A 144,179-nucleotide genomic window follows, 5' to 3' on the forward strand; every position below is an offset into this window, starting at 1 on the left:
AACACAAAAGCAGCAACATTAATAACCCTTTCATTGCATTCACCAATGTATCAAATACTACTAGCTCTAGATTAGTTTGAAGTCCACAAATGTCTTGACTACTGAGTTAACATGCAATCGGAGATGTCGGAGCAAAGAGAAACCAGTCTTTTCTCTAAATGCACCAAAGGATCAAGTACTCTGTCACAGTCTTAAGCATAATCACCATCAGTTAAACTCACTGGAACAAAGACCTCCTCACTAGAAAGGGATCTTGAAGCCAATATGGCTGCCAAATCTCACAAGACCTTTCGGCACACGATATTGGGACATTGAATGGGACACAGAGAAGGTGAAGGGGCCTGCGGCCCAACATACACATGCCAGATGTGGCAATACCGACTCTGGGGGATGGCGGGAAGGATTAGGGGGGAACCAGATCTTGTGGCATCAAATGACTCTGGTGAACGTCTTTGACATGGTGGTACAGAATCATGAGTGGTGCCGGTAAAGGCCTAGAGGGTAATTTTACATGCCTAAGGGACCCGATACCCATGTACCCTAAAGGACGAAGGTGGAGTGGGGCGTAACAGGATGGTGGTGTGTAGGGTAGTGGTGATAGGGTGATGATTAGGGTAGTGGTTATGGTAAGTTGGGGCATAACAGGGTGGTGGTGGTTAGAATGGTGGTAGGGTGCTGGTGGGAGGGTGGTGTTGGTCAGAGTGGTGGTTTACGGTGTTGGTGGTAGGGTGGTGGTGGTAGGATGTTCATAGGCTGGTTAGGGTGGTTGTGGTTAGTTGGCAGTAGTTAGGGTGGTGGTGGTAGGGTAGCGGTGGTGGTAGAGTGAGGGTGGTACTGGTTAGGATGATGGTGTTAGGTAGGGTGGTTGTGACAGTTAAGGTGGTGGTTAGGTTAGAGTGGTAGTGGTGCTTAGGGTAGGGTGTTGGTGGTTAGGTTGGTGGTGGTTGTAAGAATGGTTGTTAAGGTGGTTGTAGGGGTAGAGTAGTGTTTTACATTGCACCTCAAAACTGAAAAAGGAGGTATGACGCGCTATGGGAAGCCAGAGCAAGCAGTGAGTGAAGTGTCTGCTTTATCACTGCAAGATGGCTGCCCTTGCCTCACACAGTGACACTTGCATGGCTTCCATCTCTTTGAAACTGGAAGCACACACACCTTGTTTATTTAATACTAAAGTATACAAAAATTCAAGCATTTCATCCACCACCTTTTTGTATGCTTTAGTGTGTTACCCTAAGTATGACGGGTATGCCCAGACGTGGGTCCTGTGCACACAGTGTCACTGGAACCAAGTATACCTGGATGGTGACCCCTAATTAAGGTAAAAATGGTCCTGGGTTATTTGTGTTCCATTTCAGGAAGGACTTGCCCTAGCAGTTCATGCTAGACTGTTCCCATTGGAGCAGGGTCAGGACTGAATTGCACATGATTTGCATATGGCTGGGTCCAAACTGAGGTGGTATTGTGTGCAAAAAAACGAAGAATTGGGATGTGGCCCCAAATAATTACCAGTGGCTGAGATTGATTTAAGCCTTCCATCCATCACCTTTTTGTGTAATTTATTGTTTATTTAATAGTATTACTACAAGGCCAGTTGGGTTGTGGGAGGTGCCAGGGCCTCTGGTCTGTGGTGATCTTATCAACTGTATACCAGGAAAGGGGAGATCATGTTATTGTCTTAGGCAGGACTCTGAGGGCTGCTGTGTGCAAACAGCTGACCAGTGGCAACACAATAGACTTAAAGACCGTCGCTGGTGTATTTTTGTTCGATTCTGAAAAAAAACAGTGTGAAACTTTCTAACTAGGATCACTATGTTTGCCTGTGAAACTGTCACCTAGCTCTAAAGACTATATAAGGTTATCCTAGCTTTACTGTTTGCTACAATAAAGAACATGGTGGCAGCAGAGAAGCACATGGGAAACAAATGTACAGAAGCACATAGAGCTTGAGAGGACAGAGTGCAGGGAGGAGAGGAGCATACAATGGGCACAACTGCAAAACACATGCAATCTCATGGAGGGCTGCACAAAAATTAAAAGAAGAGTTCTTGAGAAGTGAGAACTTGTGGAAGAATCAAAGAAGTCAATCAGAGAAGTGGTAAAAAGTCTATGCTCCATGGTAAAGACACGTTCAATGTGAGAAAACAAATAAAGCATATGAATTGAAAGCAAGCAAACGTGAGTGACAAAACACAAAGCCATTGGTAAGAACTCGGCAGAATGCATTCCTAGGTCAGCTTTCAGAATGTCCCCAAGAAGTCTTTCGAAACCGGACAGCTGTGCTGTCTGGTTGGGTTCAAACTAAAAAGTGGCCCATGTCTATAAATTGGGGCAGTTTTGAACTTGTAAAGACACGATGTATCAGTGTTTCGCATAGAGAAGAGCGCACGAATTTGACCTTAACGTCAGGGAAATTAAAAGTAAAAACCGGCACATGCTGACCTGTCAGATCGCCCCACTGGGCACTGCGTGATTGCGCTGAAGGCCGTCCACCCTAGCCCGTGTGCATCCTTTATGTTATCATAATTCACAAACCTCTCAAACTCCACTGTTGACGCAGGTAGATCTCATTGAGTTATTTTTATCACGCTGATTAAACGTCTATTCCATTTAAGTTTTGCTCCTGTAATGGGTTAATTGGAATTATACTACTATACCTCACAGCGATGTGCGTTTGCAATACTATAAAACACATTGTGCTGCGCTAAACTATAATACACCCTTCGGGACTGCAAACTGGGTCCCCCTTCCCCCATTCCAGTGTGTTGGGAGTACATCATGATAGCACTGTGCCTGGAAACACTAACTCATGGCCCCCGCGCCCAAATCAAGCTAAGGACAGTTACGTTTAGACACCTAAAATTAGTTAACAAAACCAGGTTGTATAACAAAAGAGCCTTCTTAACACGTGTAACTAGCTAAAATGTCAGACATTATAGACTAGGGAACCCCTGGGTATCACCAAAACTCTTTAATATACTAACTTTACTGACCTGAGAAAGGCAGAAAAAGGAAAAGAAGAGGATAACAAATGGCAAACTAAAAAAATCGCTATGCTAAAAAGGTCAGGCAAAACCTCCAGCACCAATGGTAACCAGCAAAAGTCAGGGGGACAGTCACAGAACAAGACGAAAAATGTACAGAAGAGACTAATATAGAGCAATCGGGAGGGCAAAAAGAAAACGCTAAACCAACGGCCTCAAATAACTGCAGTTAGGCAAACAAGACAAACAGTTTACCCAAACAATAAAAAGTCAAAAGAATAACCCTTCTTCTTACAGAAGAGACAGAGTTCCTGGTCAATCCACCAATAGTTTACCCAACCATGATGTTTGAAAATTAACCAAAAGCATTCTAACCGCAACATATAGAATACATACACTATGTCAAAAACAAACTCGCAGGCTACTTAGCGTTGCCACCCCTGCCTTTCTGAACTGTGAGGACCCTTAAATTTTAACAATAAAGTGCGTGCAACATAATAAATGAGAGGGACACTTTTTGTGGATAAACTATGTCGCAAGTTTATTGATTACACAGGTTGGGTTAGCTTACGGGCGATCCAGGTGTCGACGATGAGTTCCTTGAACGTCCGACATCCATCCTGAGAAAGCTAGAGCTGTCCTGTTAGTGTTTCAACACCACCTCAGTTAGATTATTTACAGCTCGTTCCTTACGGTAGGTTGCCAACCTACTCTTTACTTTGTGTCATGCTCCTGACATGTCAGAGCGAGACCCCGGCCAGTCTCCACAGTTGCTCAGGATTTTAACTGTCCCTGGAGGGATTAAGGAGTGCCGTCGCGTCATCCCAGGCCACGCCGTAATGACTCCCAGTGACCTGAGGCAATTGCTTTTTGGCTCCAAGATCCACTATTGTTGCAGGGATTCTGCTCATGCACAGAACTATGCGCAGGAAACCAGGACCTCAGTGAATTGTTGTGTACCAAAAACTCACCTCAGTACCCAGAACCCCTATCAGACCAGCATCAGTGTCCCATTCGTTATCCGTATTATCTCGGAGGTCCCAATGTATAGACAACCCAGAACAAGCGACTTAGAGTATTCTCAGGAATGGTGGGAATCAGAAATACCGGTTCGCTATTATTCATATATCAATCCACAACAAAGTAATCAGAGACACCGTAAAGTTTAAAAGGTTTATTTTATAAACTGCGTGTCCTAAGATGCAGTACTTTGGCTAACATAAACAGACAAATGATTATAATTAAAACCATCAGCATTGTTACATTACCATAGAAAATGAAAGGAGAAATCATAGTATAAATGACAGTGGAATGCAGCCACCTTCCTTTCACTAGTAAACTAATATTATTAGACTAGTAGAAGGTCTCTAGGCTTGAATGGGGAACCCCATAATGTAAAGATCAGCTTAGGTGGATCACATCACAGGATCAGCTTTGCTCTGCGCCTGGAAATGTTCTTCTCCAGAATGTGTTTCAAACGCATGCAAACTGTAATATTAAAGGCTCTCGACATTCAGGTATTTGCAGCTGTGTGCATATTTTGACTAGAGAGTGGGCTGATCAACCTGGACTCAAAAACATACATTGTCTGGCGGCTCAGACTGTTTTGCACACAATGTTCAGACCAAGGTCACCGTGCACATCTAGAGAGGTAACAACATACAGTTCTCATGTGAAGAAAAGGCAAGCAAGCAGTGCTCAAATAATAATATGTCTCAGCAGTGTCGTGTGCAAAATTGGCAAGATGGCTTTCTAAAAGCTAACACGCTTATGCTAACCTAGCAATGTATGCATCTAAATCGCTACCTTCCCTACACCCCCCCTTGATCGGACCATGAACAAATAGGGATACAAAAAGGAACGCAGAGTTCAAGTTCGATAGAGCAGAACCAAGTGCATGTATTGGAAATCCAAATAAAGAGCAGTGAAAGTTCGAAAAAACGTAAAAAAAAACAAAATGGAGGAAAAAAAATGGTAAGTCAATACATCATGCAAAGGCTCAACGAGCCCAGATGTTGGAACACACAAAAAAATGTGTGGTTTGTGCAAGGGAAGCTGGACGATAATTAAGTGAATCCATTAATGTGTAAGCACAGTACATAGCAACAGCTTCCAAAAGGAAGTCATTGGAACGAGTTGCAAAAGTGTCCGCCATCCAGTCCAATAAGGTAAACGAACATACATGTTCTTTGACCACTGGAGCCTCTAGCACATTCAGAGGACAACTGGCGTGTTCTTCTAAATAACTTCGTGCCAAGAAGTCATACGCTGCCGTTCCGATGTCCCAGTTCCCAAGGACTCCATGTGCCGCTCCACAGGCCATAATCCTAACACCAGAACAGTCCAACTCATGAGCCACTAATGGACTCATCAGTCGATCATAATCTGGGGCAGGAGACACCGAGTTTGACAAGCACAAATCCAGAGCCCATTCGAAAGGACAATCTAGGCAATGAAAAACAGGTTGTACGCATGTAAAATTGGCAAACCGGATAACCCATAGGCTATGCTCAGGGTTGCCAGTGGCAAAGTTCCATAGTATTCAAGCATCCGGTTACGAAGACGGAGCAGCAGGGACAGGCCGTTGCGTGACACACAGTGTGCAGCCATTGCGCAGTACGCAGACTAACAGCAGAACGCCAGCCACGAGGACGCTGGAAAAAATAGAATGAAAAAAGGCCGGTATCACACCAAAAATAGTTTGGAAGGAGGTCACGAGGCCGGAGCCCACAATTTTGAAAAAATGCACCAAGCCAGTTGTTGACGAGGCGTTAAATATAGTTTGAATCAGGGCACCAAAATGAAGTGAGAGATCAGTATTTAAAAGTGCCTGCACCTCGGTACGGGTGTTAGCTACGTGAAGGACAAATGTTTCACGGGACGAAGTCAGAGCGACCTCTTTTTCAGACAATAGAGACCTTATTCTGCTCATCTTGTTGAACTCTGCTTTCAAGGTTGAAATGGAAGGCCAGATGGATACATCCAGCCGCCCATGCGGGGGCGGGAAAAGGATATTCTTACAGCAGACTACTCTCTGTGATACAGTCACAATGTAGGGAATTCCCACTAGCATTCCGCAGCAAGCCTCGTTACTCAAAAGCAAATAACTACTGTTAGCTAGCAACGTAAAAGAAGGTGTAATAGCTGGCACTGGAATCCCTTTCAGGACGCATGCTAAATTAGGCGCTTGCACATTGCACGCGCCATGCAATTGGATGTGCCTACAGACTACAGAATGATCAGGTGTGGAAGAACATTCCTCACCTTTCAAATAAACTTCTTTACCTTCTCTCATGCACCTGTATGTAAATGGCAGTGACCATGCTTCATGCAGTAAAGCAGTACCCAATGGTTCATATCTGCCTAGGGCATAATGTTTCATGCACAAACTGAATTTAAACAATGGAAATGGCAATGTGATTTACCCGTGGATAAGCCACACAGCTGAGTTCAATTTGGCCACCGAGAAAGGCAAAGGTTCTAACTTTTCAATATGCAGTAATGAGTATGTTGCATCTTTCATGGACATGAATTGTTGTTTCGCAGTTAGATTAAAAGGAAGGAATAATGATGAGGTATTCATGTAGTCCCAGGGAACTTTCCCAGCTTTTAACGTGGGCAATGTCCATGCAAACTGCATTATAGAACGCAATTGATTCTGACCATGATATAAAACAGACACATCATCCTGCACAATATCAACAACAGATTAAACAATATTATCTAATGTGTAAATTCTGGAAGAAAGGGTGTTAATGCTATTATCTATAACAGCTAGCACTTTTTCCATGTTGGCCTGATCAATAGCTCTCAATCTGGAAGCAGCTTCAATTTGTGATAACTTCCAAACTTCGTTATAAATAGCATACACCCATCTCTTGGACCTGCTACCCACAGGACCCTTAACAAAATCATTCAAATCTATTTTGTCATGTAATTTAGATAAATGAACTTTAACAGATGCCAAGGTAGAGAGTTGCAGCCAAGACTGGCATAACTTCCCAACGGAGTAGGTAGTAACAGAATGAGAAGATTCAAAGCGGGGTGTCTACACGATCCTGCGTATACCCAGGCTTCAGACCCAAAAAACGATGTTGACAGGAATCTGAACTCGTCTGCCAAGTCAACCATCCTTCAGAGTTGAACTTAGAAATATTGAAGGATGAATTAGTAATGTACGACTGCAACGCATCAAGGGACAGCTCTGTATGATTATCCCAATTTGGGTAAGCACCCAGATCTGGAATAGACGGGGAATTCAGTGTTTTAGAAGTAGCCAATCCAAAGCAGGTGGTCTGAAAAATAGTCGAATTCAAAAACAACATGTGGTTCGGGATGAGGCAGGCACGATGCAAAGCTTCTGTTCCTTGTACCTGCCATGGTTTAGAACCCCAGACAGACTTAAGATCAATAGTATCTTTCCACAGATCATAACCCCTGACCGCTAAATCATCCATAAAGGATTTGGAATATAATAATTTAGTGTGTGTCAGCCTAACCTTCGAGGCAGACTCTGCTGCCATTTTAAAATAAAAGGCGGCAGGTGTGGAAACACTGAAATCAGTAAAATAGGCAAATTTGTTCACCAATGTGCTTGAGCTGCCTAACATTGGCGTTGGACAATGTTCCCATTGTGTATAATTTACAAAATTACGAAACGTATTGGCTTTATGTAGGAAATGATTGCCATAATGCTGATAGCAAAACCACTCTTCGTAATTAGCAGTGTCTAAATACAAATCTTCAGCATCAAAAGCGGCATAATATTTCAAATCAGAAAACAGTGCTTCTATGTCCTGAACGTCCCAATCATCAGAGCGGAGGTTTTGTTTGACCACATCTCCCATAGAAACACGAAATACATTTGGTACATTGATAACCTCAGTCGGACCATGAATCAGAAATTTAACAGCATCCCACACAATCCCATCTAACACAGGCCAGGCAGTAATATTCACAAAAGTCTGGTCTCTTTTCATGATGTGTGATGAGGAGTGAGGGGCCAAAGTTCCATCAATTAGTCTAATTGTAGATCTTTCTTTTAGGTAGTGTCCGTTCACAAGACGAAAAAATACCACTACAAATCCGATGGACCTAAATAAAAAAATACATATGAGCATCAGCCAAATGTAAGTCCAAGGAGGAATCAAAAAATGTCTCTTAAACCAAACAGCAAAAATAGAAACTTTTGATGGGGCCCTGGAAGTCATAGAGTTAGTATCAAAGGAGAAACGTGACTGTGTAACTGCGGTTGATTGTAAAACAGGTAATGTTACATCTGCAGGATAAGCATACTCAGTATCTTCAGGTAGACCACCAGCCGGTGGTAGCAATAAAGGATCAGTAACTGTATGCATCTCAATGGCAACATCAGTCATGGTGTTAGGAGCCGGAGCTAAAACAGAATCTCTCAGTATCGCAGGGCAAGAGACCGCTGGAGTCATACTAACAAGAATCGTCCACTTGCTGTAGTTTGACATTGTCAATGGAGATGTACCTGTTATCCTTGCGACCAGGAAGTGGAGGTAAAATGACTGTTCTTGTACCCTGCAGCCAAGCACTGGAACCGGGGCATGATAAGAGGGTCCGAACTCCTTCTTGTTCTACACCTTCTGAGGAGACCAGGTCACCAACTCAAGGTAGCCAGCCGACTACCGGAATCTGAAGTGCAGCATCAGATGTGGAGGGCATGTGTTCCTTCGCGAGACTATCTCTAGCCTCTTGTAGAGGCTGTAACACAGCACAGTGATCATCTACATCAAAGGGTGCGCAGACGCCGCCATGTCTAGACCATCAAGGTCCGGGACAAACATATTTATACCAAAGAGCATCATGTATGGGGTCCGCCCACCCAGAGACCTTCTAGGGAGATTATTAAGTGCACGTTGGACGTTATACAGATGGGCTAACCAGTTCCGGCCAGTGCCTAAAACCCTAGCTGTCAAGGATTGCTTTAAGTCACGGTTCATCCGCTCCACTACACTATTACCCTCAGGTCGGTATGGAGACGAAAATTTGACTTGGACCCCCACATTTTTCATGGCTTCTTTGTACGCCTTAGAGGCGAACGCAGGGCCCTGATCAGAATGAAAGGTACCACATGCAAAACTTCCCACAAAGACACGCAAATCCCTGATGACAGTACGGGCATCAGCCCTCCTTTGTGGCCATACCCACAGAAAACGTGTGCACGAATCCACTGCAACTAAGATATACTTGTACGCAGTATCAGAGGAGAATGGACCGCAGTGATCCAAATATACACACCCAAGTGGCTTATTGGATATATACAACTGAGTTTGTGGTGGACGCACAGCAGTTGAAGGTTTAATCTGCTGGCAAATGTCACAATCAAGAACATACGTGCGAGCTTGTTTATATAACCCGCGCCACCAGTAACGTTGTTGTAACAGAGAAACAGTTGCTGCAACGCCGGCATGGGCAGACGCCATACCCTCGTGAGCCGCTGATATCAGAGATGGTCTGCAGTCCACGTTGGAAATCAATCTGTCACCAACATGGTAAATTCTCACTAGTGGGACTTTATCAGGACTTAAGTGATAATAGTAACGAGAAGGGAAACCTCTCGGGTAATTACTTCCCTTCTCTGAAGCAGCAATAGCTGCCAAGATGTCATCATTGATCTTACTTTTGGATCTTGTAACTGCTGCTACTATATATTTCGCCACTGCTGTTTTCGCTGCTTCGTCAGCTAAACTGTTACCAACAGCGTGGACACCAACTCGCTGGTGCCCAAGAGTTTGAATTACATTCATGAGAGGCAGAAGTTCTTTAAGTTCTGCCTCTCAAACCCAAAGCATTTTATGCTTAATTGTGCTACCTTTGGAATCACGATATTCATTTTGAGACCAAAAGAATAGATTGTCGTTGAATGACTGAACACAGTAAAATGAGTCACTTACTATAAGAGTAGTGACTCGAGGATCAGCAAACTCCAGTGCAAGCACCAGAGCTCGTAGCTCCGCCAATTGTGCGGTACAATCACCCAATGACTGCGTATGCACGACATCAGATTGGAATTCACCATTTACGAAAGTACCTTCCACAATTGCGCAAGCTGCTAAATCGGCGTGCTTCGATGCCTGTCGCCGGTTGCGCCGAACCGTCAGTATAAATGACACAATGGTAATCTTCGAGCGGGCGCAAAGACAGAGGAGCCGGATGAACGAATTCATATTGCAAGTACTCCTGTGTCTGTAATGAGGCATCAAAGATGTAAGTGACATCTGGCGATGTCAGAGAAGTGGCCCATTGTATCCAACGTGGATGCAAAGCTTTTGAATTGGGTACACTGGCTTTCGTAACCGCCTCTAGGGCAGGATACAATGTGACCACCAACATGCGTTTTCCTTGCGACAGCGCTCGTTCTTTAAGAATCGCCATCTGCACAGCAGTCAAAACTTTTTTGACAGAGGAAAAGCGCAGTTCAGCCGAAGTGTACAGGTGTGATTTGTATGAAATGGGGACGGTGTCGCCCTCATTCAACGTTAAGTACGTGAAACACACTGCGCCTGGCACAATTATTATTACCAGGTTTGTGTGGTTATCACGCGTCAGTAAGTATATTGAAGCAAGAAGATCAGCCTGTAATGATTGCAAAATGGCTGAATGCTCTGGCAGCCAGCTCAATTTGGAAAAAGTAGGTTGTACCAAGGCATATAGCAGCTTGATACGCTGGGCAGAATCAGGAATGTACGTACGACCGAAATTCAGAAAGCCCAGTAAAGACTGTAATTTTTTCAATGTTGTAGGAGCATGCAGACATGCGCACTTTTCCAGAAAATGAGGAGCTAAACCTCGACCCTCATTGTTGAGCTCGTAGCCCAAAAACAACACTGTATACTCTGCAATGTGAGACTTTGCAAAGTTGAATTTGTAACCGAAGTCTGCAAACATGACAATAATGCGATCAACGCGACACAGATGCGGCCACAACTCGTCGTCCGTGAGATAGATATCATCAACATACGAGTGCGCATCCGGGTCAATGCTCTCTAACAGAGAGACTACACGTGCGGCAAAGACGCCAGGGCTATTTTTATAGCGCATGGCTAATCTTTTAAATTGTTTTTGCTTGCCGCCCGATGTAAATGCTGTCCACTGACTACTAATAGAGGACAGGTTATGGCTGCAAAAGCCATTTGATATGTCAAGTGTGGTTTTAAACCTTTTACGCACAAGACCATCAACTAGGGCTGAACTGTGGGTATTCTGTACCGCGCAAGTCCGGCAATGAGAGTTTAGGTGCCGGTAATCCAAAACTAGGCGGTATGACCCATCAGGCTTCGTTACAGTGAATAAAGGATTATTCATTGGTGACACACATGTTTCAATAACACCCTGATATTCCAATTGATCAAGGATTTCCGCGACGTGAGATCTAGCTTTGCGGCGCATGGGATATTGGGGTTGTGGTTGAGGCATAGACCGTAAGGGATTCTCATGGCTGGGGGACAATTTATCCCAGCCTACCTGAGTACAATACAAAGCCGGTGCAAGCACCTGAGCCCACTCCTCGGCAAACCTTTCAGCATGCTCTTTCGGCACAGTATGCGCAAAGGACGGGAGGATTACCTCCTCCACTCTAGGAGCATATAAAATGAAAGTCGGGGCCAGTCCGCCTCTGCCAAGAGAATGTCATAGGAAGAGGTCAGATTATCCCAAAAAATCCCACGTATTGTACGTTGTATGTCACCTTCAATTAAGAGGACTATATCATATAGTCTGTCAGGGGGAGCCACTCTAGTGTCCGCAGTTTCTACAGTAACGAACGTGTCAGTTGCTGTCGCGTCCAGATATGAACGTAGTGCTTGCCGCACTACTGTAACCTCCGCTGCGCTGTTGAGCAGCGTCATCGGCCATGTCAGGTTCCGAAGCTGCGTCCGTACTATCTGTGGCATACCTCGCTGTTAGCGCAGCAACCTTCTTCTTTTGAAACGGGGGACGTTGACGTGCAAACTCGTCTTGCTTGCCTCTACCTTCAGCCTGACGGGGTTGCTCACGACCTTGCTGGGCACCCCAACCTTTGCCACGTTCTCCTCCACCGGACTGCGAGGCCAATGTTTCCTGTGAAGAACGAGGAGAACGTTCAGAAACCTGAAATCTATCAGGGGACTTAATACTAGTGCGATTGCGCAAATCGTATGTGTGCTCACTAGTTGGCTGTGTGGGAAACGCAGGACGAGACCCCTGTTTCTGCTGCTGCTTTCCCCGTTTCTTTTGTCGCCAATTTTGCTTTGGAAAATTTGGACAATCGTCTTTAACAGACGAGCTCACCTTAGTTTGTTGTATCAGGTCAGGAATGACTATAGTTGGTTTAACCCCTAAACTACTGCGGCCAATTGTTCTATACGCCTCCGCAATAATTTTAGGCAACTCTTTCGGCTTATCGAGTTCATCGACGCGGGCTAAGCCATTAGCCACTTGGAATTGTACCACATCTCCCTTGAGGTTACCAAGGACGAGAGAGGCAACTACGTTGAAAACTCCGACAAGTCGCATTCCCAACTCAACCGCCGCCTCTGGACCGTGGTTATCTTGAACACGTTTAATAACGGAGGGGAGCACGGCCATAGACGGAGTGCCTAAGCACTTCGAGTAGACCGCGGCAAAAACCTTACCCCAGGTGTCACAATCGTACACTTCTGGGACCAAGTCTTTCGGCAAACTTATGGTGAGGATTCAGTGTTTTTCCACTGTCGTAGAGTGTGGAAACTCTGCTTCCAGTTGGTCAAATTTCTAGGCAAGCCAATAAGGCAAATCGTCCTTATTCTGGGGGCACTTGCCCATCACCGAATTAACTATGACTGGGCTAATAACAACCGCAGGATGACCAGCTGGTAGACCCGCAACAGCAGGTGCCCCCACCTGCACATTGCATGAAACGTATTGCACCAAAGCCCTATATACAGTAATGAGGGCTGTATGGAGTGTACGCAATTCATCCACCGCAATAGTCAAATAGCGGGGGTGAGGCGTAAATCCGGCCAGCACCGGCCATGTGACCCCTGGAATCGACAAAGGGCCGAGTCTAACCGGTGCAACCGCATGGGGAAGGGCACCATTAAACCAAATGCTATGCTGCCAGGCTGAAAGGGGAATCTCCAGCGTCCTGTATGGCGTAACATTTGCTGGGACCCGTGTGTGAGTATACGAGTGAAACTTTTTATCATCCGCATTTACTGCCGGCAGCGTCACCCAAGAGTAAAACAACTCGTAAGGGTGTGACGCGTCCGCACTCACCACAAAATTTACGGCCATCCCATCGTCCGGTACCCCATACTGCGTCAAATGACGCTGCAAAGGCGTACGACTATGTGCTGCAATTTCGACCGCCATAAGGACACAGAGAAGAACAACAATGGATTTTACAGTAGCACTAGGGTTCAGAAATATAAAACACCTTTTTAATTTACAAGCTTGTATGAAGCTATTAGGTTACTAACAGGTAGGTGAAATCCGTCACTCCCGTTATCCGGAAACAAGAGTGAGGGTGTTGTGGACTAATATAAGCACTACTAAGGCGTTTCAAATCAAAAGACCAAACGTTAGGTGCACCATGTTGCAGGGATTCTGCTCATGCACAGAACTATGCGCCGGAAACCAGGACCTCAGTGGATTGTGGTGTACCAAAAACTCACCTCAGTACCCAGAACCCCTATCCGACCAGCATCAGTGTCCCATTCGTTATCCGTATTATCTCGGAGGTCCCAATGTATAGACAACCCAGAACAAGCGACTTAGAGTATTCTCAGGAATGGTGGGAATCAGAAATACCTGTTCGCTATTATTCATATATCAATCCACAACAAAGTAATCAGAGACACGGTAAAGTTTAAAAGGTTTATTTTATAAACTACGTGTCCTAAGATGCAGTACTTTGGCTAACATAAGCAGACAAATGATTATAATTAAAACCATTAGCATTGTTACAATACCATAGAAAATGAAAGGCAAAATCATAGTATAAATGACAGTGGAATTCAGCCACCTTCCTTTCGCTAGTAAACTAATATTATTAGACTAGTAGAAGGTCTCTAGGCTTGAATGGGGAACCCCATACCGTAAAGATCAGCTTAGGTGGATCACATCACAGGATCAGCTTTGCTCTGCGACTGGAAATGTTCTTCTCCAGAATGTGTTTCAAACGCATGTAAACTGTAATATTAAAGGCTCTCGACATTCAGGTATTTGCAGCTGTGTGCATATTATGACTAGAGAGTGGGACTCAAAAACATACATTGTCTGGCGGCTCAGAGTGTTTTGCACACAGTGTTCAGACCAAGGTCGCAGTGCACGTCTAGGGAGGTGAACAACAGACAGTACTCATGTGAAGAAAAGGCAAGCAAGCAGTTCTCAAAAAATAACATGTCTCAGCAGTGTCGTGTGCAAAAGTGGCAAGATGGCTTTCTAAAAGCTAACGCGCTTATGCTAACCTAGCAATGTATGCATCTAAATCGCTACCTTCACTACACTATCTGACGATGAGTTCCTTGAATGGCCGACACCCATCCTGAGAAAGCTAGAGCTGTCCTGTTGGTGTTTCCACACCACCTCAGTTAGATTATTTACAGCTCGTTCCTTACGGTAGGTTGCCAACCTACTCTTTACTTTGTGTCATGCTCCTGACATGTCAGAGCGAGACCCCGGCCAGTCTCCACAGTTGCTCAGAATTTCAACTGTCCCTGGAGGGATTAAGGAGCGCGGTCACGTCATCCCAGGCCCCGCCGTAATGACTTCCAGTGTCCTGAGGCAATTGCTTTTTGGCTCCAAGATCCACTATCTGGAGGCATTCTAGTTGGTTAACGCTTTAGGATCGCCCTGTAACTCGCCTTGCGACGATACATGCATGTCTGTAAAAGAAAGTATTTAATGTACAATTGCATATATACACATTTATGTAAACATCTCCAAATCCTCTCCTATTCCTATGAAATGCCGGGAGGGTGGATGGATAACGCTGGCCGCCCAAAGAGGCCCTGCCCCGGGAGGTGACCCCTTATGAGCCCTCCTGGTCCACTCCTCCCCTCCTAACACTTTGAGGCCATAAACTATGGGGTTGACCCACCTTCTCCTCCTACTGTGGCCTGATGGGCTCATCTACCCTTGCAGCAGGGGAGCAAAACTAGGATGCTGTCCCCTCTAATGTCGCCCTGCGTGCGACGTGGCCAGCTGCATAGCATTGCCACCCCTAGCCCTTCTGGACTGTGTGTCATGCTCCTGACATGTCAGAGCGAGAGCGCCGTCACGTCATTCCAGGCCCCGCCGTAATGACTCCCAGTGTCCTGAGGCAATTGCTTTCTTGGCCCCAAGATCCACTACCTGGAGGCATTCTAGTTGTTTAAAGCTTTAGAACCGCCCTGTAACTCTGCCACGCCTCGGGTATGGCACTTAGCGATAAGCGAGGCCTCCCACCTGTGCTTCCCTCACATCTCCTTTAAGTACAGCCCGCCCGTTCCAAGGCATCCCCTATGCTCAGCAGGAAAATATTTGTACCCACATCGGACAGGTGTACCCCATCTGGTGCAAAATTACCACTTAGAAGTCTACTGAGCAAGCTATGCCTGATGAATCCCAATCCATGCTGCTTAGTAAATTTCTGTAGGGAAAAATTAATTCTCTGCCTTGACATCTCAATAGCTGCAGGTGATCTAGCTCCCCCCACACCCTGCATGGGATGATCTCCGACCAAAATATCTTGCCCCCACCCATTAGAGTAGCCATATTGGTCAAACTCTGTCGCATGGCCTGTAAAAGGGGGCCCCTACCACAGGAGGTGAGATCGTTTCCCCCCAGATGGATTATCAGAATGTCTGGCCTAACCCCTTCTTTTCCCACCAGCTGGCGAAACTTGGGTTCCAGCATAGCCCATCTCATCCCCGGGGTTCCCATCCAGGATATTTCATCATTACTGAGGCCATGGGTCCAACTCCTGCCTCTGGCCCGCTGCTCCGCTCTGGCCACAAAAGAGTGAGCCATCACCCATACTGTTTTAAGTCCTAAATAAAACAAGAAGGTAAACACTACCACACACTTTATTAACATCTGTGAACACACGCCATATATATGGTCATACAATTATGAAAGTACAAATAATGCTTCGGCACACTACCAGTCACTGAGTTAACAAGGGCAGAACCAGGTTTAGTTTATCCAGTAGTTTGAAGCATTTCTTGCCACTCTTTGATCCCCCCGCCAGTCATGGCTTACTTTGACACTGAGAAGGTTGCGTCGACAGTCCTAGGTGGACTCCCATTCAGGCATACAACTTGTATCTGTCTGACTGCCACCTTCCAATGCGCCTAATCGCCCCAGGAGGCAAACCCTCTTTAAACGCCGTTGTGGCAGCCCCAATTCTAAAGGAATGAGTTGACCATTTCTGTCCCTGGTACCCCGCCTCTGTACGCGCCCGTCCAAGGATGCTTCTGTAATGAAATTGGGTGAGAGGCTGGCCGTCCTAGTGAAGCAGCAAGTAACCTGGTTGTTTGGGCCGACACTGCATATAAGCCCTGAGCAGTTCTATTGGGCAACACTCGTATCCTCCCAGCCTGGTCAAACGGACTACTGAGCCTTTCCCCAGCTGATCCGTTTTTGACTGTCTCACTGTCAGTTCGGCCACATCCTGCCCCATTCTGAGGTCACCCAACTTTAGCGCCCTTTAACAAGAGTCATTCTTTGCATGTGCCACTAGTTCAGATGTCCGGAAGGTTTCAAAAAATGCAATAGAAAATGTGGTGGAGAATAGCAGTGCCTCGTAACGTGAACTACATATGACAGGGAGTGTCCCCACTAACCTCTTCAGCATGCTCAAATCAATGGGTGCCCTCTGGTCTGGTGACTTCACTCCCTCCTGTCTAGCCCATCCTTTCAGTGCCGCCCTTACAGGGAAACCTGCAGTTGGATCAGCTTCCCCTTTCAGCTTCGTAAAGTGGTCGATTGCCGCCAGGTGTATTGAAACCCATGCATGTGATTTCCCATTGTCTTTTTCCCACAGCACAAATTGCTGCACTCTTCCGACAGGGTGGTGGCCCTACCCTGATCCCAGGGAACGTGTCACTGACGCAAACGTGCTGTAACATGCCTGGTATCTGGCTTGTGTCCCAGGTGCCAATGATAATTCACCCAAGGCCACTATCCTTTGCTCCACTGAACCATGTGCCACCATTCCGCCTTGAAGGGCGTCATCTCTTCCATCGCCTGGGGGTAATTCGCCTGGAATTTTGCCCACCGAAAACGAGAAAGAGCGTCAGCTGCCACGTTCTTCACCCCTTGGACACACCTGGCATGAAATGTTATATTCCTCTAAATGCACCCCTTCACCAACTCCCTCAATAGCCCCACCAAAATCGGGCAGTTGCCAGATTGGCAGTTAATGGCCTGCACCAAGGCCATATTGTCCGACCAGAATGTGATCCTTCTGTTAGCTAGCACTTGCAGCCATAGATGCAATGACAAAACAATTGGAAACATTTCCAAAACAGTGATGCGTTTTTGTAAGCCCATGTTTCTTCCATGCATTTGGCCATTTCGCCACACACCACTCCCTGCCTAGAATGGCACCAAAACCCTCTCTCCCAGATACATCAGTGAACAGCTGAAGCTGCTGACTGCTGCACCATGGTGTGCGCCACAACAGAAACCAATTGAAGTCATTCAGAAAGGACAGCCACATGCACAGGTCATCTTTCAGTCCCCCACCAAGCCGCACTAAGTGATGGGATTTCTCTACTTTCACTGTTGCCCTAGCAAGCCGCCTGGCAAAGATTCTCCCTGCTGGTATGCTCCTAGCTGCAAAGTTTAGCCTGCCCAGCAAGCTGTGAATTGTGGCCAGCGTCGCTTTGTTTCTGCTCAAGACCTGCATGATGTCACTTTGAAGGGCCTCAACCTTATCTTTTGGCAGCCTGCACACCCTTGCTGTAGAATCAATTTCTATACCCAAGAATGTCAAAAACTCTGTTGGTCCATGGGTCTTCTCTGGGGCCAAGGGCACCCCTAGTGACTGACTAAGTTGTTGAAATGCACAGAGGGTCTTGCAGCACTCCCTGGAACCTGCCTTACCGATGAAGAGGAAGTCATATAGATAATGTAATGAGCTTCCTAGGGGCGTTCCTCTGCCTCAAAGCCAACTCCAGGAGGCATGCCAATGCTTCGAACAGGGAACATTACACCACACAGTGCATGGGCATGCATTGACGAGGAGCTTTTACAGCAGGAGCGTTACGGCGCTGCCGCGCGATTTTTAAAACCAATTTGCATTTATAATTTCTTTTAGGTCTGCGGATCTGTGCCTCACTTCCCCCTTACCTGCACTTTAATTCGTGTCCTCACCGCCGTTTGGCGGGCTGGTTCCCGGGGCGGCAGACATCTTGGGTTGGGGAGCGGACCGGGGAGTCAGCGCTTACTGCGCATGCGCCAGTGGTTGGGCGGGCATTTAAGGCGAGTCCCCGCCTTCCTTTCCTCTGACGAGGAGCTTTTACAGCAGGAGCGTTACGGCGCTGCCGCGCGATTTTTAAAACCAATTTGCATTTATAATTTCTTTTAGGTCTGCGGATCTGTGCCTCACTTCCCCCTTACCTGCACTTTAATTCGTGTCCTCACCGCCGTTTGGCGGGCTGGTTCCCGGGGCGGCAGACATCTTGGGTTGGGGAGCGGACCGGGGAGTCAGCGCTTACTGCGCATGCGCCAGTGGTTGGGCGGGCATTTAAGGCGAGTCCCCGCCTTCCTTTCCTCTGACGAGGAGCTTTTACAGCAGGAGCGTTACGGCGCTGCCGCGCGATTTTTAAAACCAATTTGCATTTATAATTTCTTTTAGGTCTGCGGATCTGTGCCTCACTTCCCCCTTACCTGCACTTTAATTCGTGTCCTCACCGCCGTTTGGCGGGCTGGTTCCCGGGGCGGCAGACATCTTGGGTTGGGGAGCGGACCGGGGAGTCAGAGCTTACTGCGCATGCGCCAGTGGTTGGGCGGGCATTTAAGGCGAGTCCCCGCCTTCCTTTCCTCTGACGAGGAGCTTTTACAGCAGGAGCGTTACGGCGCTGCCGCGCGATTTTTAAAACCAATTTGCATTTATAATTTCTTTTAGGTCTGCGGATCTGTGCCTCACTTCCCCCTTACCTGCACTTTAATTCGTGTCCTCACCGCCGTTTGGCGGGCTGGTTCCCGGGGCGGCAGACATCTTGGGTTGGGGAGCGGACCGGGGAGTCAGCGCTTACTGCGCATGCGCCAGTGGTTGGGCGAGCATTTAAGGCGAGTCCCCGCCTTCCTTTCGTCTGACGAGGAGCTTTTACAGCAGGAGCGTTACGGCGCTGCCGCGCGATTTTTAAAACCAATTTGCATTTATAATTTCTTTTAGGTCTGCGGATCTGTGCCTCACTTCCCCCTTACCTGCACTTTAATTCGTGTCCTCACCGCCGTTTGGCGGGCTGGTTCCCGGGGCGGCAGACATCTTGGGTTGGGGAGCGGACCGGGGAGTCAGCGCTTACTGCGCATGCGCCAGTGGTTGGGCGGGCATTTAATGCTCCTCCCCTAGCGCAGCGGGATCGCGCAGCGGGCGTGTCCATCGCGTGGCCGGAGTCGTGCCAGAGTCCTGCCCGTCTGCGCCCGTCCGCGCTAAGGCCGTGCGGGACGCGGCGGGCTCTGGCCTGTTCCCGTGTATCCATCATTGCCGCCATGCGTACATATTCCAGGGAGCACTTGTACTCCATTGGCAGGGTGGGAGGTGACTGCACTCTACAGCCCGTCCACCCATTATGTGGCCCCTACCGCTGTCCCTGTAACGGTTTGGCGCTTGACCCTCCGCAGCCTCTTCCCCGGCTGTGTCCCCCTGCTGCTCGGCACTTCAGGGGGTTACCGTCTTCACTGCGGATCTTGAATCTTAACGTCAGGTCGATTCTTGCACATAAACAGAATGTGTACGACCTGATTGAAAATGAAGTCCCGGACATTTTTGCCTTAACCGAAACATGGCTTCAGGAGGCCGACACTGCTATCCCCAATCTCGCCTGTCCTCCTGGCTATTCGATGTACACTGCGAATAGGCTAACCAGAGGCGGAGGCATAGCTTTGATAGTGAGATCTAGTTTCTCCTGTGCGTGGACTACTCTTGAGATCGCTGGCTGTGAAAGTGCCTCGTTTAAAGTCGCTGTCAGCCCAGAATTTACACTCTCTGGGATGGTGGTGTATCGTCCACCGGGCAGTGATGTGGCGTTCAGGAATGCTTTCCCGGACACTGTTGCCACCCTGGTCACGGACTGTGCCAATTTTTCCATCTTGGGCGACCTAAACCTGCATTTTGATGCTCCATCCTGTCTGACAGCACGTAGTATTCTTATGGACTTAGAGGCCTTTCAACTTTTTCAGCTGGTCTCCCAGCCTACTCATTCCGGGGGTCATATTCTTGACCCGTTTTTTACCAACTTGATCGAGGCTAAAGTCACGTCGGTGACTCCTGTAGAGTGGTCGGACCACTCTCTGGTATCCATCTATTGCCCCATGACTACCATCATTTCCACTTCTTCAGCCAAGCGGGTATCCAGGAGGCCCTGGAGTAAACTCAGGCTGGATGACTTTTACCATCTTCTGTCAGTGGAACCTCTGGCCCTACCTAACAACGTAGAGGAGGGGTATGATCTCTTCTGTGCCTGGCTCACTAGGGCTCTGGATGTTTTGATACCTGTTGCAACAACGAAGATCAACCCTCGAGTGTCTAGCCCCTGGTTTGATGATGCTTTGCGCGCTCTGAAGGGAGCCTGTAGACGGGCGGAGAGGGCCTGGCGGAAGACATATGGGGCTGAGTTAAAAGCCACCTATGTAGCGTCCGTCAAGCTCTACCACCGGGCCATTTGCCGTGCCCGAGCGGCATTTTACGCCGAGGAATTTCGGAATAGCCCGAACCCGTCGAAGGCTATCTTCAAGGCGGTGAAAGACCTCATGTCTAAGCGGGCTATTTCTATGGCTGAGAGCTCTGTCACACACTGCGAGTCTCTCGCTTCCTACTTCTTGGGAAAGGTCCAGTCTATATATCGGTCCTTCCCGAGCTCTGATATAGCGACGGGTAGTCTTAGGGAGTCACTTCAGCCCACCCTGCTTTCATTCCCCCCCCTTACCTTGGAAGGGTTTGATAAACTTGCTATGCAAGTCAAATCTGGGTCTCCATCTGACCCAGTGAGGCCTGTCCTCTTTCGAGACCAGACCTTTGTGGGGCGTGTGGCTATACACTCACTGGTCAATCTCTCCTTAGAGACCGGGGTTGTTCCCACCAGTTGGAAGCGGGCGGTGGTGTCGCCGATTATTAAAAAACCATCTCTTGACCCGTCTAAGCCGGAAAGCTATCGTCCCATTTCGCTGCTGCCTTGGCCTGCCAAGTTGACAGAGGCTCATGTCAATCTGGCCCTGTCTGCACACTTAACCCGGTCCAATGCCCTCGACCCCACACAGAATGGCTTCCGTGCTGGTCACAGCACGGAGACTGCCCTTCTGGTGATGGTGGAACACCTACGCGCAAGGTTGGATGCTGGGCAGACGGCGGCGCTGATTTTGTTAGATCTCAGCGCCGCATTCGATACTGTATCTCACAGCATCCTCCTTGGGCGACTTGAGGAGACGGGTATTGGCGGCCTGGCACTGCAATGGTTCCGCTCCTTCCTAGACAACCGCTCCTTTTGTGTTTCCATCCCTCCCTTCAAGTCCGGGTTTTTGCCTCTGGCCATGGGGGTTCCGCAGGGATCCTCGCTGAGTCCCACGTTGTTTAATATCTACGTGAGACCGCTGGCTGATGTCGCAAGGCTGTGGGGCCTAACCATGGTCTCATATGCCGATGATACTCAGCTGGCGGTTACGCTCAGCGGGGATGCGGCTGTGGACGCCCCCAGGTTTCAGTCCGGACTGAAGGCGGTGGCTAGCTGGTTGACAGCTAACTGTCTCCAGCTCAATGCCACAAAAACTGAGGTTATGGTTGTCGGGAAGGGAGTGGAGCTCTGGGGCGATCAGTGGTGGCCTTATGAGTTGGGCCCCACTCCGACCATAGTTTCGGAGGTGAAGAATCTTGGGGTCTGGTTAGACGCTGGTCTTACATTTATAGGTCACACTAAAAAAATTGCAGCTTGTTGCTTCGGTCTACTAAGGGGCTTACGGCCGGTGCTTAAGTTCTTTGACGCCCCTACCAGACAGCTCGTGGTCCAGGCAACTATCATCTCTCGTCTAGATTACGCTAGCTCTTTGCTGGTGGGGGCTAATCAGGCTGAGCTAACCCGGCTGCAGCGGGTGCAGAATGCCGCTGCTAGAGCCATTGTTGGACTTCCTAAGTTCTGCCCTGTGTCTCATGTCATCCGTTCTTTGCACTGGCTTCCGGTGAAGAAACGTATTGTCTTCAAGGTCTTGTGTTTGACCTTTAAAATCCTCAGAGGCATAGGCCCTGAGATCCTGGCCAATACCATTTCTTTTTATGTTCCCACCCGCAATCTTCGATCACAGGGTCAAGCTCTCGCTGTTGTCCCCAGATTTAGGCTCAGCAGGATGGGGGGCCGGTCCTTCAGGGTGCGAGCCGCGTCAATCTGGAATACTCTTCCAGTTGAAATCCGGCTGATAGAGGACTTGTTGACGTTTCGCAGAGCCATAAAAACCTTTTTATTTTAGTTGTCCCGTTTCTGTCCTTCTCTGTGGTACTATCTCCATGTTGTGTTATGACTGCTCCTTGTCTCGGCGCCGGGATGCTCCTTCGCTGGAGTCGCTGTGCGCTTAATAAATTGTTTTAACATAACATAACATAACATAACATAACATTTATCATAGAAATACTGCCTGTCCCATGGCCTACCTAGTAGGTGAAAACTATCGGGATGGACTGGGAGGAGGCCGAAGGCAGACTCAACCTCTGCTTTTGCCATAAGAGCACCCTCGCCTGCTGCTCATACCAAATCAACTCAACTGCCTCGTCGAATGAAGCGTAACAAACTGAGCACGCTCTGTCATCCAAGTAGTCATTTACTGACCAACCCTTGGGGGAAGAGAGATGGTGAGTCATCCTGTACTTGCCCTGCTCTTTCTTGGGCACAATCCCCAGAGGAGACACAATAAAATGTGGAAGGGGTGGTTGGGCAAATGGCCAACCTCCCCTACTGGCACTCCTTCTCCAGCTTTCCCTGACCACCTCTGGTGCTTCTATGGCTGAGCGTAGGTTCTTGGCTTCTCTTGAAACTGCGGGTCCAGAATATGGGATCCTAAACCCCTCACTAAAACCCTTTAACAACAATTCCCGCTCAGCTGCTCTAGGGTACTCCTTCTGGATAAGGTTGAAGGTGGGGAAGGAAATATGGGATGGTGCTAGAATGGAGTGTTTAGACTGAGAACAATTAAGGCTGATTTGCACCGGTGTTGGCACCTCTTGGCCTATCTGTCTTGTCTCCTCTGCAACTGAATTTGCATGTGGCGCCTCAAGTGCATGCCCCATTGTTTAATAGCCTGCATGCTTTGTTGGCTCTATGCTGAAAGCCTCCCCTCCCCCTCTAAGCGCCCCTGCCCGAAAGGAATGTCTAAACTGTTGTTTATAATAGTATGGGTTTGCCTGTCTGTACTTCAAGAAGGGGGTGTCTCTGCTTGTGTTGCTGTTACCATTACCCATGTACTGCACCCAGAGCTCAATCTTCCGACAATCCCATTACATTTCCGGTGCCTGCTCCATCTTTTGCCGGAACTCTCTATCGTAATTCAACCAGCCTGTGCCACCATTATGCTTGTATTCCTCATAAATTACCCTGTTATATTTGCACAGGGCGGGCCCCTGCTCAGGGGACTTCTCCATGATGACAGTGGATAACATGGCAAGTGCCTCTAACCAGTCGTCTATTGTCTGATCTGGTTTAACCTTCTTCTTCCACTTACGTTTATCAACCTCCTTACTCAACACCGTGATGTCTGCGCCTTCGTTGGCGATCGTAAGCACTGAGAACATTTCAATGAACTCCCTGTTCCAAATACTCTCTCTGGCTTCTAAAGGAACTCTCCATGCCAGAGATGACCTTCCAGTCAGCAACAGTGGATCAGGCCTAATCAAAACCCCCTTGCTATTCGCACCCACCTTGACGTCTGCAACCCTCGTGCCTGAACCACCCGTTGTCAAATAGGATGACTTGGCCCGCACCTCCAGAGAAGGACTGCTTCCCTGCACCCACACTTGACTCACGCTCACTTGACTGGTGCTAGGAGCCTGCCCTAACCAACAATATGCAGGAGGCCATGAAGATGTTTATAGCTTCCATCATCTTACCCAGTCCTCCTTGCAGGTCCTGACCAGATGCTCCCGGGGTTCGGCTAGGAGCCAGCTACTGCACGGGTTGGTTAGTTTGCCTCTGTGATGCTGGCAAGCTAGTCTGTGGGTCATGTCCCGCCCATGCGGGTTACCACTGCTGCCAGTACCTGGGTCTTGTCCTCCACTGTCCTTATTGCCTTTGGTAGTTGAGCTTTCCCCTTGTGAAGTTGATGGCGTTTCTATCCCCGCTTGTTCAACGTCGCCTGTCTTGGCCTTCTTCAATTTTCCCGCAGCCGCTGCTCTCACTGGCTGCTTCCTTTTGACCGGTTGAACACTTTGAACACCAAGACCGGAATCAGTTGGCTGTAACACCTCAGCGTCTGTCAAGGTGAGCGATGCTGATTGTTGCTGAATCTCCTGCATCCCTCACTTCTATCTCCCCTATTCACTCTCCTTCTGAGTCATTCCTCCATTTTCTGTCATTTTCCCCTCACTTCAAGCTCCCCCTTCACTCTCCTTCTGTGTCTTTACTCCGTTTTTCACTTGTTTCTTTACCCTCATCTCAATCTCCCCCTTTCACTCTCCTTGTGTGTCCTGTGTCTTTCCTCCACTCTTTCTTGCACTTTTGCTGCCTTATTTGCACTTTTCTCTCTCTTTTTGCCTTTTTCAGCCCGTTTTTCCCCGCTGCTGCTGCCCCTGTGGCCCCTCCCCCCCAGCACGACCAGTGCGACCGGCCTAATCCAGCTCCCCTCCCTGCTCCCGCCTCCCAGCTGTCCAGCCCTCTCCGACCCCTACTTAATGGCGGCCGCTGCGGGGACAGGCGAACAAGACCACTGACTCATTGTCAGTGAAATTGCTCTCCCTCCCTCGCAGCTCCACCATTAAGTGAGGCCTTCCCCCGAGCACCTGCACTCTCGAGTGTTGGTGTACGAGGCCTCCTCCACCCGCAGGTTTCACCTGCACCTCATCCCTGGTGGTCCAGTGGACCTCTGTCTCCATTCTCTCGCTCCGCTTTTTCTCTCCTTTTTCACTCGTTTTTTTTCCCTCTCTTCTATCTACCCCCTTCACTCTCCTTCTGGGTCTTTCCTCCATTTTCTGTCGTTTTCCCCTCATTTCAAGCTCCCCCTTCACTCTCCTTCTGTGTCTTTCCTCCGTTTTACACTCGTTTTTTTACCCTCATCTCAATCTCCCCCTTTCACTCTCCTTGTGTGTCCTCTGTGTCTTTCCTCCACTCTTCCTTGCACTTTTGCTGCCTTATATGCACTTTTCTCTCTCTTTTTTCCTTATTCCTTTTTCAGCTCGTTTTTCCCCACCGCTGATGCCCCCGCGGCCCCTCTTCCCCAGCACGACCAGTGCGACCAGCCCAATCCAGCTCCCCTCCCGGCTCCCGCCTCCCAGCTGTCCAGCCCTCCCCGACCCCTACTTAATGGTGGCCGCTGCGGGGACAGGCGAGCAAGACCACTGACTCATTGTCAGTGAAATTGCTCTCCCTCGAAGCTCCACCACCGAGCCCCTTTCACTCTCCTTCTGGGTCTTTCCTCCATTTTCTGACGTTTCCCCTCATTTCAAGCTCCCCCCTTCACTCTCCTTCTGTGTTTTTCCTCTGTTTTTCACTCGTTTTTTTTACCCTCATCTCAATCTCCCCATTTCACTCTCCTTGTGTGTCCTCTGTGTCTTTCCTCCACTCTTTCTTGCACTTTTGCTGCCTTATTTGCACTTTTCGCTCTCTTATTGCCTTTTTCCTTTTGCCTTTTTCAGCCCGTTTTTTCCCGCCGCTGCTGCCCCCGCGGCCCCTCCCCCCAGCACGACCAGTGCGACCAGCCCAATCCAGCTCCCCTCCCCGCTTCTGCCTCCCAGCTGTCCAGCCCTCCCCGACCCCTACTTAATGGCGGCCGCTATGTGGCCGCGCCGCCGTGCGCCAAAGGCAATTCCGTCTGCGCCCGCCCGCGACCCGACTGCAACCAGTGCCAGGAACCTTGGATCTCTGCACTGCCAACGCTACGACCCAGCGGCACTCCACGCTCTCAACCCAGGCCGCAACAACAACTGCAAGCTAGCATCCCCAGCTACACCCACAGACCCTTCAGCTGTCACTGCTGCCAGCACACCTGCAGCACCGCCAAGACCACGGACCCAGCGCAGCCCGCCCGCAAGAACACAACCGAACCGAAAACCATGCAATGCATCCTCCTCAACATCCGATCACTCCACAAACACGCCACTGAAATCTGGGACCTCCTTGACAGCACCACCCCGGACGTAGCATTCTTTACCGAAACCTGGACCAACACCACCTCGGGACTGGACATCGCCATTCCCCAAGGATAAGAGATCTCCAGGAAGGACCACCCCACCCGCCGTGGAGGAGGAATCGCCATCATCCACAATCCACCCTCAGCCTAAGCACACTCCCCGACGAGCCCACAGACCAGATGGAACACCTTCACTTCAAGATACTGGCCAGCCCTACCTCCACCCTCTGAGGAACCCTCATCTACCGACCCCCTGGACCCCGCAGACATTTCGCCAACTCCATCACTGACATTATCTCCCCGCATGCCATCGCGTCCACCAACTACACCCTCAACTTCCACCTCGACAACCAACTCTACCCCAGCACCACATCCCTCCTGGACAACTTCCACACCATTGGACTCCGCCAGATCGTGACCGAACCCACGCACTCAGCAGGACACACCCTCGACCCCCTCTTCACAATAGGAAACTCTATCATATTTAGCCACACCACCAAACTCCCATGGACTGACCATCGATGCGTCCACTTCACCTTCAGAACACCCACCATCCACAGACACCAGCACATCTGCTCGCATGAAGAAACTGGACCAGAATCACTGACAACCAGCTAACCTCGTCACTCAGCAACTCCACCCCAACCATCATGGAAAACGACGACCCCAACAGCGCAGCCCAAACCCTGCACAGACGGAGCTCCGACAGCGCCAACACCATAGCCCCCCTCAAGAAAAACAACAACACCCACACCAAGAAAGCTAGAAGGTTCACCACCGAACTTCGAGAGTCCAGACGCACTTGACGCCGCCTTGAAAAGGCCTGGAGGAACACCAAATCCACAGAAGCCCACAACAACTTCAGAGCCGCCACCAATGCCCACCACCAACTCATCAGAAAAACGAGGAAAAAGCGATTGAAGACAGAATCTCCACTCATACACACAACAGCAAAGAACTCTTCAACATCATGAAGGAGTTCACCCAACCCACCAGTGAGTCCACCGACATCCCTCCCTCACAAGACCTCTGCGACAAACTCAGCACCATTTTCCACCACAAAATCAAGAGCATCTACGACAACTTCAACGAAGACAACCAACACACTGAACCCTCACCAACCATTTTCGACACCCTGAAGCCAGCGATCGACAACTGGACAGCCCTCACCACTGAAGACACACTGAAGACGATGAAGTCAATCCACTCCGGGTCCCCCACGGACCCCTGCCCCCACCACATTTTCAACAGAGCCACCGACACCATCGCACCCATGCTCTGCCACACCATCAACCGCTCCCTGGCAACCGCATTCGTTCCCTGACGACTGGAAACATGCTGAGATCAACCCCCTCCTGAAGAAACCCTCGGCAGACCCCACGGACCTCAAAAACTACAGACCCATCTCCCTGCTCCCGTTCCCAGCGAAAGTCATCGAGAAAGCCATCAACAGCCAACTCGCCACATTCGTCGAAGAGCACAACATCCTCAACTCCTCCCAATCCGGCTTCTGAAAAAACCACAGTACGGAAACCGCCCTCCTCACCGCAACAGACGACATCTGTACCTTACTGGACAAAGGAGAAAAAGCAGTCCTCAACCTCCTCGACCTCTCAGCAGTGTTCGACACAGTCTCTCACCGCACCCTAAAACGCAGACTCCACGACGCAGGGATCCAAGACAAGCCCCTCGACTGGATTCATCCTCTCCAGCAGAACGCAGCGGATCAGACTCCCCCCTTTCCTCTCGGACCCTACACCTACCACCTGCGGAGTCCCCCAGGGGTCCTCCCTCAGCCCTACGCTCTTCAACGTCTACATGGCTCTGCTCGCCCCCATCGTCAGAACCTACGGACTCAACATTGTGTCATACGCAGACGACACTCAACTCATCCTCTCCCTATCCAACGAACCCAACACCGCCAGACACAACTTTTGAGAAGGCATGGAAGCCATCGCCAAATGGATGAAAAACAGCTGCCTACAACTAAACACCAACAAAACGGAAGTACTCATCTTGGGCCCAAACCCCGACACCTGGTGGCCCCCCGCCCTCAGAAGCCCACCCACCCCCACTGATCACGCACGCAACCTGGGAATCATCTTGGACTCAGAGCTCAAAATGGACCGCCAGATCAACTCGGTCTCGTCCTCCTGCTTCCACACCCTTTGCCTCCTACATAAGACCTTCAAATGGATCCCCCTCGAACACAGAAAGACTGTCACTCACGCCCTGGTCACCAGCAGGCTCGACTACGGCAACGCACTCTATGGCGGAATAAACAAAAACCTCACCCGCAAGCTACAGAACATCCAAAACGCCGCCGCAAGACTGGTTTTCAACCTGCCAAGACACTGCCACATCTCCCAGCACCTGCGCACACTCCACTGGCTCCCCATCGAAGCTAGAGTCACCTTCAAGATGCTAACCCACGCTCACAAGGCCCTCCATGACACCGGACCAGCACACCTGAACAGCCGACTCAAATTCCACGCACCCCAAAGGACCCTACGATCAGCCCAGCTCTCCTACACCGTGGTTCCCTGCACCAGAAAGACCAGATCGGGAGGCCGCTCCTTCTCCTTCCGCGCGGCCAGTGCCTGGAATGACTTTGCGCTCCACCTCAGACAGACAAAATCGCTCCCCATCTTCTCAAGAAACCTCAAAACCTGGCTCTTCGACAGACACCCTCCTTGATGGACTGGAAGCTGCGACACCCCCCAGCGCCTTGAGACCCTTACGGGTGAGTAGTCACGCTAAACAAATGCCTGATTGTTGATTGATTGTTGCCCACTCCAGCCCTTTTGCCTGCCCCATGGCCATGAACTTCGCCCATACTTCGGCGTCCTCGTGGCTAGGCTCCGGGAAAAACAACATCGGGCAACCGTGGTCCTTCATCACTCCGAGCCTGTGTGTGGGTGAGTGAAAGAAATCTGAAATTGAGAGAGGACATTTTACCATTGTGTGCAAGGAATTGTGTCACCAGGATCAGTGGTTGGAATAAAGACGCCACTTGGCATTGGACCGCTGTACCCGCATGTACAAACTTCATATTGGGCTTACGCCCTTCTGAAGCGCATATACAAGCCAGCCTAGAGACATAGGGAATTGCGAGCTGTCAACATCAGCTTCCATAATGGGCTTGCGCCCTTCTGAAAGTTATTTGTGCGTAAATTCTTCAATTCTTAACATGACATGAAACAAGATACACCTCTATTTCATAATGGGCTTACGCCCTTCTGACTGTTGTGAAATTAACTTATCACCACATTTGGGTCTGCATTCGCCCCATACTCTTGCCCCCAATACCTGCTGCACCCTCGGGACTAAGGCTTCCGTCAGTGTCTGAATTGATCTCTTGGCTAAGCAGTCTCTCCTATCCGGATGCGCTGTGCCACTCCCGATCGCGTGTCGGCTGCTGGACGGTCCCTATGCTTTGCCACAACTACCTGTATGATGAAGCAGTGTTTAATAAAATCAACCACATTCCTCTGTCCACGCCTCTGACACCAAAATGTGACTGGGTGATCTCTGGCTCCACCGTGATGCCCCAAGTGCCAGCCATACTACAACGTGACTGGTTGCCACCCCCAGCCATTGTAGCTTTGGCATATTAGATGTAGTCACCAGAAAGCATTTCGCTAAAATGCACTGCTCCATCCCAACACTACATCCCCCCCGTACTCCCTGTGCCAGCTTGACGTCTGTTCATTAGATACTTGCCACACCTTATAGCCATTGCCTACCACTTACTCTGGCCGTCTCTCCTTAGCAGCAGCCGACCAATTCAGAAATCATCTGCTTGACCCGCATGCCTTCCGTGTAAAGTAATCTGAAATGTAAGGAAGTCGTTTATTATTCATCCCCCCCAGCTCCCATGAACGCTGGTCCCAGCTTGCACCTTGTAGCCCTTAAGCACCTTGACCACAGGAATTCCTTTTTCTCGGATCAATTGGGGGAGAAAAGAGAAAACAGCAATGTATTTATTTATTTTCATTGCTCCTTTATGCTACTGCCATATGCTTGCCATGCCCCATTTTGTTATGCTGCCTTGTTGCTCTGGCAGCACGACAAAATGGACACCACAACCAATTCCCCATTTTTTTCTTTTTTTTAAAAAAGACAGCAGCTGAGTCAGGCCGTTTCCGTCAATTCAAACGATAGCCACGCCCCACAGCCCCCCTCGAGGCTCAGGGGATGCGACAAAATGGCTGCTTCAATCGGGGGCACACCCCATCTTGGTTGCCCCCCCACCCGGAAAAGCAAGGACCGTTGCCTGGGGCTGCAGCCACAAGAGGAAAGAAGCAGGCACAAGGGAAGCACGTGCTGGCCACAGCGCCCTAGCCACAACAACCAACAACTCAGTCTGGCCCAGCCAGCGGGCATCACTCGGGAGGCATGGACACGAGAGCGAGCCCTGCTGCATACGGAGCACCGTGGCCGCCCCAGGCAAAATGTGAGCACCCCCCCACAAACGAACAGCGAACCTGTCTGCTCCATCCAATTGCGCAACCACCGGGATGCACAGTGAACAAATCCACCCTGCCGCATAGGAAGCACCCGGTGGGGTAGGAGGGGGGCTACCGCAACCGCCACCACCTGCAGAAACACGAGCTGTCTGCCCTATCCAAGTGCGCAACCACCGGGATGCACAGGCAACAAATCCACCCTGCCGCATAGGGAGCACCCGGTTGGGGGGGACCGCAACCACCACCACCTGCAGAAACACGAGCTGCCGCCCCCATGCCCACTCACACACCTCCCGCTCGATCAGACCACCGAGCACGCACCAAAGAGGCCGAGACACCCGGGCGGGGGGATGGGGCATCTACGCCGCCTCACACAGATCACCAGAAGCTCCCCACTAGGCCCCGGCAACTCGGCTCTTGATGCTCCTTAGAGAGCAAACCGGATTGCTGCGAACGGCCCAATCAACTGCCACTGTCACCACGGACATCCCCAGCGGCTCCCCACTAGGCCCCAGCAATCTGCCAACTCGGCTCTTGATGCTCCAGAGAGAGCAAATCAGGCTTGCTGCGACCGGCCCAATCAACAGCCACTGTCAACGCGGACATCCAAGCGGAGGTAACCGTAGCGGGTTGTGGGTTTATAGGGGAATATGGTGGGAAGTAATTTAATTATAATATATTTTTTAAGGATTATTTAGAATGAATTAATTATATGTTAATTACTTTTTGCGTAATTTATTTCTGTAGCGGGTTGTGAGTTTATAGGGGAATATGGTGGGAAGTAATTTAATTATAACTAATTATTTAATTATTGTATTAATTAATAATTTAGTATTTAATAATTAATAACGTTAATTAAGCTAATTAATTTATTATTAATCAATTATAAATTGATTGATAACAAATAATAATTAATTGGTAATTATGTTAATTGTGTTATTTTGTTTATTATTAGTAATTAGATATTAATTATTAATAATTAATTTGTAAATATGTTAATTGTGTACATTTTTTAGGAGTGGGTTGAGGGTTGATAGGGGAGTAGGGTAGAAAGTAATTTAGTTTTAATGTAATTGTTATTATTTTATATCTCATATTTATTAAAAGTAATTTTATTGTGTTAATTGTAAGAATTATTTAGATTTGATGGTTATTAATTTTATTGTTAATTGTTTTTAGTTAATTAATTGTTAATTAATTATGTTGATTTATTAATATTTTACAATATTGTAGGTGACGTTTATAAGGGAAAATGGTGGGAGGTAAATTAATTACTTATTAATTAATGTTAATTATATTGCAGGAGTGGATATACTAAATTATTCCCCTACGCTATCCAACACTTTCCCTACTGTTACACTTGGTGGAGTGGTAATATCAAATTATTCCCACCCGCTATCCAAGAATTTCCCTACTGTTCCACTCGCTGGAGTGGGAATAGTAATTTTATCCACCTGCTATCCAACACTTTCTCTACTGTACCACTTGTTGGAGTGGAAATAGTAATGTCATCCTTTACGCTATGTAACGTATTTTGTATTGTTATATTTAATGTAGTGTAAAATATGATTTTTAAAAAAATATTTATTTTAATGTTGTAACCTTATCATATTTAATTTTTTTATATTAATATTATGGTGCTGATTCCAATCCTGTAAAACCCGGGTACGATTCGTCGTACGGAGCGTATTCTCCGTACGATTCGTACAGAAATACCATTTCCGTACGATTCGTACAAAACACCGTACGGTTAAAAAATACCTACGAGTCTGATCCTGAACAGCGCGTACGCGTTGTCCGTACGGTGTCAGGCAGCGTTTTACGGACCAGCAAGTACGAATCGTCCCTACGTCACTCCGCACAGCTATTTTTTTACGGCAGCCAAAAAAAGCCGGAAAACTGAGTCCGATGCGAAAACGGAGCCCTGGTATGCGACGGACAGCCATGGACCCCATCCTACATGTCATCCCGGCCCTCTTAGCCTACGACCTGGTGCACCGAACCCGACGCACACGCCGCAGAAGGTGAGAACAATACCCAGGGGCCAAGGGGGGGTGAGGGCCAGGAAGCATACCCCCTACCCAAATTAAAACCTACAATATTGAGGACATACATTACCTCAAGGGTCTGGTCACTCCGGGGGGCGTGTCCACCAATCCCTGCGTCACGCAACAACGGAAGTGGACATGTACGCGTACCCCTACGGCAACACTACAATAGTGACACGCACCGTACTCACACATCCATAGCGTGGGTACGGTCCGTAGCACTATATTAGTGGTGCCATGGGGGTACGCGTGGTACGGACCATACACACGCCCTCAGAGCGAGTGTACGGTCCGTATCACCATTGCAGTGGTGCCGTAGGGATACGCGTGGTACGGACCGTACACACGCTCTCAGAGTGTGTGTATGGGCCGTACCAAGCGTACTCCTACGGCACCACTACTATAGTGATACAGACCGCACCCACACATACATAGCGTGGGTACGGGCCGTATCACCATTGGATTTGGGCCGTAGGGGTACGCGTGGTACGGACCGTACACACCCCATGAATGCGGGGGTACGGTCCATATCACACGTACCCGTAAGGCACCAGTACATTTGGGATACAAGGCGTACACATGCCACGAATGTTGGCCTACGGCCTGGTGCAGCATATTACCTTTATATTGGTGTGTGTGTAGGCCCAGGACAGCAATGTACTGCACCAAGGGGGTGGGTGGCTGCATAGGATTCCCAGCAGTGGACAGACATGTGAGGGGTGGGTGCAGAGGAATCCCAGCAGTGGAGAGAGACATGGGGGTGGGTGCAGAGGACTCCCAGCAGTGGACAGAGACATGGGGGTGGGTGCATATCACTCCCAGCAGTGGACAGAGACATGGGGGTGGGTGCTGAGGACTCCCAGCAGTGGACAGAGACATGGGGGTGGGTGCATATCACTCCCAGCAGTGGACAGACATGTGAGGGGTGGGTGCAGAGGAATCCCAGCAGTGGACAGAGACATGGGGGTGGGTGCAGAGGACTCCCAGCAGTGGACAGAGACATGGGGGTGGGTGCATATCACTCACAGCAGTGGACAGAGACATGGGGGTGGGTGCAGAGGACTCCCAGCAGTGGACAGACATATATGTGTGGGTGCAGAGGACTCCCAGCATTGGACAGAGACATGGGGGGGTGTACATTATTATCAGATGACCACAACTCCATGGGTGTATGTACGCATCCGTAACTTTGGACAATGATGATAGTGCCATAACAACACATCACTGACAGCAGTGTCCCACTCCCAGGAGGATGGATGTCTTTCCCCCACTGCATGACCCACCACATGTGTGTGTGAGGAAAAATAACACATGCATACCCACCCCTGGCGGATGCAGCACAATACACACACTGAGATCATGCCACAAGACTGTATAGTCATGTCACTGCCTACTAAACTAAGAGAGCCAAAGGGAACACACACTGTCACGCACATCCCAGGACTTATAGGAATGTTCAGGTGCTGGGCCAGCCACCAAGATGTTGTATCTAATGGAAGGACTAGGGTGGAGTTCCCACAGATACAATGCCCACAATTGTGAGTCAGGTGCCCAAATACCCAGCAGAACAAGTACCATATGTGTGCTAGGCCGGGAGTACACACATGCATAGTGCTGAAAAGGGAGAATGTCTCCATAAAGGCATTTCAACATACTCAATACACAAGTACAGTGACTAGCAAGGATGGCACAGACGATACAGCCGGAGACATTGCTGAGCAGGCATGGCCATAGTTGAAGGGATCCGTCACCAACAAAGGATATGTAGACACAGGTCAGCCCAACAATTGTGCAACTCTTTGCAGGGAAGATGTCAGGTGCCACAGAGGAAGGAACACTCCTTGGGACAATGTCTCAAAACCAAAATAACACACTACCAATGATTCTTTGCAGAGACCTTGTGATGGCACGCAGATACCATGGTCCACCTCATGACCATCAGACTAGAACATTTCACTGAACCATAACACATTACCACAACACCAACTCCAGGAGCCTCAGCACCAACATCAATAACTGAAATGCAATAGTGTAAAAATAAAATGCTTTATTCAGCATAAAAAACAAAAAATCTAATGACACTATATACAAAGGCCAATGGCCAGTCCATAATAGAAGTCCTTGGGGGGACACATGGGCACGCGTCACCCCTAGCTTGTGGGGAAGGACCAGGCACCACAGGGACAGGAGGGGGAAGGGCAGGTGTGGTAGATGCAGGGGTGGACGTCTCCACCACAGGGGGTGGGGCAGCGGCAAAGGTGGATGTGAGCACGTCGCTGAACACTGCTGCCAGGGCGTCCAGGGTAAGCCCTGCACCGGAAGAAACCCCAGGGCCAACGGAGGGGGGGTGGCCGAGGGATGGGGTGCAGCGCTCTTGGGGGAGGGGGTAGACAGGGGGTGGGACTCAACTACCCTGCCCAGGGACTTCCTCGCCCACTTGCGGGTTGGTGTCACAGTGGTGGTGATGGGCAGCTCACCCATGTCGACCTCTTTGGGTGTCAGTTTGGCAGGGGAGCCAAGGGGAGTGCTTTTGGAGGGACTGGGTTGTGAGGCCTGCGGACTCAGACTATGGCTGCATGTATGTCTTTTTGCCCCAGACCCAGTGGGTGTGCCTACATCCCCCTGAGTGTGCATGACAGGAGGTGTGCGCTTGCCCTTACTTGGTGGTGTTCTGCCTGTGTCTGGTGGGGTGCGTGCTTGGGAATGTCTGGGTGTGCATGGGACAGGTATGGGAGAGGGAAGTGTGGATGGGGCTGGGGTGGGGGGGGGACGAAGCGCTGCAGGAGACTCACTGCTGCCGTCTGGGAAGAGTCCATGGACCGCAGAAACCTGCGTTGTTCAGACATCGATGCTGACATGCCCTCCATGAACGACACCATCTGTGTCAGAAGTGTGGTGTGGCCATGGAGGACAGTCAGCACCGATGCCTGCCCAACCTGCAACTGCCGCAGTATGTCCACAGACTCTGCACTGAGGGCAGCAGGGGTGACAGGGGCAGGGGGTGCGGTGCCTGTCCCGAAGGAGACATGTTGGTGCCCTGCACGGACAGAAGGGACCGGAGCAACTGGGAGGGCAGTGATGGGAATGGAGGAGGCGGGGGCAGATGATGGGCTGCTGCCAGGTGTTGTAGCAGCCTCCGCCCCCTCGATGAGGTCAGCCTCAGACCCGTCTGCCTCGTAGTTGGAATCGCCCCCAGACAGGTCCTCTGACTGACTCTCCTCGCCCTCCGTGCCACTGGCTCCCGCAGACTCGCCAGCACTGGTGGCACTGGTGCTGGGTCCCTCATCCAGATCCGTGCAGGTGTCTACCTCGGTTTCCAATGATGATGCTGTGGGCAAGGTGAAGATACAGAAAATAATCAGTCACCTGTATACATCTGACACATGAGTACAAAAACAATAGGTCACAGTGCATATCAGGCAATGCATAATGACTAACAGCTAGATTACTCTGCACATATGTAAGCCCTGTACTCCCCAGTTAGGAGACCCACCATGCCACTTGGACACAAGGAAAAATAGGACACACCAGCCAAAAACTTGAATGAGAAATACACTGAGGAGCTAGTGTCTGGGAACAGGTGAGCACAGCAATACAATGAAGTCATGCCACCTCTTGTTTACCCTGAAATAAACAGTAGTGGTGCACCCAAGGCAAAGTAACACACCTCAATACCAAAGGTGTCACCACACTCAGAGACCTGTAAGTATTTTGGAACACAAAACGAAAAAATGTTGGTCCCTTGGGAATCACAATACTTTACACAATCGACATGGTCAGAATGTGTGAATGTGCCATTTTGTGAACAGAACACACATGTGCCTTCATAAAAGATGGCTCCCAAGGAGGTGCACACAAAACTACATTTACACAGTCATTGAAGAAGCTGGCAGCCACTGTTAGAAACACATGTTGTTACAGAAAGTACATATACATGGGCCCACGGAGGGCTTGATGACTTGACACTCGTAAGTTGGTATCACCAACAACCAAGGACTTACCCAATTTCCACAACACTGGGGGAACATGTATATGTATAATCTGAAAAACAGTCTCATTAGAACAGTGCCTTCTTTTAAATTGTGCCAGCGTGTTCCCTGAAAGTGTAAAGGTGGTTTGTTGTGCACTTCCTTGGGAGACATCTGTCATGCAGGCACATTATTGTTCTTAACAACAAAACATCAAACTAAAGCATAGAAAACATGAAGACCTGTTGACAAGTGTTGTGAGTGCCAAGGTACAATACCTTGTGACTAACAACTTGAATTATGTCAGTTGTCACATGGCCATCCGTTACCTGATGACACAGTTGCCAACACATCTGACCCACTGCCTGTCATGTGGAGTGGCACACATGTCCAAACCCAGGACAGTGCATGAGCTAATGGGCCTGCAATTGTCGTAAAAAGGCATACCTGCACTGAGGAGACACCCCCATGGCAAGCCAGAATGTCCACACAGATGTCAGCACACAAAGACCAAACTACGTAGCATCTTGACCACACACTGGTGCAAAAAATGTATGAGCAGGAATCATGTATTTAAACAATTGACACATGCTGCAAAGTACAAACATTAAACCCTGCACAACATCACTGGGTCACTGCACGTTGAGTCTCTGTCCAGTCAATTATCACACACAGGTCAGACCTGGCAAGGAGACATAAGGTTTGGCCATGTAGGCCTCGCCTGCACAAATCCCCCATACCTGAGACAATATGATTGAGACAGATCAAGAAGTGACACCTCTTAATCAGGGTTTACAAAAATGTGCAGCAAGAATTCCCAAATGTACTCCACATCACCTTGTGAGGCTGCCAACACATATTTGTGACAAACAACCATCGACAGATAGTTGTGAATAGACACACAAGCACTGCTCAGTGTGAGTATGCACAAGCCAAATGGGGTCTCCCTGTCCAGTCGACACATGTAGCACACTTTGGATAAATACAAATGAGGCCAGGGAACAATGCCACAGAGGCAAACATATGCTGAACACACTGAGAATGGACACAGTGTTGGATGACACACATGATTACAAGGCAAGGATGTCTCAGGGGACTGTAGTGGGCACACTGCTCCTTGTTCCTGGAATGATCTGACTGTAACATGAGCAACCGTCCTGGCACTCTGCATATCTACCTCTCATGCACATCATGTCTGAGGCCACAACATTGGTCATGCATGCTGCAAGTGTGTTCATTTGAAACCTCACACTCCCATGTTGAGACTCATCATCAGTGCCAACAAATATGATCCCCCAACAGAGTGACCAGGACAGGGCACAGGCAAGGTACCAACACATGTCACAGACCACCCTCCCACATGATGCAGAAAGCAATGTGCACTTGGATCAACTGGCAGGCTAGATGACCATGTGCAATTGTGATTACACACAGACCAGGGGACACATGTCAAGCAGGGGAAGGGACGAATAAGAGCACCGGTTGACTTTGGGGAACAGAATATGCACTGCACATATAAACCCTGGCAGTGTATCCAGGCTACAGAGCACTTCCAAAAGCTGGGGACACACAACACAACAAACAGACAGGTACCTACCCCCTCCTTGCTGCTGTCCCTCCTGTAACTGCCTATCCAGGTCAGGGAACACCACCGCCAGGACACGCATCATGTGGGTGGTCAGGCGTCGGCGCCCGCCGTGGGGGCGTGGAGGTGAGAGCCCTAGCTCGACCCGGGCGATCCGCCGGGTCCAGCACCGGATGTCCTGCCATCGGTTTCTGACTTGGGCTAGGCGCTGACTGCGACCCCCCGCCACTCTCATGGCCCTGACGATCTGCTTTCAGATCCCCCCCTTCTCGTAGGCAGTTATCTGTGAGGATGACAAAGTGAGACAACATCACTACACCTGATCCATGTCACAGAGACACATATTTGAACATCGATGATATGTTGAACAGGGCATAGGATACTGCCAAGGAATAGCGTTTTACTCATATAGACAGTGCCTCTGTGGAAGCCCCAATGCAATACATGGCATTGAAACTATACAGGTGGCAGGAGGGGTGCGACACACTCCCTGATCATGGCACACACTGTGCATCACATGCAACACCAGGCTGATGGACAGCACATCAAAGCAGTTACATGCCCCAGGCCACTGACGCAACCTCAGCAGAGTACACAGACACACACAGGCACAGATCAATCACCTGCCATTGGCAACAGCGGATACATACCTCACTCTGCACATGTGCCACTTGCCTGTGGGGTGTCACAGGTGTTGGGCTAGCTCAGCAAGTCAGACACACAGCACAGCTTACTTCTCACATCAGATGGGTAGAGCTGTTGCCTCCTCCATGCAGCTGTGGTGCAACACTTCACATAGACACTCACCCACATGACAAGGAACCTTGACACACATCAATGTCCAGGAGGGCGTACACATCACTTGGACACTCTCACCACAGCTCCACTCAACTCATACACATCTGTGGGTACAGTCACCTGTCACACCGGGGGGACCACTGAATCACCTCAGGACAATAGCCAAAAATGCCACCGAGGATTTACCGGGCTGAATGTGTCATGCACTATGCAGTGAATGTCACAGTAAGCACAATGCAAGTGAGGAGTGCACACAGGAACTACATTATGCTCTGCATGACAGACATAAGCCTTTCCCCCCCTGGGACCCACTCTAAACCACATTGCATGTCTGTCACACCTGGACACAATGCCAGAAGTGACAGTCACAAAAAAGGTGCACAGTCAAAGGTAGTGGAGTCAGCACTCACCTGCTCCCCTGGTCTCCCATACAGGCTGGGGTACTGTGGGAGGAGGACATTCAGCAATCACAGCAGCAGTGTGGTCGACAGGAAGGTTGTGCAGGCAAGTGCCCTCTCATGGGTTCTAGCTGACTTATATCTGTCTTGCTGGGGGCTTTCATTTACAGGAGTACAGAGCGATTGGTCAGACTCATTTGCATCCTACGTTTCCTCCAATCCCTTTAAACATACACCAATGACACGAATTTGCATGGTTCAAATTTTGAGCATCATAGCAAGGCAAACACCACTTTGCAACATTGTCATTTTTGGCCCAACTGACTTTTCAAGCCCACATGATGGCCACATTGCAACTGAAAACTCTGTATCCATGAGAACCAGCATGCATTTTGGGCCTAATACTTGTCCCCTATGTAATTTGTAATTCCAAAAAACATGTAAGGTGCGTTTCACACGTACCCGTACATGTACAGCACCACTGCAATAGTGATACGGACCGTACACACGCTCTGAGAGCGTGTGTATGGCCCGTACCACGCGTACTCCTACGGCACCACTACTATAGTGATACGGACCGTACACATGCTCTGAGAGCATGTGTATGGTCCGTATCACTATAGTAGTTGTGCCGTAGGAGTACGCGTGTGTGTACGGTCCGTACCACGCATACTCCTACGGCACCACTACTATAGTGATACGGACCATACACACGACGTGTGCATGATCCGTACCACGCGTACTCCTACGGCACCACTACAATAGTGATATGGACCGTACACACGCTCTGAGAGTGTGTGTACGGCCCGTACCACACGTACTCCTACAGCACCACTACTATAGTGATACGGACCGTAGCGTGTGTACGGTCCGTATCACTATAGTAGTGGTGCCGTAGGAGTACGCATGTGTGTACGGTCCGTACCACGCTTACTCCTACGGCACCACTACTATAGTGATACGGACCATACACACGACGTGTGTACGGTCCGTACCACGCGTACTCCTACGGCACCACTACTATAGTAATACAGACCGTACACACGCTCTGAGAGCGTGTGTACGGTGCGTTTCACAAGCTTACACTGGTGATAGGAGGCGCACACGAAAGTAATGGAGGTCTCCGGCTCGCACAAGGCTGTACATCAAGTCATTGTCATTGCAGACTTTCATGTGCAGGGCCTAGGTGTGTCAGGCAGTGATATTGCACATGTCTCCTCATGTAGTTTCACAATTGATGTGTGATGACCTGTGTACATGTCATGTGTGATGGGGCACTATGTGGCACACTTCCCCTTCATACTTTGCACATGTGTGCCTGTAGTACAAACGTGTCAAGCACAGCATCACTGGTATGGCACAGTCACCACCACCCGCAACTGTCCCCTGATGCCAGGGACACTAACAACTGACATTTCACGATCAGCGTGCCCCGATGTGACTATGTCATGTGTGTGTCATGTTTTCCCATGAGCTTGCTGTTAGTGTTCCGTCAACTACATCTGCTGTTGCTGTATCCAACATGTGTCTGTGTGGAGATGGGCATGGCACACTACGCACACCATGCCACATGTGGATTCCCACGTAAGCAGGGTCTGTATGCATCGGACATGATATTTTCACCTGAGGACATATTTGCGTCGTCTCAATGTCTGTGTTTTCTGTTTTCACGTGTACCCCTTCATCGTAATGTGTTTGATCTGTACATTTGACATTCCATGTGACCTGTGCATCTAGCTTGACGTCAGCTGTCTGTATGAGATGACATCCTTTAAATGCAGCTATGTGGATGTATGTCACTCCTGTGATGTCTCTGGCTGTTCACTCAGACTGGCCCCCAGCTCGTTTCAGGGCATGTCATGTAGACTTGCCAATCAACGGGTGTATCTGGCTTTTCGTAGGAGTATCACCAAGCTAGCATACGTGTCCTCAATCAATCAATCATAGCATTTGAATAGCGCGCTACTCACCCGGAGGGTCTCAAGGCGCTGGGGGGGAGGGGTCTGCTACTGCTCGAAGAGCCAGGTCTTGAGTTGCTTCCTGAAGGAAAGATGGTCCTGGGTCAGCCGAAGGTGGATGGGGAGGGAGTTCCACGTCTTGGCTGCTAGGTAGGAGAAGGATCTTCCTCCGGCGGTGGCTCTGCGGATGCGTGGTACGGCGGCGAGGGCGAGGCTGGTTGATCGTAGCTGGAGGGTGGGCGTGTAGAAGGTCAGGCGGTTGTTGAGGTATATGGGGCCCAGGTCGTGGAGAGCTTTGTGTGCGTGGGTGAGGAGCCTGAACGTGATCCTCTTGCTGATGGGGAGCCAGTGCAGGTCTCTGAGGTGGCTGGAGATGTGGCTGTGTCAGGGGATGTCTAGGATGAGTCATGCGGAGGCGTTCTGGATGCGTTTGAGTCGCTTCTGAAGTTTGGCTGTGGTTCCGGCGTAGAGGGTGTTCCCGTAGTCCAGTCGGCTGGTGACGAGTGCCTGGGTGACCGTCCTCCTGGTTTCGGTGGGGATCCATCGGAAGATCTTGCGGAGCATGCGCAGGGTGTTGAAGCACGATGATGAGACGGCGTTGACTTGTCTGGTCATCGAGAGGGAGGAGTCCAGGATGAAGCCTAGGTTGCGTGCGTGGTCCGTTGGTTCGGAAGTGGTGCCCAGGGCGGGGGGCCACCAGGAGTCGTCCCAGGCGGAGGGTGATGATCCCAGGATGAGGACTTCCGTCTTGTCTGAGTTCAGTTTCAGGCGGCTGTTCTTCATCCATTCGGCGATGTCTTTCATTCCTTCATGGAGGCTGGTTCTGGCGGTGGCGGGGTCGTTGGTGAGGGAGAGGATCAGTTGGGTGTCATCAGCATAGGAGATGATGTTGAGGTTGTGTTGGCGTGCGATGGCTGCGAGGGGGCTCATGTAGATGTTGAAGAGGGTGGGGCTGAGCGATGATCCTTGTGGTACGCCGCAGATGACTTTGGTGGCGTCAGATCTGAACGGGGGGAGGCGGACTCTCTGAGTTCTTCCGGCGAGGAACGAGATGATCCACTTCAGTGCCTTCTCTTGGATCCCGATGTTGCTGAGGCGCTGAACTAGGGTGCGGTGGCAGACAGTGTCGAACGCCGCTGAGAGGTCCAGGAGGATGAGGGCCACTGTTTCGCCGTTGTCAGTCAGGGATCTGATGTCATCGGTGGCTGCGATCAGTGCGGTCTCAGTGCTGTGGTTTGCTCGGAAACCGGACTGCGAGGGGTCGAGGGAACCGTTCTTCTCGAGGTAGGCGGCGAGCTGCCTGTTGACGGTCTTCTCGATGACTTTGGCAGGAAAGGGGAGGAGCGAGATGGGGCGGAAGTTCTTGAGGTCGGTGGGGTCGGCTGTTGGTTTCTTCAGGAGGGCGCTGAGCTCGGCGTGCTTCCAGCTCTCCGGGAAGGTGGCGGTGTTGAAGGAGGCGTTGATGATGTCCCGGAGTTGGGGTGCGATGATGGAGTCGGCCTTGTTGAAGACATGGTGGGGGCAGGGGTCGGTTGGAGAGCCGGAGTGGATGGTGTTCATCATGCGGGTGGTGTCTTCGGTGCTGACCGGGGTCCAGGCGCAGAGGGTGGTGGTGGGGGGCGTTGGTTCGGTGGTTGGGTGCGTGGTTGGGGCGCCGAAGCTGTTGTGTATGTTGGTGATCTTGCGGTGGAAGAACGAGGCGAGAGAGTCGCAGAGGTCTTGTGACGGCGTGATGTCGTTGTTTCCGGCGCCGGGGTTGGAGAGCTCTTTGACGATGCTGAAGAGTTCCTTGCTGTTGTGGGCGTTGTTGTCCAATCTTTCTTTGAATGCTGTCTTCTTGGTGGTGCGGATCAGCTGGTGGTGCTTGCGGGTGGCGTGCTTGAGGGCGGTTAAGTTGTCTGTGGTCTGGTCGTGTCGCCAGGCTTTCTCGAGGGTGCGGCAGTTCTTCTTGGAGTCCTTGAGTTCGTCGGTGAACCAGGGGACTTTCCTGCTGCCGGGTCTGCTGGGAGGGTTCTTCAGTGGTGCGAGGTCATCGGCGCAGGCAGTCAGCCACTGTGTGAGGTTACTGGCTGCTTCGTTGGGGTCCGTTGTTCTGGCGGGAGGGTTCTGGCTGAGGGAGGTGGTTAGCTGCTCGGTGGTGATCTTGCTCCAGCTTCGGCGAGGAACCTGTTGCAGGTGGTGGTGGGTCGTGGTTCTTCTGAAGCTGAAGTGGACGCAGCTGTGGTCTGTCCAATGGAGTTCGGTGGAGTGGCTGAAGGAGACGTGCTTGCTGGAAGAGAAGACGGGGTCAAGCGTGTGGCCCGCGTAGTGGGTGGGGGTGTTTACCAGTTGCTTGAGTCCGAGGTTGGCGAGGTTGTCCAGCAGAGTGGTGGTATTGCGGTCCTTGTTGTTCTCCAGGTGGAAGTTGAGGTCCCCTAGGAGGATGTAGTCAGCGGAGGGGAGGGCGTGCGGGCTGATGAAGTCTGCGATGTCTTCGCTGAATTGTGTGCGTGGTCCCGGGGGTCTGTAGATAAGGGTGCCTCTGAGGGTGGTCTTAGGGTCGGTGTGAATATGGAAGTGGAGGTGCTCGGCGGTGGTGAAGGTGTCGTCTGAGTTGGTCGTGATGCGGATGGTGTTCTTGTGGATGATGGCGATGCCTCCTCCGGTCTGGTTGACGCGGTCCCTCCGGATGATCTTGTATCCGTCCGGGATGGCTGTGGCGATGTCGGGCGCTGAGGAGGCGTTCATCCAGGTTTCTGTGAGGAAGGCGACGTCTGGCGATGTTGTGTCGAGGAGGTTCCAGAGTTCGACGGTGTGTCTGTGGACGGAGTGGGTGTTGAGCAGGATGCACTTGAGGTGGTTGTTGCTGGTGTTCGGTTTGGCGGGAGCGGTGCAGGTTCGGAGGCAGGTGAACTTGCAGGTTTGGCAGGTGAAAGGTCCGTGGGCGCGTTTCGGGGTGGCTTGGTAGCAGGCGGGTTTCCATCCGGCGTTGAGTGCGTTGAGGGTGGCGGTGTCATAGGTCCGTCGTGTGGGCTGGCATCCACGCGGGCCAGGGGTATTGGCGCTGGGCGCGGTCCAGGTGCGGACGGGCGTAGACGGGCTTGCCTTTGGCGCGCATTCGGCGCACAATCGGCGCTCCCGCTGCGCGCACGCGCGGGTTCCATATGAGGCGAAGTGGGAGGGCGGAGCAGCTGGGAGGCGGGAGCGGGGCGGCCAATCGGGAACAGAAGGGAAGAAGGGGGCGGGGCCGCGATGGAGCTGCGGCGGGAAGCGGGAAGCGGGTGGGGGCACCAGAGGGATTAGGGGCAGCGAGCACAAGTCAACACAATGAAAACAATGCTGGAAATAACACAATACAGGTCAAAAAACAGTGGGCACAAAAAGCAACAGAGGTCAAGAAACAGGCTAACGGCACGAGAGCAGCGAGCAGCAGCGAGGGGGCACCGCTGGCGAGCCGTGCGGCGTGGGGGGTGTCCTGAGGTCAGGTCACACTCACCTGCGCCGCGCGGGCTCCATATGAGGCCAAGTGGGAGGGCGGAGCAGCTGGGAGGCGGGAGCGGGGCGGCCAATCGGGAACAGAAGGGAAGAAGGGGGCGGGGCTGCGATGGAGCTGCGGCGGGAAGCGGGTGGGGGCACCAGAGGGATTAGGGGCAGCGAGCACAAGTCAACACAATGAAAACAATGCTGAAAATAACACAGTACAGGTAAAAAAACAGTGGGCACAAAAAGCAACAGAGGTCAAGAAACAGGCTAACGGCGCGCGAGCAGCAGCGAGGGGGCACCGCTGGCGAGCCGTGCGGCGTGGGGGGTGTCCTGGATGTATTGCACAAACCAGACTCTGTATTTAGCAGATGTGTAGTAGCAGGTGAGCATGTGCTCTGTTCATTGACATTGATGTTGTTATGCTCTCAATCTTCGTCATTCATTACAATTTTCTGCAGGGCACCGCCTGTCCCCCGACCAATGCCAGACTTGGGTACCATGAGGGAACGTGCCTGCATCCGACGTTACAGATTCACTCAACAGTTGATTGAGGACTTGACCGCCAAGGTGGCACCAGACCTCCAATCGCAACTCAGGTATCCGACTGCGCTGACCCCCAGGATGAAGGTGATGGCAGCCCTAAATTTTTTTGCCACAGGTACGTTTCAATTCACCATAGCTGATGTTGGTGGCATGTCACAGACAATGTTCAGCCGTGTCCTGCGTGATGTTTTGGCAGCCATGTTGGGGCACCTTGATGAATTCATCCATTTTCCGACTCCTGAGGAGTTGACAGGTGTCAAGGGTGATTTCTATGCCCTGGGAGGGATGCCCCATGTTATTGGGTCCATTGATGGGACACATGTGGCTTTGGTACCACCACAGGCACAGGAGGTAGCCTATCGCAACCGTAAACATTACCACTCTATAAATTCCCTTGTGGTGTGTCTTGCTAACATGCTGATTTCCCATGTCTGTGCACGTTTTCCAGGGTCAGCACACGATGCCTACATCATGAGGCGTGGCAAGGTGCCACAAATGATGCTGCGGCTGCACAACGAACAAGCATGTCTTGTTGGTGGGTATACTCTGTTTGTCCTGTGTGTTGCGGTATCTTTGGCTCTTACGGCATCTCCTGACCCACTTATTTACATGATGTTTCCATATAGGGGACTCTGGCTATCCCAACATGCCATGGCTGATGACGGATCTCCGCAACCCAAGATCAGCTGCAGATCACCGGTACAACAATGCACACGCGCAGACCAGGCGAGTGATTGAGAGGACGTTTGGCCTCCTGAAGAGCCGATTCCGGTGCCTTCACAAGACAGGTGGGTCCCTCCCATATGCACCGGCGAAGGTCTGCAAAATCTTCCTCGTGTGCTGCATGCTGCACAACATGGCAGTGGAGAAGGCAGTGCCACTCATCCTGGAACAGGATGAGCAGGAACATCCACCCGTGGAGGATGAAGGGCTTGGTCACGAGGCAAGTGAGGAGGAGGAGGAGGAGGATATCCGGAGTCAGCTCATACGCAACTTCTTCTCATAATGGTGAGTCACTGGGTCTGAGTGTGCACGCTTGTAGCCTTGGGTGGCATGTGTTGCAATGTGTGTGTCCAGCTGACTCTATGCTAAGTGACTTAGATGTGTGTTCTGATGTGTCACTCGAGTGATGAAGTCATTCCACACATTTTAGCGGCGACACTTTCTTTTAAATTAGCATGGGGACAACATTGTTCCTGTTTAGTAAATGACCATGTATGCGGAGAAAAATATTTTAGCTGACTTCTTGTGTGTCTGTCATTCCCAGGTTCTTGCGCATGTTGTCTGCTCGTGTCATCGTTGTCCTCCTGCTATTCCTCATGAGTATTGCAACGTGTGCTGAATCAGCCTTCCATGCACGGACATGGGGAAATGTCATTTTGGGGAAGGATTGCAGCAAGGAATTTTGGGGGTGGTACGTGTTTGGAATGTGTGGGGACTGCTTCTGTGCATGTTGTGTTACCATGCATACATGTCGACACATGGGGCACATAACATGTAGCATGACTCCCATGAATTGATAGTCACCCTTCGTGACAGTCATCTGTAATGGTTTTTGGATTCTGATGAAGGCATCAATGTGTGTAAAACGTCCCTCTGAAACATACGGGATGCTACGGGTGGACATAGTGTGGGACATCCCCATGACAGGCTCAATGTGGAATTGCAGCCTCTCTGTGTGCAGCAGGAGGTGTTTGGCTCATCCCCTTAACTTGTGTGCCAGTTCATTTGGATTTAAAACATCCGTGTTGTGAAGGGGGTGTCCAGCGTAGGTCCCACATATTCAGTCAAATGACCTGTGAGTTTGTTCATATTGATGCATTTCCCTTAGTGTGAGCTTGAGTAATAAAGGTGTTCCTCACCCTCCAAAGTGCCTCATCTCTGTCAATGCAGGTCTATTGCCACTTTGCATGCGTCATCTCTGGCATAGTTGTCAAAGATTGTGCATATGAGTGTATGTGTAGTTCGGCAACATGCATGCAGTTCTTCATGGCTAATAATCTCTATTGTGCATGAAGTCCATGGTTGTGTATGTATTTGGGCAGGTTGCTCCCCCCAACGGGCCGTCAACACCTGCTGTGGGTGTGTCTCCTCTGCGCAGCTCGGCTTTCTGTTTCCTGATCCTGTGTCAGTCATCTTTGGTGATTGTTCATCCATTTTCTCTGGGTGAGCCATGAGTAACCTGACACTTCTTCCTTTACATACGCCTGTTGCAGTTGTCCTTTCTGACATCCTTGTCTTTGTGTGCTACTTTTGGCCTAGTTTCCAGTACATGCCGCCTGCTGCTGCGGCCCCTGCGGCAAGGGCCCACCAAGTTCCCGGATTTTGCAACCCATACGCCTCCAAGATGCTCCTCACTTCCTCCCTCCACCCATTCATTAGGCTGTCAACAGCTTGTCTGTGCCACTGTTGCGGCCACACGGTGCCAAAGGCAGGACCGTCAGCGCATGCAACGTGCACATTGCACGACCCACATCACACAACAGTCATGTTGCAGCCACCCTCCAAGCAATGTCCAACCGAAAATCAACTGCCTGCTCTCAGGCATACCCTAAGCGCACACACGACACCTTTGCATGCTGAGTGTGCAACTCCAACTACCTACACAGCGCTGCCCCGCCTTCTAGGCCCTGTCACACCAACCAGGTCATGTCCCTCCTACTCCTACTCCGTCCACCAGCACGCCATTGGACCCTGTTACCTCCTCAACACAACCAGCCCACACATCACCTTCATGACAGTGACCTGGATGAAAGCATCCTCAGCACACAACTTCTTCATTGCCATCTCAGACGGATACAAGAGCACCCGCAGGGACGGCACTAACAATCCCGGAGGATGAATTGATATCTATTCCCAAGTACGCACTCAGGGTCACAAATCCGGTTTGGCACAAACCCCCTGCAAACCCTCAGAGTAACACTCATCTACAGATCTCCAGGCCTACATCCACAATTCCGCAAAGCCATCAACACGTCCATCGTCACGCACGCCCTCACATCCACAGGATACATGTGGCTGTGGGCCAGGAACTTCTGGCTGGATGAAAACCACACCAGCATCCATCATTGGTCCATCCACATTAGCATCCACGTCTCCGACGGGCAACACACTGCCACACACCCCGCTACCAATCCCCCAAAGATGCTTGATGTAAGTCAACACAGACATGCTGTGTGGGACACTGGAACCAACACCACTGCCACACCCTGCAACCTCACACACCGGATCAGCAACTGATCCAACAATCTAGCCACGTTGACGGACTTTCCTGTGATGCACATCAACAATTAAGCCACCTGGGACAAGGCAGACCTACTGGACTCATACACGTCTAGCAGGACTCTTGTGCACAGCTTGCAACACAAATAACCATCAGTGGCCTTACAACCCTGGAAAACGGCACACACAGCCATCACCATATCATCAGCAAGGACAATTGGAGATCCTTCAGATGGGGCAGAGGCCATAAAACCGCATGACATCAAGGCGCTCATCAGCATTGTGAGTGCACTGAGATCAGCTCTCCATCCAAAAGACACCCTACCCTTGCAAGGCTGAGCCAATCCCTTGCAACTTTCTACCACTGCTAGCTCATGGACATACACGCAAGCCTTGGCACACAGAGGCAGAACGCACTATTATACGTGGGACCAACCACCCTCAGGTTTTGGACTTCCATCATCAGCAGATACAACACCCGGCTCATGTGCAACATCCCCTGGGGATCTCCATCAGGACCCTCCCCACACAACATCTCAACCACATCATTCCCCATCCTTGTAGCCCACGTCCAGCACGTAATGTATGTATCATCGGAGTTAGCCACATTCCATGGTAGATAGAGGCATGCAGTGACCCAGACCCTTCTTAGACAATGGACGGAAGGAACGCTGGCTCTCAAGGAACCTCAACGTGCTTCCCTAGCCAGCAAATGTCATCAGGAAGACAGTCAACGAGCAACTGACAAACTTCCCCCACGCAAAGTGCTCCAGGCAACCTGCACAAGACCGTCTTCCACAGTAATCACCCCACTGCAACCGACATCATTGCCACCCACACCAACAACTTTACCCTGCTCAACAATGGTGAGGCCGCCCCCCTTGACCTTTCCACAGCATTATGCACGATGTGCTCACACACTGTCAGCTCACACATCTCCAACACTGGTATCCAGGGGATGGACCAGGATGAAATCACAAAGTAGCTCACCAGCAAGGCCATGGGAGTGGGACTCAAGCCTTCAGCATGTAGTACAGTGGCGTCATCTGGCACATGGCCCAGGGCTCATCTCTCAGCGTGTCAATCTTCAATGTGTCCATGACCCCCCTCTCCACCATCACATGCGCACACAACCTCATCATCATCTCGTATGCCATTGACAGCCAGCTGCTCCTCACCCTCACCAAAGACACAGCCATTGCCAGTTCCAACCTTCAAGAAGGCATGAGGTCCGTTGATGAATTGCTGAACATCAGCCACCTGAGGCTGGACTTGTACAGGACTGAGGTAATCATCTGAGGATTGTCCCTTTACAGCTGGGTCAACTCCTTGTGTCCCACCTGCCAGGGCACTGCACCAGCACCCAGTGGCCACGCACACAAGGTTGTGTGCATCATGGACTCGTCGCTCACAATTGCCATGCAACTCACCAGCATCTGTACCTCATGCTGCAACACCCTCCGCATGATGCACATGATCCACAGATAGATCCACTCCAAGGCAAGACAGACCGCCCCCCAGGTCCACGACACCAGCCGTGTCAACTACAGCACCACCCTCTACGGAGCAAGTACAGCCAAACTCCTGGAAAACTTGTACACATCCAGGTTGCATCTGCACACCTCAGCTTCAACATCCCGCGCCCCAGCCACATCACCGTCCACCTGAGATAGCTGCAATGGATCACTGTCTGCTGCAGGATGACCTTCACACTCCTCACCCACACTCAGGAGGCAGTCTACAACCCCAGACCCCAAACCAACCTTGGACGTCTGTCATCCAAGACCCCGTTGGGCCAACTCCGTGCATCCAACCTTGCCCTGGCCAACATTCTTCACATCCACCGAACTCCAGCATGCAGAACACAGTTCTCCCACCTGGCCAAAAATACCTGGGACTCCCTCCCCGGGAACCTCCACATGAGCCATGACCTCTACGCCTTAATGATACTTCCAAATTGGTCTGTCCGCACAGTATTGCAAGCCCTCCCTCAGCAGCTTGAGGCCATCACGGGTGAGTATTGTGCTCCATGTCTGTATTGGATGATACATTGTGACCCATGTGTGTCCTGTACCGGACTCAGATCCCAGGGTATGGATGGCTGGAGTTAGTTCAACACTCAGGCATAGTTTGACATTTCCCCACACGTATGTTGTGGACTCATGCAAAATGACTGCAACATCTAATTAAAGAAATGTAGTTTTATTCTCGGTGGGGGGCGTGTTTTGTGGGGAAAAATAGGTGCTGTACAGTGTGCCTAGAATCCAAAGTTCACAGGGGGAGATGGGATCCTTGGCATTTGAAGTCATCAGAGTCCAGACCACAGTGTTTGTCATCATTGGTCAGACTGTGACCAGCAAGTCCATGTGGCAGAGAATGTCAGTGAATGAGGTGATGCTGTTGCGCATGAAGGCCAGGTGCCAGGCCAGGTGACCTGGGAGATGTGGATGGTCCGCTGCCTCTCACGGTCTTTTCCGTGGATGACCCACCTTCCTCACGGGACCCTCAGATGCAGGCCTTGACGATGCTTGGGACGCTCCGTCGGACGAATCCTCCTCCTCCTCCCTCCCTGTGGCTGGTGGTGGTCTTCGCCTGGTGGCACAGGGAGGGTTGGCCATGTTGTCGGCGATCCGACGGAGTGAACGGCTTATGTCCGTTTGCACCGCCAGGAGCTCAGCCAGTCTTGCCTCCATCCGTCCTTGGTGTTCTTGTTGACTGGCGTGTTGCTCGGCCTGCTGGTTCTTAATCTCTGTGAGGGTCTCCACTACCTGGCTGATGGCCTTGGTGTCACGCCGGTATGTGTCCATGATGTTGCGTATGTGTGACATACCGGTCCCTTCAGCTGGCTGTTCAGGTTCTCACCTCCGCCTGCCTCCACTCCCACCACCCCTGCCCACACGAGCCTGGCCTGCCATTGTGGGCACATCAGGCCTATGGGACCCCTGAGGGATGGCAATTGCGGGGTTGTCTGCCTCCTCCTGGGTGCCCGGCGAACCTTGTCCCTCCAGGTCAGACTGGCTCAGTTGTTCAGTGCGGGCAGGGCTCCTGGGTGTCTCCTGGGATGTGGCAGGAATGGGGGTGGTGGTTGGCACAGATGTACCTGAAGCAGGTGCTGCAGGGGCTTGGACACCAGAGGGTCCAGGTGGGTTGGGGTCATCCGCGGAGTGTTGAGAGGCGTCACTGCCGGTGGGATCAGGTTCCTCCCGAGCCTGGGACTGTGATTATTACCCCGCATTGTTGGGGGGAGATCCATGACGTTGCCCTGTGTGTGAGAGAGAGACAATGTTAATGCTGGTTCATGCGACATCCATGTTTCATACATATTCAAGTTAGCACAGTTCCTCCAGGTAGTTGTATGTGCCTAGCATTCCCCTCAATGTTCACTTGTGGATGGGTATGTTGCGGGGGACAGATTGATATGTTCTCCTGAGGGATTTAGATGTAGATGTTTGGCTTGGATGCTTCTTTGGCTATGGATTGATCTTGTTGTGTCACATATCCATTGTGAGAGTGGGTAAATCCATTACCTGCCCCGGGGGTGTGTGCTTGTGTAAGGGGTGTGTGTGACAGGGCCTGCTGGTGGGTGTAGTGTGATTTGGCAGTGGGTCTCCCAGGTGATGTATCTGTCCCCTCATGGTGCATGCTGCCATGACAGTGAGTGTGAGTTCCTGTCCTAGATATCTGAGCTTGTGGTGTTGGTGTTTGAGTTTACAGTGGTCACAGGAGGGCCTTGTGCTGCCTACAGCAGGGCCAAGTGTCAGCTACCTTGTCAGTACTTTGCCAGTCCCTGTGCATTGAGCATGGTGCATGGATATGTACCTGGGCCATATGGGCTGAGGGCAATGGTGTCTGACTCAGAGTTGAACAATGTGTTTTGTGAGCCCCACACTCCCAGCATCCCGGACATCCAGTCTTGGGTTTGTGCTTCGTGTAGCCTGGGACATGGCATGGCCTTGCTTTGTGGATGGGGCATACACATGTTAGTGGCATGAGCGTTGTTTTTGAGTGTGGTTGTGTCCGGTGAGGGCTTGGGGGTAGTTGTGTGCATTTGGTGTAGTTGTGGTGTGGATGCCATTACCCCCATGTTACGTAAGTTCTTTGTGTACTCACCAGGCTCTGCAACTCCTTCGACTCCGTGTACTCCCACCGGCGGAAGCAGGGCCATCACCTTCTCCTCCCAGGGATGGTAATGTACCGGTCTGCGGGGCAGCCCTGTTGCTCTGGGCGTAGTCCACGTTCATTTTCCGCTTGACTGCCCTTCGCAGATCGTATCACCTGGCTTGGCATTCATTCCTGGTCCTTCTGATGGGCGCAACAGCATTCACCCTATCGACGATCCTCTGCCACAGGCGTGATTTTTCGGCTATGCTGGTCTGTCTGACCAATGTTCCAAAGAGCTGTGGCTCGACTCTGATGACTTTGTTGACAAGGATGTCCAGCTCCTCCCTTGTGAACTTTGGATTCTTGTCTGTGGGCATGGTGTGGGGTGAGGGTGTGGATGGTTGTGGGTGTGAATGTGAAGGTGTGTGTGTGAATGTGAAGAGGGGGTATGTGTGAAGGAGTGTGTGTGACGGTGTATATGTTAAGGTGTATGGGTGCAGTTGTTGGGGTATGCTCTGTAGCTGCTGTGAGTCTGTTGCAAAAACTCATGGTTTGTGTGTGTGGGCCCTTTTTATTGGTCCATTTGTGGGTGTGCCTGAGTTTGAAATTTTGGTGGGTGTGTTCTAAGAGGTGGTTGTGAGTTTGGGCCTCTGTTTACCTGTTTGGATGTGCCAGGTCAGTCATTTTGATGTTTTTTCTACTGTAGATGTGTTTTGCGGTGTTGTGCGAGTCAAATTGACCCTCCTTGTGCTGTTTTACAGTGTCCTGGTTCAGTACGAGTTGTTTTCGCGTATGTAAGGTGCGTACATACGCGATGTTGTTGTACCGTGCTCGCATACGCAATGTTGTTGTAAGGTCCGTACATACGCGATGCTGGGGGACGGTGCTGGGGTACGGTGCGTCCAAGTACGGGGCTGGAGTATGGTGCTCGGGTACGGTGCATCCAAGTACGGGGCTGGGGTACGGTGCTGGGGTACGGTGTGTACAAGTACGGGGCTGGGGTACGGTGCTGGGGTACGGTGCGTCCAAGTACTGGGCTGGGGTACGGTGCGGGGGTACGGTGCGTACAAGTACGGGGCTGGGGTACGGTGCTGGGGTACGGTGCATCCAAGTACGGGGCTGGGGTACGGTGCGTACAAGTACGGGGCTGGGGTACAGTGCTGGGGTATGGTGCGTCCAAGTACGGGGCTGGGGTACGGTGCTGGGGTACGGTGCATCCAAGTACGGGGCTGGGGTACGGTGCTGGGGTACAATGCATCCAAGTACGGGGCTGGGGTACGGTGCGTCCAAGTATGGGGCTGGGGTACGGTGCTGGGGTACGGTGCGTCCATGTACGGGGCTGGGGTACGGTGCTGGGGTACGGTGCGTCCAAGTACGGGGCTGGGGTACGGTGCGTCCAAGTACGGGGCTGGGGTACGGTGCTGGGGAACGGTGCTGGGGTATGGTGCGTCCAAGTACGGGGCTGGGGTACGGTTCGTACAAGTACGGGTCTGGGGTACGGTGCTGGGGTACTGTGCGTCCAAGTACGGGGCAGGGGTACGGTGCTGGGGTATGGTGCGTACAAGTACGGGGCTGGGGTACGGTGCTGGGGTACTGTGCATCCAAGTACGGGGCTGGGGTACCGTGCGTACAAGTACGGAGCTGGGGTATGGTGTGTCCAAGTACGGGGCTGGGGTACGGTGCGTCCAAGTACGGGGCGGAGGTACGGTGCATCCAAGTACGGGGCTGGGGTACGGTGCGTCCAAGTACGGGGCTGGGGTTCGGTGCTGTGCATCCAAGTACAGGGCTGGGGTACGGTGCGTACAAGTACGGGGCTGGGGTACGCTGCTGGGGTACGGTGCGTCCAAGTACGGGGCTGGGGTACGGTGCTGGGGTACGGTGCGTCCAAGTACGGGGCTGGGGTACGGTGCGTCCAAGTACGGGGCTGGGGTATGGTGCATCCAAGTACGGGGCTGGGGTACGGTGCTGGGGTACGGTGCGTCCATGTACAGGGCTGGGGTACGGACATGGGGGGGGTACGGTGCTGACATACGGGGGTATGGTGCTGACATACGGGGGGATGTGCGGACATTTGCGGGGGGATTGGGGGGCTGTACGACTCGTATCCCGGGCACAAGTTTACCCGGGATACGAGTGGTACAGAGTTCGCTCCGTACGGGACGTTTTACATACGCTTGTGTATTCGGAAGGGCGGTACGGATCGTACTTGTGCGCTCGGACTTCAGTTTTACGATTTGTACGTAAAACTGTCCGGGTACGTCTCGTAGACCTTTTCCCGAAGCGATTCGTATGTATTTTTCACGTACGAATCGTACTTCACCGGTGGGACAGGACTTGTACGATTCGTAATTAAAAATATACGGATACGAGTCGTACGGAATTTTTTGTTACCGGATCGGAATCGGCACCTATATGTTTATATATATATATATTTATGTATTTATATTTTAAATTATGTTTTTTACATTTTATAATTAAAAATAATAATTATGTTTTAATATTATTAAGTTAATATATATAATAAAAAATAAAAATGCATGTTTTGTTTACATTACATTTAATATTTATTAATTTTAACGTTTTTTAATAATTTTAATAATTTTAATTATTTTTAAGTATGTTTTACTTAATTATATTTATTATTTTATTAATTTTATATTACTTTTAAGACATTAAAAAAGTCTATATTATTTACAACGATATTTAGGATTAGATATTTTTGTACTTCCCTGTTTGTAGATAGGAATTCGATATTCTGTCACTCGATATTTTCTGCTCCTAGATATTCTGTCAGTGATACGAGTGAGTGGGTGTGAAAAAAACGATTTAGAATGCCTGGGTGAAAGTATGACTCAGTCATACAGAGTAAGTGAATTTGAGTAGGAAGTGAGAGTGTCTGCAAGATAGTGAGTGACAATGAATGAGTGAGTACAATTTGGTCAAAATGAATAAGTGAGTAAGTGTACGCAAATGAGAATGATTGAGATTGTGATAATGTGCTTGTGAGTCTACTGTTTGCCATGGCATCATGAGGTAATTGTCAATGGAGACATCCATGGGAAAATGCTGGCACTGGCATACTGGAGGCAAAGTAGTGGCATACTGGAGGGAGTTGTTTGCATAACAGTATAATGCTGGTAATGACATAATAGAGGTAATTAGTTCTGAAGGTAGTTCTTGACTTAATGATAAAATACTGGTTCTGGCATATGAGAGGTCATTGGTGGCATATAGGGCACAAAGGGAAAGATTCTGTAGTTGGCATACTTGAGGAAATCTTTGGCATGGGAGCATCTGTGTCAAAATGCTGGCACTGTTAAATCAGAGGTAATTATTGTCATAAGTGAGGGCAACAGGGGTGCATGAAACGAGGAACCACTACAAAATGCTGGCCCTGACATATTGACGTGTCACTCATGGCATAGGGATAGCAATAATAGCAAATATTCTGGCTCTGGTATATTGTTTGTAATTTTTGGCCTAGGAGGGCACCCATGACAGAATGCTGGCACAATGGAGGTATTTTGTGATGTGTGGGCACCCATAGCACATTTTGAAAAAATGGTGTCCACTCCAGGGGAGTGTCTGGTTCCATTGGCTCGGCACACCATTCGAGGACTTGGATATTTAACGTGTCCTTTCAGAGACTATAGCTTTGTAGCAAAGTTATGTGAAAGTTTCCTTTAAAATGCACTATTCGACCCCAATGTTTTCAAAATGTTCTCAGAGGCAGACCCACCCAAACCCTCTTAGGAGAGGTGTGGCTCACTTGCTTCACTCAGTCACTACAATTCAGGGCTTATATTATGCCGTACACGTTCCAAAGATCATGCACCACCCTAATAGATGTGGTATCTAAAATGGACGTGTATGTGTTGCGTTGTTATATAATCATACAGCAATTATGGAACTTCAGTAATGTCACTTATTGTGATGTCACCAGAGTTCAGGTCATGTGACATCTCCTCTGAAAATTCAGAGTCAAAGGTCATATGATGTCACTACCTGTGATTTCATCAAGGCCAACAGGCCAAGGTGCTCTGTCACCATATAGGGTGACAGAGCTCTTTACATCACACACATATTATACAAAGACAATAAATCATAAAAGTGTGTACAATCAATATAAAGGAAATGCTACATAAGACAATGGGGTCTAAAAGATGTAGGAGTCAGAGTCACCTGTTTGTCATCGATACTAATAGATATCATATGCTTAGAGTCCTTGGTCTAGAGAAAAACAAAATCAGGCATCAAAACTCAGGATTAAAAACATAACTCAGTGGTTGGTGAACTCTGTACTAATGAGAATTTCTAGACTACTTTTAGAGAGTAGGGAAGGATTGACGAAAAAACAGTGCATTTCTAAGCCCGTACATTTAGTTTTCACATGCTCTTTCATGGCACTTCATAGCTCCGACAGCCCTGAGTGCCCCCCCCCCTCCATGTACTTTGCAGGGGGGGGGGATCAGGTTTTGTTACGCTCCTGCTGAAGAACTAAGACCGTTTGCCACTCAGGCTGGCAGCTTAAGTTCCTTGGTGCATGGCAGGGGACATAGATCCCTATATGCTTCTTAACTTGACACAGCCAGTTTCCTCGCTCCTCTTTTCAAAAAGGATCTCTCCTATCAAACAACTGATGTTTCCTCCCAGCTGTTTCTACAGGTCACACCAATGCTGATTTTCTCCCCCTAGGCCATGCAGCTCTTGTTATTAGAGGCATTATCTCCCATCTACCTCATACACGCTGTAAGAACTCAACATGGTCCCTCTTGGCCTATCAGCCTTTCCGTTCCCAACCCAGACTTGTCTCTCAAACAACTCTCTGCCAAGTTAACCGTCCTTCTCTGTCTGATCTTTATCAAATGTGTTTTGGAATTCAAGGCTTTGTCCATCCACCAGCACACCTTCACTCTTGGCAGAGTTGTGTTTTTGTCTAAAAAAAGAACCAAGTCTGATTGCTCCTTTATCTGTTACCCCTATTTTCCTTAACACCCTAAGCTCTATTGCTAGCTGCCTTAAAGAGTGCAAAAGGCGCACCAGTTCCCTCTGACCACCTTCCACTAACAACTTGTTAGTTTTGTTCTGGAAACCCTATCATCCAGTCAGCAACCCCGCCCTAGCCAGGTAGTTCAATTGGTTGTTATCTGAACTGGGAATGAACACCTCCAGATTCAGCATCCTTTCCACTTGTGAGGCCATGGCTTTATAGTCATCTGTTTTAGGCCCCAGACTACATGACATTCTTAAAGCCGTTGATTGGTCCATAGCTTTCGTCTTTCAGTCATTCTATTTTAGACCATCTGAGCCCTCGATCAATGCCTTGCTCCCTGGCTTTGACCTTGCCATATAATGACACCCCCTAAGGAGATGGAAATTGTATAACTCTCTTCCCTCCCCCGGAGTCCGGTTTTCAGGTGGTATATTTGAATATTACATTTCTTATTATTATTGCTCACTTATTATCAGTTTCATGTTGTTCTCCCACATCTTTCTTCCCTTTCTCATAGGGCGTTCTAGTAATCTCTTACACTTTCTTTTTTGTTTCAGCTTAATACTTCACCTTTTATTAGCCCCATGACGACAGCCTGTTGGCACACTTTTGGCACCTAGATTTTCAAGTTGTTGGCATACCTTCATGATTCCACAGCTCAAGATTTGAGTTTTCTCCTCCATCGAGCTACTCGAGTTACAGGCTCGTTGCAATTAAATGAGGAGGACACGAAAGCCAATGTTTGCCATATAGACTGACATCTCAATGCATCTTTATTGATGAGGTATTGTTGCTTTGAGAAGCAATTAAAGTGACATTGTCATATCATTTTCACCTCCTTGTCTTTAATAACATTCTATATTTCCTTGTTGCAGGCTAGGAAAATTAAATTTTTTCTCAGCATAGATAGCTGGTAATTGTCACTCTTAACAATGGAGTTTATCTGAGAGTTGAGAGACATACATTTGTTGAAGATAATTCCCAGGTTGTTTGCACTTACTAATGGAAGAGGAGGTTGACACAAGTTTTTTTGGCCAACTAAATGGAAATGTGTTGTGTATTTATGTATGTTGTGCCCTGTAATTAATAATTAGGACTTCGATTTTGTCCCCAATGAGGCATAGAAAACTGCCTCTCATCCAAGAGATAATGTGTTTCATACAGGCTGAGAATTTGTTTTGATCAGTAGCATTTTAATTTAGTTTGAAGAAGATTTGAGAGCTATTTCGGTATAGCTTGAACTGAATATAAGAGGAATCGATGGTGCGCCAGGGGGCGAATGAATGCATTAAGCAGTACTCGAGAGAGTGACGATCTCTAATAGACTCCTTCATGTACTGGTTTCCATATACATTGTACAGAGCAAATTGAGAATTGGCGTTTCCTGTTGAACAGAAACAATATGTTGCAATCTAGGGCAGTCCTGGCAGGCCTATACAGTCTTTCAATCTATAAGGTGCTGAGGTACACTGTCTAGGCTGTCCTTTTTTCAGTATTTATTTTTTGGTTATTTCAGTGGTGCTTTCTCATTGCTTTCTCATTGTTTTCCAAATCTTTCTTTTTAAACCAGTACTTATCAGTATTTATTCAGCTCCTACTCCCCCAAATAGACATACAGATGCTGTTTTTTACAGTGATTATTATAAAGCACATATTTAATATAAAGAAGAAGTATTGCAGGTTATGTAGCATTTTCCCATTGGCAGTCTGCCCAATGCGCATATGTTAGTCTCTTTTATGCATTGAATGCCTATGTTTTGCACTCTCATACTCACACCCCGTTACCTCTCACATTCACTTTGTTAGGTGTCTGCCTGGTTTACAGAACTATTAATGGATTAAAAAGATAACAGTGCTATATTTAAATGTTTTAATAAGCAAAAGTCCTAGACACAGTTGTGGGTCATTCACCTACTCCTTAGTAAGTATTATTACATTGTAAGGGTAGTCAACCCTTCAAACAGCATAGTACCTTGTAAAACATTTATCACTGTGAAGATATCAGATTAATTTGATGTGTTGCACTGCATTTTAAGGCATGTGAAACTTGATGCTCTAAGCATGCTTGCTCACCACTGATTTTCTGCACTCTTCCTGACTATAATAAGGTAGTGCTTCTGTTGAGCAGATATTGATAGTTTGAAAATGTTTCCATGGCAAACACCTGACTAAAAATCAGTCCTAACCTTTGTCACATTGTATTCTGGGACTTGCAATTTTGCTTTTAATGTTGTAAGTATGGGGTGTGAACCCTTATAATAAAGTTGGGTAAAGAGCCAGGATTAGCCGAAGGTATCAACCATAACAATGGGGCATCTTGCAGCTATGCATTCTGTTGGTTTTTTGAAAAGTCTTGTGCCATGTTTTCAATTCTATCCCATGTATATGGCGACAGCACTCTTTTCACAGGAACCTGTCACCACACCTTGCATTAAATGTTCAAAGCTTGTGGTGTTAGGCAGTTAACCTACTATCAATACTGACTTGTTAAAAAAGGGGGCTTATATATCTAAGGGTTTTAGTTTTACCCATTCTGTGTTTTGGGTAAATGTGATAGTACATCTTGACTAAGATTCTATGAGCCAGCCATTTCACACATCAGTGAAATAATTTAACGCTGCCAAATAATCAAATATGATTTTACTGTTTCCTGATTTTCTACAATGTATAACATAATTAGATGAGTCCCAAAACACACTTCTAAACCCTGCTACTTTAATCCAAGTGAACAAAGTGATTAGAAAGTAAAGGAAGAAGAAGCAGTATTTTAAGGATATCCCTAAACAATAAAACACAAGCACAATAATAATCGTAGACCAGTCTTTCTTGCTGCCACATTGTTTAACAAAGTTACATTGTGTTGGCCACTTCATGAAGAAAAAAAGGACTCATTCTCTGTCACTTTCTTTGAATGGCATTTTAGTTTGTAGTTATGCAGGTGTTTTTCAGTGTTTATATGTTTACATTGATGAGAGTTGTTTCCTTTCCGTTGAGGTTTTATCAGTTAAAATAGGTTTAAACCTAAAACAAGATTGCCTAACTGTTTCATAGGCAGAAGAGAGACAATTATTCAAACTGCTTTTCATTGGGATACACATCCAGATCCCCAGAGATCTGTAACAGGACCTAACCTACCTATTTTCAATATCACGGTCACTAAAGAATATACTTTTCTATTATACTTCAATAGCCAGTAACCATCAGGCCTCAACTCTAAACTATCTGAAAGGCAAGCAAACATAATGCTGATAGACTATTTGACTCTCTCTGATCAATGGATACATTAGCATTATAAAGGGTGATCAGCTTGAAAAATGCTAGAGGACAATACAAATGGTAGTAGGTGGACGCCAGCACACAGCAAGCACTACCGCCGTGAGGGGAATGGCCCCCATCCATCAGCTGCCTGCCGTGAGAGGAGCGGCCACCGGCCACAACACTCTTCTGCCGTGAGGGGAACAGCTACTGGAGACTACATCTCCCAGCAGCCCCATATCGGCACTTGCCGCAACGCTGTTGGCCCGCGCCCGGAGGCACGATAAGAACTCTGCCGGCCTCCCGCAGCACGGGACGCGCACAGGTGGGCCCGTCTGAGCCCGTTAGAGACTGTAGGAGACCAGGCTGGGCAACCCCTCTGATAGGCATCATCCCTCAAGCTCTACTGTGGTGAGTTATATGTACTGTCATTACGAGTGCAGAAATACTACGCTATGGGGAAACGTACCATCATACCAAGCTCCCGTACTTCTACCTCCATAGATAGTATGCTGGAAAGAGCAGTTAACATTGTCGCTAATGAGATTGAACTAACCGAGAGGCGTTTGTCCCTGGGACTGGCAATACCTCAGCTTGTTCCTTCTGCTGTGGAAGGTGATTGTATTAGCCCCCCCCCTTGACACCGAATGCATTAGCTACCACCCTCATGGACTTACAAGTCTTGGACATTGGCCGCAATATGGAAAGTAATCAGGGTAGTGAGGGCATTGGGGCTGTGGAGGATCTTCTAGGAGCAACCTGTAACAAAGATATTGTACCATATATGAATGTTTCTCCTAACCCAGTAATTACAGGGGCAAAAAGAAAGCGTAAAGTGACCAAACCTACGAGCTTCAAGAGGAAACACCACCTCTATTAAAACAACAACATACTGCCTTGATCTCTTAGATTCAAGGTACAGTGACTCCAGCGGACACTATAACTACTAACGCCAATGGCATTGTTGATTTCACACCATCTGAAACATTAAATCGCTCCATTCACACTCAGACTGAGTCCATTACAGGTCCCTCACCTCTCTTTAGACTTGGCGATACCTCAATCGACATTATAGTGGACACTGTGTATGAGCGCATCAGAGCTCTTATTGATAAGAATTTTAGTACTCTTTGGAAACAGTTTAGATCATTTGGAGTCATTAACAAACAAATCAAGTTCATATACTAACATCCTTAAACCGACCCCACAACAAGGGGAGACTCTCAAATCACAGCCCCCACTCACAGCGAGCTCTAATAAGCTACCGCAAAATCCGACTTCCACCCACCTTCCCTCTACTAGTACTACCAGTGTCTGTGACAACTGTTTTTAAAGTCAAGGAATGTTTTATATCTAAACCCATCCCAGCACAGAATGAATCGCTAACAACAAACATCATTAGTAGCCCATACCCGTCAGTTCACCAAGCTAGCCAGATTGCCACCCCAAATCTTGTAAATTATGTCACTCTAGCCTGTAACAATCAGAGTGTGAAACCCCGTATTGTGGATAATGTCAGTGATCATGCTGAGGCCAGCAAAGAAATTCTTGGCTTACCTCTGGCAGCTTGCCCCTATGTCTTAGTCCTAGCAGGGGTTTCCCCTCTAAGAAAAAACCAGACTGAGACATGGGACCAACTGAGAAACAAAAGTGGCGACTGGCTTATTAAACATAAAGGATTCAGGGTGGCAAATATCAGTGACATCATAATGGTGCGCAGGGTAGGGTGGGTTGGACAATCACCCAAGAACATCGAGGTAGATTGCATTGTCATTAACATTCCCCACCCATCGCTAGTGAGATCAATACTGACGATGCAGGAACTTAGAAGCACTGTACCTACTCATATTTGGTCATTACCACTGGGCTTTTTTTACAAACCGACCCTGGGGCTAAACACATTTGTCATCACTCCGCTTATGGCATATAATCGATTTTCTGTTTTGTCTGGCTTAGACAGATTGGATTGACTACTGCCCACTGTAACATAATCTGAGCTCATTCCCTCGAGTCGCATGCCCAATTCTACAGGAAATGACACCTCAGACCACACGATCTAAACCTGCATGTGCTAAGCTGGAACATTGCTGACTTATCCTTCAAAATAGGCTCTGTAGAGTGGGTAAATATAGTTAAGAAATACGACATTCTCATGTTCCATGAAACGTGGGCAACAAGGGAACTATGGGGCATATCATCAAGGCGATGCGAAAAAATTATCGCCGCTTTAGCGTCCGTTTTCGGACGAAAAGCGGCGATAATTTTATCGCCCTATCAGCATGGACACGCTAACGCATGAATCCATGCCTTAGCGCCTGTTTCCTGAACGCCCAGCTATGCATCTCTAATGAGATGCAAAGTGGGCGTTCCTTTCCAAAATAACTGGAGAAATGTCGCTAACTGACATTTCTCCAATTATCAATGGGCACTCTAACAAGCATAGCGATAAGAAAAGTAGTGCTAACCGCGGTTATCGCTACTTTCCTTACGCCTGCTTTTAGTTTGACTTAGCCATGACATCCAATGAAAGGTGGATATCATCGTTAAGTCTGCCCTGCCCTATCAACAACGTAGCGCCAAACGTTGTGCGATTATCGCTGGAATCCCAGCGATAATTGCACATTTGGCAGCTAACTCAGTTATTTTCATCGCTCTGGAGATAAGCGTCGCTGATAGCCCGCTATCTCTGCGATAAAAACAAGCGATAGCCGGCGATAATTATCCTAGCGCTAAGTGCGCTTAGCGATAATTATCGCCGGTTGTTGATGATATGCTCCTATATATCGAGGGTTTTGTATGTTTTAACATTATCGTACCCACCCCCAAACAAGGTCGCCCATCTGGTGGACTTTCTATTTGGGTTAATATTTCCTCAGGCGGTAGCGTTAAAACCCTTGTCACAAATAATGATAACTATCAAGCCGTGATTTACACACGAGGGGCCTCAATTTGCTTCATTAATTTTTATAATAATGATTTCTTGACTGCACCAAATATGAATTTTATTAACTTGTTTAACTTTGTTTCTGATTTACAAAACAAAACGGCGTTTTGTAACTTGGCCGGAATTTGTCTGGGTGGTGATTTTAATGCCAGGATGTCAAGGGTAAGCGAGTTAGCTACTGTTCCTACTCTAGATGCACACACACATGTAAAAGAGGGAAAGAACTGTTAGACCATCTGTCAAATCACAACCTATTTAACGTGATGAACATTGCTGACGTACACTATAACGCCTGCTGTCCTAATCCAACATATAGAGGCCGTAGGTGCGCCTCGACAATAGATTTTGTTTTTATTTCTGCCTCGTTAGAAGATCTTTTATTAAAAGCTGAGGTCATACCCACCGTGCACGGCGACCATAATCCCATCTCGTCCATAATTAGGATTGCCCCTAGACCTGTTTTTACTAAAGAGCCTGGAGCTAGAAATCTTATGCCCTCAACGGATAGTTTGAGAGTAATCTGGAATGGTATTGACAATGGTAAACTATTTTCTAAAATGATAATAGCTTATTCCTCATCCATTGAGATCTGTTTAGCATCTGCCGATCCCAACCCAGAGGTAATTAATGCTTTTGGCCATCCATGCGCTGGTATTAAATAACTGAGCTCGCGGCCCACACTTAACAATACCCATAATCCGAGATGGTTTAACAACACTTGTTCACGAGCAAATAAAGAGCTCCGCGCAGCACTTGCAGTGGTACCTAGGGATGCCCCTTTGTTAAATCCTTGAGACAACTTTATAAACAAACGGTGAAGCAGCGTAAAGACCAGCTTTTAATAGAACGTTGGGATAAGTTTGCTTGTGCTGCCAGTCTTAACAACGGAAAGGGTTTCTGGGCGGCAGTTGAAGATATGAGATCTGTAAGCCTTATACTTACTCCTTTAAACTGTAACATAAGCAGTGAAGCTTGGGAAGCCCATTTTACTACAATCTATACAGCTCCCACTGAGAGTGAGAATCTTTTTGATTCCAAAGTTGTCTCACGGATTCAGATATCTGTATCAGAAGTAGAGGATGCAATTAATCAAAGTTTAGGCAATAAGGCCCCAGGCCCCGACAGGCTCCCCATTGACCTCATTAAGCATAAACCGGAGTTCTGGGCACCCTTGTTTTTAACAACCTTACAAATACTTTTTTACCTAGCACATGGTCTACCAGCATTATTGTTCCGATTTTTAAAAAAGGGGACCGATCCAACCCTGGCTGTTACAGACCGATCTCCCTGATTGATAACACACTTTAGATACTTGGGAGGATTATGTTTAATAAAATCAGATCATGGGCTGAGGAGGAACACATTTTAAATAAGTGCCAGTTAGGATTCAGAAGTAAATTGGGAATGGTTGAACAATGTATAAATCTCAACCTGATTGTTGGTAAATATACTGTAGCTCGGCAATCTCCCATTTACTTGGCTTTTATGGATCTCTCCTCAGCCTTCGATTTTGTAAACAGGTCACGTCTATGGTCAGTTCTTTTAAAGTATGGGTTGGACGAGGTCTTAGTTCATTTTTTAGCCTATTTGCACTGGGACTTGAAAGCTCGGGTGAGGATTGGTAAGGACGGGGAGGTTTCGGGAGACATCAATATTGGTAGAGGGGTCAGGCAGGGGTGCATTTTAGAACCACTTTTGTTTATTTTATACATCAATGAGTTACACAATGTTCTGTCTGCACTCACCAACGATGTCCTGAAAATTAATGGCAATGTACTCTCCGTCTTACTATATGCGGACGACGCGGTTCTAATGGGTCTGACCCCGAATGCACTGCGCACTTTATTTGTAGATTTTATGGCCCGGCCTAGATCTTTGCACTAATTTTAAGAAATCTTTTATAATGAGTTGCAGCCCTAAAAAGCGCCATATTAACTCAATTTCCTCAGGATCTGAACGACTCCAATGCACTCGCAGTTTTCCATACTTGGGTTTAATGTTCTCAGATAATAGTTCTTGGGCAGCCCATTTAGCGTACAGTAGGAGTAAATTTCTAAAGTCCATCAATTCAATTTTGTGCCTTCCACAACCAAAAAGAACTGAGGTAGTGCTATCTGTGATTAAAATCTACAAAACACAATGCATACCGACGACAACATATGGTGCAGACGTCTGGGGTTTTATCAAATGTAGTAGCATCCAGGGAGAAGAAAACAGATTTTGTAGAAAACTTTTGGGGGCCCCAATGTCATCATCAAATTTTATTTGTCACAAGGAATTAAAAGTGACCTATATTAAAGACTACATCAGGTCTCACCCGGCTATATTCTGGCTGAAAGTCTGGCAAAATGCAGCAGCAACGCTAATTAGAGAAATCATAGCGGACTGCCTTAAATGCGATAGGGGCAGGGACATACCGTGGCATGCCGCTGTTAGAAATTGTCTGATTAGCGTGAATTTCGATCATATCTTCCTAAACCCAAGTAACACAGAGGGCATAACTAAGAAAACCCTCCAGGAGGCTTTATATGATCAATACAGTGGCTCAAGACATGCAACTGAGCTCCTGAAATCGTCAGTTGCAAGGTATATGTCCCTGGTGTCCGCTAACTGCCCCCTATCACACTTGCCATCCAGCTATCTTTTAAAAAACTTAAGTCGCTGGGAGAGAAGCCTACTCTTCCGCCTTAGGGCAGGCACCTTAAAATATCTATTGTGCTTCCCCATAGGCTTTCACAAAAACCTTGCGCAAATGACCTGTCCCTGTGGCAATCAGAGCAACCAATCAATGTTACATTTTTTAATCTGTTGTAATTTTTATCAAAAATACACCAAACAATTTTTGATTCCTTTTTTTAAGGCAACTGCCACTGTTGACTGCAGAATAGCCCACATGGAAATTTTAAATCTTGAGAGGATAGATTTGATTTTTAGTGTTAGTTCCTTTTTGAAGGCGGCAGTCCGTTCACGCGCCTCAACGAGTACTCCATAAACGCATTTTTATTTCACTTAATAACATTTTGCTGCTATTTGCTGTGAATATCAAGCCTATATGTTGGGCGGTGCTTCGTAGAAACTGCTACCTGTTCATTATGGTTTTTACTATATAGTTTATATTTGACTGCACTTTAATACCTTATGCTGCTATTTGTCCAGATCTGATTGTACTCTGATAGACCATGCTGTGAATCTCAAGCCTAAATGTTGGGCGGTGCTTCGTAGAAACTGTTGCCCTGTACCTTATGGTTTTTATTATACAGTTTATATTTGACTGCACTTTAACACATTATGCTGCTATATGTCCAGACCTGATTGCACCTTGATATATCATGCTGCTATTTGTTCAGACTTTATTGCCCCATATGGATTTTACCTGTTAGCTGTTGACTGCCAAATTGCACTTTACCATATTATGCTGCTACTTGTTGGGCACAATTTAGCCATATGATTTGAAGAAGATGTTACACTATATATTTAGCTTCTTTTATAACGTGTATTTTTACTGTTGATCATGCTATATATTAGAAGTCTGTGTTTATTTGTTGTTTTTATATGCTGATTTTTAATTGTGCTTTTATGGACATTTTATATCAGAATAAAGATTTTTTGAATTGAATCGGTAGTACGTGCTGTAGAAATGTATGTAATATAACAGAGCATAACATAACATATCCAAACTATTGTGCAGATACAGTAAAATGTTGTCTGATCATCTTATAACAGAAACACAGTCCATAGCTCAACTTTGATGTGAGGGTTGACTTCAAAGTAGCTTTCTTTAGTGCACAAGTATTCCTATTAGCCCAGTCCTGTCTGCCAGCCTATCTGTGGAGGGTAATCAGTCCTTTGTGTGGGGACAGGACACAGACTATTCAAGTGAAGTTTTAACCCCTCCCCAGATGTATGTAGATGGGTATTCAGACACACCTATCCTTCCTGTGTTGCGGCTGTCTAGAGGGAATTCACAAAATGTAGCTGTCACCCACCCTAGACGTATATTGGAGGCAGGCTGTCAGGCACACAGAGCAGTAAGTGCAGAGAAATGTTCACTTTCTAAAAGTGGCATTTCTAAAACAGTAATGTTAAGTCCTACTTCACCACCAGGAGGATTTATCATTACCATTCCAAACATATGAAACATGAAAAAGCTACTCCTATCCGTTCAGGAATTACAGCTTAAAAGTGTATTAAGGAATTCCCAATGCTGGCCTATGAGAGGAGTAGGCCTCACAGTAGTGAAAACAATGAAATAGACTGTTTTTCACTACCAGGACAATTAAAACATAAATGTACATGCCATATGTTTTACTTACATAGCACCTTGCCCATAGGGTTACTTATGGCCTACCTTAGAGGTGACTATTTAAGGAGCGTTTGAGGCTTGTCATTAGCTTTAAATGCCAAGTCGAAGTGTCAGTTAACTGCACACACAGTCTCTGCAATGGCAGGCCTGAGACACGTTTGAAGGTCTACTTGCGGTGGCATAATTAGTGCAGCAGACCCACTAATAGCATTTGAAGTACAGGCCCTGGGTACATGGTATACCACTTTACAAGGAACTTACCAGTACATAAAATATGCCAATCAGTTATACACCAATGTCATCATGTTAAGGGGAGAAGCACATGTATGTTAGCACTGGTTAGCAGTGGTAAAGTGCTCAGAGTCCTAAGGCCAACAAAACAAATCTGATAAACATGGGGGCAAATGGCAACAAGTCTTGGTAAAGACTACCCTAAGGATGGCAGGTCTAACACCATTACTATGAGCTTCCAGTGCTGTCTAAGTTATGGTTCCTTCAAGCCCTGCTCTTGAGGATTCTGTCTCAGACCGGAGTCTATTTTCTGAATGTTGAATAATCAGTAATGTGGGTGGGTTAAAACTAAGGGTGGGCGTAGTGGGCGTAGTGGGGCTACGTGAAGCAGCACGTAGTGTGCCCAAATCTACGCACACTACGCGCTTCGCGTAGCCCCACTACGTGCCACCCACCTCCCGCCCGCCCTTCTTTTAAATAATATAAGCAATGAAAAATAAATTAAAGTAAGTCGACTTACCCGTAAGCGCGGCGTCTCCGGGGCTCCCTCTTTCTGTTTCTAATTTCTTCTGGCAAATGCGCATGCGCGGAGGCCCGCGCATGCGCATTTCTCGCGAGAAATGCGCATGCGCGGGTGTCCGCGCATGCGCATTTGCCAGAAGAAATTAGAAACAGAAAGAGGGAGCCCCGGAGACGCCGCGCTTACGGGTAAGTCGACTTACTTTAATTTATTTTTCAATGCTTATATTATTAAAAGGAGGGCAGGCGGGAGGTGGGTGGCGGGTGGCAAGCATCTACGCTTCGCCCTCGGCGTGTGCGTAGCGCTGCCCTGCTTCGCCTACTTCGGAAAGTGCGAAGCAGGCAGCGCTACGTACACTACGTGGGCGAAGCGTAGTGCTACGCCCGGGGTTAGTTAAAACTCAATTTCGTTTTCTAGCTGTCTGTTTACAGTGAACAGTGGTTAGTGTTGGCCAGTCTGTGTAGTTAGAGGTATTTACCAATTTGAGCACATGCCATCTCAGTGGACGGGCAAACACATTGAACAGCTTTATGTTTGTGCCTGAGGTAAGAGAGAGTATAGCATCTTGATAGGATCCACGGTTTAACTTTAAATCAGGCTAGCTACGGAATGTTGGGTAGGTGTTAATTCATTGTCATATGTTTTCTGTAGCATGGATTGCTGTTGTGAACTAGTTGAGATCCAGATATATGATGACTCTGAGCTGTATTGGATGAGTGTGATTCCTCACCAGTGTGTTCTATTGGGGGTTATGAATGTTTATTATCATATGTGATACTGTGTAAATGTGGTCAAACTCAACTACATGGAATATTGTAGCTGGGTTGGATGTGCACTCTATGTGTTATGTTGAGTGTTTAATTCTGTTTTCTAGCACAGGGTGCTGTTGCATGCACAGTGACATCCAATCATTGGTTGCATCTGTAGTTCTCTTCACTCATATAAGCATACTTGTCAAGCATTAACTGTTGTAATTGTTGTATCCTTCTATACTCATCTTCATTTTTGGAGCATTACCCATCCTGAACTCATCTAATCGTCCAAACAAAGTTTATTTTTCTCGTAGATTTCAGTGGGATCAGCCACCATAAAAACCTTCCTACCCCTTTGAAACATTTTGTATATCCACTACCTTCATTAGTATCACTGTACAAAACCACCTGATTCAACACCCAGGAGAAATGCAAGAGGTTCAGCAGATTGCAGATACTCAATTAAATATAACTATTGTCCTGATGGGTGTTCAGGGTACTACCTAAGATATTGTATCGAAAATGTGAGTGTTGTCGCTTTGGATAAAAACTGTTCTGAGTGTGACAATACCCAAATATGTTGTGTGTGTACTATGTTGGATACTTGCGTTGTGTTCTCTGTTATGTTTCCTTTTGGGTGTGGGAAGTAGGATGCTCATTTAGAATTTGCTGACTGGTGCTTCTTCCATAAAATGGAGAATGCACCATTTCACCAAACTCCTGGGTCCCGCTTGTCAGAACCCATTTCAGGCACACAGGGCCTACTGGGCCCAACCGTGGTGGTTGAGGCCATTTCTTCCTGAAGTCCCAGGGCCCGGCCTACTATGGATTCTAAGCAACTGTGCCAAGTACCCTATCTGCCCTTTACTCTAAGTGGTAGATGTAACCAAGCAGCCAATGCTCACTCAGAGAGAATGTAGGTACTGGTTAGTGACCACAACTCATAACTCAAAGGGAATTTTACACTTACTGCCCATGCCGGGTTCATTAAGTTTTCACTGTAGTTAACTGGACGTACTTCACTAGTATTTGTAGCGGACTTATCAAGGTCCGATGTCTACTCTATAGATTCAGACGTTTGGAATCTATATGTGAATTGGATGGGATTATTTTTACTAGTGAAGTATGTCCCATTAACTACAGTGAAAACGTAATGAACCTGGCATGGGCAAAAATTGTAAAATGCCCTGAATAATAAAATAATGTTAAACTCAGTGGATGTGAGCATAGTGATATTATTATCTGATGTACGTCTCAATAACCCTATTTGTCATGCAGTTACGACCTATACTGGGTACATTGGTACATAGGTTTTGAAGTTTTGCTGGCAGAAGTCTAGTAAAGTTGTCCTTTTCACACAGCCCTTCAGGCTGCTTGGCTGATAACCAAGTTTGGGATCTCAACCTCCCCTTCTTATAGTGCATTTCCAGAGACCAACATGTAATTCAGGGTCTGAGGGCCCTATTCGCAAAAGTAACCTGAGACAAAATCCTAACTTTACGACTTTCGGTATTCACAGAAGGCATTTAGGAGCACTACAGTTAGGGTTTATCTTAGTTAAACCTAAGTTTTGGTCTTAAGTTAAATTTAAGACAAACTTAAGTATAACTGAGACAAAACCCTAGTCGTAAAGTTAGGATTTTGCCTCAGTTAAACTTAAGTTTGTCTTAAATTTAATTTAAAATTTAAGATTAACTGAGACAAAATCCTAACTTTAGTACTCCTAAATGCCTTCTGTGAATACCGAAAGTTGTAAAATTAGGACTTTGTCTCAGATTACTTTTGTGAATCGGTCCCCTAGTCTTTGAAGTTTTACATTGGGGTTCTGCTTCTTTTAAAGTAGACCATTCTCCTTCTCTTCTTTTTTCATGAAAGCCTGTCTGCCACAGCAGGCAAGACTCCAAAGCTGATTATCCCTATATACAATTCATGAGAGTGACCAGACTTTACACTTGGATGTCAGCCACAGTGATATGCATCAAAAGGTTAATCTCAAACCCAAGCCTCAGTCTTTGAGATTCGCTAATCAGCCCCATCTCCCTTCCTGAGCTGTGTCAAGGCCCCTACCTTGTGATCTATCTCTGAATTGGAAGAGTAGTCTTTTGAAGTGTAGAGGGAGCCTCTTCCTTTTTTCCTCCAGTGTGTTTCCCTCCCATCTCAAAGGAATGCAGCAACACACAAATCTGTCTGGAAGGATTCCTCTCCTCCTCATGTCTTCACCAGGCAGGTGTGGGCTTCAAAAATGGAACCCAAGGTCCTCCACGTAATGTACTATTGCAGACACATTTACTCAGTGGACATTCACAGCACACTTACTGTTCAGCACTAGTCCCTTAATGCTTTGAACTCTTACATGTATGTACACATGCATTCAGCACACACTCATTCTGCACACAATGCTCAGCACTGAAGCTTTTTTATGTCCAATTAGGGTGTGCTATTTACAAACATACACACTGCCAGCACACACACGCCGCACAACACTTCACCCTTCATGTATTGCACTTCACACAAGCACACATACATCCAGCACATGCTCTCATTGTGCATGCACTGCACAGCACTACACCTCTTATGTTATGTAGTCCTTACCAGCATATATACACCCAGTACATGCACTACCCACACATATATGGCACAGTAAAGCTCTATCCCGTACCATACCCTTCTCATGCACACATACATTCAGTGAAGACTCACTTCTTCTCCACTGTGCAGCACTCCACATCTACCTTATGTAGGTCAAGGGTGAGTTAAGCACCCAGCTGCAGAACTTCTAAAAATGCAAGTGAGCCTATAGGTCTCTCCCCGTTGACAAAGAAAATAAAGGTCCTGTTCACTACCACTAATCACTACACAGTATGCTGCCACCTCTGCACGCATGCTTCCTTACTCCTGGTGAAGGTGGTAGGCCTATGTCATGGCGCACACGTGTTCAGTGTTCACCTATGACAAAAGATTTACATTAGACATCCAGAACAGTTCAGCTGGGAACTCAGGGCAGGGGTGCTTTTCTCTCACCATTATTTATCATGACCCAACAACGTTCCCCATTCAGAGGTGATGCTATAATACAGCAGACACAGGTGTTTTTAGGGTGACTTCCTGTGTTTATAATTATTACAAGATGAGGAATGCAAAACCAACTATGGGCCCACGGTTAATAAACTAGAAAGAAGTAAAGTGCCAATGCCCTGCTGTGTCACAGCTTGTTAAGCTTCCTTGGACAATGCTCTTAGATGTAAGGCGTGGGCAGGCAGTTCCAGTGGTGTGGCTCTAATAGAATCAAATGCAACATTGAGAATTTTCAAGGAAGGCGCATTACCAATGAGTCACTTGTGTGCAGTGTATTAAATCGCCCCAGGGCACAAAAGGGAAGGGAAAGCTGGAAAACAAACTCAATCACAGAGGACCTACAGACAAATGAACGCCCACGAGAAGGGAATCGGGCCTGATGGAGGCTGTGGACAAACTGGGTGTTCATTATCACTGCCCAGGCCGTCCTGGCATCTCTCTGCTCCCTTCTGGTAAATGTGCCTTCCTGGAATATTTCTGCTGTGATGCGATTGAATGCCAGAATGAGTGGGAGGATGAGCAGCAGAGAGAATGGTTATCCCTCCTCACTGCCCAACATAGCCCCTCGCGGCTTTAACGAGCAGCGACCTTGTCTTTGTTCCAGATAATGGAAAGTGAGACGGCAGCTGCTGCTGGGGGGTCAAGGCGTGCGGGGAGAGGTGGGGGAGGGGGGCTGCTGAATAAAAAGGCAGTAGGTGGTGGTGGCGCTCGGCAGTAGAGTCAGGCAAGGATTAAAAAGCAGTAGTAAGAGTAAGGGGGAAGATGTTGTGGGAAGTGGGTCAGTACCCCATCACTATGTATGAAGAAGGGGGAGGCGCATATTTAAACTATTTGCCCATCCATTTTTGTCAGCAGCAGGGGAGTAGCTGTCATTACTGCAGCCGGTGCAGAGGGTTGAGGGTCCACCTGAAGCTCAGTATGGAAACATTCAGCACCCAAACAGTGGGAGACGGGCGCATTTTCCTTGCTTGCATTGGGTAGATGATTCCTTGGAACTCCACTGTTCCTTAAAATAAATACAGGCATGTTTAAAATGGGCGGAGTAATCATTTGCAGGATAAAAAATTAGGTCAATAGTTAGGAGCACTTGCCAGATGGTGGATCTCTATGGCTTCCTTCCGCAGGTAGATTTTAGGACTGCCCCCAGCAATTCAGGATGTTCCCTATGCCGAAATGTATTTTAAAAAGAGTTAGTGCAGTGCTAATTTTAGAGGAATATTGTGTACAATCTGCATTGGCAAATGACACCTGATGCTAATTAATTAATCCTCCTAAAAATGATTGCTGGGCTGCAAGCGTGAACTTCACAGTAGTGCGCTCTAGAGTGGAAAGAAAGATAGGAGAGAACAAGGAAAGCACAACATTCAGACTGTCCAGGAATACCTCAAACTCTGCAACTGGATGCAGCAGGATTTCATGACATTGACAGAGTGCAGCGTGTCATGAAATCCTGGTCCTAATGTTAAATACGTTTTTGGGGATTTACCATATCTAACAAGCATTGGCTACACCAATACGTCTGGCCTAAGAATGACAGTGCCTTTTGTGTCATCGATGGGCTTAGGCGTTCAATAAGTGATCATGCATATACACTTTCACTCATCTTTCACTCATACATCTATCCATCCACTGACTAATTCTTACATTCACTCTCTGACACAGCTGCAATAATTCCTCTTCAATCCTGAGGGTCCCTGGTGGCCAACTAGCCCTCCAGGTACCTCCAGTTAGTGCCACAGAGCTGCATTGCAGAGTGGTGTAAAAAGGGGCGTGGCCTCTGAACACCTCTCTGCAACGCAGCTCCCTGGAGCATACTGGAGGTACCTGGTGGGCGAGTTGGCCCCCAGGGACCCTCAGGATTGAAGAGGAATTAATTCCCCAACTTAAAACGCGCCACAGGGCGTGTTTGCACACATGTCACCTCAGGCCCTGTCCCCTTCCTTCACCACTGTGCAAACGCGCCCCCTGGCGAGTTGTAAGTTGGGCAATTAATTCCCCTTGAATACTGAGGGTCCCTGGGGGCCAACTGTACCACCAGGTACCTCCAGTATGCGCCAGGGAGCTGCGATGCAGAGAGGTGTTCAGAGGCCACGCCCCTTTTTACACCTCTCTGCAACGCAGCTCTGTGGCGCTTACTGGAGGTACCTCGTGGGATAGTTGGACCCCAGGGACCCTCAGGATTCAAGGGGACTTTATCCCTCAACTCAAAACGCGCCACGGGGTGCGTTTGCACAGTGGTGAAGGGAGGGGGCGGGGCCTGAGGTGATATGTGTGCAAACACAACCTATGTCACGTTTTAAGTTGGGGAATTCATTCCGCTTCATTCCTGAGGGTCCCTGGGGGCCAACTAGCCCACCACTTACCTCCAGTAAGCGCCGCTGCGCTGCGTTGCAGAGAGGTGGCCCAGGCCGTGCCCCTTTTTACACCACTCTGCAACACAGCTCTGTGGTGCTTACTCGAGGTAAGTGGTGGGCTAGTTGGACCAAGGGGACCCTCAGGACTCAAGGGGACTTAATCCTCCAATTTACAACGCACCAGAGGGTGCGTTTGCGCAGTGGTGCAGGGAGGGGGCGTGGTCTGATGTCACAAGTGTGGAAACGCACCCTGCGTTTTAAGTTGGGGAATTAAGTCCCCTTGAATCCTGAGGGTCCCTGGGGGCCAACTAAGCCACCAGGTATGTCCAGTAAGTGCCACAGAGTTGCATTGCAGAGAGGTGTAAAATGGGGCATGGCCTCGGACCACCTCTCTGCAACGCAGCTCTGTGGTGCTTACTGGAGGTACATGGTGGGCTAGTTGGACCCAGGGACTCTCAGGATTCAAGGGGACTTAATCCCCCAACTTAAAACGTGCCACGGGCGCCTTTGCACAGTGGTGTAGGGAGGGGGCGGGGCCTGAGATGACATGCGTGCAAACGCCCTGTGGCGCATTTTAAGTTGGGGAATTAAGTCCCCTTTAATCCTGAGGGCCCCTGGGGGCCAACTAGGCCAAAAGGTACCTCCAGTAAGTGCCACAGGCCTGCGTTGCAGAGAGGTGGTCCAGGCCACGCCCCTTTTTACACCTCTGCGCAACGCAGCTCTGTGGCGCTTACTGGAGGTACCTAGTTGGCTAGTTGGACCCCAGGGACCCTCAGGATTCAAGGGGACTTAATCTCCCAACTTAAAATGGCCACAGGGCGTGTTTACACAGTGGTGAAGGGAGGGGACGGGGCCTGAGGTGACGTGTGCAAACACACCGTGTGGCGCGTTTTAAGTTGGGGAATTAATTCCCCTTCAAACCTGAGGGCCCCTGGGGGCCAACTAGCCCACCAGTTGCTTCCAATAAGCGCCACTGCGCTGCGTTGCAGAGAGTTTGTCCAGGCCATGCCCCTTTTTACACCTCTCTGCAAAGCAGCTCTGTGGCGCTTACTGGAGGTACCTGGTGGGCTAGTTGGACCCCAGGGACCCTCAGAATTCAAGGGGACTTTATCCCCCAACTTAAAACGGCCACAGGGCGTGTTTGCACACATGTCACCTCAGGCCCCCCCCCCCCTCCCTTCACCAGTGTGCAAATGCACCCCGTGGCGCGTTTTAAGAGGTAGTTTTAATCCCCCTGCCCTATTATGTACTACGGTCTTACAGAGGAGGTCATGCTAATCACAGGGGTACCCCAACATCATGTTCCCTAGTGTATGTAAGTGTCTTTTAGCATAGCACTGGCTCTAGGCCTGGTTAGTCAGAGTCAGTTACCACCAGTACCCGTCTGAAAAAGTTGTGGGCACAGGAGGACTTTCTGCTCCTCTGTTGGTTCTTTCTGCACATCTCTTCTTCTTCCTGGACTTTTCTACGTCTTTGTGGACTTCTGTTGCTTCTTTCTGCATTTCTTTTTTTTCTTTCTGTGCGTTGTTTCTTCTTTCATCACATGTCCTACCTCTGTAGGCATAGTTAGAAACTAGCATTTAAAAAACCTTTGAAATTCACTGAAAAAACCATAGGTTTCAGGCATGTTATAGGTAGAAATTAGCATTTAAAAAACCTTTGAAATTCACTGAAAAAACCATAGGTTTTAGGGAAAGTTATAGTTAGTTGGACATTTCACTCGTACAAAACCATAGAAATTCCCCCGTTATTGTTAGTTCAGCTAACTATAACTCACGTCCCCGCAATGCACTGCTGATGGCGTCACATATTACATCACTCATGACATGGTCAGTGACATCACTCATGACATCTCAAATGACATAACTGATGACATCACTGATGACATCATCCAGTGACTGTGTGTTTCTGTAAAGTTTAAATATGTTTAATATATACAGGGAAAGGCGTATTGAAGAATAAGTGGGTGTATAAGTGTCTGAATAGATGATTTAGTAGGTGCGTGAATTACTCTATAAGTGAGTGATTAAACTTATCTTACTGAATGCATGGGTTAGTGATTAAACTGTGTGAATGTCTGTATCTGTCTGTCTGTTGGTGTGTAAGCAGCTGCATGGGTTTGCGAATAGCTACATGAGTGTCTATATGGGTTACTGATTGGTTGTCTGAGTATCTGTATGGGTGCCTGAGTGTTTGTGTGGGTGGGGTGTGTGTGACTCTGTACATAGATGTGTGAGTGGGTGATTCACTGGGTGCATGGTTTCAAGAGTGCATCTGTGATGGACTGTATGGGTGGGTGAGTGTGTGTATGGGTGTGTTAGTGAGTGAATGTATATCTCAGTTGTATATGTGTGAGTAACTATATATGTGAGAGCCAGTTTATGTGTGTGTTGGAGGATATAAATGGCTATAAGTGAGAGTGTGTGATTGTGAGAATGGCTGTATGGATGAGTCTGTGCTTGTATCAGTGATTGCATAAGAGCGTAAGTATATGCTAGTATTTGTATGAGTAAGTGAGCTGGTGTGTGTATAGCTGTATAGGTGAGTAAATGGCAGTGTGATTAATTATTTGCATGACTGACTAGGTGTGTGAGTACCTCTATGGATGAGTGGCAGTGTGTGAGTTTCTATACAGGTGTATGAGTGCATATGATAGTCCTGTACTGAGTGACCATAAGTATGAGTGACTGTACGGGTGAGTGAGTGGCTGTGTGTGTAAACCTCAGAATCAGTGAGTGGGTATGTAGTTATTGGTGTTGGAGTGTCTATGGTTTTGAGAATGGCAGTCTGTAATTTAGAGTGAGTGTATCAAAGGTTATATTAGGGTGTGAGAAGATGCATCAAATTATCACATGGATGATGTCATCAGTGATGTCATCAGTGATGTAATGTGAGATGTCATCAGTGATGTCACTGACCATGTCATGAGTGATGTAATATGTGACGTCATCAGCAGTGCATTGAGGGGGCGCGAGTTATAGTTAGCTGAACTAACTATAACGGGGGAATTTCTATGGTTTTGTACGAGTGAAATGTCCAACTAACTATAACTTTCCCTAAAACCTATGGTTTTTTCAGTGAATTTCAAAGGTTTTTAAATGCTAATTTCTAACTACAACGTGCCTGAAACCTATGGTTTTTTCAGTGAATATATATATATATATATATATATATCAAGTCAATCAGAGTTGCCCCCAGTGAAAAAAGCCTCAGCAGATAGGTTGTAATCCTTTTAATATATTCACGCTGGCTGCACACAAAGTCGGCAAAGAAAGTCCTCACAGTTTATATTCCTTGCCAGACGCGTTTCAAATCCTTCGATTCTTCTTCAATGGCACAAGGATCACACAGCACAGGACCGGAAAGTGCAGCTTATAAATTCAAATCACCTGCCCAGATGGGCGTGGTCTATCCAGAAGCCTCATGGTCTTCGTAGTTGCACCCAAAGTAACTCATGTGAGTCCGGCCTGAGTTGCATGTAAATAAAAGTTCACATAAAATCCCCAGTGGGATGACGCACAGTCTCTGCTCAAACTTGCTGCATGATGATGCCTTTGTGAAAGGGCTACCTCCCATAACGAACGCCAAGTGGCATAGCTTTGGGAAACGCTGAAATGGCAGCGAGGCTTCTTTCGCGGCCGGAGCAGGCCGCTTAAATCAAGTCAATCAGAGTTGCCCCCAGTGAAAAAAGCCTCAGCAGGTAGGTTGTAATCCTTTTAATATATTCACGCTGGCTGCACACAAAGTCGGCAAAGAAAGTCCTCACAGTTTATATTCCTTGCCAGACGCGTTTCAAATCCTTCGATTCTTCTTCAATGGCACAAGGATCACACAGCGCAGGACCGGAAAGTGCAGCTTATAAATTCAAATCACCTGCCCAGATGGGCGTGGTCTATCCAGAAGCCTCATGGTCTTCGTAGTTGCACCCAAAATAACTCATGTGAGTCCGGCCTGAGTTGCATGTAAATAAAAGTTCACATAAAATCCCCAGTGGGATGACGCACAGTCTCTGCTCAAACTTGCTGCATGATGATGCCTTTGTGAAAGGGCTACCTCCCATAACGAACGCCAAGTGGCATAGCTTTGGGAAACGCTGAAATGGCAGCGGGGCTTCTTTCGCGGCCGGAGCAGGCCGCTTAAATCAAGTCAATCAGAGTTGCCCCCAGTGAAAAAAGCCTCAGCAGGTGGGTTGTAATCCTTTTAATATATTCACGCTGGCTGCACACAAAGTCGGCAAAGAAAGTCCTCACAGTTTAGCCAGCACTCGTGTTACTATAAATCTGTTACAGATTCATTGGCGAAAAAAGAAATTAAAACAACAAACGCATTTCGGCAATCCTGCCTTCGTCAATGTCAGCGGCCGCAACGTCAAAGCAACCTTTAAACACATGATTCAAACACTCATTAGAAAACGGACAAGTTCATTATACAATTCTATTGGTGCCATCTTGGAACATGTTGTGAGACACAGTATTAGACTCTCAAAAACAACATTACTCGTTCAAATACCAAATTCATTCAGCAATTCATCTTGCAAATGCAATCAAAATCAGAAAGTATACCTTAAAGTCAATTTAAGCGCATCCTATGTACTACATTTACATTATATACATTAACTGCAATATTGCTATGTACATATTTACACGCTAATTTCTGTGGGGACTATTCCGTCCAGTGTATTTCTAGCGCTCAATGCACTACCTCGTTGTCTATTTAGGGATCACAAAACTGGTATCGCCCCGGACGGGCTTTTAATATTATCAAAATTGATAAGATCTGTCTGTAGAGGTAGTTGATCTTACTCTCCCCTCCCATGTTGTACAGTATTGTTATACCGCCCTGAATGGGCCTACTGTTGTCACACAGGATGTTATGCTTACTCCCGTCTCTAACACGTTCTCGATTGGCCAAACTGGCCAAACGGAGCAGTTACGTTCCTAAATGTACAGCGAGTTCCTCCCTCCTGTTCAAGCCTCCTGGAAATTTGCATTGGAGGTCTATAATGAATCTAGATTCGAGCCTCCTGAGTCTCTTCTCCATATGCCCTCCTCTAACTTCTCTGGGGACATGGTCTAGGCAGTGAAACTGCAGCAACGATCTGTGCCTCATGTGGTGGCTGGCAAAATGCCGTGCCACCGGATAGTTTGTATCATTGCTGGCGATGGCCCTTTGCTGTTCCAGGACCCTCATCGTTACCTGGTTGATTGTACTTCCGACATATCTGAGGTTGCACGGGCAAGTCAGACAGTAAACCACTTATGTGGTACTACATGTCATAAATCTAGTAATCTTCCTCGCTGTTTTCATCCCGCGCACCTCATATGTCGTAACCCTTTTACTGGTAGCACAGGCCCTGCATTTCCCACAGGGAAAGGAGCCCCGTAGATCGCCCAAACCTTGTTGTTGTTTCACTACCCCAAAGTGACTTTCTACTAGATGGTCTTTGATAGATCTCGATCTCCTAAAGGTGATACGCGGTCTCTCGGGTAGATCTTTCCCGATGATCCCATCCAATTTAACAATGTGCCAGTTCCTTTGCATGATTGCCCTTACCTCACCGCCCACATTCGAAAATCGGGTGATCATTCTGAAGTTGTTGGTCTCTACGCTCTTTTTTCTTGTGTTTATCCCCTGAATGAGGTCAATCCTTTTCATTGTGAGTGCCTTCAGATGAGCTGCCTGTAATGTTTTCTTCAAGTAACCTCTCACTCTAAAGCGACCCAAGCTCTGGGATGCCGCTTCAAGATAGTCTTCAGGCCTGGAGCTGTTCCTCTTGATTCTCAAGAGCTCCCCATAGGGGATGCTCTGGATCAACTTACACAGGTGGCTGCTGGTTCCATGGAGGACTGAGTTGCCCGCTGTCTCTTTTCTGTGCAACGCTGTATGCAATTTGTTGGCACTAACAACGACTCTTAGGCCCAGAAAGGTTACTTGCGTGGTGCTCATTTCCCCTGTAAAATCCAGATTGAGGTTATTCTCATTTAGGCTGGAGACATATTGCTTTGCTGATTCCATCGACCCTCTCCAAATTATGAAGCGGTCGTCGATGTAACGTCTCCATAACATGATCCACCCACTCTTCTGCCGTTTCGGCCCAGGCCACCTGCTTCTCCCTCCAGCCAACGAAAAGGTTTGCATAACGTGCCCTGTATCTGTCTGAACCGCTGGTTTTGGAAAAGGAAAATGTTATTATTTAGACAGAAGTAAAATTAACTCTTCCAGCATTTTACTATGTTCCAGGAACTTGAGGGGCCTCCCCTTCAAGAAGAATCTTATGGCTTCCAGCCCATCCGTGTATGTTATGCTGGTATACAGACTGGACGGGCCTAGAGTAATCATACCGAAGTCCACTTCCCATTCAATGCCGTCTGTCTTAGAAAGTCCTTGGTATCCCGTGTACACGAGGCTAGCTGTAAGACAAAGGGGAATAGGAAGTGGTCCACATATCTGGACAAGTTCACTGTTAAGCCCCCTATTTGAGGAGACTATAGGGCATTCCAGTGGTCTAGTGGCACTTTTATGGATCTTCGGTAGGTGGCAAAATGTTGGGATCCTCGGGTGTTTGTTTTGCAGGAACTGGTATTCTTATGTGGATAGAATCCCCTTCCGAAACCATTTCCCTATCATGTTTTCAAATGCTTGTATACTCTGGGTATAATCTGTTTCAGTCACTCTAGTATATTTGGTTTCATCATTCAGCTTTCTCAGTGCTTCATTACAATAGTTCTCTCTCGTTTGCAGAACTATATTTCCCCTTATCGTATGGTTTCACAACGATCATTTTGTCGTAGTTCAAATCATTTATTGCTTTCCTTTGTTTATAAGATAAGTTCCACTTACATGGGGGTTGTTCCTTCATCCTTAGTTCTAGCAAGTCTCTATTGATGTTGTCCGAGAAAATATCAATTGCATCTACCGGTGTTTGTGGGTAGAATTTCGAAATCGATTTGAATGGGCTAGGTGCACCCACCTGTGGTACTCCATATATTTCCCGATCCTCCTGTGGACCCCCAGATATATGGGTGCCCAAACCTTTTCCCAGTCTCAATTCCTCCATTGTTTCCAGGGTTTCAAGGTCATTTACTGTCAAGATGTCTGTCTCTTCCGCTACATTGTTGCTTAGCATTCTCCTTTGGCCCACATTCCTTAGTTTAAAATACTTGTATAGTTTAAGCTTCCGGATATACTTAAATAAATCTATCCTCATTTGTGTATATTCAAACTGTTCAGTGGGACAAAAGGTGAGACCCATGATTAATACGGACTCCTCCGTGTTGGCCAGATTTCTTGTTGACAATCGCAAGATTCTTTTCCTTCACTTCGCTGTCCTGCCCCTCCTGTTTCTGGTATTCCCAATGTTTGGTCTGGTGTTTCCTGCCGCCTCTTCTTGTGACTCTGATTTTCTTCTCCGGCGGTCAACCTTTTCCTCCCCTCAGCCACGTTTGCCTGATTAGGCTGAATTCCTCGCGAAAAAGGTTCTGACGTATGCTGCCTTGATCAGAGCTTCCTTCTTCCTCTCATTGTTCACCACTAGTTACCTCTGATTCTGAGGTGTCCCTGTGATCCACCACTGGGCGTTTTTTTGCTCTCAAGTCACGTCTCGGGGCGTCGTACTTCCTGGCGAAGGTCAGGATTCTTCCTAGCTGGTAATCCCTGGCGTCTCGCTTAAATTTCTGCTGTTTTCTTTCTTGGATTTTCTTTTCATACAGAGTTAGCCGCTTCTTTATTAATTCTTTATCTTCTCGGTGTTTCGTGTTATCCGCAGTCTGCTTTCTTCCAGTGCATCTATTTCTTCTAATGCCTTTGCACGATCTTTCCATGCAAATTTCACTAATATATGTAGCATCCCTTGTGATGAGCTCGCGGTGTATTCAGCCCATTCATTCAATAATTCCAGATCCGGGTTCTCATATGCTGGGACCGTGTAGATTCTCAGGTCCCTAGGCACCCGGTTAACGTCAATGTAGCTCTGTAAGCTGGTGGCCTCCCACCACTTACGTATCTCCCTCTCGTGCAGTCTTTCCAGTTGTAAGTATTTACTTTTCAAACTCACTTGACTGTTGCTCGATGCTGCTCCCTCGACTTGGGAAGCTGCTCCCATGCGGTTTTTAAAAATGTCCATTGCCGCTTCGCGGCGGGCCGCCTCACTAAACATGAGATAATCTTCACACTTTGCCCTGTAACTCGCTCTGCTGAACTATATAAATGCGAACTGACGTCTCCTTACCCCACCTTGTTTCCAGGAATCTGGTGCTCAGGGGTTTACGTTCAACGGTTCGTGCAGTGGTGCGGGCTCCTTCTCTGTATCTCAAAACGCTCTGAGTCTCTGCCAACGGATCCCGCACTCATGAGCGAGTGCCAGTCCTGCAGTGGCAGCGCCGCTCGTACACTTCAGCTCCCCACACAAGTAGAAACGACCAGCAATCGTGTTACTATAAATCTGTTACAGATTTATTGGCGAAAAAAGAAATGAACACAACAAACGCGTTTTGGCAATCCTGCCTTCGTCAATGTCGGCGGCCCCAACTTCAAAGCGACTTTTAAACACATGATTCAAACACTCATTAGAAAACGGACAAGTTCATTATACAATTCTATGGGCGCCATCTTGGAACATGTTGTGAGACACAGTATTAGACTGTCAAAAACTACATTACTCGTTCATATACCAAATTCATTCAGCAATTCATCTTGCAAATGCAATAAAAATCAGAGAGTATACCTTAAATTCATTAAGCGCATCCTATGTACTACATTTACATTATATACATTAACTGCAATATTGCTATGTACATATTTACACGCTAATTTCTGTGGGGACTATTCCGTTCATTATGTTTCCAGCGCTCAATGCACTTCCTCGTTGTCTTTTTAGGGATCACAAAACTGGTATCGCCCCGGACGGGCTTTTAATATTATCAAAATTGATAAGATCCATCTTAAGAGGTCTTACTCTCCCCTCTCATGATTTATACCATGTTGTACAGTATTGTTATATATATATATATATATATATATTTACTTTTGTTTTCTCCCTCAACTAGAATCGCTGCCACCAGATCATGGGTCACGTTGTCCCGTCGGACCCCCAGGGAGTAGGTCCATAAAATCCGTAAATTACAGTTTGCAAGGAGTAACTTATGGATAGATATATGACACCCTGCTAATTTCCAAGACCCCGGCAGGGTTGCAGAAGCTCTTGGACAGATTCTATTTGTTTTGTAATCCAAGAGGCTTGTCTATAAACACCGCAAAGACCAAACTTCTCTCGTTCACATCACGTAGACCATCTAAAACCACCCTTATGCTAGATGGAACTCCTCTCGAGCTAGTAAAAACTTTCGATTATCTTGGCATCAGAATTTCCGATAATGTTGGTTGGAGACCCCATCTGGATAACATGCTTCTTAATCACAAGCGGGCTGCGGGGGCTATTATCAAAGAACATCGCTCCTCGCAGAGCAGGCCCATTGCACCCACTTTAGTGATTTATCGAGCAAAAGCTGTTAGCTCGGCTCTGTATGGTGCCGAGCTATGGGGTTTCAACAACGTTGAAGAAATCTCTAGGTCAGAAAATAAATTCTTGAGGGAATTGGTCTCAGTCCCAAGGGGTACTCCTCTTAAACCCTTATTTAGCGATTTGGGTAGGCGAACAATTAAGGATCTGGCAAGATTGCGCCCCTTGCTTTTTTGGGCCCGCTTATGGCGCACCCTTGAGCTATCAAAGTACGTAGAGGGCCTTAGAGAAGTGATAAATACCCTGGGTTCACATAGAGTTGGTTGGCTTCGCAATATCAAGAAGTTTTTTCTCCTGTTGGGATTTAGAGAAGCCTGGGAGTTCGGTAAACCAATAAATAAGACTGATCTCAAAAGAGCTTATTGGGCATGGATCGATACCCAAGAGACCAGCAATCCCAACCAAGGCAGACTAACAGAAGATTTCTATTCACATAAACAAGTTGTTAGCCTTGAGTCCTACCTTGATTTTGTTCAGAAACCAAGAGATAGAACACTCTATATACAATTTAGATTGGGCACACTACCAACTCGAGAGTACACCCACAAATGGAAGCCTCCCCATCAAACCTCGGCATTTTGCCCGAGCTGCAGTAGGAAGGTCGAAAGCACGGCACACCTTTTGTTTGAGTGCCCAGCTTACAAAAACCCAAGAGGCAGGTGGTTAAGTCCGGTCTGCAGACAGCTGGGCACGTTGAACTACAGTGTAGCCCTCAGAATCTTACAATCAGATACTAGCGCTGTGCTGGTTTGTGGTGTGGCCAAATTTCTTGGGTGCTCTTGGATAATTTGGTTCAAGTCTCTTCGTTCTGACACGATATTTTAGCCTTCTTACATTTTATTTCTTTTAGATTGTCTTTTACCAACTAAAAAGCAATGGGACTAATATTGAAATTTAATTCTTTTTATCTGATTGTAAATATCACATCATATGTCAAATGTATTTATTCAATTTTTAGCATTCTTTCCCACACGATAAATTGTATCTTTTATGTATGTATGTTGTTGCTTTTATGATACAAATTTTTATCGAAATAAAGCTTCGATTGATATATATATATATATTTTCAAATTACCGTTACTTCAAAGTAAAGGATGACGACGCCGTGTCTTGCATAAATACAAAATTTAATGCTCAGCTGTTGGACGCGTTTCGCCTGTCCCGCAGGCTTGTTCACCAACCATTAACAATAAAGTTTGCCACCATTTTAAGACACTCGCTACGTGTCACGTGCACAAAAACTACAATTGCAGTGTATTCGACAACAGACTCGTAGTTTTATCAAAAGAACATGAAGTCATGTTAAACACTTTTTCAAATCGCAGCTTGATTTAGGGATTAATTAATAACCCTCATTAATGAAAAATAAACCAAATATTCAAAGAAAAACAAGCAAAATAGCGCTGGAGGACAATTCACGTTCAATGCGTTATCCTTTTGATTCAAAAACCATAATGTTTGGTAGTATCAATATACAATGCTTATTGCATTCTCACTACGTGACATTGCTGTTTCCATTATTCTCATTATTTTCAGTATTTTCATTAATCAAGAACGGTTTTGTAAATTTTGTATTTATGCAAGACACGGCGTCGTCATCCTTTACTTTGAAGTAACGGTAATTTGAAAATTTCACACGGATCGAGCCCGGATGATCCGGACGGACGACGCGCCCTTTGTTTAGGAGTTGCGGTGATTGTAACCGAGCAGGAGAAGTTGGCTGATATATATATATATATATATATATATATATTATCTACTGGCGGTCGCCAGTAGATAGTTATAGTTAGGACCGAGTTCCCATAGAAAATTCTATTTTGAATAACTTTGGCGCCGGTTGACTTATCTTCGTGAAATTTTCAAAACTAATGGGGCGCTCCGCTCAGCTCCTACCCTGAAAGTCTCGGGGTGATTCGTCAAGCGGGGCTGAGAAAAAAGGGGGGCCCAAAACGCGTTTTCCCCATGCATTTTCCCATAGGACCTTTAGTCGAAGGTACAGCCCGAACGGCTGAACAGAATGACTTGAAATTTGGCAAAGAGGTGGTCCTCAGGTCAGGCATGTGCCTTTTGCATATATGGTGTCAATCTGTTCAGTAGTTCCTGAGAAAATTGCAGTTAAAAGTACATAAAGATCTATATGCGCGCACCGTGCGAGCACCAAATGTCCGCTAGCGTAATTCTGATTGGTGGTTAGATGTCAGTCAACATTCGAATCGGTCGAAATCAGGAAGTGTCGGACGCCATTTTGTGTGTGACAGTGAAAAAGAAAGGTGGAGAACGTGAAAAAGGGGCAGGGTAGAGAGTTCTTGACCCCCTAGCCTTTGTCATGGGGTCCCTGAAGGACCCCGAAGGGTGAAAAAAACATTTTATTTTTTTCAAAAAAAAGCGGGGTGCGCGCACGGTGAAAAACCCTTAAAAAAAAAAACATTTTGAACTGTTTATAAGTTTATAGTAGATATTAACTATGTTGTTCAACTTTATCCAAATTCAAAAAAACAGAGCTGAGCCATTCCATATTACAGGATACAGTCAATCTATAACTATATACATAGGTAGTTTATTGTAAAATAAATATATAAAAAATATAATAATACATACATAAATTAGCATTTAAAAAACCTTACAAATTCACTAAAAAAAACATAGGTTTCACACACGTTATAGTTAGAAATTAGCATTTAAAAAACCTTGCAAATTCACTTAAAAAACCATAGGTTTCACACACGTTATAGTTAGGAATTAGCATTTAAAAAACCTTGCAAATTCACTGAAAAAACCATAGGTTTCGCACATGTTATAGTTAGCTGGACATTTCACTCGTAAAAAACCATTGAAATTCCCCCGTTATAGTTAGTTCAGCTAACTATAACTCACGCGACCGCAATCCACTGCTGATGACGTCACATATTACATCACTCATGACATGGTCAGTGACATCACTCATGACATCACTCATGACATCTCAAATGACATCACTGATGACCTCACTGATGACATCATCCAGTGAATATGTGTCTTTCTGAAAAATAAATATTTTTTATATATGTATATCTAAAGGTTAATGGAAGAATAAATGGGTAAATAAGTGTCTAAATGGATGTTGTTTTTGGTAAAATTAATTGTATAACTGACTTATTAACAGTATCTTAGTGAATACAGTGATGTAATATGTGACGTCATCAGCAGTGGATTGCGGTCGCGCGAGTTATAGTTAGCTGAACTAACTGTAACGGGGGAATTTCAATGGTTTTTTACGAGTGAAATGTTCAGCTAACTATAACGTCTGAAACCTATGGTTTTTTCAGTGAATTTGCAAGGTTTTTTAAATGCTAATTCCTAACTATAACGTGTGTGAAACCTATGGTTTTTAAAGTGAATACATTTATATATATATATATATATATATATATATTCACCAACAAAATGCCCAAGCATGTCCGGATGCACTCAACTGCTGCTGGAAGTTTGTTAACCTGGCGGCCAGCTAACTCGCACCAGATTAGAAATGCCTCAGTGCCCAATGCGTTTCAAAGTTTATAACTTCTTCATCAGGGGCGGCTGCATAGAAGTAATCGGGACACCCAGCATGCCTTTGATTATTCTCCCCGCCCGTAGTGGGTGTGGCTTAGGGCCCAGGAGCAGCTGGATACTGTATTTCCCCTCAGTGGGTTCCGTCGCCTTCATTGCATCAATTATCTTTTCTACCCTCAATGGGGCTCCGGTTAGAATGCTGGTCCAATTAGTGCCCCAACAACAGTGCCATATCGGTCGGGAATCGTTCCCCCGTAGCCTCTTTTAATGTCGTGAGATGGTGCAAAACCGGCGCGGCAGGGCTGCCGCGTATAGATTCACCAACAAAATGCCCAAGCATGTCCGGATGCACTCAACTGCTGCTGGAAGTTTGTTAAACTGGCGGCCAGCTAACTCGCACCAGATTAGAAATGTCTCAGTGCCCAACGCGTTTCAAAGTTTATAACTTCTTCATCAGGGGCGGCTGCATAGAAGTAATCGGGACACCCAGCGTGCCTTTGATTATTCTCCCCGCCCGTAGTGGGTGATCCTAATCCCTTCCCCTCTACCGCTATGTCTCATTGGTAAATAACACTTGAGTGAGTCTTAGAACGTTGGGCCGGCATCATTGTAAAACCGTCACCTTTAAAGGCATTCTGTGATGCCAGTCTCTGAGGATGCGCCTCTTAAATAAATCTCCCACTTCTTCAAACTTACTACCCCAGCAGCCTGCTTCATAACAAAATGATGTACTTTTACAGGTGTTTTAGAAAACCTCAGAGTGGGTACAACGTCCCTATTATATTAAGACAGTTTTGGGGTAGTGTCGGGATCTCCTTACTTAGGTAAGTGATGAAAGCTCTGAACAGGGCAAGGACAGCATCTCAGTTATTTTTCCCATACTATTGACACTACTGTGTTATTCATGAATAGCTTTTGGGGTTAATGCATAGAGTTTCGTTATAAATCAATAAACTTTGGTATATGGGAACAGCAAGGTGCGTATTTCACTGTAGTGCATACTACTTTAATTCTTCCTGTATGTGTGTGTCACTTTCCTCATTGCCACCCACGTGGGCATCCCCATGATACATTCATCCATCCATAGACTTCAGTTGGGTCAGGGAGGGAGTGATCTTAAAGAAATATTCCCATCCACTTCCCTGCCAACGGGTGATGATAACCATTATCTCTGTAATAATGGCACAGAGCAGCGCTCAGCCTTAGATGGAGACACCCCAACATCTGGGCTACACAAAACATTCCCTCTGACTCCTTTAAGAAATAGTTACTTTGTATATTGCTACGTTTCTCAGTCGTCCAATTCAGATTAAAATGAGTTTTCAATTAAATCGATGCTCATTAATTGATTTTTTTTTTCTTAAAGGAGTACCGGCACTAGGCACCATTTGTTTAAATATTACATTTGTCAGAGCCACAGTGAATGACCCAGATGAGCAATCTTTTAATGACAGAAACTTCAAATTGTTTGTCGTGAGTTCAGAGGGATGTGTTATTTTAATATTCCTGGTTTTGTGGTAAACATCAGTTTGTATTCTGTTACTTGTAGCCTTACCACAATCAAGGCTGTGCAGGAATCCACACTGAAATGAGTAAAAAAACAAAAGTAGTGAACAACTTGAGAGTTATGTTGCCCTTGTATATTTTGGATCACAGTGATCGGCGTCTTTGTGTTTTTACAGGTTCAACTCTGATCTGCTGCACAAGACAATGGGTGCTTCCAGGTAAAACAAGGCAAGACAAAATAAGTACCATCAGCATAGAAGAATCGGAGGGGGCTCGCCCAGAGGCGGCCGGGATGAGGGCATGGACAGGACAGATTTAGAAAGAACAGCTGAGCACCGCTGTCCTTCAAAGGCTCGCGCAGAATCCAGAAATACCACCCCCGGCCGGAACAATGCCGTATCTGTTACAGCTGCTGCTGTTCTTAGCAGAGCTTGGAAAAGGCCCGGGCCCAGACAATGCCCGCGACAGTTGCGGCTCTTCTAAATATTGCCAGCCTGCTCGGTCGGCGCGAAGCTGACTTTATTCCAAAACACATGTCCAGTAACTACCAGACCTAACCAGAGGGAGGGGGCGTCTCAAGCCAGAATAAAAGGGACATTTCTTGGTGCTGGTCAAATCTTGATACTGCTGGAATGTCGGAATCTCAAGGTGTCAGTAACTACAAAAGCAAGAGAGAAATATCATGTGTCAGTGAATACGGCACAAGCGGCACATCTGTTGGCATCAGTGAATATCCCGCCAGAGGGAGCTACCATGGTAGTGAATATCATGCAGGAGGGAGATCTTAAAATGTCAGTGAATCCAACATCAATGCAGAAAATCTCATTGTATCAGTCAACAATAATAGTGAAATCTCATGTCATCAGTGATCCCATCACTAACAGAGGGAAACCATGTGTCGAAAGAAAGAAATGTCATTAGCTTTGTCACAACACGGAGAAAGGGGGACAAATTGAAGTCTTGGGGTAACGGTACTCACACAAATGGTATTCTTTATTCATTACTAAAATTTCCTTCTAGGAAAGTATTAATAAAAACCTGCATATTTCTGTATAACAATCTAAAGCACAAATAGCCAACACGTGTTTCACAGCTTTCTGTTTTTTGGAAATGTTGCTTCTACAAGATTATCAATAATTTCCAGTTGTAGAGAATGTCTGGACCTTATGTGTTCAGTGTGTTATCATGCCCAGAGGAGATTGATCTTAGCTACAAAAACTTTACAAGATATTGACTCTCGCAACCTCCTCTTTTCACTACAGTTATGAACTGTTGTCTCAAATTGTAATGTAATCTCTCTCACACACACACATACATTCAGTGGCAGTCACCACTGGGTAGCTATAGATGGGATTGTGACTCCATAGTAAATGCCTTTATTGTGTTGCTAATGACTTTGGCGTAATTTGACAAATCTTCACAAAACTTCAAAAAAATGGCTTATTTTTGACTCGTTTGTGCATAGAAAGTTTCAAGGTGATCAGTCAAGCAGGGACAGAGAAAAAGGGGGGCCCAAAATGCATTTTCTCCTTAAATTTTTCAGGAGGAAATTTAGACACAACAGGTTCCGCTTGTGTGTAGTAACTGGCCACTCACATCTGGCATTGACTGACATTGTGTGATGATAATGTGATGATAATGTGATGATAATGTATGGGTACTACCACACATCCGTCATGCATTAGAAAATCCCACTGTCTGCCATCAAATAGCCAGCTCCATCAAAACAGTCACAATGTGCCTTGTCATGCAGTCTCTATGTGAATATCTGCCAAGCGTCAACATACAGGGGAAACTCTGTTAACCTGCATCTCCCCTTAACATTGCAGAGGGGCAATCAACACCTACTGCAGAGCAGACCACAAACCCAATCATTGATGATGTAGAGGACAACCTGCACATATGTCAAGACACCCTCCAACGTATAATTGACAGCCTCCGCAGCCCACCCCCAGGACCAGGGCAGGCCAGCTGCCCCGGGGTGACCCCACCACCTGCAGAGACCACACAGCAGGAAACACACACCACCACGGCTGTCTCCCAGGACCCCCATGAACAATACATGGAATTTCAATGCTGTGTGTTGGTTTGCCAGGTTGAGTTGGTGGATCAGCTGCGGGTGGGTTTCGAGCTCGTGGCAGCCAAACTCGAGGCCATACGTGGGTGTCTGAGTCCCATCAGGGACCACGTACAGTCCCTTACGGAACCCCCTGTACGCACCATGCTCACCGACAATCCTTGGCTGACCTCGCTGGGGCCAGTACACGGATACAGGAACTGTCCAGTCAGACAGGCACCAGCGATAACAGCACAGGGTTGGCACAAATGCAGAGGACAATGGAGACCATGGAGCAGATGCAGGCTGGAAGTAGGGCTGCCACGGCTGAACACCAGCGAGATGTAGCGGGGATCTTCCATGCCCTGTAGTTCATCATCTTGCCATTGCTGCCACTGAGCCAGTCCCAGATAACTGCAGCGGGAACTTTGACACACACATCTCCGACCCCTGATGTTTCAGTGGCACACAGTGATGCAGCCCCATCACCTTCGTACCCTGAGGTGTCAGTGGCACCCAGTGATGCAGCCATTATACCACCACACACACCGGGCACACCGGTCACCGAAGAAGTATCAGAGGAGTAAGATGTGAATGGTAATTACCGTGTGAGAAAGGAGGTAGTAGCATCCATCACCGCCAGATGGCCTGTTCCTGCCTGGTTCAGCCCTATGCATCATGCCCTGGGGCAACACCTCCCGCTGTCCCCAGGATTACTCTGCGACATCCACCCAGACCCGACATGGACTGCCACATCTTCACTGCTTGACAATTACACAGCAATCCTGCTGCGGACTGCACTCCCCCTCTTTCCAATCACTTTTCAATCCCCAAAGAACTCTGGTTGGCCCACCACTGGGCTTCCATGTTATGTGGGTTTGGATGACCATGCACGGCTCCAGCGCCGTCATTCACCAGCATGTGAATAAAACATTCGAAATCACACAGTTGTATCATGAATATGTTCACTCATGCATGAAAGTATGGCTGGATGTAGGGACAATGATTGCACAAGAAGGTACACCCTGGTGAATGACATCAATGTGCATGTTTATCCCTGAGACACATGGCCAATTGGATGACTGTGAAGGTGAGTACTAGCTGTGTCCCCATTGCACATTAACAGCAATCTCACAACCCCCCAAGGTAGGCACACGTCCATGTATTGAATAGGGCTGTGTGTAGGAATGACCAAATCGGTTGCAGGCCAGGAGTGGTGTCCTACATCACATGTGACAACAGAGCTTCACATTGCATACCTACTCACACACATCTGTGTGGACACATTCTGTTATGATAAATGACATTGCTCCACATGGTCAGAGGTTGGACACCATACTCACATTGCTAAAGACACGTAAGTGCACAGGTCTGCCAGCAACTATCCCAAAACAATGTCTGTATCACAGAGGTGGAGCTGTCAAAGGGGACCCACCTTACTAAATGGAAACATTTAGTAGGGTGTGCACTTGTCTCTTAGTCCTGCTATTGTCTAATGGATACAAATTAGGCCTTCTCTTGAAAAACAAGATATGTATAGAGAGTTTAATGAAATATAGTACAGGGAATTATTCTGTCATTGAATGTATTTTATGGAGTAATTACAGTTGAAATATTAAGTTGAAGCAAAACGCCACTAGTGCGACTTTGATGTATTCCTTACTAGTACAATGAATTTCCAAACTGAATATACCCCACATAATGAAAATATAAAAATATATTTTTTATATTTTTTCAATTTTACTTTCTCTTGTGCCACTAGAGCGAGATAGAAATATAAAATCAAATTTGTTCCTCTGTAAAAACTGCATTTAGCACGATATTTATCGGATTACAAATGCCACATATGTTTATGTTTACTATTATAAGATGGCCGACACTTGTCAATGATAGGACATAGCATGAATGAATTGAAGTCCTTCCTTAGTTTTGCATATGTATTTAAACACGTCTTTATTTTGCTTTTATTTTGTGTGAACAAGACATTCATTTGTCGAAACGCGTAACAAATAATAAATTGGCTTCCTGCTAAGCATTAAACTTCGAGAGTGCGTGTTAATTTTTGAAGAAGGATAAAGATTATTCACCGGTGAGGGCATACCGGCAAACGCACCACCTGACCTCGGGCTCGATCCCGGAATGACCCACTCGGAAGGAAAAAAAAAATAATAATATATATATATATATATATATATATATATATATATATATATATATATATATATATATATATATGTGTGTTGGCCTATTGGTCTTCTACTGCTGAAGTACAGTAATATTTTGTTAAGTATATTTAAACATTTATTCAATGGACTCTGTAATTACTGTACCTTTCAATTTCAGTCTCACAGAATTTGTGCGAGAATCTTGTTAGGTTCTCAACAAAAGCGTTCAATTGTGTCACAAAAATGCTCAAGAGGCCTCTTTTACTGTTTGAAGTGAGAGCTTCCAGAACAATGGTAGTAACTATTTACTTGAAAAATCATTCAGGAACGGTAAATGCAAATTATGTGTTCTATAGTCTCTTTGGGATAGTTGCAAAAACGGCTGTGAGAAGAGCAGGACTTCAACTCCCATGACCCTTCAAATTCTTTCAGCAAGCGAAATCCTAATGTTTTCGCTTGGTTTTGGCTTCTAAATTGGAGTCATTGTATTGCTGATTACATGGAAATACAATTCTACTTTGTGGGTTTATTCTCCAATACTTCCAGTAGGCCTCTTAGCCAGTATGACTCTTGTGCTCCTTTCCTAAAGGTGTGTTTAAGTGTAGACTTTGGCATAACCAAGAGATCCGGCACGGATGGTAGATTATGGTCTTTGAGTGCAGCTATAATTTGAGTCTGGGATAGGGGATAATGTATCCTAGGCCATGTGCCAACTCAGATAGATAAAGCCTCTCAAACGTTCTATACTCTTGAAAGCGCAGTTGCAAAAATAATAGTTTTTTCCAGACATATAAACTACCTGGATTGATGGGAGGTTTAATTCAAGTCAGATCATAAACTGAATCGAAAGAGAGAGGTCATGACATCAGACTAATTTGCTGGGGACGACAGAACTCATTATGAGTGATGAGGTGGGTACCTTCCTTGAGGCTGTTGAGTTGTTTATAACAGGCATTGATGACTGTTCAGGCTGAGGTGAAGGATAAGTCTGATTGCATTGTCTCCCACCTTAGATCTAACCTCTTTCCTTTTATCCATACCTGGTGATATTGAGGTGATTGTGGAAGGTGATATGAATTGCCATTTTGAACCCCTAAGTGGACTTGACATGGGCACATTTGAAGAGGAAGATCGGTATTGGTCCATTCCCGAGTCAAGTTTACCATCTGTTGACATTTGGACTCCATTAGCCTTGCAACTAACCACCCTTATTTTTAATTTTTCCTTAGGAGCATGCAATGGTAGGACCAAATCAGACAACCCAGGGGTTTGCACATTTAACAGACCTGGGCATACCTCTTTTATTGATTATATAATGGTCTCTACAAGCTCTTGGACTACAATGTGTGATTTTAAAATTATCCCTCGCATTGATAGTGATCATAATGCCCTTTCTTTAGAATTTTTATTGCCTTCTGTAAAGAGTGCGCAGGAAAATAGTTTACATGAAGACCAGAGACTGATACAGGTTAATGGGGGTAGAAGAGTCCGGTGGTGTGAATTTGTTAAATCCCAAGATAACTTGGCAGCACTATATCAGAAAATTATCCCGTATTTAAAGTTTGCCGGCCAAGCTGGTGATATTAAGGAGTTTCTCGAAGTCCTGGAAAACAACCACCAAGATCTTACCAACTCTGTGGCAGTATTTTTCCACAGAGATAGGAAAGTAAAGGGTGTGACTAAGCCACGGCACGGCTGGTATAATTCAAACTGTCGTAAAGCCAGAACCAACCTCCTTTATTCCATCAAACATAGTGAGAGGTCAAAGATCAGAGAAGAAAGGGTTAAATATAAACTAGAGTTGACGAAGGCCAAAAGTGAGTGGGCATCCCAAATGTGGGATGAAATTAGAACTGCCCTAAAGACGCGTGATATGCGCACCTTTTGGAACCTTATCAATCAGGTCTCTAAAGAAGGTAAACCAGCCCTTGAACCCAATATTAGTGAAGGAGCCTGGAAGGCCCATTTTGAAGCCCTATATGTAGGAATTAGTGAGGGCGAAGCTACCAATACATACGATCAACTGCAAAGGACCTCCAGTGTTCCGGACCATCTCCTGATAACTTTGAAAGAGGTTATATTGGCATTAGGGAAGATAGCGCCGGCTAAGGCCCCAGGCCTAGACAAGATTCCAGGCGATCTCTTTCGCTCCGAACCGTCTATATGAGCTCCTTACTTGCTAGACTTGTTTAACGCAATTCTACAAGGGATGTCGATTCCACACTCGTGGGCTGGGGCAGAAATAATACCTGTTTTTAAGAAAGGCTCACCCCTTTTGCCTGTTAACTATCGCCCCATTAGCTTAATCGATGTGTCCCAAAAAGTATTTGCTCGTGTTCTTCTAGCGTGCCTACAGGCCTGGATGGAACACTTTAATGTTGTCACCCCTCTCCAAGTTGGTTTCAGGGAACGAATGTCGACAATCGATCAGATCTTCAGGCTACAAATGATTTACTGGAAAACAGTAAAAATAGAACGAGGCAGTTCATACCTCATTTTTGTAGACCTGAAGTCTGCGTTCGACCTTGTACCGCGGGATAAGCTCTGGAAAACTCTCTTAGATATGGGAGCTCCAGAATATCTTTGTCAGTTGATCCAACGCTTGCATTTAAACAACTTTGCACAAATTTGTTATGGCAAAATGGGTAGATTAACATCTCCTATCCCGGTCGAGAGGGGTGTGCGCCAGGGCTGTGTCCTGGCGCCTACTCTTTTTTCCTTATATATCAATGGCCTGGTGGACGCCCTTAATGCGGGGAAGAATATTGATGCCCCTAGGTTGGCCAATAGAAAAATACCGGCCCTGATGTTTGCGGGCGACACTTTATTGCTTGCCAAGTCCCCTATGGGGATACAGCGGAAGTTGGACAACTTTGGTATCTTCTGCAAGCATCGGGCCTGGAGATTAATCTCCAAAAAACTAAATATATGGCCTTTAACACAGGCAGTACCACTCACTTAAATCCCAGCCTAAATGGGCAAGCTTTAGGAAAGGTAAATATCTTTGATTACTTGGGCATTACACTTACCGAAAGAATGGATTGGGGAGTACAACTTATTAAAGCCAGTCTAAAACTGACTCAGGTAGCAGGAGGTATACAAAAATTTTACAGGTGTGCTGCGAATCATGCGGTCAGCCCCACCCTGGAATTATACAAAGTACAGGCAAGCAGTGCTACTTTGTACGGGGCAGAGCTATGGGGCCACTGTGCATTAAATAGGCTAACATGTTTTGAAAATAGTTTCATCAGACAACTCATTATGTTACCATCTAGTGCTCCTCTAGTTCCATTACGTATAGATCTAGGCCTAAGACCCATTGCGGAGAAAGCCTCCCTAAGACCATTACTATACTGGCGGCGCCTATGGAGCACCCCATAATTAATACATTTTAGGGAGGAATTGCAAGAATTGATGGGGCTTCCGAGAGCCCAAAAAATTCTCTGGCTCAGATTTGTAAAAGATACATGTAAGACCCTTGGCAGATCTACTCTTTGGAGTGCTCCAGAAGAATACTCCATGTCGATTGCTAAGAAGGAATTGGCAATGAGTTATAGAGAATACAAGCTTTTGGCTCTTTTTAGGAGCCCTACTCTGGGCCGATTAACTTCTGAGTTTCTAGCTGTAAAGGAAAGCTATTCCATTGAACTGGTTCTGGATGATATACAACCCTTTTTAGCTAAGAAACTCTATTTACAGTTTAGACATGGGGTTCTCCCGTTACGCACTTTTATGAAGAAATGGGAAAACTCTGGTATAGAGATCTGTCCTGCGTGCAATATCGCAATAGAAACAGTTCCCCATGTTTTATTTTTTTGCCAAGAATACAAACAAACCAGATCCCGTTGTTTAAAGCAACTTATAAAAACCTGGGCTCTGGGAGGTGCAATGAGGTTTATAGAATTCTTAAATATGATACTCAATTACCCATTATTTTTTCTGTAGTCCGCTTTTTGTTCTCTATATGGTGCACTCGCAATGCGATCCTTAAAAAGGCTCTTTTAATAGTCTGTGCGGTGTTTTAATGAACTATAGCCTATTGATCAAACTCCTGTTACTCCTGTCCAATCAATTTTAACACGGTTTACCTGTACTTTTAGAAAGGCTGGGACCTCCTTTTTTTTTGGAATGCATTTATCGTTACTTTTTTGTACTTTGCATTTTGAGACGATGCACCTATGATGCACTTATGGTTATTCTTTGCACTTTGCATGTTGAGATGATGGCCAAACTGAGTCCTTTGTTTTTTTTTTAATGATCTTATCTGTGGGTGTAGTGATGAAGATTCGACTTTTTGTAAAATGTGATGGTTGTTTTTACATATGTTTTTATATTTTATTATTGTGCTTTTATGGCAGTATGCCGAAATAAAGTTTTCAAATGGAAATGGAATGGCATTGTCAAAACGACCCAAAGATTATGGTTGCAGGAGGAAAGAAGAATAGGAATGTGATGGTCCAGGGGGATGTTTGGTATTGGAAAGTGTGTGATTCGAATTTCGAAACTTATTACATAGTAGCTCTTGGGCTGTCTGGATTGTTGCCAGGCAGCATGGTCTACAGATATAGAATAGTCTGGTGCCTTTCCAACTTTGATCTGAATAGTATGGATATAAGGTTCTGTAATGTGGTCTGAGGGGTCAATTTTCTGTTTGGTCCTTGATAAATCTATGTTTGGGTCAGAGAGAACACCAACTCCATTGGCACTGCCACGGATTTTTAAGACTGATGAAATATATTAAAAGGTTGTAGGCATTTACACCATCAGTAGTTTGCTTAGCACATACAGCGCCACTGACTTGCTTTGGGGCTTATTTACAAGGCCCTTGCGCCACATTTGCGTCATTTTTAACATGGGAAAAGTGACGCAAAAGTGGTGCAAGGGGCTTGTAAATCTGCCCCTTTGTCTTGAACATGGGTATTCCCTCTGTAATCCCCTCCTCCCCGCCCCACCAAGCATGGCAGCCCTTTTGTGCCTCTAATCCACTGCATAACATTTCTCCTTTGTGCCACCTTTCCCAAACTCTGATTTCCCACAGTTGTCTGTTTCCAACTGAAGAGCGATCCTTTAGGAAGAAGTGCGCCCCTCTCCTCATCACTGCCAGTCTGTAGCGAAGTTGGGCTATTTTCTGGGCCTGTTAGATCGCTCTTGAAAGCCCCTTCTTCCGCCCGTGAGCGGAAATTGCTATGTTGGTAGCCACGGCCTTGGTGAGGTGCTATATTTTTGAATTTACGACCATTTGCTTGTCATGTGATATAGTGTTGAATTTATTGTTAATACCTAGGCTTTTATTTTGATCCTAATCCCTTCCCCTCTACCGCTATGTCTCATTGGTAAATAACACTTGAGTGAGTCTTAGAACGTTGGGCCGGCATCATTGTAAAACCGTCACCTTTAAAGGCATTCTGTGATGCCAGTCTCTGAGGATGCGCCTCTTAAATAAATCTCCCACTTCTTCAAACTTACTACCCCAGCAGCCTGCTTCATAACAAAATGATGTACTTTTACAGGTGTTTTAGAAAACCCCAGAGTGGGTACAACGTCCCTATTATATTAAGACACAGTTTTGGGGTAGTGTTGGGATCTCCTTACTTAGGTAAGTGATGAAAGCTCTGAACAGGGCAAGGACAGCATCTCAGTTATTTTTCCCATACTATTGACACTATTGTGTTATTCATGAATAGCTTTTGGGGTTAATGCATAGAGTTTCGTTATAAATCAATAAACTTTGGTTTATGGGAACAGCAAGGTGCTTATTTCACTGTAGTGCATACTACTTTAATTCCTCCTGTATGTGTGTGTCACTTTCCTCATTGCCACCCACGTGGGCATCCCCATGATACATTCATCCATCCATAGACTTCAGTTGGGTCAGGGAGGGAGTGATCTTAAAGAAATATTCCCATCCACTTCCCTGCCAACGGGTGATTATAACCATTATCTCTGTAATAATGGCACAGAGCAGCGCTCAGCCCTAGATGGAGACACCCCAAAATCTGGGCTACACAAAACATTCCCTCTGACTCCTTTAAGAAATAGTTACTTTGTATATTGCTACGTTTCTCAGTCGTCCAATTCAGATTAAAATGAGTTTTCAATTAAATCGATGCTCATTAATTGATTTTTTTTTTCTTAAAGGAGTACCGGCACTAGGCACAATTTTTTTAAATATTACATTTGTCAGAGCCACAGTGAATGACCCAGATGAGCAATCTTTTAATGACAGAAACTTCAAATTGTTTGTCGTGAGTTCAGAGGGATGTGTTATTATAATATTCCTGGTTTTGTGGTAAACATCAGTTTGTACTCTGTTACTTGTAGCCTTACCACAATCAAGGCTGTGCAGGAATCCACACTGAAATGAGTAAAAAACACAAAAGTAGTGAACAACTTGAGAGTTATGTTGCCCTTGTATATTTTGGATCACAGTGATCGGCGTCTTTGTGTTTTTACAGGTTCAACTCGGATCTGCTGCACAAGACAATGGGTGCTTCCAGGTAAAACAAGGCAAGACAAAAGAAATACCATCAGCAGAGAAGAATCGGAGGGGGCTCGCCCAGAGGCGGCCGGGATGAGGGCATGGACAGGACAGATTTAGAAAGAACAGCTGAGCACTGCTGTCCTTCAAAGGCTCGCGCAGAATCCAGAAATACCACCCCCGGCCAGAACAATGCCTTATCTGTTACAGCTGCTGCTGTTCTTAGCAGAGCTTGAAAAGGCCCGGGCCCAGACAATGCCAGCGACAGTTGCGGCTCTTATAAACAGTGGCGGCTGGTGACATTTGAAAGTGGTGAGGCGTAAAATGATTGTCATACTGCCCCACAGCAAGCAAGCGTAGCGAGCGAGCCCGAACAACCTAAGGGGGCTTCGGGGGGATTCTACTACCCCTGAGAAAATTTTGAAAAAAGTGTAGACAAGTGGTGCATTTTCAAGCAAATTTGAGAAAGCAGAAAGGTTAATAAAGCAAATTTGAAAGTGCAGTTATTACATTAATAAAGAGATGTCATATAACATAGGCAGCTGCTTATTCAAGCTTTCTTTCACCCCATAGTCGAGCAGGGTCTTGACACAAGACAGATAAGAGAAAAAGCAGTGTGGTCCTCGACCAGGAAGACACTCATATTTCGTTGGTAAGAAGTCAGAAGATTGGTCAAATTGAAAACCTGAAATGCAATGTGCAATCCAACAATTTGCAAGTACATCTCATCTATGTTCAACAAGCCATGTTTTACCCATGATTGGCTTTGCTCCCACACAGTGAGTGTGCCTAGAGACAGGCCAAGCTACCGGCAGCCAGCCTGGGCTTCAAACACACCAGAACACGTACAGTAGAGACAGCTTCAGAGCAAGCTTCACGTAAACACACAGAGCGATAGTACATGCTTTACTCACAATCACAGAGCAGGAAGATAGGCCTCAGCGCTCTGAGCTTCCACAAAAGTGCAGCACTGAGTCCAGCCGAGCACGTGACACGGATATAGTAATGAGAGCAATAGTACAAGCTTCACTCACAAGTATAAGTCGAGAGTGAAATACAGAAATGGAGAGGATGGAAATGAAGTATGAGATATGCACATGGAGGGACTTCAGAAGGATGTGTGGAAAGAAAAGGTATAAGTGACTAATGCAGAGTGGTAATATAGTGTTGTGAAGGGGACTGAAAGAATTAAAGACTTATAAAGCACGTTGTTACCCAGCAATGGATTTCCTGGTGCTAAGAGTGGTAACTCATTCATCTGATATTTGGTAAAAATCAGTGCCAACAAGCATGGGTAAAGTCCATACATCCGTTTATTGTAGCCCATTGATGTGTGTGTGGTGTTTAGATGCATTAAGAAAGCACAGAGGTACCCAAATACAGGTCAGATGGCTAGTTGTGTCAAGCACTGGATTCTAATTTACAGGTTTTAGGTAAGCTTATAATTACATAAGCCATACCTCTAATATATGATATAATCAGTTATGCTTGTCTGGCCATGTCACATCCCTTTTAGAGACCACCTCCCTCCTCTGAAAAATTGTCACCACACTGAAAACACTGAATAGCTCAGAAATGCCTTGCTTAAGAGCAAAGTAAACTATAAATGAGTCTAGTGAATTTGCAATAAATTCGGTTCCTAAAATATCCTAATACTGTGTCTGCAAAAAGGTCACAATATTAGGTTTGTTAATAAAATAATCGTGGTAATATTATGACCTTTTTTCGCACACAGTGTTCCATGTTTATATATTTGCAATACGCACAAAGCATATCCTAACGGCTACAGGGGCATCTTGGGTGTAGCAATGCTTTGAGGTTGTTCGTGGTTATATGAATCATGCTTGCAGATTCTTATTACTTATAAAACTACATATAGATTCTGCACTGCAGCATGTACTGTGATTGTGCAGCAGATATTCATAGGGATTGGATGTCCTGAACATTGATAGTTACAAAAAGCGGCCCGCAGAGAGCCTGAGCCTAGTTTCTACATGTTGGTGATGTGCTTTAATGTTTTAATTCCTAAGTTAGTTAGCATGGATAAACTAATGTTAAAACATCTGAGAACAGAGAGACAGGCCAGTCAATATGAATTGTATAGATTTGAGCTTTGGACAACAAAGCCATTATTCAGGTAAAACGGACCCTAATAGAAGCTCAAGCTTCAAACAGTAACAATACACTTCAGGCTATGCATATTGAGGCACAGGCACAGGCACATACACCACTGAGCTATTTTATCCGGATTGTAGCTTGTGACTTGCAGAATACACAATGGATTCTGCAACAAACACACTTACCATCTGAGCTACGTAACCAGCAACCTGCGGGTAATATGAAATGCTCTGCAACTGCCATATTAACCCACTACATTTTTTAGATGTCGATTAAAACCATAGACCAGCAGGTTATACAGAAATCAGCAGAAAGTGCATTAACCACCTGAGATACTTTACCAATAATATATGGCTTAAGACTTGATGGGGTCCTACAGAAGCCAAAACCCCACGAGATTACCTTACAATGCACACTGAATATGATCCAAAAAAATAAAGTAGAACAACTATTTTTCCTTGTCGGTTTGCATGGAGACAGTTTCTAAAAACACATATGCATTTGAACTGTCAGAATCTAAGCTGTCATGGAAATTCATGTGTTTTCCTTATTCAAGCCACCCAAGCCGCTTTTCGAACACATACTCTAAATTTGTTAACTTTCGTCAGCTCTAAACCATGAGCTCAGGTGTGTAAATCTAATAGATGTAGACTAGGACTACAACTCCCACAAGACACGAGGTTGCCAATTAAAGGTAAGGACTGAGAGTATGGTGTCCAGACCAAATGGATCATTGTATCAACCATGTCTATGCCTCTTTGGGAAGTCCATTCTACCTAAAGCTAAGGGCTGTTGCCTTAACCCCTTCCTCCATCTAAAATAACGCTGCATATTTCGTGTATAGCTGCCCCGAAACATCAACAGAACTTCGCCCGAGAGCCTCGATCACCCATTAAATGCTGCCTGCCTGGGCAATTTAAGAATATCTGGTGCCCGAGAAAAAATAGGCTAAATTTGGCAGCGCTTGATTTATTTTGTAAAGCGCTCAAAAGCATATTTATGTGATTATATTTACCCCTTTGTAGGGCTAAATGGCTTGCTGAATACAAGAAAGCCCGATATGCAACACCAGCGCCCTGAGACCCAGAGTGGCAGAGAGCTCTCTGCTAAGACATCCGGTGCCAAATTACAGCGCTTAAGCAGAAATAAAACAGATGCACACAAGCGCGCGCGCACTCACTCAGGCATCCCACACACATAAACACATCCTCTCCAATCGTACAGCTGGGCCCGAATGAAGACCAGCCATCTCTCTCTACACACACACACACCCAGAGGCGCAACTAAAGCCAAATTTCGGGGGGGTGCTAAGAAAAAAATTCGGGGGGGGGCTGAATCTTTTAAGCCATAGGCAGAGTGGAGCTGCAGGGGCTCTTAGAAGGGGTGAAACAACAGCGAGGCCTCATTAACATGCAAATGGTCTTTTAAAGACCTGTGAAGTGCTCGGGTGTGGCTGTGTGTGTGCCCGGAAGCTGTCTCATTCGGGGCTGCCTCACACGACGGGGGGGGGCTGAAACCCTGTGACTCCAATGGATGTTGCGCGCCTGCACACACCCTCTCATGCTTTGTCAATGCTTGTTGGTTCCTCCTTCTCACCTTGTCGTGCTCTTCTCGCCCAGAAACCGCCGACGACAGCCAGCACGGTGCTGCCACTTCCGAGTACCTCACCATAATATCCTGGTTAGCCAGGCTTTGTGACTAAGCGTACTCATGCAGTCCAGGGATCTGTGGTTGACCCCATAGCCACATGTGAGAATCTAGTAGGGCCATTCACACTTTCGTTTTTCTCAACGTTGATAAGAGGAGAACAATTGTGTTGAGGGAGTTGTCGAGCGCGGGAAGTATAAATAAAATACAAATCCTACCTTCCCAGGTCCGCGCTGCCTCGGGTCCGTTTGCGCCTACAAGACAAGCCGCATCACTGCTGGCAAGTTCCAAACCCTCTCAGCCAATCCTGCCGCTCCAGTAGCGCCAGGATTGGCTTAGGGCACAGTTACTCTCCGCCCGCCTGCCCATTAGGAGACCGAGGTTTGAGCCTTTGCTCAGCCCTCGCTCTCCTAATCGACATGCGCCAGCCACAGTAGACACCAGTGCACATGAGTGGGCACGGCGAAAAAATTCGCCCACCTGCCCCACTCATGCGCACTTGTTGTGCTGCTGCCTGCCCGTGACAATGCCTGTCAGTCAACATGACGCCAGACCGCCCACCCCCTTCAGACTCTGAAGGGGGTGGGCGGTCCGACGTCATGCCGCTGACTGCGGCCCCCGCAGGGGGCCAATAGGCGGTCGGCGCCTTAGTGGCCCCGGGGCACCGGTCACCCCTCCCCACCCCCTCCCACCGGGGGGGGCGGGGACGCAGACCGGAGCCCCCCTCCTCGGGCTTGGCAGGAAGTGACGCGCAATGCGTGTCACTTCCTGGCCCTGGTGTGAGGGGGAGGCTATTTAGCCTTCCCCCACCCTTCCTGGCGACCTCTTTGTCGCCCACCTCGCCTTTTGACCTCACCTCGCTGCATCGGTCCGTCGTCCGCGCCGTCCTCGTGCGCCTCCGGCCCCCGCGACACTGTTGATTGTCGTCGCCTCTACGCTTCTTGTTCTGGTGAGTCTTGCAGCACCCACTCCGCCCCGGCCCTGTCCCTGGGCAGTACCAGGTCGACAGGGCCCTGTGGCGCGGATGGCCACGGGCGGAGGGGGCGCAAGATTAGGGCGAGGGTGGTGACCTTAGAGGGCGATGACGCGGTCCGCCGGCGGCACCGATCAGCGTAGCAGGGGACATAGACCCGATTTTAGAGCACCTGATCAGCGCGCGAAAAGTAGCGGGATCGATGCCCGCACCCCCCATTTTTTCTCCCCGGGAGCGATGCCCGCACCCCCGGCGCCTCGAAGAGCCGGTCGATGCTAGCCCAAAGAAGTCCTGCCTTCCCCACTTCCACGGGCCATTCAGATCACATCAAAAGTGGCGTGAAATGACCCTAAGCTACTTTTCTGTCGCTCGGGTCCAGGACAGAGCCTCCCCCCTCCTGCTGAGCGAGGTCCCCAGTGGGCACGGGCATCAGTCAGTGCCGGAGCCCTCCAGCCTGGCATCCACTCACTTCCCGCAACTTGGGTACACCTTCGACCAGACCCCCGGCTTGAGCACCGAGAGGTAATTGATAGGCTCCTTAAGACACACCCCGGTTTGTCCATTAGTTTAAGGAGCCTGGCTTGCGTTCGCCTGCACTATGCTCTATTATATTCAGTCCCAGGTAAAAGAAATACTTCGAAAGCAAAAACAATATCGGGGTAAATCTTTATCGTTTTAGAACAACTAATGCACAAGCAGGACAACAAACGGGTCGGGGTATTGTGCCCATGGCATTCTGCTTAAGTGTGCCTCGTGCCAGTCTACACCGTGAACGGGTTCCCGGGCAGCGTTCCATGAACGCGGCCATCGAAAACACGGCGGATGTTGATAAGCCTTTCAGAGCGGTCATTCATGGGGGCTGTGACTCATGGTCTTTTTCCCCTGGGGGGCGGGGAGGCGCGTGCCCCAACTGAATGGGTTTGTTCATTGGAAGCTGAGCCGCGCAGCCTGTTGGCCTGGCAGTGTCTCGAATGTCTAACCTTGGCAAGTGAACCTATCACTCGAGCTCGAGGGGAGCTAGAGTGTGACAGTAACTTTTTAAAGGGATGGTAGCTGGGTTAAATCAGATCACTGGAAAGCTAGAAACCACATTTGGGATGTGTAGGCCTCTGTTTGCTATTCACTACGATTTACTCTGTGTAGGAGTATATATTCATAGCAGGATTACTAACATAAGGTAATTTCCCCCAACCCTCGTCGTCTGCTCCGCAAGCGGTAGCCTCCTTTGTCCTCCCTTTATATAATCGCAATGAAAGGCGTGGTACCGCACTTCATTCTCCCGCCTTGTATCGCACCATCACCCCTGACGTAGAGTCCTACCCAGTGAAAAGCTTCTATCTTTCTTACACGGGTTGGTGCTAGGAGTGAACCCTAGGCGCGCTCTCCATAATCTGCCTGTGATATAGATGTGTTCGCAATGAGGGGAGAGGATATAGTCCGTCGGCTGCGCTGCTGCCTCTGATGCAGGAAACCAGTGGGGCCTTCGGCCGTCTGCTGCGCTGCTGCCAGGGGCGCGGCGATGCAGTCTGCGAGCCTGGGGCGGGGAGGGGGGCTCATCATCCAGTGTTCCTGGGCAAGTCATTAATTTAAATCCCCCTTGATGCCGAGTTGGGATCGGGTGGGCATGGAGGATGTGGTCAGCGGCTGCGCTGCTGCCGAAGTGCGGGAAAGCGTGTGCGAGCCTCGTGGTCGGGTCACCTTACTGGGCCGGATCATTGAGATGAGGTGTGTGGCTCCGCGGCCAGGGCGACCCACGCCGGAATCTCACAGCGCGTCTGTGACTCTGGGCAATACCTTGCGTACTCTTCCCAAACGGCCCCCAGCGCCTAGAAAACCTTACCGGTGATGGTTCGCACTGCACAAATGTGGTTTATTATTATCATTCAACCCCTCGTGGTCTGGGCGGCAGGACGAAAGTTGGGAGCCTCGCGGTCGGGTCACCGGCATGGGATCTCGTGGATCGTTTATCCCGGCAACCCCCCCCTTCCTGGTTCAGCAATCCTATGCAGGGTGATGGTTTAAAGCGCACAATCTTGATTGCACCGGAAGGATTGATGTATGGGGGCATGCGTTGTACATGTTGTCCTCATTATGAAGGAGATAAGCGTAGTTGCTTCATAGTCGAATGAGCCGGGCAGGTACACAAATTTGTACCTGCCGCCCTAGGTCGGGAAAGCAGGCTGCGAGCCTCGTGGTCGCGTCGCCATTTAACTCCCCCCCCCCCTTTGGGACAGCGCGGGTACAGTGCATTTTCACTGCAGGGCAGTGAGTTGATAAAAAAAAAAAAAAAAAAAAAGGCTGAATAAGGTGTGACTTTGGTCTGGGGGTCCAGGGTTCGAGGCGTGGCAGTGGCGCAATGGTCTCAGCGGCGGCACAACATTACTATTGCCGCCATATGGCGAGAACGCGGGCGGCAAGCCTTGGTGTCGCGTCACCATCCTGTCAGTCTGGGCAAAGCATATATTGCCCCGTGCCTCAAGTTGGGTCCGGGTGCAGGGGACGTAGCTCCAAACGGCAGAGCATTGCTTAGCTTAACAGGCGAGAGGTAGCGGGATCGATGCCCGCACTCTCTACAATCCTTGGTTTGCTGCATACGTGTTGGCGGATTGCAGGAAACCAGGGTTCGAGTCGCGAGGTCGCGTCCACAGTATGTGATTCTGGGCGGGCTCTCCCTAATTTGCCTGAGATATGGGTTTTATTGCCGGTTTGAACTGGCTGCATGCTCTGCTGAGACTGTCCTAGTGCATGGCTTCCTGAATTAGTAGTGGTCAGTACTACGTCAATCTACCCACCAATACCACAAAGGTAATGCAGTATAGGTACCATACAGTGTACGGCGTGTCTATTGGTGTCACGCTTAAGGTCCCGTGCATGGGTATCACGAGAAGTGGAACCCTGTCAGTCATGCCAAATCACCCTAAAAGGTTTGAGTTGATTCTGATAGACAACAGACTTGTAGGGGCGCATGGTGCCAATCGAACCAGTGTAAATATATGCCAGGGGGCGCACTGCGTAATGTTGTGCATATTGCGCCTCTCACCCCGTCCCCGAGTGTTTACTGTACAGAGTAACAATTAGGAACGCGTATCGAGGTGGAGGTATAGATAAGCAAGCTGAGCAGCGGTCGGCAGAGATTAGCTAAGCATTGCGGTCAAGAGCGCATCCAAGTGGAGGTCTAGACCCTACAGCTGAGTAGCGGTCGGCAGGGAAGCGGGCGGAGGAGTGCACGAGCAGCGCAAATTCACCCCTCAACGCCGCTGCAGTCGTGTACGTGCCGCGGCTAAACATTGATTGGTCGGTATCGCGGCGATGCACACACTGACAGCCCGTGCCCAGTTAGCGGACTGGGCCTGATAAATGAGGTTGTGTTGTAGTGTAGGGTGTCCATTCGCGCTTTTTATAGCAGGGTTGGCAAGGGCAAGTGGGGATGCACTTTCTTTATCAGGTGCAAAGGCAATTCCGACCCCCGGGTCGTCTCCTCATGCTTGTTTTAGGGAGAAGGCATTTGCGCCCCCCCTCGGGTGCGTGGGCGCGGGGGGCCGCGTGGTCCTGGGCCATGGATGCGCTGCCAACGAATGCGTGATTGCGTAATGTAAACACTGTACTAGTTAAAGCGCTTCAATGCCTTCCAGACCTCCTCCTGCCCATGCATCGGCCGCAGCGAGATAGAGGTTGGCGGCCGCATCGAACTAGGGTTCAGGGGGTTTCGCGGGCAAGGTCTAAACCTTCCCCTGCCCTAGCGTCGCCGCAGCGTGATTCAGTGTAGGGTAGAGCGCTCATTACACACTGTATCGATCGTGTGCTCGTCGGCCTCTCGCCCGCGGGGCATACTTCTCAATGGCGGCGGCCATCGCGAGCAAAGTAAATGAATGGGGGTGCGACGGCAAAGAAGCCGCACACCCTGCGCCGGGGGAGCCGTTAGGAGATTAGCGTCGGTTCATGGCCCTAATACACCAGCACTGCAAGGCTGGGAGCTGCCTGGGTCCCCGCGGATCGCGGGCGGCGCAACCCCCGTGGCGCTCCCTGGATAAGGTTATCGCCCCCCCCTCCCGTTGGCTATGCTGCCGTTGAGGGCGGGGGGGGGGCAGGCAGTGGGCTGCGTGTGGTAGGCGTGGTGACCTGCAGAGGTGGGGTAGTCCGACAACTGCGAGCTGGACGCTGGTTTAGGGAAGTGAGGTTCCGCCCCTTGAGGTCGCGTCCGCATTATGCGATTGCGGGCATTACTGAACGCACCTCAATGGATAATTGGTACGAATCTTGTAAGCTCCCCGTGCTTAAATGTGGAATGTAAATAAGGTCCTCATGTAAAGCGCTCCAATACCTTCGGGTCGAGTTCGCGCTATATATCTATGCAACATGTATTGCTGGCTTCCTATAAGGCGGATACATGATACAAGTGCATGCATTGTTCACATTACGCAATTGCGGGCATTACTAAACCCCCCGCACCTCAATGGATAATCTGGTGCTGTGCTCGCTTGATCCGGTACGGGGAGCGTGTAATATGGTACGATTCTCTTAAGCACCCCCTGCTTGAAGGTGTAAGGTAATTACGGTGCTCATGTAAAGGCCTCCAATACCTTCCGGTCGAGTTCGCGCCATATAAATATGCAACGATTGCAGGCATTACTAAACCCCCCGCACCTCAATGGTTAATCTGATGCGGTGTTAGCGTGATTTGGCACGGGGATCGCGTTATATGGTACGAATCGCTTACGCTCCCCGTGCCGGCATGGTGTAATGTAAATACGGTGCTCATGTAAAGCGCTCCAAGACCTTTGACGTTGAGTTCGCGCTATACAAATAGGCAACATGTATCTGCTGGCTTCCTATAAGGCAGACACTTGATACAAGTGCAGGCATTGTGCACAAGATTTTGCTCTAATACCTTCGGGTCGAGTTCACGCTAGATAAATATGCGACATGTATGGGCTAGCTTCCTATATTGCAGACGCATGACACAAGTGCAGGTATTATTCACAAGAATTTGCTCGTGCCCACAGTCGCGCGCATCAGGTGAATCCGGGCATTACGACACCCCCTGCTCCCGAATGGATTATTTGGTCGGTGCTCGTGTCCGGCGCTCTAATAATTTCGCGCGCATTACGGTTTGAGCTAATCACTAATCCACTGTGCCCGAATAGGTATGCTAATACGGGGCTCATGTACTGCACTCCAATACCTTCGGCCGGGTCACGCTGTGACTCCGGGCAGACAATTTAATATCCACGTGCCCGATGTATGTATATACGGTGCTCACGAACTGCGCGCCATTACCTTCGGATCGAGTTCGCGCTGTGGTTGTGACGCTGGGCAAATCACTGATCACCCCATGCCCAGATATGCATGCGTGCTGCTGGACCTGGTCCACCTGGGCCCCCGAGGGTCGCGAGTTTTGGCGGCTCATGATCCCACCCCGTGCCCGAACATGTATGTAGATACGGGGCGTACGGACTGCGCCCCATATACCGTCGGGCGAGTCGCGCTGTGACGCCGGGCAGATCACTTAATATCCCCGTGCCCGATTATGTATGTAAATACGGTGCTCAGGAACTGCGCGCCAATACCTTTGGATCGAGTTCGCGCTGGGTGTGTGACGCTGGGTAAATCAGTGAATATCGCCGTATGATCTTACTCCCGTGCCCGAATATGGGTGTAAATATGGTGCTCATGCACAGCGCTGCTATACCTTCGGGTCGAGTTCGCGCGTTATAAAAGTGCTATTTACGGCAAGGGTCGTGCTGTCCGATGCTGACCACACGTGACCACGTGTCCCTCGTCTCCAACCTTTTTGCTGAAGGGGGGCTTGGGTCGTGTGTCGTTGTTGTTGTTGTCAGCAACAGATAAAGTATCAGCGTGTGGGTAACAGGCATCTGCTCTCCAGCAGCTCCGTGCCCTGGGAGCACGCGCGTTGCCCTAATTCTGAGGCCTACCCATAAAGGGGCCGAGTAGCATAACAAGTAAATGGGCTCCATAGGCGGGCCTCTGGCCTTACAGCTGGGTGAAACCACCATCATTTGGAGATAGGCCCAGGTAAAATAGGGCCTTTTCTGGATGTCTAGAGGACCATTGCGGTTGGGGGTATCCCCCACCGGATCACTGGTCGCGTACTGCAGCTGCGGGAGACTGGGATCCGGGTTTACGGACACGTTTACCACGCTAGGGGCGCTGCCAGCCAACATAGGGTGCTGCTGTCCCAATAACTGGGGTGTCAGCGGGGCAAACACAAGGGGACATTTTGTCAATAGTACATTTGTCACGCCCAGGGTGCACTAAATAACTACTTCAACGGAGCAGGAATTTGGCACCGTGGGGATGCTCTGGGTTTGTGCGGGGGGCACCCCCCCGCCACCCTCCTACTGAGGAGCATGATGGGAGGGGCGAAGTAGGACTTAGTCAATCCTCAATGCTTGAACTTTACTGACAGCGCGCAATGCTTAAGCCAGACAGATTCCCGCAGCTGGTATACCTAGGGGGTTTCATCACTGAGGGATCTGTAGGGGCATAATTCCCATAAGGAATAAGGGATGGTGGGCAAGGGCAAGAGTCGCCCCTTGCCCATAGTCACGCGCTGGCAGCCAGGAGCACTCCTGTGTTCCAGGTTTAGCAATCAGAGGGGACTGGCCAAAGGTTAAGTAAAAACCTTCTCGCCTTCATAGCCAAAGAGGGCAGGCCCAGAATTGTGAAGAGGGTAACCTGCCCGCATGGGGGGTGAATAGTTCTTGGCACATCTCCCCAGGCCCAACGGGTCCTCTATTTCAGCAGACCCTCTCCGATTGGGATGGCGTCTCGGCCTTTGGGGACATGGATGGGGCCATCTACAACACCAGGAGCTATAGCTCACTGGTAAGTCTTGGGCCTGTGGATATAAGGGATCTCACAGGGTTTGAGTCCCGCTAACGCTGTCACACTGTCAGGAGGTGGCAGAATTTCAAACTCTTCTTTCTGCTAGGATGGTTCCCTTCCAGCTAGTTGCAGGAAGCCCTAGTTAGGAGAGGTTACAGGTAAGACTATAGCGGTTTGGTGGGGGGCCCTGGCTGCGACGGTGAGCCGCCTCCAGGGCTGTGGCGGAGTTACAGGGCGATCTGGAAGCAGGCCGGTACAAAGGGTACCTCTGCGCGGCACCAGAGGTGGTGCCTGAGCCAAAACGAGGAGCCTCATGGGAGGTCCCGGAAGCCGTGTCGGCGCCCCGCTAGTCCTGCGGGCGGTTGTGGGCCTGAACAACCGGGGGCTTGCTATGCAACGCTCCGCCCCGATAGGGGGGGCGTGAGTAGAATTACCAACGGCACGTGATCATAGAAAGAATCATCTGGAGGGCAGCCACGGCGGGCATCGCTCCTGCGCTGCCCGGCTCATCAGGCGGGCAGGCGACCCAGTTGGTTGCCTGCCCTTGGATCGCCCGTAAGATAACCCACCCATTACATATTCTGGAATTATGTAATAAACCTGCAGCATTTTGTTACCCAACACCAACTGTCTTGTGTGTGTCATTTGGGTAATCTATTATGGGGGAGGGGGGACAGCGGGGTGCCCCTGGGGGTACTATGCTGACTGACAGGCATTGTCAGTTCTCCCTTCGCGTCTCCAGGGCCGGACTGACTACCGGGCGTTTTGGAATTCTGCCGAGCTGGGGGCTGATTTCTCTGCGGTGGGGGCTGATTTCGTTCATGGAGACCTGCGTGTACTTAGAAATAATTAAAGCAAAACAAATTTCGTTCAGTACATGCAGGTCCCCATCAATGAAATCAGCCCCCAGCCCAGCAGCATTCCAAAACGCCCGGTGGTCAGTCCGGCCCTGCGCGTCTCTGAACTTAAGTAAAATGAGAGTTTACTTAAGTTCAGAGATGCAGGGGAGCTGCGGGTGCGGGCAGCTTGTGGGGCAACGCCCCAGCGCCCTAATGGACGCACCGCCCCTGTGTAACTAAAACAAGCGAAAGCTCGATGTTTCTTGCTTTTGATTCAGTGGGCTTGCTCGGTAGTTCACAGGGGTCCATGTTGCTTCACAGAGACAGCACGCATGCTGCAGTGCAGAAAAGCCCCAGACGAAGGAGTAAGTTTTGCGAGAGATTTACTGTATGATTTAAGCAGCCCACAAGTTCATGCGAAGCCTAGATGCATCATCAAACAAAAGCGGTCACCCGTTCTTCGGATCCAGTGGCCAGTATCCTGGAAAGGCTTGTCCTCTACAGGCATCCCTCAAATAAACAGAATAAACAAAACAGTCACGTAGGTTTGGTGGTTAACCCCTTCCATGCGGGGCGGATTCCCCCGCGGTGCTGACTGATGTCTGCGCGGGCGTGGTCATGACGGAACGGTTCCGTCATGAGCACAGCTCAACCGACGCTCATGACGGAACCGTTCCGTCATGAGCGTCGAAGGGGTTAAAAGCTGTAAACTACCGTCGAGCTGCAGAACGGAAGTGACATCACTGTCCGGGCCGGCGTTCTACTTTTATTGTGTAGTGTGTACTATTGAGCAAAATAACTATTAAGCAGCTGTGTGCACGGGCCCCGCAAGGACACAACCCCGTTCCTTCCAGCAAGACGAGCTGCTTCCAAGAAACGTGTAATTGGGCCACTGTGTTCGTAAAGTGAGTCTCAAGCCATACAACTGGCCTGTTAAGCTAGAACTACTCACCTGGCTGCTGTTTGAAGGCTGCACGATTCCCGCCTGAGGAGTGGGATCGATTAAAGGTCCTGAAAAGACCTTCCTCGTTGCAACTTGACTGTGAAGTCGGACTTTTAGGATTTAATGAAACTACATTAGCTAACATTTTTTTGTACATTATCTGACTTCTATTTAGATTTTACAGCAAAAAAAATATACGTAAATTAAATTGTTTAAATCGGCGATTTCAGAATGAGTTTTCTCTTGACTAGAGTGTATTTAATGTTGGTGATTCTCTATCGTGCGGATCTGACTCCAAGGAGCAGCAGAGCGCTTTATAGGAAACATTCGATTGCAACAGATTTCAATCATGAGCTTTTGTGCCATAGAACAGTTTGTTACAGTGGAGACCAGATTAACATAAAATAACAACCCTATTTGTAAAGTGCAAGGTTACCTCTCAGGGGCAAAGGTCTCTTGTTAGTCACATATGAGGGATGTTTATTTTTTTTAACACAATTGTTCTCCTCTTATCAACGTTGAGAAAAACGAAAGTGTGAATGGCCCTACTAGGGGGCATATCAACAACAACCGGCGATAATTATTGCTAAGCGCACTTAGCGCTAGGATAATTATCGCCGGCTAGCGTGAATTTTTTATCGCTGAGATAGCGTGCTATTAGCAACGCTTATCTCAATAGCGATAAAAATCCTCACGCTAACAGGCTAACGTGAGATTATCGCTGGAAACCCAGCGATAATCTCACGTTACCTTGTTGATAGGGACGGGCAAACTTAGCCATGATATCCTCCTTCCATAGGATATCATGGCTAAGTCAGAAAAATACCAGATGTAAAAAAGCAGCGTTAACCGCGGTTAGCGCTGCTTTTTTTGTCTCTAACAGGGTTAGCGACATTCTTGATAATAGGAGAAATGTCGCTTAGCGACATTTCTCCTATTATTTTACTCTGGAACGCCCCTTTGCATCTCATTAGAGATGCAAGGGGAAGCATAGAGTAAAAGGGTGCTAACATGCAAATTTGCATGTTAGCACCCTGTTGTTGATAGGGTGCTAGTTTTATCTGTGCTTTTTTGGCTTTTAAAGCCAAAAAAGCAGAGATAAAGCCCTTGTTGATATGCCCCTAGATTCGCACATGTGACTATGGGGTCAACCACAGATCCCTGGAATGCATGAGTACGCTTAGTCACAAAGCCTGGGTAACCAGGATATTATGGTGAGGTACTCGGAAGTGGCAGCACCGTGCTGGCTGTCGTCTGCGGTTTCTGGGCGAGCAGAGCATGACAAGGTGAGAGAGAGGAACCAACAAGCTTTGACAAAGAGTGAGAGGGTGTGTGTGTGTAGAGAGATGGCTGGTCTTCATTCGGGCCCAGCTGTACGATTGGAGAGGATGTGTTTATGTGTGTGGGATGCCTGAGTGAGTGCGCGCACGCGCGCTTGTGTGGGTCTGTTTCATTTCTGCTTAAGCGCTGTAATTTGGCACCAGATGTCTTAGCAGAGAGCTCTCTGCCACTCTGGGTCTCAGAGCGCTGGTGTTGCATATCGGGCTTTCTAGTATTCAGCAAGCCATTTAGCCCTACAAAGGGTTAAACATAATCACATAAATATGCTTTTGAGCGCTTTACAAAATAAATCAAGCGCTGCCAAATTGAGCCTATTTTTTCTCGGGCACCAGATATTCTTAAATTGCCCAGGCAGGCAGCATTTAATGGGTGATCGAGGCTCTCGGGCGAAGTTCTGTTGATGCTTCGGGGCAGCTATACACGAAATATGCAGCGTTATTTTAGACGGAGGAAGGGGTTAAGGCAACAGCCCTTAGCTTTAGGTAGAATGGACTTCCCAAAGAGGCATAGGCATGGTTGACACAATGGTCCATTTGGTCTGGACACCGTACTCTCAGTCCTTACCTTTAATTGGCAACCTCGTGTCTTGTGGGAGTTGTAGTCCTAGTCTACGTCTATTAGATTTACACACCTAAGCTCATGGTTTAGAGCTGACGAAAGTTAACAAATTTAGAGTATGTGTCCGAAAAGCGGCTTGGGTGACTTGAATCAGGAAAACACATGAATTTCCATGACAGCTTAGGTTCTGACAGTTCAAATGCATATGTGTTTTTAGAAACTGTCTCCATGCAAACCGACAAGGAAAAATAGTTGTATTACTTTATTTTCTTGATCATATTCAGTGTGCATTGTAAGGTAATCTCGTGGGGTTTTGGCTTCTGTGGGACCCCATCAAGTCTTAAGCCATATATTATTGGTAAAGTATCTCAGGTGGTTAATGCACTTTCTAGTGATTTCTGTATAACCTGCTGGTCTATGGTTTTAATCGACATCTAAAAAATGTAGTTGGTTAATATGACAGTTGCAGAGCATTTCATATTACCCGCAGGTTGCTGGTTACGTAGCTCAGACGGTAAGTGTGTTTGTTGCAGAATCCATTGTGTATTCTGCAAGTCACAAGCTACAATCCGGATAAAATAGCTCACTGGTGTATGTGCCTGTGCCTGTGCCTCAATATGCATAGCCTGAAGTGTATTGTTACTGTTTGAAGCTTGAGCTTCTATTAGGGTCCGTTTTACCTGAATAATGGCTTTGTTGTCCAAAGCTCAAACCTATACAATTCATGTTGACTGGCCTGTCTCTCTGTTCTCAGATGTTTTAACATTAGTCTATCCATGCTAACTAACTTAGGAATTAAAACATTAAAGCACATCACCAACATGTAGAAACTAGGCTCAGGCTCTCTGCGGGCCGCTTTTTGTAACTATCAATGTTCAGGACATCCAATCCCTATGAATATCTGCTGCACATTCACAGTACATGCTGCAGTACAGAATCTATATGTAGTTTTATAAGTAATAAGAATCTGCAAGCATGATTCATATAACCACGAACAACCTCAAAGCATTGCTACACCCAAGATGCCCCTGTAGCCGTTAGGATATGCTTTGTGCGTATTGCAAATATATAAACATGGAACACTGTGTGCAAAAAAAGGTCATAATATTACCACGATTATTTTATTAACAAACCTAATATTGTGACCTTTTTGCAGACACAGTATTAGGATATTTTAGGAACCGACTTTATTGCAAATTCACTAGACTCATTTATAGTTTACTTTCCTCTTAAGCAAGGCATTTCTGAGCTATTCAGTGTTTTCAGTGTGGTGACAATTTTTCAGAGGAGGGAGGTGGTCTCTAAAAGGGATGTGACATGGCCAGACAAGCATAACTGATTATATCATATATTAGAGGTATGGCTTATGTAATTATAAGCTTACCTAAAACCTGTAAATAACCAGTGCTTGACACAGCTAGCCATCTGACCAGTATTTTGGTACCTCTGTGCTTTCTTAATGCATCTAAACACCACACACATACACATCAATGGGCTACAATTAACGGACCTATGGACTTTACCCATGCTTGTTGGCACTGATTTTTGCCAAATATCAGATAAATGAGTTACCACTCTTAGCACCAGGAAATCCATTGCAATATAGTGCCACCGTCTGTTTGGCAGCACACAGCATGTGAAGGCTAAGGTGCTGGTCGCGACCCGACATGGCTCGCGTAGTCACTGGTCTGAGGCCCAGTACAACCACCAGCGGATCCGCAGGCAAGGGGTACCCCAGAACCCGTTTGATATGGCTAAGGACCTCTTTCCAAAAGATAGCCAGGAGGGGGCACGTCCACCAAATATGAATAAAGTCACCCAGTGCCTGCGTACAGCGCCAGCATAAGGGGGATGTCGTAGGAAACATTTTCTGAAGCCTGGCGGGAGTGTAGTACCATTGAGTCATCACCTTATAGGCCGACTCCTGCTGGGGAACGCTACGTAAAATTTTTGGGGCAAAGGATTTAAGACTACCTCCCGCGAAGAGGTTCCCAATCGTCCGACAACCGGTTTCCGTCCAGTTCGCAAAGTAGGGCGGACGGCACGCCGGGAGGAATTGCGGGTAAATTAAAGTTTTTATAAGAGACCTGGCAAAGTGTCATCAAAGAGGAACAAAATGCAGAAACTGCAATTTGTGTACTATATGCCTACACTCACTGATAGCATTGGTAATAGTGCAGTTGGAGGTCAGACCTGTCTATAGGTTGAAGTTGCCTACTAATCTTACCCATCTGGTCCCATCTCTGTTGCTGTATGGAATGAGATGAAACCACTTACTTCTCCATCTAGTTGAGCTGTGCCCCATATTCTTGTTTGTCTGCTTCATCTGCGTTGAATGATTTTTCTTTTCCTTGCAGATTAGTGGATCACTTTAGCATGGTGGAGCGCCCAAGCTGAGCTGTGTTGGAGAAGGCTTAAGTGCTGCCATTGGGACAGGAAGGTCCTCGCTGAGTATTGACAATCAAGACTATTCAACATTGAAGTAGACATCTCCAACAACTTCTGCTCATCTCAGTGACCCAACTACACCATCAACAATTCGTGGGCAAAGGAGGAGAAAACATCCTTCTTGGATGAGCTACTGTTGATGTCTCCTGCCTAACAGGACTGTGCAAACAGTAGGCAGTTCAATGCCTCCTTTTGCTTCCAAGAGGCTTGCTTCTCTCCCCTGTGATGCAGTGGGTATGGCCTGCATATGTTGCCCAGCTTTTCACTATATAGAGAAGGACGTGAAAAGACTCTATGAAGATTTAGAATGTTATCAGACTTAATAATGTTCCAGTTTACATAATTGTTGCTCCAGAAGTGTGTTGAACAATAATACTGGAAAAAATGAGTAATGGAGCACAAGGGGTTTGTATGAGGACAGCCAACAAACAAATGTTACATTTGCTGAGCTTAAAACAGGTTTATTGTTGTTCAGTTATAAATTTGGCCGGTATGGAGCATTTCTAAAAAGAAATGGCTTGAAGTTCATTTTTCCCATTCCTTATCCAATGGGAAAATGTGGTACTACGTATGGGCCAATGCTCTTAATTTTATAGTTGAGGGAGGAGTTCAGACAATGGATGCCACATGTGAACAATTTTTTACTTATGCTAAATTTCTTTTTCTCAAGAATGTCCTTCCAGTAGAAGTACCTGGACATGCTTTTCTAAAGCTCAGAGGGCACAATATAGACTTTTATGTAGACACACTCTTAGTCTCTCTGCTCCCATCTGAATGCCTTCTGGTGAACTGATCTTAGATGACCAAAAAAATATCAAAGGGTCCTCTTGTCCCTAGTCCTTCACATCAGTTAAGGGATCATTCTTACAGTGTGCTTTCCCATCCAAGTAACCTCCATTCTAAAGCCCTTCAAGGTTACAAGAATATGCAGATTTGGTCCAAAAAGTGATTTTGTCCAGGGTTTCTCAGAAGTTTTGATTAGTGTTTTTAAGTCAAAAAATGGTTTGAGAGATTTTGGAGCTCACAAAAGATCACCTTCAGGGCCAGGAGAAAAATTGTACGTCTTTGCAGTCTCACATTACATTCCTGTTGCTTCAGTCTTAGCCTAGGACAAGGCAAAACTAGGCAACCACCTAGGGTACCATTATCAAGGGTGTCATATTTGGTAACACGAAGAACGTGTTACCTACATTGACACTGGAACAAAATGTCAGAAAACAATTCCCTGGATCTACCTGAGATTAAGCAAACCTATTTCTCAATCACCAAAAGTAACAATATATACTTACATTTATGATGCATTTTTCTCTACGCCATTAAAACAACTATGGGTAGTTAACATTTACAAATTAAGTGCCGCAGCTCCTGGTGGTAATGAATGGACCCTTGGTGTTGCGGTTGCTAGCCCACAGTAATTCAAGGAGAATAATCATATGTACTGCAGCAGTTATCACCAGATTGTTCAGGTGTGGGTGAGATGAGGCATCTGAATTCTGCTACTGCGTGTGCCTTTTTGTCAGAATCTCCCTTAGGGACACAATTCAGAGGCTCAGCCTATTTGACAAACTAAAACTGTAAACTATAAGAGAATTACCTGCTTCTTATCACTAAAAGTATATTCAGAATATAGTGAGGGGTGTGTTGGTGTATTATTTGTATTGTAAACTAATGGGCTCTTGTGCATTCCCCAAAAAACGTGGACTTTGTCAAATCTTTTCTTATAGCATAAGATGTGCTTGGGGCACCTTGTAACTCACTGGTAAGTTTTTTGTACGCAGAGACCCTCATTTAAATACATTTCTAATTTGCTGAAGCTTGTGGTCAGGGTAGTATCTACCAAAATATAGAAGGTTTTACACCACCCTACACATACATTGGCTCAACCACATTAAATACCAACATATCATCAAGTTAACTGGATGCACATTAAGAACATAAAATATTCACTCTCAAGTCTATGCTTACCATGACAATATGTTGAAAGTGAATATGTTGCACCATTTGAAAGTGCCGGTCGATATACCTGAACTTGGTTTTCTGATAGACAACAGCTAGTTCTTCATGCCTACGGCAGCCCCGAACCACACAAGCCAGTTAATTGAAGGGGCTTTGGATGGAACACCTTTTTAAGTGTGTAACCAAGTGGATCATGTTTTAGAGGCCAAAAATGGCAACCAAAAGGACCCCTACGTCTACAAGTAAACCTTAAAATTGGGTCCGGCAGCATTAAGGCAATAAAATCGTAATTATGCTCCCATACATTGGCACAGGAGAAAGAGATTTTGTGGAGGTTGGCATTCTGTTTGCCCCCTAATCAGCCTCTTGATATCTTCAATGCTCCTGGTAGGTCTCTTTAAGAAGTAAAGTGCGGAAAAGCAATTCTAATTCACAAATGGCTGTGTGTTTGACAGAGGTTTTCTGGCACCACAAATGAAGTTACCCTCCACCCATTCATAAAAGACTGAGATACAAATCGCTTCGTCCTTTGTAGTTATTATTTGACCACCAGATATGACACAGTGTGCTTTCTTTCCCTCATACCAAATATATTTTTACAAAAGGCATGCTCAAATAAACCAAAAAGTTACGTAAAGTGCTTTTACTGCCACAATTCTTTGGCAAGATAACCAAAACATGCTTGTAAAATATAAGTTATTGTTCTTTTGCTTGTATAATTATGTCTTTATTTGTGATTGTTCAAATCTTAAAGTGTATTTAGTTTTATTTATCTTATCTATTCTGCAACAGAAAATGGCACCCAACACTGTGCAGCATGGCCTTCATCGAGCCTGGATTTTGTAAATGTAAGAGCTATCTAGGTTGGTATAAGACACATTGCTTCTATTACTGCATAGATTGTAGTGATTTAAAGTGAAGTGATGTTTACTTTATGTAATTTTGCACCCTGTTTAGTCTGGTAACAAGGCCATATTTTTTAGGAGAAATCTGGAGCCTTATTGAAGTTTGTGATCCCCAGCCATTGTACTCATGCTCACTCCTCTGTATTGTTAACTGGATAAGCAGGCCTGCTATCTGCTTGTGCCTACTTGCTAACCTAACCGATTCTGACTGATAGTCAGCACTACCTTCTTCTCACCCCTTCACTTTATTAGCACCTTACACATTTCTCTGGAAACTGTACTGTCCTCCCCCAGCCCATTTGCTCCTCCTTATTGAAAGTGGCCCACCCCCTTACAACTTCCTAATCTATTGGGATCCCAAGCATCACCCATCTTTAATGCAAGAGATCCTGTGGTATTCATTGACCGGAAGCCATCTCTTCCGGGAACACCTTTTCCTCTTTGTTCCCAAAGGTTGAGGAGAGCTGGTCTTCCAACAGTGTGAGATTAAGTGGCTGGTTCTCTCTTAACCCATGGCATTGGATGCTGGAGTTGGAGGAAGGGAACCCTCGTCTGATGCTGTTGCCTCAGTAGCGGACTGTCATGAAGGCCAAATGCGCCCAGCGCCACCGGGACAAGTCTATGGTTATTGTTTATTAAAAAAATAAAGCTACTTTGAAGAGTTTACTAATTTTATTTTGTTATTATGAGTAATATTAATTGGTTTTTGTTTTAAGTTTTTGGTGTACAATTTCATAAAATTTGAACGCGGAAGTAGTGTGGTATATTGTTGACAATGTAAGACTCCGGTTTACCACTGCCCTGTAACATATGAAAGGTCCTGTGCCACAAAACATTACTTAGCTACTATTTCCTCCCCAAAATGAAGATAGCATCACTTGCACCATAAGGGAAACTCTTGTTTTCGTATGCTTAGATCGAGATTGCGCATCCTGCTTTATTAGACATCACTGAGCTCCTGTTTTTTCCTGTACCGACATTGCATCTCTTTCACCGAATACATTGCTCTACTCTTTTTAAATATTTCCAGGTTGGTATGACTTGCACTGTGAGAAGTTGGCCTGGCATATGCTGTTCCTAGTTATAGGGACACCTTGCACCAGTCCAATTCGACTCTTATTGATGATAGGTTTAAGACAACCTTTAAAAAAAGCTATCCTAGTGGTAGCTGTGGAGAGCAGCCTTCAGGCTAAGTCTTGAAGGAGTGTTAAGCTTATTGTTTTACCATTTATCAAACAGGCAATGCAGCACACCACAAAAGTCACATACACCCCACAAGCCAATCTTATTTCCGGGTGTAGTCCGTTAATTGTAAATATTGTTCAAAGCACAAAATCAATATCCGTTTTTGATATCACTGGATATATAGTATTTATTCGGTAGTAATCATATCGGTGTCCAAATTTTCACAGCGCAGCCGACGCGCGTTTCGCCCAACGGGCTTTCTCAAGGCTGCATATGTACAAGAGAAAAGAAAAACATGGTATCTAATCACCTGTACAAACAGATATATCACCAATATTGTCAACTGTACTATGCGTACACAACAAAGTCATTAAGTTGAAAATGCAAAACCTAATCAAAAATCTATCATATAATTTAATACAATCAAAAACAGGGCTCCAGGGGAAAGTACCCTCAAAAACAGAGTGCTCCCCTAGAGTGGGCGATTTATAGAGAGATACGTCCCGAAAGGTTCCCCAGATAGATAGAACGTGCATGTAAAAAACACCAATGGGTAACTGAATCCTGTCTCTTTAAGTTACCCAATTCAATCATGTGCATATCACCAATATAAATATGAGTGTTAATGGGGGTGCCCATGTGGGATATTAAATCAGCCAAAAAATGGGGGACATGCTCGTAAGGTGCTCGAAGTAAATATCTACGAGGTGATGTGGTCTCACCTTGATCAATTCAACGTCTCGTTCGAAAATAGTAAGTAAAGTTTGTGGAGTCTAAAAGGAAAAAGACCGAACCAGATCAACGCACTGATAATAGACTGTCACGATATCTAACACACCGTTTATCAAAACGTTAGGTATTGCTTACCTAATCTTGACAGAATCGTCCCGTGTAATTTTTAAGGATTGCCTTAGATAGGACACTCTCGGCGTTTAGTGCAATTGTAAAATTGTTGGAGCAATCAGAAGGACCAGGATCCGTCCCCTCTGAAACAAGTATATTTCACAAATAAGTAATCACTGCCAAGTTCCATACATGTCATTACCGCAATGAATCAATTGCGCGCGTGTAAGTCTTGGATTTGGTATTCAAACCCAGAAATTAGCGTTATGTCAACACGTTACTGTGACGTCTACAATGTAAATTCATTCGTACATATTCATATTGATTCACATCCTTTGATTAGCATTATGTACATCTAAAACGGCCTTTTTATCCAAATACAACACGGTACCGTTCCTATAAACCCAGCGTCTATAGTATCACATGTTAGTTCCCAACAATATCATCTGGTCCGGATTGATGCGAAAACAATCTATCCGTCGCCATTGCGGTGGCCAAAGTCGCGCTAAAACAGCTCGCATTATACAAAACTCGTCACCACAACAGCCCCATGTAACACTCACCATTGCTACTGTCACTCGTCCTCTCACAGTGTATGGGCGTTTGGAATCCGTATGCCTTCCGCCATTGTCGGAAATAAACGCGGAGCGTGAGGTCATGGAAATGAAAAGTGGACTACAGGATTAGGTAGTCGAAGTTCACTATCATGAACTGGCGGCCATATTGGAATGATCTAATATGTATGTCAAAAATAAGTATGTCGTGTATCTAGGCATGTCACACCTCTCCTAATAGAAAAGTGATTGTGGATTGTAATAAATCGACTGTTTTTCACCGAAATAAAACTGAATTTTGTATCCCCAGTGATGTTAGGTAAACCAGAAGTCCTAATGTTAAGTGATGAACATTAATAAAATAGCAATAGACAGGACAGATAGCATCAGGTCATATGGAATAAGGATCCTGGAGCCACAACATATGTCAAAAATGCTATTCTGTAACGCATGAAGTCCTAGTGAACTTTTGTTGCATCATTAGTACATGTTAAATTCAAAAACATTAATAGTTGTAATCAGCATCAGTCAAATAATTTCCCAGAACAGACAATCATAGTTATCTCACATTGTACTTCAAACATTGACTTATAAAAATTCAAACAGCTCCTTATCAATGTTAATCCCGTGTTCTACTGCTCTCAGGGAGATGATCCATTTACATTCATTCTGTCTTAAGATACTCACTCTATTGCCACCTCTCTGATGTGGCAGTATAACCTCAAGGCCATGAAACGTTATCCTAATCAGTTCTGTGTGGTTATGCAAGGTGTTAAAATGTGAGGCCAACGGATACTGGGTATTATTGTTTCTGATGGCCCTTATGTGCTCTTGTATCCGTTCCTTAAGTGGTCTGATCGTACTGCCCACATAAATTTTCCCACATATACAGATAATGCAGTAAATTACAAATTTAGTATTGCAATTGATAAACCCATTGACTGTATGGGTTTTTTCAGAATTGTATTTGAAAGTGGTGGTCCTGTTCAACGCAAAGGGGCAGACATTACAAGTCCCACATTTGAAAAACCCCTTTGGTTTAACCGGTAGCCATGTCGTTTGGTCAATTTTTCGGATAAAACTGGGGCATAAGGTTTGTCTCAGAGTATTGCCCCTGGCAAAAGTAATATTAGGTCTGGATCCCACCGCCTCTAAAATCTTTTCATCATCTGTCAATAAATGCCAGTGTTTTTTCAGAATTTTAAATATTTCAGGACTGGCATTTGAGTACGGTGTGATGAACCTAATAGTTCTTGTGTCACATGGCCTTTTGTTAGTTTTGGTGCGGCCCTTCAGCAATTCTGTTCTTGTCATGTTATTTACACTATTTCGTGCCTTACGGATATCTGATACTTTATATCCTCTTGCCAAAAATCGTTGTTCAACTGTGTTTAGTTCCTGCTCCAAAGTTTGTGTATCGCTGCAATTTCTTTTTGTGCGGATCATCTCCCCCAAAGGGATTGCTTTAATTTGGGATGGTGGGTGTGCACTAGTGGCATGCAGGACTGCGTTGCATGCCGTATCTTTTCTGTATGGACGTGATATTAGTTTATTCTTATCAACTATGATTGTGATGTCTAGAAAATTAATATGTGTGGTGCTCTCTGTTTTGGTGAAAGTTAAGTTAAACGGATTATTGTTTAGATACTCAAAAAATTCATCTAACATTGTTTTTGTACCTGACCAAAACATGAGTATGTCGTCTATATAACGGCCTAAGAAAAGGACATTATCCGTTAATAGACTGGGGCCCTTCTTCCAGATATGATTAAGCTCAAAGTAGCCCATATAGAGATTGGCAAATGAGGGCGAAAATTTTGCCCCCATTGCCACACCTCTAATTTGTCGGTACCAAACATCATTGTGAATAAAAATATTGTTTTTCAACACCAATTCTGTTAATTCCAGTAACATCACCGTGTGTTCCAGGTATTGTATAGACCTAGATTCCAAAAAATATTGTACTGCCAGGATTCCCATGTCCATAGGTATACTTGTGTAGAGGGAACACACATCCAAAGTCACAAGATAGTGTCCCTCTACCCAGTCTACATCCGAAATCTTGCTTAACACCTCTGTAGTGTCCTTTATGAACGATGGTAAATTAATTACCAATGGTTGTAAATATGAGTCAATATATTCTGAGATACGCTCAGTTGGAGATCCGATTCCCGAGATGATTGGCCTGCCCGGGGGAAAGGGAGCATTTTTATGTATTTTGGGTAAGACGTACATGCACGGTATGGTTGGTGTGTCATTGTAAAGATATTTAAACTCGATATCTGTAATCAAGCATTTGTCTTTCCAAAACCGTAACGTGTTGCATATAAGTTCTTTGGTGGCATAAAGTGGATTATGATCTAAAAGTTGGTATGTCATATCATCATTTAATTGTCTGGTTATTTCAGCCATGTAGTCAGATTTATTCATGAGTACCACATTACCTCCCTTGTCAGCCTCCCGGATGACAAGGGAGGAGTCGTTTTTCAGATTGAACAAAGCCTGTTTTTCCTCCCTTGATATGTTAGTTGGGTGATGTATTCTCTTTAAAATGTATTTGTCTTCTAATTTGTATAGATCCCTAAAAATATTCTGCTGGAATCTATCTATCAAATTGTGACTTGGCATTTGTGGTGTAAATCTGGATTTGTGTCTCAGCCCACTGTCTGAGCTGGCAAATGTATCCAAGTCTAGATCCATTGCTACGTCTTGTAATGATGGAGTCCTGTCACTATCATCAATTGAAAGTAATAATTGAACATCCCTGATGTCCCTGATTGAAGGTAGGTTCTCTGAGTAAGTGGCGATGTTAGTGGTACTGCCCAGTTGTTGTTTATCTTGAAAGTATTTAAACAGTTTGATCTTTCTGACAAATTTAAAACAACTTACATGTAGCGACGTAAAGTCTGGAACAGTACTGGGACAGAAGCTCAGTCCTTTGCTCAAGATTTTAATTTCATGTTCATTCAGCACATGGTCCGAAAGATTTACAACATTCACAATATCCGTGCATGTGGTATTGGCAACATTTATCAATTCTTTTGGTTGCGTGCACTTGATCTCGTGGTCACCCCTGTTCTTTCTTGTCCGCCTGTGACTAGTTTTTCCCCTTCTTGCCTTTTTTGGCCCATATCTTTCCGGTATGACTGCTTGTTACCTTTCCTGAAACGTTGTAGTTCTAAAAAAAAGGGGTCAGATGTGGCCCCCTCCCCCCGTGTTTGTATGTTCAATGATTCGCTGCTCGTAGCACTGCTAATACTGGACGTGTCTGGGGTACTGGCCGTGTCAGTTGGTCATGGGGGATGTCCAGAACCAGCCGAATTCACGTCCATTCCCACATTATCAAATTTTTTTGCAAAGGTGTAAACCCTTCCCTGTTTGTAGTCTCTTTCATCCCTCCTGATTTTCTGAGATTTTTTATCTTTTAAGTATAATTGATGTTTATATAGTACTTCTTTAAGAATTACCATGTTTTTATCCCTTACTTCCGGTAAGTTTAATTCTTGTATTTCCTCTTCCAATTTCGTAATCTCTAAGATGATTTTACTGCGTTTAAGTTCAGCATCCTTGATCAAAATCTCCATCATTCCGACTGATGAGTTGGAGAGTAATTTTTCCCATTCTTTGAGATGACCCCTGTCCAGATCTTCGAATGAGGGAAAAATAAGAATTCGGAGACCCCTGGGTACCTGTCCCTTTTCTATGTATTTGCGTAAGATTGTTGCGTCCCACCATCTGGAGAGTTCCTGACGTTTCAACCTCTCTAATCTAATGAATTTTTGTCTCATTCCTTCTTTGCCGGTTGTATTGGTGTTAGCTTGACCTGCAATTGTTTCATTACTAAAGAGATCTTCTAGTAACGCATCTCTATTATCCTCAAAATTGGCCATAGTCAGTTGTCAGAATACAGCATGCAGTGGGTAAATAGTCAATACCCTAGACACAACACAATACAAAAAATAGTAATATCACATGTAATGGTAGGTTATATGCAAAACGAGTGCTCGATCAGCAAAATTTGTTGTATAGAAATACTTAACAGTGGATATGCTATAAGGACCTGCACATCGTAAAGTATGCGCTGTAATGCAATAGATTATTATTCACAGTTTGTATTGGGTGCTAGCAAATCACCACATACTCATCCACCTAGAGTAATAGTCATCTCAAAGAATACAAAATTCCCAAGATGTTACAATTTATCAAACAGGCAATGCAGCACACCACAAAAGTCACATACACCCCACAAGCCAATCTTATTTCCGGGTGTAGTCCGTTAATTGTAAATATTGTTCAAAGCACAAAATCAATATCCGTTTTTGATATCACTGGATATATAGTATTTATTCGGTAGTAATCATATCGGTGTCCAAATTTTCACAGCGCAGCCGACGCGCGTTTCGCCCAACGGGCTTTCTCAAGGCTGCATATGTACAAGAGAAAAGAAAAACATGGTATCTAATCACCTGTACAAACAGATATATCACCAATATTGTCAACTGTACTATGCGTACACAACAAAGTCATTAAGTTGAAAATGCAAAACCTAATCAAAAATCTATCATATAATTTAATACAATCAAAAACAGGGCTCCAGGGGAAAGTACCCTCAAAAACAGAGTGCTCCCCTAGAGTGGGCGATTTATAGAGAGATACGTCCCGAAAGATTCCCCAGATAGATAGAACGTGCATGTAAAAAACACCAATGGGTAACTGAATCCTGTCTCTTTAAGTTACCCAATTCAATCATGTGCATATCACCAATATAAATATGAGTGTTAATGGGGGTGCCCATGTGGGATATTAAATCAGCCAAAAAATGGGGGACATGCTCGTAAGGTGCTCGAAGTAAATATCTACGAGGTGATGTGGTCTCAATTGTTTTACCATATTAACCTCTTGAATAACCAAATGAAAGAGTAGCCCACACAGGTTCTAGTCAGAATCCCACAGTCGCTTTATGAGACTAGTGGCAAAGTTACACTTCAAACAAGCATTTATAAACACAATAAATAGCACAGAAATCAATGGGCCCCAGGGAGGGACCAAACCATATATCAAAAAAGTGGTATAAGAATCACGACAATTCTACAGACAATGCCTAGGGCATTCAGGATCGCTTGCCCCTTTAGAATCCACCCACAGTTATGAGGAAGGGGACCCACGGGAGACGCGTGCGGTGAAAAGAGCTGCTATCGGGATCTCAATGTTAGCCTATGGAGAATGTTGCGGTTTAAATTACACAGATTAAAGTAACTTCTAGCAGGAGTACAAAGTTAAAACTTTAGACTTAAGCTTTTGAGGAGCCCACTACCACGAGAGTACCGAGGTACCACTGTTACCTGCCCCAGGGAAGCCGGGTGCATAGGTCGATTCTGGTGTCGGGTCGCGGGCTGATTTTCTATAGGAAAATGTTCAAAAGTGCTGCTAGCCAAAAGCGTCGATGATGCAGTGAAGATCAAAGATGTGAAGATTGTAGAGAAGAACCTGAAAGCAGAGGGGACAGAGTCTGGGTCACGGCAAAGTGACCAGGAGGCTCAAAGCAAAGAGCCCTTCGATGTCGGGTGCTTCAGGTGAGAGGTGCTGTCGCTTGGATCTGCAGCCACGGGCTCCGGGAGGCTTCAAGGAAGGCCAGCTTCCGGAGGGCAACTGTCCCACGTTGGATGAGGGTCGCTGCGGTGTTAGTGTCCGGATTGGATCCACTAAGCCTTGGCAACCGCAACCCACGAAGAATAAACAAATCAGCTACAGTGCAGACCCACAAGGTCTGGGAGAGGTCTCCTTTGGAGAGACTGTAGAGCAGGCCTGGAGCAACCAGGAGAACTCTTGTTCGTTGAAATAGACCTCCGCTAGGGCCCACAAGTCGAGAGACAAGGGACCGCGGGAGGCGGCAATTTGGCGTGCGTAAAAGGGCACCCACGGGCACTGGTCTTTGGCACAATTGCTGTAGAGTGGTTGGCTCAAAAACGGGCCAAAGCACAACTTCCCCACTGGTCAGGGTCGTGTGCTACGCAAGAGGTGGCCGGTGTCCTGGGGTATTGGGGATCTCGGCACCCACGCGGTCCACATTGCCCAAACTCGTTGAGCACACTCACTGGCCTCTGGGATGTGCTGGAAACCCACCTCAAGGGTGCTGGAAGTCGTCGAAATCCGTCGGAGCAGCAAAGTTCCAACCGGGTCACTTGCAGTGTTTCAGGTGCCTGCCAAGCAGGGGGATAACTCCTTTATCCCAAGGGAGATTTCTTCTGTCAGCTGGGCAGCAGCAAGTCGAAGGTCAAGACTGTAAAGTTCAAGATTAATCTGAGGCTCCGGGGCCACGTTATTCACCTTTATCCCCAAGATTAGGGGAGTGTCCAGAGTAGTGTCCACCAATGAGTGGTGAGGCGGGAAAGGGTGGCTACACCCTCTCCGCTTTGTGTGTTTCCCGCCTGGGTGAGGGGCAGGATGCCCCTGAACCGGTTCCAAGCGGTGTATGCAGAATTAGGTCTCTGCAGCTGCCTACGTGCAACTCTGAAAGGACATGTGGTGCACCCACCCTGTTCCAATCTACATTATCCTGTCTGGGGAGATGCTAGCACCTCCCTGCCACAGGGGCCTATTGTCCAGCTGGCGAGGCTGGGGTTTTCCCCAGCCACAGCCAGCCAGGGTCGTGTAGGTGGCGGGCAGTAGCCATTTTGTGAAACTTGTGCACTTTTAAATTGGTGTCTAAATTGTACCGCTTTTCCCATATCGCCCCTCTAGCAGGGGGGAATCGTACCCTCATGCCCATGGCTGGACTGGGGGTATGATTCCTACATGTTTGACACCAAACACGATATGGTTCTGTGTAGCCATGCTCGAGTTATCGCGGTATCGCGATAGACTTATAATGCGGTTAAGAGTATATGGTATGGCTACACTACAAACAACCCAGTAACGATTTTACGAAGGTTGCAGAGAGGCCCTACTCATGTAGGGGTCCCCCCTCACACATACCTCAGCACCCTGCCCTGTAGGATTAGCAAGGCCTGCTATAGGGGTGACCTATGAGAGTACATGTGTTGTAATGGGGTGGGATATAGGGTACCTATATCCCTGTAAGGGGTGCTAGCACCACCTTACCCTGACTACAGTAGTGGTCTGGTGGTGTCAGTTTGTATGGCTGTCCCAGGGTGGCACAATAAGTGCTGCAGCCCTGGTAGGCCTACTGAGGGACCCATGCCCTGGGTACCTAGGGTACCATCTACAAGGGACTGTCAGGGCACCCTCAGCATCCAATTGGTTGGTACCTAGGGTACTCACATCGTTTAACAGAGGAAGCAGATAGGCTGGGGTCCTGGATAGCAGGGCCACAGCCTGGCTAAAGTCATAAAAACAGTCCAATCATCAGCAAAAAGTTGGGGGCAACTATGCAGTCGGTGCCACTCTCCTACATAAACCCCCCCCCCCCAAACGCAGGGACATTAAACTAACCTTGACCAGTTGAGTCTTCATGTTCTAAGTGGAAATATCTGGAGAGACCATCTGCACTGGCATGGTTGCTCCCAGGTCTATGTTCCACTGTATTGTCCATCCCCTGTAGGGAAATGGACCACCTGAGTAGTTTGGGGTTTTCACCCTTCATCTGTTTTAGCCATAGGAGGGGCTTATGGTCTGTCTGAACAATGAAGTGAGTGCCAAACAAGTATGGCCTCAGCTTCTTCAAGGCCCAGACCACAGCAAAGGCCTCCCTCTCTATGGCTGACCAACGTTTCTCTCTGGGGGTCAACCTTCTGCTAATAAAAGCTACTGGTTGATCCTGGCCCTCCTCATTCAGTTGTGATAACACAGCACCTACCCCCACCTCTGAAGCATCAGTTTGAACTATGAATTCTTTGGAGTAGTTGGGGCTTTGGAGCACTGGAGCAGAGCACATTGCCTGTTTTAGGTCATCAAAAGCTTTCTGACAGCTGACAATCCACTGAACCTTTTTGGGCATCCTCTTAGAGGTGAGGTCATTCAAGGGGGTCACAATGGATCCATATCCCTTTACAAACCTCCTATAATAACCAGTCAGGCCCAAGAAAGCTCGAACCTGACTCTGGGTGGTTGGAGCAACCCAGTCCATGATGGTCTGGATTTTGCTCTGAAGTGGTTGATCCTGGCCTCCACCTACAAGGTGACCCAGGTATACAACCTGACTCTGCCCTATCTGGCACTTAGTAGCCTTGATAGTGAGCCCAGCTTTCTGCAGGGCTTCCAAAACTTTCCTCAGGTGGATCAGGTGATCTTCCCAGGTGGAGCTAAAGACAGCAATATCATCTAGATATGCTGCACTAAAGTCTTCCAGGCCTGAGAGGACTTGGTTCACCAACCTTTGAAAAGTGGCAGGTGCATTTTTCAAACCAAAGGGCATCACAATAAATTGAAAATGCCCACCAGGGGTAGAAAATGCAGTTTTGGCTTTTGCAGACTCAGCTAACTTTATCTGCCAGTAGCCAGCTGTCAGATCAAATGTGCTCAGATACTTGGCTGAGGCCAATCTATCTATGAGCTCATCTGCTCTGGGAATTGGGTGAGCATCAGTCTTAGTGACTGCATTGAGTCCCCTGTAGTCGACACAGAACCTCATCTCTCTCTTACCACCCTGGGTGTGAGGTTTTGGTACTAGGACTACTGGGCTAGCCCAAGGGCTATCTGAGGGCTCAATCACTCCCAACTCCAACATCTTTTGGACTTCTGTCCTTATGCAGTCCCTGACATGGGCAGGTTGCCTGTAGATCTTATTCTTGACAGGCAGACTGTCCCCAGGGTCCACTTCGTGAGTGCACCAGGTGGTCTGACTTGGAGTCAGAGAAAACATATGTCTGTAAGTCTGTAGAACCTGTCTACAGTCTGCTTGCTGCTGGTCAGTGAGGCTGCCTGCCAAGGCTACTCCATCAACTGACCCATCGTCAGGGTTCTGAGAGAGCAGGTCTGGGAGAGGGTCACTCTCTTCCTCCTGTCCCTCATCTGTTGCCATGAGCAAGCCCATGTCAGCCCTGTCCACATATGCTTTCAACCTATTGACATGAAGTACCCTGTGGGGACTTCTGGGAGTGCCAAGGTCTACCAGGTAGGTAACCTCTCCCTTCTTCTCCAAAATGGTGTGGGGTCCACTCCACTTATCTTGGAGAGCTGCTGGGGCCACTGGCTCCAACACCCATACCTTCTGTCCTGGCTGGTACACCATCAGGACAGCCTTTTGGCCATGCCAGGCTTTCTGCAATTCCTGACTTGCCTCCAGGTTTTTAGTTGCCTTCTTCATGTACTCAGCCATCCGGGAGCGGAGACCAAGTACATAGTCCACTATATCCTGTTTAGGGGGTTTGAGAGGTTGCTCCCATGCCTCCTTCACTAGACAAAGTGGCCCTCTAACAGGATGGCCAAACAAAAGTTCAAAGGGGCTTTAACCAATCCCCTTTTGTGGCACCTCTCTGTATGCAAAGAGAAGGCAGGGCAGAAGAACATCCCATTTTCGCCTAAGCTTTTCTGGGAGCCCTTTGATCATACCCTTTAAGGTCTTGTTGAATCTCTCAACAAGACCATTGCATTGTGGGTGGTAAGGGGTGGTGAACTTATAGTTAACCCCACACTCCTTCCACATTGCCTTCAGGTAACTACTCATAAAGTTTGTACCTCTGTCAGACAATACCTCCTTAGGAAACCCCACTCTGGAAAAGACCCCCAGGAGGGCCCTTGCCACCACAGGTGCTGTGATGGTCCTAAGGGGAATAGCTTCTGGGTATCTAGTGGCATGATCCACTACCACTACAATGAACCTGTGCCCAGATGCTTTTGGTGGGTCCAGGGGACCAACAATGTCAATCCCCACCCGCTCAAAGGGCACCCCCACCACAGGCAATGGTATCAGGGGGGCCTTTGTGGATTTACCTGCCTTGCCACTTGCCTGGCAGGTAATGCAAGAGCTGCAAAAGCTCTTACAGTCTTCACTCATCTGGGGCCAATGAAAGTGAGGGACAATTCTGTCCCAAGTCTTGTTTTGGCCCAGGTGTCCTGCTAAGGGAATATCATGGGCCAGTGTGAGCAGGAAGCCCCTAAACTTTTGAGGTATGACCAACCTCCTGGCTGCACCAGGCTTGGGGTCTCGACCCTCAGAGTAAAGGAGCCCTTCATCCCAATAAATCTTATGGGTCCCACTGGCATTCCCTGCAGCCTCAGCAGCAGCTTGCTGTCTGAGGGGTTCAAGAGTGGGGCAGCTCTGCTGCTCCAGGCTCAAGTCTGCCCTAGAAGGTCCCCCTGCCCACAAGAACTCAACCTGATCAGGTTCCAGTTCCTCTTGGGCAGTTCCTTCTTCAGGAGCTAGATCCTCTTCTGCTAAAAGAGTCTCTACAGACTGTTCCTGGGGGGAAGGCTCTGCCTTACCCCTGCTACTCCTCCTCTTGGAAGATCCTTGGTCCATTTTTTCCAGGATCCAAGGCCTGTTCAGTTCCTGTCAGCTTTGCTTTTGACCTTGTAAGGGCAAATACTTCTGCTGGTATACCCAACATTGCTGCATGGGTACTTAGCTCCACCTCAGCCCATGCTGAGGTCTCCAAATCATTCCCTAGTAAACATTCAACAGGTAGGTCTGCACTCACCACAACTTTCTTGAGGCCAGTTACCCCTCCCCAGGAGAAGTTCACAACAGCTAGAGCATGGTCTGTACTAACGTTGCTAGCATTGGTCACTTGGTATATCTCTCCAAATATGATCTGGCTAGGGTCTACAAGGTCCTTAGTCACCATAGTGACACTAGCCCCTGTATCCCTGTAAGCTAGTGACTCCCTTCCATTTATGGTTGGCTGTTGTCTGTATTTGCCCAGACCACTGGGGCTCACAAACAGGGACAAGTCCCCATCACAAACTAGAACAGCCCGAGTAGGAGTTCTGACTAGGCCAGAGTCCTCTCCAGATCCCAGGGTCAACCCTACTATACCCTTGTTCTGTGTACCACTACCTATGGTTGCACTAGGGGGAGCAGCTGCCTTAGGGGCAGGTGGAGTGGTACTTGTGGAGTCTTTGGCCTTGTTACAATCTGAAGTCCAATGGGTCTTCTGCTTACAGAACTTACACCATGGCTTCCTTTGTTGTTTAGCTTTATTAGCTGGGGATTTGTCAGATGCAGATTTTTGGGGGGCTGTTGAAGACTGCTGGTCTTTTCCCTTCTCCCCACCCTTCTCAGAGCTTTTGGCATCTTCCTTTTTAGTTGCACCCCCCAAGGGCTGGACCTTCTGCTTAATCCTGGTTCTGACCCATTTGTCTGCCTTCTTTCCCAATTCTTGGGGAGAGGTCAGATCAGAGTCCACCAGGTGCTGATGTAAGAGCTGGTACTGACAATTATTAAGAATCTGCTCCCTCATTATGAGATTATACAATCCTTGATAATCATTTACTTTGCTGCCAGTTAACTAACCTTCCAGTGCCTTGGTTGCACAATCAACAAAATCTACCCAGTCTTGATTCTGTGCTTTTTGGGTATCTCTGAACTTAAGTCTGTACTGATCAGTGGCTAAGCCAAACCCATCTATTAAAGCATCTCTCAAGATATAGTAATCATCAGCATCCTCTTCTCTTACAGAGAGGAGCTTGTCTCTACCTTTGTCTGCAAAGGAGAGCCACAGGATTGCTGCCCACTGATCTACTTGGACCCTCTGTACTTTACAGGCCCTCTCAAGAGCAGAGATCCATTTGTGGATGTCATCCCCTGTATGATAGGGGGTCACAATCTTGTGGAGGTTCCTATTGTCAGGGACTTTCTCTCTAACTCTAGGGGTTTCATTACTGCCACCAGGGGTCTCTAGACTAGGGGTGGGCGGAATTTGCGGAAGCGACTTTCGCAAATTATCGCGAAAATGTAAAAAATCTCCGCAAACAAGCGGAAATATCGCGAAGATGCGGAAGTTTTTATCCCGCCCGTTCGCGATATTTTCTGCATGGTTGCGGGTCGCTAACTTACTCCTGCGGTTGCTCGCGGGCGCGGCCATGTTGTTTTCAGTTGTCTCGCGGTGCATGATCGCGAGAAGAAAGACGTGATCGCGCGACGCATGACGTCACTGCGGACGCAAACTGTCGCGAGACAGCGCAAATGGCTAAAACAATACAACATCTCATGGAGAACGCGACCGGATCGGGAAAACTTGTCGGCGAACGCGGGGATTCAGGTAAGGCGATCGCGCGCGCGCGAGAATGTATTATTTTACAGCGCGAGCAAGAACCAAATTATCGCAAAGCTGCGGAATGCGGAAATTTTGACATTTCCGCGCTCTCCGCGGAACGCGGAAATGCCAAATTATCGCAAATTCCGCGAACGGAACGGAAATTTTGCCCAGGCCTACTCTAGACCCCACTTTCTTGAAGCTTTCTGAAGCTCCAGGGACTCCCTGTCCAATGCTAACTGTTCTCTCCTGAGCTTTAGTTTTGCCTGCTCAAACTGGATCAGTCTGCAGTTCCTCTCTTGGGAGGATTCTCTCCTCTGAGGAGAGGCAGAGGTCCTTTTGGATCTCCTAGAATGGTTGGACCCCTCTGAGGGGGATCTGTTCCTTCTATTTGCATCCACCACTCTCCCTTTAGGGATGGAGGGAGTGCCTCTTGGGCCATCACCTCCATGTTGTGAGTGGTCTGGTTCTTCCAGGTCAGGATCACTATCCTCATCCTGGTCCTCATCAGAGTCCACTCTGGGAGTGTCCTCTTCTGAGGGGTGCCCACCCAACCTATCTACCCCATCAGACCCTAAAGTCTGCTTAAAGTTTGCTATGAGCAGGATCTCCCTGAGGCGTTGAGTATTGGCACCTTTGTTTGTCTTCAGTTTCCTAAAGGTGCACATCTCCCTAAGATCAGCAAAGGTGAGATGATCATATTTGTCGACTGGAACCCTTTGGGGTCCTTCCAGAGCCTTATGGGCACCTGAACCTAAAGACATTTCTAGTGTAGTGATAGTGGTGTATCTACCTACTCTAGGTGTGGCCTACTGAACCCTCTCTTGAGTTGTAGTCAAGGTGTGCTAAACCCTCTACACACAACTCTAAGTTCAGTAGAACTTATTGTATTCTAGCTTGAATTTATATGTACCTTTGGTACCAAGTGGCTTTCACTTTACAAATTCAATTTGTTATCTGGTAAAACAATGGCAAGCTTGAATCCAACCGCTGCACACCAATGTGAGAAGTTGGCCTGGCATATGCTGTTCCTAGTTATAGGGACACCTTGCACCAGTCCAATTCGACTCTTATTGATGATAGGTTTAAGACAACCTTTAAAGAAAGCTATCCTAGTGGTAGCTGTGGAGAGCAGCCTTCAGGCTAAGTCTTGAAGGAGTGTTAAGCTTATTGTTTTACCATAATAACCTCTTGAATAACCAAATGAAAGAGTAGCCCACACAGGTATATATATAAAATATACGTATTTATTCTAGTCAGAATCCCACAGTCGCTTTATGAGACTAGTGGCAAAGTTACACTTCAAACAAGCATTTATAAACACAATAAATAGCACAGAAATCAATGGGCCCCAGGGGGGGACCAAACCATATATCAAAAAAGTGGTATAAGAACCACGACAATTCTACAGACAATGCCTAGGGCATTCAGGATCGCTTGCCCCTTTAGAATCCACCCACAGTTATGAGGAAGGGGATCCACGGGAGACGCGTGCAGTGCAAAGAGCTGCTATCGGGATCTCAATGTTAGCCTATGGAGAATGTTGCGGTTTAAATTACACAGATTAAAGTAACTTCTAGCAGGAGTACAAAGTTAAAACTTTAGACTTAAGCTTATGAGGAGCCCACTACCACGAGAGTACCGAGGTACCACTGTTACCTGCCCCAGGGAAGCCGGGTGCATAGGTCGATTCTGGTGTCGGGTCGCGGGCTGATTTTCTATAGGAAAATGTTCAAAAGTGCTGCTAGCCAAAAGCGTCGATGATGCCTTGAAGATCAAAGATGTGAAGATTGTAGAGAAGAACCTGAAAGCAGAGGGGTCAGAGTCTGGGTCACGGCAAAGTGACCAGGAGGCTTAAAGCAAAGAGCCATTCGATGTCGGGTGCTTCAGGTGAGAGGTGCTGTCGCTTGGATCTGCAGCCACGGGCTCCGGGAGGCTTCAAGGAAGGCCAGCTTCTGGAGGGCAACTGTCCCATGTCGGATGAGGGTGGCTGCCATGTTAGTGTCCGGATTGGATCCACTAAGCCTTGGCAACCACAACCCACGAAGAATAAACAAATCAGCTACAGTGCAGACCCACGAGATCTTGGAGAGGTCTCCTTTGGAGACACTGTAGAGCAGGCCTGGAGCAACCAGGGGAACTCTTGTTCATTGAAATAGACCTCCGCTAGGGCCCACAAGTCAAGAGACAAGGGACCGCGGGAGGCGGCAATTTGGCGTGCGTAAAAGGGCACCCACGGGCCACCGGAGGGGGCTAGGGTGCTGGTCTTTGGCACAATTGCTGTAGAGTGGTTGGCTCAAAAACGGGCCAAAGCACAACTTCCCCACTGGTCAGGGTCGTGTGATACGCAAGAGGTGGCCGGTGTCCTGGGGTATTAGGGATCTTGGCACCCACGCAGTCCACGGTGCCCAAACTCATTGAGCACACTCACTGGCCTCTGGGATGTGCTGGAAACCCACCTCAAGGGTGCTGGAAGTCGTCAAAGTCTGTCGGAGCAGCGAAGTTCCAACCGGGTCACTTGCAGTGTTTCAGGTGCCTGCCAAGCAGGGGGATAACTCCTTTATCCCAAGGGAGATTTCTTCCGTCAGCTGGACAGCAGCAAGTCGAAGGTCAAGACTGTAAAGTTCAAGATTAATCTGAGGCTCCAGGGCCACGTTATTCACCTTTATCCCCAAGATTAGGGGAGTGTCCAGAGTAGTGTCCACCAATGAGTGGTGAGGCGGGAAAGGGTGGCTACACCCTCTCCCCTTTGTGTGTTTCCCGCCTGGGCGAGGGGCAGGATGCCCCTGAACCGGTTCCAAGCGGTGTATGCAGAATTAGGTCTCTGCAGCTGCCTACGTGCAACTCTGAAAGGACATGTGGTACACCCACCCTGTTCCAATCCACATTATCCTGTCTGGGGAGATGCTAGCACCTCCCTGCCACAGGAGCCCTATTGTCCAGCTGGCGAGGCTGGGGTTTTCCCCAGCCACAGCCAACCAGGGTTGTGTAGGTGGCGGGCAGTAGCCATTTTGTGAAACTTTTGCACTTTTAAATTGGTGTCTAAATTGTACCGCTTTTCCCATATCGCCCCTCTAGCAGGGGGGAATCGTACCCTCATGCCCATGGCTGGACTGGGGGTATGATTCCTACATGTTTGACACCAAACACGATATGGTTCTGTGTATCCATTCTCGAGTTATCGCGGTATCGCGATAGACTTATAATGCGGTTAAGAGTATATGGTATGGCAACACTACAAACACCCAGTAACGATTTTACGAAGGTTGCAGAGAGGCCATACTCATGTAGGGGTCCCCCCTCACACATACCTCAGCACCCTGCCCTGTAGGATTAGCAAGGCCTGCTATAGGGGTGACCTATGAGAGTACATGTGTTGTAATGGGGTGGGATATAGGGTACCTATATCCCTGTAAGGGGTGCTAGCACCACCTTACCCTGACTACAGTAGTGGTCTGGTGGTGTCAGTTTGTATGGCTGTCCCAGGGTGGCACAATAAGTGCTGCAGCCCTGGTAGGCCTACTGAGGGACCCATGCCGTGGGTACCTAGGGTACCATCTACAAGGGACTGTCAGGGCACCCTCAGCATCCAATTGGTTGGTACCTAGGGTACTCACATCGTTTAACAGAGGAAGCAGATAGGCTGGGGTCCTGGATAGCAGGGCCACAGCCTGGCTAAAGTCATAAAAACAGTCAAATCATCAGCAAAAAGTTGGGGGCAACTATGCAGTCGGTGCCACTCTCCTACATGCACACTATAAAAGACATCCTCCAGCTCTTGGACAGGTATTGTTACAGTGGGGTGGCGTGCATCTCCTACACCACACGGGGCATCACCATCCTCCTGTATACTTTTACTGAGTGTGAGATTACATTTCTTACACTATAGAACACTTCCATTCAAATTGGGTTAAGACCCATCTCTTTCACTTTAAGAGCAAATATTTGTGTCACCAATTAACTCCTATCTATCATGATATGCCTTCAATTGTATGAGATGCAAAACCACTAGTTTACTCCTCTCCAGCATGATATGCCACTTCTATCAATATGAGATCTAACGTACAGCATGGCTTAAAGCAGACCTCATATGCCTTCAGGAGAATATTGATTTCAATAGGTCCCTTACTTTCGCTTCTGCAAGATCTTTCTTATTTTCCTGTGTTTCATTTTAGGTCTGGACGTAAGCAAGACCTTTTGATTGTATGAAAATTATATGTACAATATACTTACAGGGGCGTTCAGCGAGCCCTGTTCATTGATTTGTCTGTTATTTTGTCATCTATATTATTGTCCACCCCTGCCAGCATACAGCATGTGGCAGCGGGGTAGCCCACTTCAGGCATTGGCTAACTTGACTGTGAGTGCATTTGTACCTTTCACAAGAAACACATCCACGCACAATTTAGTTCCCTTAATTGCCAGAAACTACTGTGGCAATGTATACTTTTTGAGATCAAAGTTTTTTTTTTTTTTTAGATTGATTAGGGCCTGGCAGTTTCTCCAACAAAAAAGTTTTGCAAAAACCATGATCAAGTAAAACAAGAATTGCAAAGCAAAACTGCTTGCGTCCAACTCCAGACCAATTGGCTTTACCAGTGCTTGTGAATACACTGTGGTCACTGGTTGCATAAGGATGTGGCAGCATTTGTAGTCTAAGAGGTTCTAGATGGAAAGGATAGAAGTTCATGGTTGTGACATATGGTAAAGTTTTTATTGAAATTTTAGCAAATTGAGGGGCTAGGGGTCTTTATTGTTCTGAAAAAGAAAGTTTTTCAAAACAGTGGTTTTTTTTGTCCAACAATAGCCAATATGCAGATCACGTTTTGCTCAAATTCATTTTAAATGTTTAAACTTTGTGAAGATTCTCACGTGGCATCCCAAATTGTGCTGATAGAAAACTACCCAACTCCACACAATTCTTGTGAGTCTGGAAAAACCTCCTGGTCCCCTCTCAGGGGCATTGTTGCCATATTGTTACTCAAATACTGAGCACAGGCAGTCCTATCATTGTGTTTGACCTGGATGCGATTAGAACATTTCTCCTTGCCAATATGAATTTTGGTCCCCGAATGAGTGACAGACATGATGGAAAACTGATGCCAGTGCAAGATTAGTCTTCTTATGGAAGTCAAGCTATAGATGGTAATGTTGAGACCCATTGGATGTACACTAGAGATAAGTGTAAGAAATTGGAGTATTATTTGGGGTGGGAAACTACCAACATCAAGGAATAATCACAACTCATGTCAGGGTGAACCACTAAAGTCACTAAGTAAACCTAACTCAACCCCAAGTAGCCATGGCACAGAGCAGACAGGCTTAAATCAGAGGCAATGTGTAAAGTACATATGCAATTGTAAAACAGCAATTAAGCCAAAAATTCAAAACAATTTAAATCCCAAAATTAATTTTAAAATCAGAGGACAATTTAATAAACACAATGTTACCAAAATGACAACAATCTGATAAGAGGAACCAGAGATATTAATTTTAAAAATGTTAAGAAGAAATAACCCAACAAGTCCAATGATTGTCACTGTTTGCGGTAGAACAGCACATAGGCACTATTTGACACTGACTGCAGTGGAGCGTGGGTTGTAAACTCTAACCAGGTTTGTTCTGCTCAGCTCAAAGACTTTACCTTCCGACTTTAGCCCTTTAAGTCCCAATCTACCATGGGAGTACACTTGATCAGGATCTAAGGGTAAGCACTTAGAGACTCACAGGGTGTTAGGCAGAGGGCAACAGAAGGGTCAGGTCAGGTCCAGTTGCCAAAGCTCAGCTGAACAGTTGCACGAAAAGGCATCTTGTAGATTGTTTTTTCTCTTTAACTTTAACAGGAGCTCAGCCTTAGGATGCCTGCAGTTCACTTCTTTGTCCTGCGTACAGGAACTATCGCAGGTGCAGTCTTTTGGGCTCTTCTCTGATAGGAACTTCAATCCTTCTGTGTTATTCCACAGGCCCAGGAAGAATGTACAGTGGGTGACCTGGAGGTGCTACATTTATGCCTGGCACAAGCTAGTGGGTGGGAGTGATCCCTGGGGACACCCTAACAAATGAAGTAAAGGTTCCTGGAGGCAACTTTTCCAGCTTTGGGCATTTTCAAGATGACCAAAGTCTTTGGCCACTCTAAACCTGGCCTCTGAGAGGTAGGTGTGTGTGTGGAAAGTGTACTATTGTAACCCTGGTGACCTCCCACGTCTAACTCTAAAATCTAATTGAAGAAGTCCCTGTAGCCCAACAAACTCAGAGACAGAAGTGTGGTAAAATCAGGCTGAGGATACACACAATGTGTTATGACATTCTGCTTCCCTTCTTTGAAGTGCACCTCAAACATCATATGAAAAACCCAAGTGGACTTATCAAGCACAATGTGACATTCAAGCAGGACTTCATCCATTAATGTCAAAGCGGATGCTTACAGTCCCAACCCGGTGGTTACTCTAAACCAGTTCTTGGGCAGGTGTCTCTCCCACTGGGATTGGTGCTCTGTTCAATAGAAGAATAAAGGGAAGGTTGGCCCACATGTGAGTTACATCTGACAGTGACAGGGAGGCTCATTTGAAAAGCACCAGAGGCCTGTTTTCCCTGTCCTAGGAGCAGTTCATACCTCACCACAGAGGCAAAATCAAGCTGTCAGGTTTTCTGTAATAGTTAGAAAAAAATCAACTTTACCATTAAATTGGATTTTATTTAACTATTTAAAAGAGACTTTTAAATATTTCTCTTACTGTTTCTTAGGTGGAGATAATATTTATTGAACTTAATAAAAAAAACATACTATTGTAGCCCAATGCTTTCCTATAGATTAGCCATCGCAGCTAGAGTGGAAATAGCATTGAGGTGCTAGTTACTGTAAGGACTAAGAGCATGTTTAACATTAACCTTTACATGTCCTACTTAAAATAAAAAACATGCACCCTGCTTTCATAGACAGTAAGGCTTCCTTAGGGGTAACTTGTAAATATTCAAAAGGAGGGTTTCAGGCTTCACAAAGGGATTATTTTGATGAGTAAAATTTGCTGTTTAAATCTGCACAGCCAGGCTATTGGTGGCAGTCCTGCTTGCGTTGTTTGCATTGTCACTGCAGTGGGTGGCACAATGAGTATTGCAGCCCACTGGCGACGTTTACCTTACAAGCCCGGTGTACTCTGTGGTTAGCATATACTAGCAACTTATAGCTAAGTTAAATATGCCAATCGGGGATATGCTAGGTTCATGTTGAAAGAAAGAGCACAAACAGTTTACCTCTGGTTAGCAGGGATAAAGACCACAGAGTTCTATAGTCAGTAAAAATAGGGTTCAGCAAAATGGCAAAACATCTGGCGGAATACTTCGCAAAAAAGTTAGTCATTTACAACAAAAAATTGCTTTCTCTATACAATGTTTATGAGACAATAATCTAATATGTGAGGATTCAGTATGCTTTTGAGTCATGAAATAGTCCGTCATGCATTGCAATGTAGACACTCCATAGGAGGCAGGATAGTACCTCAATCAGTTAATAGGATGAGTTAAGAAAGAAATACTCCTTTAATTAGGGGTCCACTCTATGCATATTTTAAAGAATTAGCAACAATAGGTCTTGAAGACAGCGGGTACTGTCAAGACAGACTCAAAAGTAAAAGTCTGGATTTTACATACTTATGCGTACTATCATGTTTCAAACTGCATTTACTTTAACACCTATACAGACAGTCGCGGCCGCCACAAAAAAAGAGGTGGTGTGCAGGTGGAGGGGGATGCGGGGGATGATTGGTTATAATTAAACAAATTAAAGAGAAAAACTTACCTGGAGTTGCCGCCCAACTCCCGCGTCACACTCTGCCTAGTCCTACCTGGTCCCAGTAAGCACTGGGGCCACGTCACGGACTCCCTGCAATCTCCGTGCTGCTCTCATGTGAGAGCAGCGCAGGGATTGGTCTGAGTGTGCTGGAAAGATGCTCAGCTTAGACCAGGGAGTCTGTGGGGGTTTCTCCAGCCCGGCTGCTCAATGCAAAGTGTGCATGTGTGTTTTAGAAGGCTGGGGATGGCCGGCCAAACACATATGCGCACTTAAGGAGTGCACATAGTGATGAGTACAGGCCCCAGCTAGGCCCGCAGAATACAAGGGTTCGCTCTCCTGTAACAAAAGC

The 144,179-nt window shown here is 47.0% G+C and overlaps 1 pseudogene; it reads right to left on the minus strand.

The window, feature by feature from the left end:
- Positions 1–23,350: 23,350 nt before the first annotated feature.
- Positions 23,351–81,492, minus strand: LOC146861375 (uncharacterized; annotated as a pseudogene).
- Positions 81,493–144,179: the final 62,687 nt, after the last annotated feature.

This window comes from Triturus cristatus, chromosome 3_1 (assembly GCF_964204655.1).
Source record: "Triturus cristatus chromosome 3_1, aTriCri1.1, whole genome shotgun sequence".
In the NCBI taxonomy this organism is placed as follows: Eukaryota; Metazoa; Chordata; class Amphibia; order Caudata; family Salamandridae; genus Triturus; species Triturus cristatus.